Genomic DNA, 109,384 nt, shown 5'->3' with positions numbered 1-109,384 from the left:
GTGTATTGTCGAAATTGTGCGATTCGTCGAGTCAATTTGTATGGCATCGAATCGACAAAATCGATTGCTTACGGTTGTGTCGATTTAAAGAAATTAATCAGCGTTATGCGTCGATTTGAGAGAATTAACAACCATGATATCGTCGAACCGATGATATTAACACGTGCACCTGGCCTTTCGTAATATTCGGGTCGAAAAGACGCAATCGCGATGAGTGCGGGAGAGAATCGCGATTTAATGACAGGGAAGGGCTGGCCCTAAACAGATGTGTAAAACCACGTGGAAGATTATTTCGTCGACCAACGCACTTTCATTGCGTTACATTGTGATCTCCGAGAATTGACCGGTAGCGATAGAACGAGAGAATAATAAAAAAGAAAAGAGAGAGGAGAAGAGTGAATGAAAATAAACTTTGCCTTAGCTTTTGTACAAGCAAACGAGAGTATGAGAGAGATTGAAAAGGAGGAAACAAGGAGCCGGATGGGCGCGAAATTTCGCGATAGGCTGACGTAATCGATTTTGACGATAAAATGGTGTGATAAGAATTGATAAATTTAATAAGCTATCGTAGTATTTGTGAATGTGTGGAAATGGGAGACAGCCTTGCAGCAAGAGAAAAAGAGAGAGAGAGAGAGAAAGAACAACGATGATAATCAAATTATATATGAATTGTATGTACTAGCATGTAACAACACAATTACGAATGACAAAATTCTCTCGCGTTGACTTAGCGTCAAGACAAGATCGGTTTTTTTTTTTTTTTTTTTTTAGAGAATAAAAATGTAATATATAAAGATTAAAATTAAAAAAAGGTATGTGCACTTATTTTTAAATGTAGAAATTATAACAGATACGCGAAGCCGCCGTTAATCGATGTAATCATTATATATTTAACGACGTAATCGCAAAATCAGCTCTAATCGGACAATTTTATATAATTAATTGATTATGCACACGATACATAATTAATGATGTATAACAATATAATTAATTAATTATATAATTTCGCGCCATCTCTTAATAATCATCCGTCGAATAATCCATCGCATGCGAGTCTGACCGATCGTATGTTCGATTAGGAATGGGTGTTTGCTGCAAGGTGATAATTATCGATCATTAATCAATGATGCGGATGCCGATGAGAAAGGGGATCATACCATGTGCGAAAGTCAGAAGGGAGCACGAAGACGTGGGCGTAAACAAAAACAAAAAAAAAAAAAAACCGTTATTGACATAATATTACATTATTAACGAATATATGCTGTCCCACTGTGATAAAAAAAAAACTTTTGTTTTTGCATGTAAAAATATATACTATTATTATTGCCATAAGCGCGCGAGAGAGATAGAGAGAGAGAGAGAGAGTCGTGTTATGATGGTGCGTGCGTACAGATGCAGATATACCAGTGTACGCATGTGTACGATCACGAATATATCCGGGTAGTTTATGTATCCGTATTCGCGCACCGACGCATACACACGCACACATACATATATACATATACAAATATATAAACACGAATATAAGTATGTATATTGTGTGATCGATCGTGCACATTTCGCGAGCATAGAGACGTATGCGAATTACGAAAGATGCGGATTTTTATTATCGCGTACATCGTATCTTCATATATGCTGACGAAGGACAAATTATAATTGTGATTATCGTTAATAGAATACACTGAATATCGGAATATATAGGATATCGTTCGTCGATGATGTCCAGCCGAGATTTTGGCTCATTCTCGATTCTCATCGAACTCGGCACACTCGGACAATCCTTTTATATTCTTTATTACACACACCAATATATATATACACACACACACACGTACACACATATACATACCATACATACATGCATACATACACATCGATTCGCGAAGAATCGCGGTTTTAGCTTCGTTAGCAATAATTCGATTGTCGCGATGGTATCTTTCGAGAATTACCTATAATTTCCTCAAGCTCTTTCGCGGGGTACGATCAATCAGGATTAATCGAAGAGACCAAGCTGACGATTTGTTTTCTCGTAATAGGAAACGTCCATTCCTGCGATTACCTCGAATGTCAATTCTCACATTTTGTCCAGAATCTCGTAGTCAGACGATTCGTCCAGCCTTGCACCAAGATTTAACGATTAAGAGAGACAAATAATTCGCGTATATAGCGCTTATTTCGCGAAGCAAAGTGATCTTTCTCAACGAAAGTGGAACGAGCAATACGACCGTTACCTTTGGCTCTTCGATTGTCACCGCGAGATGGATTTTTATCGAAAATCATGGATCTTCAATATCGTACCATGCAGAAATTTTCGAAAGAACGAAAGTTACAGAAAACTTGCACGATTCAATTATAATAACACTCTTTCTTTACTTATTTAACAGCTTTAGCAAACTGAAAGAAATTAAAAGAATAGGATTCTAATCGCATGGTATTAAACGATTGTGATTATTGGGATAATAAATTATTTTCAGTATTTTAATGAAATGAAAAAAAATTTTTTAAAGAGTATAAATATGAATTAAGACACAATCAAATCAATTTGTTGTCTTCAAAAAATTAGTTATTAAATTAGACAAAAATAATTCTTTCACTTTATCTATTTTCGGTAAATTTGCAATACGTATTATCGTGATTAAAATTTCTAAAGTTCTGTAAAATGAGTGAAGAAGGAGTGTAATCTCGAGCAGAATTGATCGAAATCGAGATGGACGCGTGAAATTGATAACTGGTGAGATTCTCGATTACCCTTTGGATGCGTAAAACTGATGGTATAATGGATGTTTACTCGCTTCTTTGCGCAACGGTCATTCTCATATTGTACCGCTTATTTGCTAGAACTACCATGTAAAATCATTTATATTTGCATATGATTAATATGTTTTACTTATATATAAACTTGTGGTATATATCGCTTCATTATCCCTTTGAAAATCATACCTATCATCTTTTTTCCTTTTCGTCCGAATATATGACGATAGCAAAATATGTCTGCAACTCACCAGTTTATTAAGTTTTTACATAACTATAAATACTTGGTATTTAGTAAAAATTATATATATATATATATCTTCTATTATGCATTTCCGGATCATTCATAAGTTTTCCCGAGATGATCTTCGGACTCCGCAAACGCGAGTTTCTCTCGAAGAACGAATATGATTCATGGCTCGAAAGCGAGCACAAGCACGTACCGTGGCCGTGATTATCAATAAACATAAATTCTTTAGTTAATCGATTTATCGGACGATACACACTTGAGACGAGCACTACAACGATCTCGGCGATCTGTCCGCGATGATGGTATCAGAGGTAGCTGAGCATAAAGCCGCTTTGAAAGTGAGATTAATCGCGCGAGACCTAATGCTTACCTATGCGCCTGAGTCATAAGGATCTCGCAATTATAATGTCATAATTGAATTACATTCCTTTTCAACCGCGCACATATAAAATCTTATTCATCTTTCGTTCCGGCTTTGAAGCCGGTTCCGGGATGTTCTGCTCCTTTCTCAGATTGAAAATTATTATAAATAAGTAGTTAAAATAATTTTTTTTTTTTTTTTATGTAATAAATTAGGAAAAATATATTAACTGGATTTATCCGATCAAAAATTAAATTTGTGATTTAATAATCAAATTAAAAGAGATTTAACAAATTATAATTGTTTGCTCATATTTATAATAATCATTTTCATACGGCAATATGAATCATCGTGTAACGAATTACGGATTCTTTGTAAGAATACTAATTGTTTTTCGACGGAAGGATAGAGACAAATTCTTGAAATCATAAAATGTGTTTTCAATGTCCATATTTTTTTTTCTTCGCGTATGTTACGCAACTGGAAATTAAATGGAGACGCGGGCGGATTATTTATTACAGCAAGACGAATTTCTCGTCTCGCGGATTCTAACAGACGAGCGAGACGATTATGAGCGCCACAAGATGCAGGAGCATGTCTGTAATTTATCAATTATGATAGAACGAAAGGTGACCGTAGAGATGACTTTGAGCTTCGAATGTCGATTCTCGTCCGTCTCATTCCTCGGAATCCTCCCGTGTTCACGCGGTTACATATGAATAATTATGTAATCTGCCCGGAAACATTTAATTGGCGCTTTTAATTATTGACATTATCGTTACATCGCGTGGTAACAATGATTATGGAAATGTCGCGAAAAATCCTAAACGTCAAATTTGTCGGACATGTCGGAAGGATGTTTTATCCGCGTTTAATTGCATCTTGAGAAATAATTTTTTTGACAAGCTTAATAAGAAATTTAAAATATACTTTTCATCGACGAAAATATAGTTATAGATATTTTTTCTTCAAATTTTTTGTTCGCGCATTCTCGCAACACGGGTATTTTCTTATAATTATTTTGAAAAAATGTAAGAAAAAAGAGCGGCTTCATAATGTTTATTCTTGCGATGATAACGTTAATCGCTTTTGTACAAGTAACAATAAATACTCGGAATGATAAGAAGAAGCCGTAAATGCTGACGCGCTGCAACTCATCGTCTAATAATGCATCATTAACGCATTGTGAAGAAACTATAATTTTGCATGAAATCGACAGCTTTATAGCTGTGAGAATATTCTGGCTGGCGTTAATCTAAGCAGACAAGAGACGACAAATAATTACTCATGTTGGATTGCTTTGAGTCTCTTTCCTACGCTTGCGCTTCCCGCAATTCCGTCTTGTCAATTTGACGGTGGAAATGAATTAAATGTATATTGACAAGCAGTCTCAAATTACAAATTTACCATTGTAATCTTTCCAAACTGCAATAATATTTATATTATGTATGTCTTTGAATAATCAAAAAAAAAAAAAGGAGATAACTACGAAAAGTAATTTTTATATATGTTTTAAAAATCATGTTTCTTATACTAAATATTTAAACGTCAGAAATTACGTCACGATATCGTTTGAATTATAAATTTAAAAGCTTTCATAATTCCATCTGTCGCATCGTATAAGGAGGATGAGACATTGCGCAAATATTGTACGCGTGTCCGCCGAATCATTTTATCTCAAGTTATAACAACGAAATAAAAATGTATTATATATTTGTCTTTGAGAACGAAATGAAATTAATTTTTTATTATTTTTATTATAATTTTTTATTATATATTTTTTGACGTTTCATTTGAAAGGAAATTAATTTACTACAATTTGATCTATTGCGTCGTCGGTGTTTACGGGAATCTGTTAAACGAAGCGAATCGTTAAAATGGTACACGTTCGTACTACCGCGAAGGATTCACAGTCCGCATAATTAACGAACAGCGACGATCGATACTACCAGGCTACCTTATCACGGTTATTGTACACGATGCTCCAGCGATTCAACGAGGTCTTCCGTTCCGTGAAACAAACCATCCGACTCACGGCCTCGAAATAGTCGTGTTGTTATACTAACGCGATATATATCTTGTGATTACGTGCCCCTTGTTTAAAAACATGACGAACGATTACATGATGGAGTTAGAAATATGCATTCGCGTATCCGGCTCATATCTATTGGACAATTAACGAGAACGCTTATTCTTTCCATCGCGGCGATTAGTTCTCAGCCTTCAGAGCCGTATAGATTGTTCTAACAGTTATCAATATTCGCAATTCGTATGTTATCCCGTGTGAATATTCATGTTGCGAATGCCGTTTTTATGGGGGGGGGAATCGTATTTTTTTTTTATTTACAACAAAGCTTCTTACTTAATGCGATCATTTTACGGATCGATTTCGACAGGTGATCAGGCGATGCGGTAGTCGGTATCCCTCTCGAAAGATATTTTCTACCTGCCTGCGGTCGTGATAGAAAATTTGGGCGCCGGCGTGACTCACGTTACGCGATGACTAATTCCATTGAGTAATTCGAGCGGACTCGAGCGGAGGAAATCGAAGGGAATTCTCTCTCATCGAATGGTGTAGCGCGAATGTACCGGAGAAGAGCGAGAGGAAGAGAGAATGCATGGACTCTCTCGGCGAGGATCACTGCCTAATGACCGAGTGTTATTAAGCCGATTATTATAGAGCGTCGATCGCGCCTCGGGATACCTTGATGGCGCGCGATGCACTTATGTCAGATCTCGACCGACAATGAGAAAGCTGTCGTACTTGCGCGACCATAATCATGGTATTCGCGCACTTGGTGACCTTGATGGTATCGACCTTGCGAGCCTTGAACTTGCACGTTGAAGAATCTCGTACGAACTTGGCAACGGTCCAAGTTCGGTTTACTTAAATCCGCATCCACGACAGGAGACACTCGTATATTTTATTTTTTGTTTTCTCTCTCTCTCTCTCTCTCTGTCTCTCTCCTTCTCTCTCTTCTCTCTTTCTTTCAAAATTTTTTACAAGACCCGCACTTTTTTGACATATCCCACATTCGAAGCTAAATATGACCACGTTTAATTCAGAAAGAGGTGTATTGTTACGATCGATCAAACATTCCGCACGTTCGCATCGATCGTGTCAATTGTCTCGTCACAAAAAATGCATTAATACTGTAATATTTAACATTGAATAATAAATTTAACGATATTTTTATTAACGATTCTTCTAGCAATCTTATTTGTTGATGTTCTTATTTCCGGTATGGTCGAGCGCTTCTATTCATGAAAAGAATTATTGCGCGAATCATCTAAGAATATATATTTTCTCCATGAGCAATTTTTTCATTATTAACCGATCAAATAAACGCATCGCTCATTTTCATTCGAGACGCGTTATTATTTAATCATCACTCGCGGCGAGCCGTAATAAAAGTTCCGTTATTGCATTAATGTTCCGATGATGGCGAATACACATTATTGTCTATCCCCCGCGGGGGATGAACATCATCGTCACAGAAAGCAATACGATTTCGCAATACGCTATCCGTTTCGATCGAGGGATATATACGCGTCTGACGCATCCTGTTGTGCGCGATTTTTTTTTTTTTTTTTTTTTTCACAGCCTTTGGCAAGATCCGATCTATGTACGCGTTACTCGTTTCCGGGTGCGTGCTTCGGACTACTAGAAGAGGCTAAAATATCTCCTCCTCTCTTGAAGCTTATGGAAAAATCATCTCGCGAATCTTAATATTTCGATTAATCTCGAATATTTATCAACACATCTCACAAGTAGAAATATATTAGTTTATAAAAAGTCTTACCATATATAAAGTCACAAGCGCTGCTTTCTTTCTCTCTCTCTCTCTCATATATTTTTTATATTTATACTAATTATTTATATAATAAATTTTCTCTTCGTCTATTCCCTTCTCGAATATTTTATTCTATATTTTTAAAAAACATGCAATAGAGTATTCATCTATTTATTTTTGTATTTATCGCTAGACATTATGCTATCTTATCTTTATTGGTTGCCTGACACCTTTTTTGAAAAACATTGCTCCATGAAACATCTTTTTATCGCCAATAACGCATTAAAGCTATACATTAAAGCTATCCCGAAGACCTACTAGCGTCTCATAAAAATCGTTTAACGGGTTAAAGAGAGAAGGAGAGAGAGAGAGAGAAAGGAGCGCGGTGCGGGCTGCGACAGCAATTCCAGCGCGCGGCTTCGCTTAGGAATTCCTCGCCGGGCGGATACACCTTATCGCGGCTCGTCTTTCGCGAGGAGCTATCCCCTTCGGCGCATTTTATCCGTCATGGGGGCCATTAGGTGGGAGGTGGAGTCACGGGTGACGAGTCTCAGTAGGGCCCCCGTCGGCACAGGTAGGTAGACAGGTAGGGGCCCCCCTTCGGGCTCGCACGAGCTATGCGCGTACCCCCGGTAACATTGGACCCCCACTTGTGAACGGCGATGACCATCATCGAGACCGTGGCGTCTCGCCGCCTACAGTTGCAGTCGGCGCACCATTCCACGAGCACGCGACATTCCGCGCGCGGCGGATACCCCGCGAGAACCTAATCCGGTACTCTCGGCATAAAACTGATAAATCAGAAAAAAAAATATAACCAAATTTCGGATAGAAATTGGAAAAAAGAAGATCGAGACTCGTGATCCACAACCTTCTGCCTATATAATCGTAATATATAAATACTTCCGATGATAGATATTGCGTAAATACGTGTATTCGACAGTGAGAAATTTGACAACTTCTGACGGGATCGGCGGAAGCAACGCGTTCCTTTTCCTCTAAGATTTAATGAATCTTGGAGTCGTGCTTCGCGCTTTATATATAGATGCCTGTACTTATTAATGAATAATTTCAATACTCGAAGATCAAACGGGATTAAAGGATCAATATTTGCATTGCCTGAAATCCGCGTTTTGTTATATGAATTGCGAAAAATTCAGTGCTACGATTCCCGGTGGTGTTTCGCAAATATCTCAATATTCCTCACTTAATAAAGAGAATATTATATTATAATTGATCGAAAGAGAAAAGGAGTGATATCTCTTCCAGAACAAGAGAAATACAGTGAGTAATGATGAAAATATTAGAAATACAGTGTTGTACTCGGATATTGTCGATTTTTAATTGAATAAAGATTGTGTTGGGGTGATTCATTAAATAATGATTTTGAAATAAAGTAAAAAAATAATGTTGAGAAAAAAATTGAGGAATGCGAAGAAATTTTATTGGATTTTTATAGCCGGTACTAAACAGCAAGAATGTTTCCAGAGAAAAGTAATGGAATCGTAAATTGTTAAGATAATTAATTACTTTATGAGCTTAAAACGAAGTATAAAGAATGTATTTTAAGAGATATCTAAGAAAAAGTATTTTGCGTATGTAATAATTTTGTAGATAATGTTTTGGGGAATAAGAGCAAGTCTTTAAAAATCTTAATAGTATTTAAAAAAGATGTCAAAACAATTAATCAATTAATAATCTTGATAAGAAGTAGTTCTTATGATTAGCTTTTGACATGTAAATGCGCCGTGACTATCGCGTATATAATACGTATGTTGGAAATAAAAAAAAAAAAACACCTAGATAATGTTTCGAAGATGTTGATTATGATAATGAATTAATGACGCTACACTGAGGAGTAACAATGTCATAAATATTATTGCTAACATACGTGGATCGCAAAATTACGCGCTTGCGGTGCGTAAAAGATATTGTCGTGTTAAAAGTGGAATGAGAGAAAAGCACACGGACGGAAGAAGTTTAATGTACGATATTTGCGCGTGCGATAATGGTGACAGCCGGTGACAGTATTACGTTAATAGAGATGCGTGAGCGATCGAGATGTATGCGCGTGACACAAACGATTGTCAGTAGGATGAATCAGAAAGTGCGTATATCCCGTCAGAAATCTATTGCCCTCGCAAAGAAAGAAAATGTTAATACTTATTAAATACATATGTCTTTATCATTTATTTTTTTTATTTTCTTATACAAAAACACAGATTATATAATAACGGAGATATGTTAATTTATTGCCTTCTCTGTTCATTTTATCTTTTAATTATTGATTTTAAAATATATATTGACAAAAAAATAGTCAATATATATTTGTAGATAATTGTTTATTCTCTATAATGTATTATTCAATGCTTATGATGTATAATATTTTACTTGTGTTAAATTTAGCTCTGTGTCAATTTAATCTATTTAAAAAATTTCAATATAATTTATGTTTGTGTGTGTGAATATTATCAATCAAATTATTTCAAAGATTTGGATGATATATGTATATATATATATATATATATTTTTTTTTGCATTACAATCGTTCGAGATATTTACGCAGAGAAATCGAGAATCATTAATCGAATCTTCGATATTAAATATATCGGTTCTGTTCTTAAGAAATTTCACGATACTTATGCAAGCTAATATATTCTGCTCTCGTTTGTGAAATATTTATAATCTGATGAATCAACCTAGTCAATTGGCGTTTCGCATTTAGCCATGGAAAGTTCAAGGAAATGCATTTAAATACGGATTTCCTTAAAGCTGGTATTATATGTTAGACGATTACTTATTTATAATCGCTTTGCACTCCATTATATGCTAATTAGAAACCGCAACATGACAATTAACCATGTTATTTTATATGCTGGTAAAATCGTCAATGTTAGAAACAGAATTACTCCCGATCGTCATAAAAATTTTATTCGAAAGATATCGAATACACAGTGGACATCGAGCTTATTTTCCGTCAACAAAGACTGCAACATATTAAATTAAAAAATCTAAAATACTAATGAATAGATGGTATAATTACAAGCAATGCCAAATTATGATATAATAACAAAACAATTGAAATTATAAATCGCAAAAAAATGATTAAGTCTATATTTTTTTATACTAATTTTATCTTTTGATTTGCTTTTAATTATTTTATATTATTTAATTACGAAGTATATATATATATAACAATCTCAGTTTTTTTTTGCATAATAAATAAAATTCAGTAAATTGAATTACAATCAAACTTTTACTATAAAAAAAGTTTGCACACTAGCTAAACATTATGATACAATATCATTGGCTCCTTTGTTAAATAAAATGTTACAAATATTATTCTATAAAATACTACAGATAAAGTGTTATTAGGAAAAACAAAAAGTAATAAAATTCTTTTTACAACGCGTTAGTTGGAAAGTTAAATAGTGTTTTTCTCAACAGTCTCTCTGCTGTAAAATAAAATCATATCTAAAGAAGCGATAAAATAAATAGGTTTAGGGCAATTAATCTCGCTTTACACGCAAAAGATTAGAAGCACTCATTGTGCAGCACTACTCCTCTTTCCATCGATCGCTCCATAAATCACCGCCTTCGCGCGAGTCCATTTCAACGGAACAATTTTCAAGCTCTATTGCAGAATAATTCATACACATAGAAAAGTTTATATGCATAGATATCGTATAAATGGATTGAGCAAAATCCAACACATGTCTCAACTATGCGAGAAATAGGAAAGCGAAATGAAAGTAATAATCTTGCTTTTCTTTTTTCGACGAAACGCACAAAAGTATTTTTCATTTATTCTACTTATGTATATAAACTATGCAATAATCTCTATTTTTTTTTTTTTTTAATTTTGACATTAGATTTTATTAATTTTAGATTTTATTATTATTATAAAATGTTTCATTATTATAGTTTATACTTATTTTTTATATGCCTATTTTTTAAGTGTTGTTTCAGAACTTTAAAAATTATTATAGCATATTTAGCATCGAATATTAAAAAATCATAAGAGATGGCTCATTCGAACTTCTTCCTAAAACAAAATCAACTTTATAATTGTCAAAGAATCTATGAGAAAAATTAAAATTGAATATTTTTTTAGTGATTAAATTTAGTAATGTCGGGCTAATAATATTTTTATAATATAAACACAAGCATGTTTATAAACATTGTTAGCACGACATAATAATATTCTCCATTATCCGTTTGATATAGCGAATCGTCTGATAAGAGGTCTCGATACCGATTTCATCCCGCAAGATCGGGTATTTTATTTCCAAGAACGAGAATATTGCGTCGATCAATCGGTCAACGAAATCACGGGCATCCAACACCTGACCAGGTAGTCAGGTAGCGACCAGAAATCGAAGTCAGTGCGGAGAACCCGCGTATTTCTAGCGTGGCACAAAGAGGGGGACGCCCTTACATGCGTCATCGCACTATCGCGGGTGCAAGTTGCACGTGAGCATCGCACGTGAACGTCAGTACAACACGTGCGCTACAACGTTTGGCATCGCACTGTGACAGCCGACGCCTCCGTCTCATCGCACACGTGCAGCGATAAATGCACCGTCGTTGCCGCGGATGATGTCCCACGCGATCTCCAACATGATCACCCATTGGATCGTCTTGTTGGCTCTCGGCGCCGTCTGCCACGGTGAGTACAATCCGTCGTTTATTAATCGTTTTAATTAATCATTGGAATTCCTTAAATTATATACTTAACTAATGTAAGTCTATAAAAAATGATAGATATCCGAGTTATTTGTTAAAAAATTGTGTGAAAATTATTTTTAATAATAAAATGATATCTAAAACGGCAAAAATATTGGGGATCATAACAAGTGCGTTTTAAGAAAAACACTTACTGCCTTTGCAAACAAGCTTGTTAGCATTGGGTTTCATGTCGTTTTTTTTTTTTTTTATTTTCATCTGTTAGTAAAAAACGGAACAAGCTTTTCGTTCAACCTAATATATCTTATTAATTTCTACTTTATACCAATTTTTAACAATGTAGAAAAAGAAATATTATGTTTTTTGTTTTTTTACAATTTATTATAATTATTGTTACGTTTTCTTGAGAAAATTACAAGCTGAACAAAACTCTTTAATTAATGTTTATTAAAGGAATATAAATTGAATTCCTTTCTACATATAAAAACTCTCTATCTCTCTCTTCTAAAATTTTAAATGTAATCTTGACAACGCTTGTTATCATCCGTAAATTACGACCGGTCATTTGCATCTTAATTGGCGTTCTCGATATAGTTTGTGATACTCGATCGAAGCGCAGCGCTTAAAATAGAGGGCTAGATATGATAGGATGATCAGGCGCGCACGCGATACATATTTCTAAACGTAACTATAAAAGTATAAATCGATAATACGACTACTCGTCGTCACACGAACCGCTTGGACACGCGGTCATATGTAATGACAGAAATTTGACATGTCGTCAATTGATCGTGTCGATGAAAATTACTTATGTAATCGAGCGATTACAGGGATTTGCGATGGAGATTAATATATTACGTAACGCAGGATGCATCGTTCTTTATTCGAGTGTGGAGGAGTTCTTGAAAAAATCTTTTTTTCTTTTCCTTCGAATGACACATGTATTAGAGTATTTATTAAGTTGGTTCCATGCATAATCTTTAAGATTATTAAATTTGTTTAAATTAATCGTATATTTCCCGTTTTCTCGAATATACTTTTATGTACGAAATTTCGAAAAATTATTCACATTTATAGTTTGAATTTTTGAAAAACTGGAGATTTAGAATTAATTAGGATTCCATCCGCTTATTGCGGCATTCTAATTTTAATTTTATGTATTTCCTAACGCATAAACTTTGAATGAAATCGCTATTAAAGAAGAGAAAGTTTATCTAGAGTTGTATTTTTAAAATGAAGAAAGAGAGAGATATATTGTATATTTATTTCTAAGAATTTAATTAGTAATGATTTTTAATATTTTACAACTTTATGTCGTACAATTATCGTATTTAGTAATATCTTAACATTTCTTCTTTGAGTTTAATTTAGTCAGTAGTATCTGCAATAAAAGATAAAACACACATGGCTTCCAAAAAACTTGATATATTGATTGTTTCTGTAATATTTAAACAAAAAGAAAACGGTTTTATTGCAGTACGTAAGATTTTTTTCCAGTTTCTCAAGAATGTAACCTTCTTATAGGATTATATAATTTCAATGTCCGCGTAGGATCACCTTGAACAATACTTTTATGCTGTTCGCTTCTAATCAGTTGCTATTTAAAACTGTTAAGAAATATTAATAAACGATGTTAATGAACATTGTAAGCAAATGTGTAAGAACGTCAGCCATGTAATTTGCCGTATGTTTTCTTATTCTTTATCTTTTTTTTTTTTTTTTTTTTTTTTTCAAAATTGTATACTCTCGGAATATATGATAGTATCACGATATTATTAATCATTACACATCTAACGAAGCAATATCCTTTCGCAAATCATATTTTTTACGACACGTAACAATTTTATTTTTGAAATTATACAGAGTGGGCCAAAAGTCTGTATATTTCCTCAAAAGAAACCTTTGAATAATTAGAATATGCGTCTTGTTAAATCAAAATATAACATACGTAATATCATTTGACGGTATTCCTATATTCGGAAAATATCATGGAAATTAAAACGACGTGAGGGAGGAAAAAACAAGATTGATTAATCACAAATTTTATTTTACGCTTCACATTCTCTATCCCCTCAGTTTATTTATTTTTTTTTTTTTCATAGATTAAATATTTTAAAATGTGTTGAAAATTCTATATCGAAAATTCTGCGTTAGTAGAGAAAGTATTTGGATTCAACATTGTTTTCTTAGCTAGTTAAAGTCTACTTCTGTGTGTTTCATTGTCAGTGAATCTCCACACCTTGGCAGTGAAACCAGCCCGTGGCGATTCTCTTGCACGCGCGATCTGTGTTTCAGGATCTCTTTTCTCCTTTTATGTGTGTTCTTTTATGTGCCGCGCACAACGATTGTATTTCATTAACAAGTTCTGCACGCAATTCGGGAGACGCACGTGCGACACGCAGCGATGATGTGCCAGTAGCCGCGCAGCTGCAAATTTAAAGGGCAATTTAAAAGGAATGCGCTCTGAATAAAAAAAATTATTTTGTTTTAATGAAGAGAGATTACACGAAATGTATGTATATTATCTCTTTGAATAATTTATACCCATTACTTATACATTGCAACATTGTAATTTTGTGTTATTATTTGCAATATAAAAATACGTATTTAAACACAAATATTTATCAATTAAGATACCTTCGAGAATAATCTTTTTAAATAAGATATAAGAAAAAGTATTTTTGAATGAAGAAAGAAAAAATAGTAGAGTGCAAAAAAGAGCAAATTTCCAAGCTAGTTAAACTCGAGCTGATCGTCCTCACGCGATATGTTTGTAAATTATTCCGTCCGAATGGGCCTTAGCCCGATGCCAACAACGGATTCACTTTCGTCCCGCGCGTCGCCGGAATAAGAAATCAATGGCAGTGTGTGATTTTCGCCCGACGTTACAACGACGACGAAGCGAAATTATGCCGAGATCTCTCACGCGGTCGGAATCAGAGCGAAACGCAACGCGTTGCGTACACCGTTTTCAACGGTGGCTATCCATCGCGCGCAATTTCTTTGTCGGCGATAGTTTATTTGCATAAGCCAGCTGTTACCAGAGTAAGATACAAAAATCGAATAATTTAATATGATATAAGATAATATCAAAATTGATCGCAATATACAAATTATATTTTACCTTATTACCGATAATCGATGACAATCTATTAGACAAATATGTACGTAATCTTTTCGAATAATAAAAGAATAAAATTCTGAGTGGAGATGTCTGTGTAACTAATCGTAAGATATATAAACTCGCATTGAAAATATATCTTGATAAAAGATTCTACATACAGATATAAATAATAATGCTGAATAATAGCTAACTTATGTTTTGATATAGATATAATAATCAAAAAATATGCAAATATGTGTGTATGTGTATCATATGTGTTGTGCTTCACACGGAGTATCACGGATATCCAGGACGATCTTCATAGGCCGGACGGTGCATCACGCCATACATGCCGTAAAATGCATCCCGCCACCGGGGGCGGTGAGGAATTCGTACGAATTCCGGCTCTCTTCTCTGCCCTCAGGCAGCAGACATCCCTCTTCCCAGCCCATACCAACGCGCGTGTTTGCATTCCAGTGTGATGTTTCACTAAATGCACGCATTGCACCGGGTTTAATCACCCTCCCGGAGGGAGAACCAGTTCTTTCGGGGCCGGCAACGCGCCGCATCGAGACAACGCTACGTGCTTTACGAGGAGGCATGGAAAAAAAAAGAAAGGAACGACAAGAGTCCCCCGGAGCAGCGCCGAAACTCGAGAAGAATAGGCTACAATTATTATTCCACACTGGGTTCACCGGGATCGCCACTGTTCCTCCCCGTCTCTTCCAGAGATGCCAGCATGCATAATAAAAACTGCACAACAATTATCGAAACGCGTGCAATCTCAGAGACATATCGAAAAGTATACCATACATAATAATAGCTGCATTCCTACGCAGAGGAAAAAAAGTTGTTAACTTGACTAAATGCGTTCAACCGATTATCATTTTTTTAATTGAAATATTTAAGTACTTAATACGTCATATTAGATTTAAAGTATCGTATTTAATATAAATATTTAAATATTTCAATTAAAGAAATATTCATAATCAATTAAAATAATCAAAAAATTAAACAACCTTTTTTTCTCAATGTACTGTCATAATTAAATATGGATATTAGTTTGACGTGTCTACAATAGGGAAATTTAAGCTTGTCAAAATTATATACACGTGTAAAAGAAACGAATTAATTTGACATTGAATAAAGATAAAAAGAAAAATTGAGCACGTAAGATCATTAGTAGAATTTTTTTGAAAGCGAAAACATAGCGGAAACTACAAAGAGTGAATATCTTGTCAAGCAGAATAGCGACTACCAGTAGCGATTCGTACATACGCGATGTTTTTGCGGAAAAGATTAGATGTTGCGGGTATAATGAGGTAAATCACAGTTTACGCGGCTCGCAATCTGCCCTCGACTATCCAACGACCAGATATGAGAAGACTTGAGCAATGCGTAACCTGAATGCTCATCGGGAACGCGTGTAGTAAGTACTTATTGTTAGTCGAATGTCACGCGTCAGTAGATCGAACTTCATTCAGCCGCGTCTTACTATCAATGTTGGGAATCAACTGTGTAATTTATATAAAATACAGTGACACATAAATTATCTGTTTTTGCGTAAGGCTTTACTCTGTTCAAAATACAAACTCACAAATTTTATATTAAATAAATAGCATCTTGATTTCGTTAATATAATATAATATCTCATATATATATATATATATATATATATATATATATATATATATGTATTATTTTATACATATTATTTCCTCTCTCTCTCTCTTTTATTTCTTCCGCGTCTAATTTTTCATATTAAATTTGAAATGTCATAATAAGAAAATAACTTGATATGCTTGATCCTGCCCATTGATTGCAATTATATTGGTAAGAAAGTCCTTTTCCCTCTTTCAGAATGATGTAAAAACTGTCTTTTCTTCAAGATAATTAGGTAATCATAGAGAAAAAGGTAAGGGATGGACGTATTAAAGAAAAAAACAGGGGGGAATTGTAGACCGGTATTTCATAACGATATTCTCGAAAAAAAAAAAAATTTACTTCACGCGATTAACATAAAATAGCAGCCGAGTCCTGTGGACGAAGGATGCACATTCCTGTATATCCTTGACACGATCCGCTCGGCTCTCGCGTCAGACGTGCGTCTCACCGTTTACGGAATTCTCAGGTCTCAAGGCGTCGACGTCGTCACTGCCGTGTAAATATAAGAAACGGACGTGCACAAATACCTCGATGCGAAATCAGCGGTGCGTGAAAAGAAAGATAGAGAGGGAGAACGGAAAGAGAAGAAAGAGACAAATCGGGATTAATTATTTTCCGTTAATAACTATCAGTTAATTACTATTGGAATAAACGCCGAGGTTGTGCAAAGATATACAAACAAAAATTAGTATTATAAAATATTGACAATAAAATTATACGTAAATGGTAATAATATTGCGTATGTAATATATCAATGGAAAGTAAAAAAATTAAATCAAGCATTATGTAAATGATGCGCGCTAAAAAGAGAGGAAGAATCGAGATTTATTATTTCAAACTCTGCGCGCATCCAAATAAAAAAATAATAAATATTATCTAGATGTTCGATAAAAATTAATAATGAAAATAAAAATGAATGTTATAAGTATTATAAAGAGAAGAGGAGAGAGGAGAGAGGAAATAATAGAAAAGTTTGCTTTAAAGAATTCTGCAAAATCGCTATCGATCATGAAAAGATTTACGAGCGATGTTCGTGATTTAAATATGCGCGATAGCAAACGGAGGAATCGCGGATATAACTCGTAAAAATAATCTCGCAAACGGAAGCGAATATGACGGCGATGGATCTTTAAGTCTGACTAGTAACGGTGCGATCGATTAATATTCGCGGCGGGTTGATCCGTCGACAGGAAACCGGAGAGCTGCAACCGCATTTCCGCGGTTCATTACAGAGACGAGAAACTGAATTGGAAAACAATCTTGAACTTAGATAATTATTTTAACTAACAAGACGCAAATAGAAATGAAGAATTATCTTGCCTTTATCTTACGGGATGCTGATAAATTTAATAAAAATGGAGTTATTGATAATATATTGTGTTTTGCCAAAAATAAATATAATCATCAATATTTTTGTAGAAAGTATTTTCAATACAGGACAAGAAAAGATAAAAGATATCTTAGATGTATGTATTACTCGTTATTATTCCATATATATATATATATAATCAGTTCAATAAAAGTTTTAGAATGGCCAATTAAAACCTGTTCGAGTCAAAACAAGAGTCATGACGTCAAAGAATTTTTTACATCTCGCAGAGAAAACAGCTGACTTATGACTCGATTATTTGAAGAATTCGAATAATTTCCCAAAGACTCTTGGGTCTGGACCGCCAACGCTGTGCGAATCTTGCAAGAAGTTTGACGAATAGAAGTTCGTTTCCTCGAAGCATTTCGTTCGTAACGATGCCAGTTGAAGGTCTCGTCGGGAAGGCACGATTATCTTGTAACAAAAACATGATGTAATACGCTTGCAATAACGAGACACATAAGGAAAAAAGCTAATATTTCATAAAATAATCGCTTAGAATTTCATTCTATAAGTCTCGCAACATCTTTAATTTAATTTCAGTTTTATCCATAATAATTATTATTATAATTATCACGGCAATAATTTTAATTTAATCAATAGATTTTTAATGATAATTTTAGTCATCACGGTTGGTTATCGAATATCTAGCTGTCCAAAACAGCAGTATGTTATCAATAAATGCATTTTTATTTTTAATGAATCTATTGTTATAATATATTTAAAATTGGCTTGTATTTTATCTCGATTTTTATCTAATAAAAGCGTGACAATTACACTTAACTTGATGCTACTGCGCATCTTTCGTAATTAATTAATAATTTCTATTATTACTGCCGGTTAAACTCTCACGTCAAACAATACCAGAAGATAACTCACGCATAGATAACTATACGCACATTTCTGACTCATACCAACTGACGATTTGTATTTGCTTTAACGATCTTTCGTGCGGCATGAATATTTGAATTGGTAATTTCGAGAAGAATACATTCGCAAGAAAATTAACGTCGCAAAAATCGAAAGTTAAATTTTCAAAATTTTCCTGTTTAATGTAAACAAAAAAATACTATTATCTTTAATATAACTATGCTTTAATTAAAATTTCGTGATTCCATCAGTACACACGTTACACTTTCGAAATAAATAATTCATTTCTATCGTCTATTTTTATGCTTTTAAATAATGTTAGGTCCGATATTTCTATCAATCAATTTTACCATGTCTGCAATTATTAGTTTTAATTTTGTAATATATTCATTAATTAATACTTTTTATTAAAATTATATTTACACTATGACTAAGTTATACGTCGCAAGAAATGAAAAAACAAATTAATTAAAAACAAAGATAAAATCGAGCTGATCTTAAGACAGATCCTAATCGCTCTCTAATCGCAGATTAATGATCATCGCTTGCGTTTTTAATTAGAAAAGCGATGTTCTTTATAATGTCTTGAGATTCTCTTTTCATTTTGCTAGACCGATCGAGATTCTACACCTGGCAAATATGTTTCTTAATTCATCCTTTTTTTGAAAACTTAAAATTCCATTGTCTCGTTACTTAGCCCGCTAGTCTTGCCTTTTCCCGAGAGATCTATCCCGAACCTGTTCCAATCGGCCGAAGCCTTAGAATATCAAACTTAAAAAAAATCATGACCAACTATTGTTCGATATGTTAAGCCTACTCTTTCTGCTGAGATACTTATGTGTTTCTCAAAGAAAGTGTAAGAAAGTTAACGGTAATTCAGTGAAACGTACACGCTTCCTCTGCCCAAAAATTCCTGGTTGGCTCCCCGCAAGTTAATCGTGTTTTATAAGCAAACGGGAAAGTCAGCGAAGAGTAGTGAAACTAATACCGAATTTGCGAAATGTATCTCTGGTAAAAAATGAGAAATATATTGTATTTTATTGTACGCTTAGTAAGCGTAAATATAATACGAAATACTCACTCTAAAAATACAAGAAGATCAAATGAAGAAAAATTAAATCACATTTGTATAACAAATTATTCTACAACTTCTTCCGTCGTATCGCGTCTATCATCATTCGAAATTGTCATAATAATTCTTTTAAGATACGATATTTTTCGTACAATGCTAATATTTCTCTAACTTGTCCGCAAACTTCCCGCGTGCGAACTGATCCCTTTTAAGAAGCGATGTCTTACAAAAAATTATAGTTATTACGAAATCGGTGCAACGCCCGATTGCGACAAAGGAATGCATGTGAGAATTCCGACATTCGATCGGCTCTAATAGGGTCGATCGGCACGTAGCGCCATAAAATCGCCGATCAGTGTGTCAATGTAAAGTGGAAACGACCTTCCAGTGTCAGCGACCAACTCCGCTCGTCTTGAGGACGGCGTCGGCTTAAACGCTAGCTGGCAAACGTAACGCGACAATACCAAGGACCAACTTCGGGCATATAATTGTGCACGTACTACATACCCGTCATGTAGAAAGCGTGCGATGATGGATCGCAGGGGCGCTCTTCCTTCGACGATCATCGATGAACAAATGTAATAGGGCGTTATTAGAAGCTAATTCATTTCAAGGAACTTAAATTTTTAGCGAAAGATTTAATTTAAAAATCGAGACCATCCCCTGTTCCCTAAAAATCGCTATTTTTTTCTGATTTTTAAGATTATAAAAAATGTGATTGAAAAAAATATAAATACTTATCAAGCAATAAGATTAATAATTATTGCATTATCAACAAAATTATGAAGTTTATTTGCTTTACTATAAATTTACAAGATTGCAAGATTTAACTCTATATATTATTAAAAATTGGCAAAATTACGTAACTGTTTATATTATCATTAATTTACAAGATTATGAATTTATTTCTTTATTATATTTTCCCTTAAATTAGATGACGTATTCTGCTCATTTCAGCGCTATGCGTTAATTCCATGTTATTTTACCTATTTAATATATATATCTAGCGTAAAGTTTTATCGGTCTCGCAAATAATCGCGATATGCATGGAAATAAAACTGTTTTCAGAGATACGAACAATTCTTGCTGCAAGTCGATCTATCGATCCGACCCTGATTCTATCTGCATGTGGTGACAGACGCGCGACGCGCAAGGCGATTGTCTACGTGACTTTCGTAGCTTCCTGCCCGACGTGTCCCACATATCCGTTCTTCTTCGTGCTAGGCATCTTCGCGTCTTCACGACGTCGGTTTTCCGATCACGCTTTCGATTTTTCGCGCAAGACTTGGTCCAGAACAGTCTTTTCTCTATTAACGCATTTATTCCGTCAATGATTTTAATACTTCACCTAACTTGAGGCGTCTATGTTACGTCAAGGTTTAGAGAAGAAAATTTCGTGAAATGTTGAGATCAACTTTTTTTTTTAATTTCCATTTTCTCTCTCTCTCTCTCTCTCTCTCTCTCATATAACTATATTATTTTTATAAATAGAAACTAGATGCTATCAGTTCTTATCATTCGTATTTCATCGCGAATAAAAATATTAGAAGCGAAAAATAATCGTTTATGAACTTCATACGTAATTTAAAATAATTTTTTTCGTTTGACATTTAGGTCTTCCCATAGCCGACGAGCCTGCTGATACGAGCACGATTGGAACTATCGGAAATGTCTCAGAAATAATTATTGTTCCCGAAGCGGAAGGTCACTCTATGGATGATATAATGCCGGGAACAAAGCCGCAATTGAGTGCCGTGATCTTCGTCGACATCCCGGAACACACGGAAACGGAACTGGGCTCGTCCGTGCTGTTGGCATGCCGAACCGCTAATCCTGTAGCCGAGTGCCAGTGGTCCTGGCAGCCATTGCCGCCGGTACACCTGCCACTTCCGGATGTCAGTGAAAGCCCGTCAGTTTCTACGAGTAAGCGCGACATCCGCACATTCGTTCCTTCCGCGATTAACTCCTGAGGAATATTCATATATCTGACTTGCAGACATTTTCGAAGAATCAAGAATAATAAACTCGTATAAACGATTTAACTTCAAGACGATTGATTACATTTTATAGTAAACCAATTGCAAAAAATTTATCTCCTTAATTTAATGAATTTTTTAAAGTTAGAATAATTAAAGATTTTTTTTTTAATCCGATTAATCGCGCTTTCAAAATTCTTCCATGTTCTTTTAATTAGCTTTCTCTAATTTATGCAACTCTTATTTTACGGTTATTTTATTTCTTTGTACTCTGTGTATATATAGAACTTAATTCTGTAATCACGCGCTAAATATTCATCGAAGAGCCGTTCTCTCGAATGTAATCTCGATAATTTCAATGAATTCAGCCACGACGATCACGGCGAACACGTCGACCCATCCGTTGCCGGTACGACAATTTCCGGCTTTCGGGAACAATAGCAACGATTGCTCCGTGAGATTCTCCAGTACCAAATACGAGCAGACAGGATACTGGACTTGTGCGGCGAGAATCTCCACGAGCGATCCTTTCACCAGCACCGAACCTACCAAGCTCAGCATCGTCAACGCCAATCACGGTAAAATACTCGAATTTCTTGATTCGATTTCACAAATTTCACTCTTTAATATTTCCCGGATTATCATATCTTGATAATCCGGGAAATATATATACCTTTAAGCTACCTTTAATCCAAAATTCAATTATCTTTAATCTATTTTACTTTTTTTTCGTAAATAGCGAAAAAATTTCTAATAATTTTAATAGATATTTATAAAAAAAAAAAAAAAAAAAAAAAAAACGCATGCATGTAATGCAATAATACATTAAGAAAAATAAATCATTTATAAACGATTATGTTTAATTTTCTCAATGTTGCAACTATAAAATTTTCTTGTATATCTTTATTCGCTTCATATTGATAAATCGATGATTAATTAAGCCTCAGATTAAAAGTTTTCAGACGACAAATTATTTGGGAATTTGATAAAAATGTCAATCCTCCTGTCATTTATTTTTTCATAATTATTCTATGTATATTATATTTTTTGATATTCTAGGAGGAAAAACTATGTTTAAGACATAATATAGTCCCGTTCTCCTCGATTAGAATTTTAATCGCGCGAGCATAGCGAATAAGCGCGATGTATTTGCGCAGTTGCTTTCGGACGACCTCGAATTCTTGGTGACAGAATACACTTGACATCGCTATTTGTCTTCATCAATTGTGCCAACTGTGATAATATATTTTCCGCATCAAGTACTCTTCTACAGAAAATATCGTCGTCGCATTTATCATATATACAGACTACACTTCAATATTTATTTAAGAATTTTAACGGCAAATTGTCAGTAATATTTGATATTTTTCGAATATCTCGAAATTTTACGTTCAAGCAAATTCACACTCAATTAATGATTCCGGGTGAATCATCGAGAATGAAAGAGAGACAGGTCGGGGAAAGGCTTTCATATACGAATTTTATTTACTTTGATAATCATCTCGGATGAGTCGTGCAATGTGAAACATATAAACAGATTTTCCTCCGGAAAAAAATCAATTTTAAATAAATTAGAAGAAATCTAGAGATGAAAATAAGACCGCATGCACAAGTCAGTTTAAAAGAATTAAGGGAGATAATTATCTAGAATGTAATATTAAGATTCTTAATTCTTTTCGCGAAATCTTCTCCATCGACTTTCGAATCCCACGCGAGAACGCGTCGCATTGCGTAAGGGACATGGACAAGTGCAACTGGTGCATTCGTACGTTTTTAGGTATCCTCGTCACGTTCGCGAAGCACGAGAATGTCATCGAGGTACCGGCGGGATCCTCGGCGCAAATAATGTGCCAGACCAAGTCTCCGATACGCGAATGCCAATGGTCCTGGCGGCAGCTGAATCAATCGCAGCCCTGGAACCTCGACGTGAAATCATTCCCGGCCTTTGGTAATGATAGCACGGAATGCAGCATCAAGTTCAAAAACGTCCTGCCGGAGCAGGAGGGCTACTGGACCTGCGGTGCGCGAATCGATCCGAATTCCTCATTCACCCAGGCGACTCCCGTTCGATTTCTCATATCGGAAGGTATCGCTCTGATTAATTACGCTATCATTTTTTCATGTTTTAACGTGTGTTTTTACATTGACGTAATTTTTATTTTGCGCGTGCAAAAAAATTATATAACAAATAATTACAGGCAAAATATAATCCGAGAAATTATAATAATAATAATATATTATCTATCTCATGCATCTTTTGGAGTTGGGGCTTTAGAATTTTATTCTGATAACATAAATAAAAAAGGCATTTTTAATAATGGAAAATGATCAGTTTTGATAACTCGGTATTTCTCAAATTAATTGATAATAATCTTGATTGCATCATGAGACATTTATTTTATCAATTCTGCGACGATTCTGCAATAATTATTAGAGTTTTGAAAAATAGTTTCGACGTTACGTGTACTTTGTGTCGTAACAAGACCGATTGATCCTGTACTAGGAGACCCGTTTCTCGATGAAAAAAAACAAAAACCGTCAAGAGAGCTTTCGTTTCCCTTTTATAGTCGAGTTCGTGCAGTTGTCGCGCGGCGTACAGGTTGCAGCCGGCGAGTCGGTCTTTCTACGATGCCTGGCGAACAAGCCGGTGGTACAATGCGAGTGGTCGTGGAGGGCGTCGAACTCGAGCAAGGAACCCCTGCTGATCAAGAAGTTCAGTCCAAACAAGGATGCCGATCATGACTGTTCCGTGCGATTCAAGAACATACTGTACGAGGAGGAAGGACTATGGACTTGTGGGGTCCGTTTGACGCCAGACGGGATCCTGCATACGGCGCCCGCGGCCACTGTCAGCCTCTTGCCTACCGGTACGGCAACGATCATTTTAATTAAAAAATAAATACACCCGAAACCCTGCAATCGCGCGTCGTTATCGAGCGTCCGATCCGATCGCTATAATTATGGACGATAGAATACTAGTTGTATAATTATGTTAACGTTCTCGCAATTACGGATCGATTGACGTCTTCGCGTGAGATGATGTAAAAATTGATTGCCTGCATAAAGAAAAATATTAATACGACCCGTGTAACTCTATCAGATGTCGATATAAAAAATTCCAAGTAGTAATATACAGTAATATCTATTTTAAACTTTTGTCTCTCTACGTAATTGCACGTTAAAATGCAGAAATTATGCATCAAATTCAATTGCAGTTGCACGAAGGAAAAAGCAATCGAGAGTACGATTAGACTCATCGATTTCGTCGAAATTCAAAGTAAACTTATATACTTTCCCTTTATACATTTCACCTTTCTCTCGCATTTCGCGCTTAATTTATGTAGCACTTTATACGCAGCGCGAAACGTAATGTAATTGCTAATTACGTTGGATCCGATTTAATCTTCTGATATTTTTAGAATAACGCGTCGATGTTAATCAAAAATGTAAAGTCTTCAAGAGTTATCAAATGTTAAAATAAAACAATTAATCAATTAAGAAAAATATTTCCTCGAAACAATACTTTTATCATTTTACAAATTTCTCGAGAGTTGGGAAAGTTGCGTTTTTTACACGTTCGCGATATAAAAGAATCCATCACGTTATCAATCCGAATGCAAACGCGCCCCTCGTGCAATTTTCTTATCATGACCAATTCCAGCTAAGGTGAGCTTCGTTGATGTGCCGACGGATACGGCGGTGTCTATAGGCACAGAAACCGTACTCAAGTGCATCACCAGCAGTCGTGTGGAGAAATGCACGTGGACCTGGAAGCCGTTGAACGGCATTGATTCCGAGAACGTCATTGTCGACGAATTCCCCAGCAACGGCGATCTCGGTCGAGATTGCTCGCTTCATCTTCCGCAGGTGCACACGGAGAAACAAGGTAACTGGGCTTGCCAAGTGTCCATCGCATCGCTCAACACCGTCCTAACGTCGCCATTCGCCAAACTCACGGTCTTTGAGCAAGGTAAAGTACTTGGCGAAAATTCGCATATAATCTACCTTTTCTTCTCAATTCGATATCTTAATTAATTCTAATATCGTTAATTCACTGATATCTCCTCCCAGACGAAGTGAAGTTCTCAGAGCTGTCGCAGGACATTCAGATCTCTTCCGGTGGTAGCGTCTTGTTACGCTGCGTGACATCCTCGACGGTGGATCAGTGCCGTTGGTCGCTCACCCCGGTCAACTCCAACACCACCGTAGTGGTGAAGCAATTTCCGGCAGCCGGCAACGAGGCGCGAGATTGTAGTGTCCGTTTGAGCCATGCGCTTGCCGAACAGGAGGGACTTTGGACTTGCGGTGCCAGGATACACGGCCGGCAAAACTATACAGACGCGCCGCCCGCGAAGCTGAGCCTCCTCGAACCAGGTATCATCGAGTCCTAAAGACGGCCGCTTCTTCACCGCCGCGGTCAAGGGTGGATGCACCCTTGCATTAATCGATCGTCGCGCGATCCCGACGCGCTCGGCTTGGGCTCGGTAAATCGCGTACTCGTTCATCACGATTGAGTACCGTAAATTAAAAAGGATCTTCAATGTACTGAAAATTGGGAAAGCGTAGAAAATTTGAAAGTGCTATGCCAGAAATAAAATTGTATTCGGTACTCGTCTGCTTTTCTGTTTTAGATCGCTGATATTTATTCGTGTCTTAGAAGTGTCACTTGCTGACGTTTTCTTTTTCGACTCTGCATTGTTCAATTCTTTTCTGCGATCTGATCAATAATTAGATCCATTTTAATTTATAGCATTCAATTGTTGTAATAAATATTCTCGCATATCGCGCGTCGTGTCAGTGTGTGAAGATTATAATACTCTCGAAGCATCATCGAAAAAGCTATATATATATTAGATTTTAATTTAGTTAGAATTTTTTAATTTTAACAGCACGTTTAATTCGTGATTAAAAAACGAATAATCAATGATACACTGGGTGAGTAAAGTTCATCAATTGTTTCATTAGAGAAGATTCTGTCGTTGAACATATCGAGCATAAAATACATTGCACGGACTATAATAAATTTTTGCTTCGCGTGAGATGCATCTCGCGTGCGATAGCAATACTTAAGGACCTTGTGTATACGAGCCGTCACGTGTACAAGGATCTCTTATATGCGATGATTCACGTGTAGAAGGACTTTGTTCCTTCGCATCGGTCAGGCGTCTGTTTCATGAGATTCAAATTGACAGCCAACAAATAATGAGAACAATCATGATGCATAGTAATTCAACAACATATTGATATTGGAATCACACATCGGACATTTTTCTCTTACCGATTCTTCATTTTCAAGCCGCCACGCTTACGATCATCTTTTATGTCAAATATTTAATCATCATTTTGTGGGTCGAGTTTCATGAAATGCGCCGAAATACTTTCGCCCATAGCCTGGCTAGAGTCGCTTCTGCATTCGATCGATTAAAACAATATACAATAAGTGTTACTGTATAAATCGTAGGACACACATGTATTATATATATTTTAGGATCCGTGGCCTGTGCATTATCGCGACGACTGTCGCAACCAACCGCGATCGCGAGTGCACCAAGACGAGCTGCACGTGAGCTTTGCACGCGTCGCTGCGTGTGCGTGTACATAAGTGTAGGCCATGGATCCTGACGCACGTCTTTGCAATCTGCGGTAGACGAAGCTTCACGGCATCGATTGAACAGTTTTACACGCTGTAGGGGATTAATAGTCGGAAATTCTTGATGCCAAATCGTTATTAAACGAAATTAGTAAGTTATTGCCATCAATATATATTTTCTGTTCCCAAGAATCTCGATCTCGCTATTTATTCGCAGAAAAATACATATATCATATATAAATAATTGTTATATTCGATATTACTAATAGATGGCATAAAATTTTGTAAGAACGGAGTTCTCTGAAGGATTTAATTTTACTGAATAAATTGCTTTTGCAATTTTTTCCTTTATTCTTTTTATGTAAGAGCAGCGCATGTAATATCTCCCGCTAATAAGGAAGATCAATATCAATGTATGCAAAATTGTTTCACGATATTGATTACTCTGCTCTCATTACGACACATGGTTATCCACCTGTCCAATCGAAAGACAAACTGTGCATAACTCATCATCCCACATCTCTATGTATGGTATATTCCGAGTAATGAGGATCCGCGCTTGATATCGACGGAAAAGGCGGGAAGCAATCGGTCAAGATTCGCAGCGAAAGTGAAAGTATATACCGATCGATCGCGGATCCTCGCGAATACCCCGAAGACTTTCATGGATGGGAGGTGATGGATCTGCATGCCGATGAAGCTTCATGCCACTAGATTAGCGGTGGAAGCGCGAGTGTTTGTGAGCGAAGCTGTTGGACTGCCTGTCGGCAGCCCACGTGTGTACTAGAGAAATAATTGCGATTTTATTATATTCGTACGGGAATGATCTTATAGCATCTTTCATTGGGAAAAATTCGCAGCACTGAGTGCTTGAAACGTATGTAATATCAATGACCATATTCTGAATGCTGCACATTTTATTGGGAGTGCAAACTACTTGTCAGTGCGCATTGAGAGTATTTTGCATTCCCAATGAAATGTGCAGCATTCAGAACACGCTCATTAATATTACCAATGATATACGCTTCAAACAGTCAGTACGGTTCTTCCCAATGGAAGACGCTATTTCACTGCATGATTATCACATTTCATTGATTAAATTGTGTCACATAATTTAACGCGCGGCGCTCATTGCGATAGCCGAATCTTTTAAGATGTCTAAGATAATAAACTTTCGTGTTCTGTTTCAATATCAAACAGTATTATATATATATATATTATTAAGATATAATACGATAATAAAATGCTCAGAGTAAGCGCAAAAATTCAGAACTATCAGTTTTAATACACAACATGTACACATGTATAATAGACTTTTTATATATGTATTATCAAATATTTTCTACAAACTTAACAAAATTATATTTAAATTACTCAATTACGCACATTTCTTAAATAGATACACTAAATTTCCATTGAGCAGAACACGAGAGTAAGTGTTTTTTTTTTTGTTTTTTTTTAAGAAAGTGTAATCCAGGTACATTTTCATGTCACTTACATGTAAAGATATTCGAATATATGTTTATGTCATCTCATTCTTTGCTTTACCACAATACGTAATATCCATTTTTAACTTAATTACATTGTCATACATTTACTATTTAGCATTAAATCGTCCTAGCTTATCATTCAGTCTAGGCGCATTCGTTTCTCACTCGCGATTCTCCGATAAATCGCGAGATTTATCGGTTTGTCATGCGCCGCGTGATAAACCACGACATTAACAATCTTGTCAGCTTTTCTTGTATCTCCACTAATTAAGGAGGCTTCACACGAGTCGCGATTTATTGTGATTTTCTCCTTAGTAATCCATACATCCACGTCATTATTATGCAATGCATATCGCTGCATTAACTTTCTCATTCCTTATTATGTATATTACTACGTGCTAAGTACATTTTATCTGAAAAATTATGCAAATATTGATCCACATTTTCGTATAAGATTAGAGCTTCTTTTCGTCTTACAGCACAATTTCTTTACTCTATAATTAAGAATAATAGCGACACATATAATATAGAAAAATGAAAAATTTATTTAATATTAATATAAAAAAAAAAGATTGAAATATAATCTTTTAGCTATTAAGAGATAAGTTCAATGTTAAAGAATTATCGGATTTTTTTATTTTACTTTTTCGTTGTCGATTGATACATTGAATTGCATTTTTCATTTACCATTAGCAATGCCATTCATCCCTCCTATTTATATTCTCGACGAAACTGCGCATAAATAATTTTGCATTTAGATAATAGATTAATAATTGTTTATTGTGTATGTTTGGATTATCCTACTTTATTCTAATTATTGTAGATAGTTTAGTAAAATTACAAATGCTAAATTACAAAATTACAAATCTTTTTTTATAATGTATGTATTTTAGGTAAAAGCGAGGAAAAATACGCCAAGGAATTGTCCAAATGAGTGTTAAATGACGATGTTATCTAACAAAGTTGCTCAAAGGCACATTTAATGTTGCAAACTGCGTCTCTCGTCATACACATATCATGTTATTTATTGTAGAAAAATCATCTCCCCCTTAAGTTAACATCGCATTTTTGTCCATTATTGCTTAATTCATAGCCAATCTTGACTTATGTCTGTTATATATACTCAATTATTACTTATGACTACTTTAATGCTGAGTAAACAATTTTTAATGTTAAGGTTTTCAGCGTCCAGAAAATTCATGTCCACAACGAGTAACGCTCGTTCAGCTCATTGGTCAATAATGCAAAAACGTTATCGTGTATCACTCCATCATTCGTATATTTTGAGAATAATTTAATTTTTTTAACATTTAACTATCTAAATTTCTTCTTCTTTTTGAATAAATTTAATTTAGAGTCCATAATCAAATTTTAAAACATTTTATTACTAATTTTAATGCAATATTATAAAAACGTTCGAGTATCATATCTTATATCAGTACCGTCTTCTCTGAAGAAAAAGATGACATATATATATATATATAGACCAACCTAGAACGACGATTTACTTGCAGAGTGTATGAATCTTCATGTGCCATTAAGTATCGTTAAGTCGCGCTAAATATTCGCGCATTCTCGAGCGAGTTTTTAAGTCTCTGAGTTGCTGTAAACTTTTTTTTTGTTTTATCTATAAAAAAAATAAATAAAGAAATAAATGATAGTGTGAAAATGTTATAATTATCTTCTCACTTCCATCATCTCGATGTTACTAATTGCATTAGAGCTGAAAAGCTCTCCTTATCTGAGTCGTAAATTGTAACAATTAATCAATGAATTTCCGGAAAAATATTATAAACTATTATAATTTTCAAGGAAACTATAGAATTTTATGAAAAAATTCATATAATTATTATATTTCATAAAATTATTATTAATAATAAATGATATTTTAATGCATAAATTACTATCCTCATAATAATTTTACATTTTAATATAAAAATCGTTACTTAAAATTAATGTTGTTTTATTTTTATTTCATAAGTTTACGTTTTTTATTTCATAGTATACTTATAATGTATATGTTTATTTATATATATTTACCTTTTTTTGATATCTGAGTACATCTGACAAATTTGGCGCTTATAATATTTCTTCTGAAATTCCAATTTCATTAATGTACACAAGATGAGCACGCTCTATGTAATGCCGTTTAAGCACTTGTTAAACCACGAAAATCATCGACGCACAAACGAATGGTGAATGGTGATCGTCGAATAATCTATACCGAAGATGTAGCGGCTTTTGGTGAGTGGGACGAACAGTTCAAAAAAAGCTTCTCTGATGGCCTCAAGAAATATTTACATTAAAATCTAATATATAGCTATAATGTGTATAAGAACTAATGTAAAGAAATTGTAATCGTATAAGTGTCTTATATTTACACACTTTCCCTCATTAAATCATTATTAGCGATCAAAATCCGTAGAAATAATATTTTATCGAAAGCGTGGATTCTCTAATAAATTCTTGAGGCTATAAGGATTAAAATAAAGGGTTTAATTCACGAGATATCAATCACTTTTAGAACCTGTCACTATCGCGGTTTGGGCCACGCCTCATCAGATGGTTACTCTTGCATGTAGGATCGGAGCCGTGTCATCGGAGGCCAAATGCCACTGGATCCACGTTCCAAATGTTCACATACATCAGAACTCTAGCAAGCTTGCAAAGAAAACGAGGTAATATATATCTTATTGTATATATTATTCTTCTATCATATATATCCATCTAATATATCTCTTCATATTTTTATAATAATGCAGTCATAACATGCAAATGGATTATACCACGGGTATATGCAAGCTAATCTTCAAACCGGATCATTCCGATCTAGGAAAGTGGACTTGCAGATTTACTCTAACGAATGAAAACACCGACGTCGAGATAGGAAGTGCGACACTTGTTCTGCTCAACACCTTAACAGGTTTGCTAACATTTTAATAAAAGACACACATTCTTCTTCTATTTTTATATCTTTCTCATAATACGAAGGATAAAATTATTCATGTGTCTTATAGATGAGAAGCTAGGATGGATCGTGGGTGCTCTAACGGCCACGATTTTATTCCTGATGATAATAGTCGTAGTGCTAGTGGTGTGTAAGGCGCGAATTTTCGTCCGCAAAACATCCAAAATTCTGGAAACCTTACCTTCCAACGAAAGCAAACAAAGCGCGAGATATCGTGACGAAAATTATACCGAAGATCAGGAAAAAATAAATCTTCAACTCGCCGAGGACAGTAGCCGTACATCGAGCATCAAAAGCGTCTTACCTAATAGAAGTCCGCGCGTACAGAATCGCACGGAGAAAATTCACGCAATGCCGTCCAAAGTATTTGAAAATGTTGGAATGTAACACGTGATTATTTTTTTCGATGTAAAAAAATTTTCCAAATGGGTTAACTTAAGATTATATTTTTTTATTTCAGAAGTTAAAACTGTATTACTGTAGATAAAAAGAGATATATATTTTTTATTATAATAGAAGTATATAAAAAAATAGAAAAAAGATTTTCTTTCATGTGTAAAATAGCGAGAGATTAGAAAAGTAAAATAGTATTTTTTGTCCATATAAAAATTACGAACAAACATCTGTTTTATATACATATATATATATATATATAAATTTTTTAATTGTTTGATAAATCTGTATAGATATAATTTTATAATTATAGCATATAAGAAAATAAATACATAAATACATATAAATAAATCTGTATATAAATTATGTAAAAATTGCAAAATATATTTTTATATGATAAATCATTATTCGCTTATAATAAACATTTATAATTTACATTTTTGTTTCTAGAGCATCTAGCTGAGTTTGAATTTTCTCTAAATTATAATAGAGGTCTGTCAACTGTTTCTTGTCAAATTCCACTGTTAATGTAGATGTCTTATCGCCAGTTAGACCAAGTTGAAGTAAACTTACAGTTCGTGCATCTTTGGAAATTGCAGAGGACGATGACTGAACATTTAGACACCAATTGATATCTTTTACCTTGTCAAATAATATAAAAATATAATCAAGTCCTTTTCTTAATTCGCTTAATAATGATCAATCTAGATTAATTGCCATTAATTAAAGTTCCCTGCTATCTATGTTCATATTCAAATACCTGGGTAGGAAATATAGATTTTTGTCTAAGATTTTCCACAATGCCTTTGCCATAAATCATCCATGCATTTGTAAAGATTGATATTTTCTCTTCATCTATTTTAAAATTGTCCTTCATGACCGTTTCCATGAGAGACGGTTTGATAACATTACATGCAGCTTGCGTGTAAATTGATGTAATAGTGTCTAACAGGAGAATTAATTCATCTTTCGTTAGATCTAAAGAAACCAGCAATTTTTCTTCCTCCTCCTCATTGAATATCTTTGTATCAATGCTAGATTGCAGGCTCTGGCATATATGGTTGACAAGAAGACGGAATTTGCTATTATTATCCAGCCGAGCTACTATCATTAAACCTTGCTCTAATCTATAATAAATGATACAAGTGAAAATTGTATTTGCGTTTTTCTATTAAATGATAAATTACGACTATCCTAAGATAACAACAAAATACAATCACATACGTAATTATTTATAGATTTCTGCATGTTGATAATAGAGATGAAATGCTAGTATGTATACATACTTGGAAGTTACATTGATCCAAGCAGCCATTATAATTGGATAAATAAATCCTATTATTTCTCTTTCATAATATCTTAATTTTCATCATAACTCTATCTCTCACGCTCGTAAAAGAATCTTGGGAACTAGTACTGCACTGTGCATGTTATAACAATCATGAATGAAACCTCTGACATTTCTCGTTTACTAAAAATGCTCCATGTTCTCGCTCTCTCTTTTACCACGAATCATGCGTGAACTAGATGTTCGTATCTTATTATGGATACACAAAAAAATAACTAACATATGTGTCGAAGGCTATAAAAAATGATATGATTTATTTCGCAATAAAGAAATAAAGAAATTAAAGTTAGAATAGGATGATAATACAATGATGTCAAATTTTCACACATATATATTATGTAATGTATGATGAGATCATCCTTTGTGTTCCGAAACTCGATGAAAAATGTTAAAATCTTTTTGTCCACAGATTATGTGTATATCTGTCCAATTAAAACTAAATAAATTTTGATATTTACATAAATATTTTTTTACATATTATATTATATAGAAACTGCTTGTTTAAAATTCTACACATGCACACGTGCAAATCTTTATATACATATACATATACATTATGCATTAGTATTCGAAAATATTAACACATCTTTATATCCTATTATCATTGTTCTGTTATCTATGTGATAAGGATTCTATTTTGATAGTTACACAGTTACACAGTTGCTCTCATCTCTTATGTTCATTTTACAAGCGAAAATGTCATCAGAAGCTTATGATGTCAACTATGACAAAGTAATAGTTTATATATATGTGTATTAAATAATACCATAATTTTTATGAAATCTAAAAATTTTACAATTTATGAATTTATCGAATTATTCTAATGAATGTATTTTTTTTTGTTTTTTTACACAGGAACATCCAAGAAATCTTATTCCAGAACTATGTAGACAATTCTATCATCTTGGATGGGTGACTGGTACAGGAGGTGGTATCTCTATCAAACATGAGTTAGTGTATTTGCAATAATATATATATTTTAAAAAGAATTTACTGTTATTTTTATGAGAAAATGTTAGTGGAAATATAAAAATGTTTGTTAAAATTTTTGTTATAGGGATAAAATCTACATTGCTCCTTCTGGTGTACAAAAGGAGCGAATGTTGCCTAATGATATGTTTGTGCAAGATATCAATGGAACAGATTTGGAATTGCCACCACCAGGAAAGAAATTGAAGAAGTCACAATGTACTCCACTATTTTTATGTGCTTATTTAAGGAGAAATGCAGGTGCTGTTATTCACACGCATTCTAAATTTGCTCTAATGGCAACATTATTATGGCCTGGAAAAGAAGTCAGACTCACTCATCTTGAGATGATAAAAGGTATTCAAATTATTTTTAAAAAACACTTTACATTTGAAAATGAAAGGAATTCGAAGATGATTTCAAATAGCTTGATTAACAGGTATATGGAATCAGAAAGAAGGTAGAACATATCGTTATGATGAAGAATTAGTAATACCGATCATAGAAAATACTCCCTTTGAGAGAGATTTAAGAGATGATTTAGATGACATTATTGTTCATTATCCTGAAACTTGTGCAGTATTGGTACGCAGGCATGGGATTTATGTATGGGGTGATTCTTGGCAGCAGGCAAAAACTATGTATGTTACTTTATTCGTATATTACCAAATGTTTCCTTGTAGTAAAATAAAATTTATTTATAATTTTATATCTCTTTATCTTTAAAAATGTTTTTTTTTTTTCTTTTTTTAACAGGACAGAATGTTATGATTACTTGCTTGATATTGCAGTTCAGATGAAGCAATATGGATTAAATCCACTGGCAACCCCAAATGAATATGAATTAAAATATCAGGCAAATGGTACATCAGAATAGCCAGAAATTTTAATATCAACGGCATTTTGATGTTATAAATTTATATATCTTTAAATTATGTATATATTTGAACACATATTGAATGTGCACATAAAAAATTTTTATAGAAATTGAGATAAAAAATGAATTATATAGCGCTGATTATATTTATATTTCACACATTAGTATATACAATTCTTTCTGGTTTATAGTTTTAGTTATAAACTTTATACTACTTAAATGTAGTATAAATCATCAAATGTCTATGTCAAATGTCGCGAATTGTTTCCTAATTTTATTTGCTAGTTCAGTTTCTTCCTCTTGACTCATATGACAATCCTTCCAGTCGGATCTGTCATTGATATCTAATATCCTGTCGGACGCCAATACTTCTCTGCCAAATTGTAAAGGGAAATCTTTTTTAATTCTATAATACAACATCTCTCCGTTTGGTAGTTCTGCATAAAAATATAGAACACCAGGTTTTGCGATCTGCTGTAAATCGGCATGCTGCGGCAATTCCATTATTTTGAAATTGTTACATTCAGCCAGTTCCTAAAAACAAAAATTTGTACACATTAAATATTAGACGCGATAATAAAGGACATTAAACTTTACTATTATAATAAAAGAAATACCTCAAACATTTCTTTCAGTGTAGGTGCTTGATTTTTATGAACTGGTACTGCTTGCAGTTGACAATGAGATGTTTTGAAGTTTCTCTCGAAAAACACTGGTACTCTATTGGTACTTTCATAATATTTAGTCACAGCTTTCTTGTAAAGATCCATCTCCTCCTTTACATTCTTTGGTAAGATCGACAAACTCTGATGATGAGTTATTGGTAAAATTAAGAAATGATCCTCTACCAAACCACCTTTTGCTAATGCTAAATAGATCTCTGTGCCAACAGAAATCACCAGATGCTTAGACACAACAGGACTGGATAGGCAGAACCAGCATTTTGATTGATCAAATTCCAGTTTTGGCTTTTTATTGAGATTATTCTGATGCCGCAATCTCTTCCCATTGTCTTTCGAATCCATGTCATAGAAAAACTGCGTGTGAGCTTGCTTTTGCGACATTGGATCATCAGACAGCATAGATATGGAATATGGACTCGATGTTTCATCTGTCGTTTTCATAATTAAATCTGACAATCTACTTCTATCAACAGGAGTTAAATTCAATGCATACAACCATTTTCTCTTGTGATTATTCATTACTGGTGCCAGAGCTATGAATCTAGTGGCTATTTCCATATTTCCATCACCCTGACTTTGATTCCTATAATGAAAATATTCAGATTTGAAATATACATGTCTTGTTTTAAACATGGCATTTCTTACACAAGAACTTTTAAGATCTATGTTAAGAATAATTAAAAAGTTTTGAAGAATAAACTCACCTGTATGGTGGTCGTTCATAATAAACCCCTTCCAAAGCTGATACGTGATATCTAGGTTTAATATGAGTAGCGAGCCAAGCAATTAATTTGGAACCCTGGTACTTGCATTCTAGTTTGTTATTGTCAAGATTGGTTATACCCTCAGGCCACGGAGATGTCAATAAGATATCTACACCGCGAAAACTCGGTTGGCCTTTTAAGCAATTATTCTTGATGGATGTAACATCATGTTCATTAAAGTGTATGTCTTTGTTCTCAGTCGATGCTTTTTCAATTCCACTGAGATATGCTATTTTGAGACCTGAACTAGCAGTATAAAGACCACGTTTTCCCAGATAAGTGAGATTTTGACATATCTCGTATCCATCCCCATCGGTGTAGTGTTTCAGATCCGATTCCCTGTTAGGTCCAATAATATACGTCGGCACGGAAATCATTTTTTCGCAGGACTTATAGGATTCTAATTCGGAATTGTCTTCACCGAAAAAATTACCAACGCATAACAAGAAGTCGAATGGGCCACTCTTCTTATTAATAGCATCCACTTTAGAGAACAGAAATTTGAAGTGTCCCTCCACATCTCCGCAAATAAGAACTTTTTGCTTATCGCTCATGTCTAATAATATAACTATATAATAACACAGTTTACGTCGATATATCAATAATAAATAATAATTAACAATGATGTTTCATCGTTTTTCTCAAACACTTTTAGATTATCTCAAGAAAAAGAGCTCTTTTGATTATCTCTATAAATATTATTTTATCTTGTAGGTTAAGGATCGACAGGAGTGACGGCTTATGACGCGTTGCTAGCAGCCAGCCTCGAGATTTCGAGATCTCGAGAATCATATATTAGCAGCGGCTTTTGATTCGTCTAATAAATCTCGCGTCTCTTCTCGCATTTAGATTATTTTACGATTGCAACATAAAAATTATTAATTAAATAAATATTCTAATTACATTGAAATTTATTTCGTTTATAAACGATATAAACTAATTAAAGAAATAAAAAATAGAAAGAGCGTAAATGTGATAGGAATCCATCCACTCTTGGCCAACATGTGTAAGTTTTTTTTCTCAAAGAGTCATCTGTTATTAATTTAGAAAGATGATTTATTAGTTAGCGCAAGAAAAATTAAATTAAAAAATTAAATTATATATTATTTGTTTTAAACAAATCATTCTGATAGTATACTTTTTACTTTGTTAATAGTAAATACAAGTAAAAGAAAAAAAATTATTTTTACAATATAAATTATTTAGTTTTTTTTTTTTTTTTTTTTTTTTTTTTTTTTTTTTTTTTATGGACAACGTATATTGTTGCTCAATGGAAACCGCGAGAAGGTACAGTGGTCTCTTTCGTCAGGAGAAATTGTTTTCTTTAATATATTGTCTCACATAAGAGACAAATGGTTTTCGTCACTGTTTATAGCTGTCTTCGATCAAGTCATCGCTGATTTCATTACGCAAGTGGCATTAATGGTCCAAAAACTTGTTATTACATCAAAATATCATGTAATGGACAATCTTTTACATATGTTTCCTCTGCAGCAATTAGAAAATTGTAAACAGTTCTGTCGAACGGTTATAATTGTATCCACATGACCTTCCATCATTAGATTATTAAGATATACTCTTCACATTCTAATCCAAATAAAAATTTTGTCCTTTTTAATTTCTTTATTTGTAAAATTTATATTTGTGACTACGTTTTTTAGATATTTTATTGTAGAATATCATGAATAAAGATATCACTATATAACATTATCATATATATTATATATATGACAATGTTAGTGATATTTATAATATATACATATAAAATTTGAAAATTTTATTCAAGTACTTAATAATATCAAAAAGAAAAAAAAGTTTTTATCAAATCGTTGCGCTGTAAAAAAAATCTAGAAAATACTAATTTTTCGAAAGTTCAAACGAATATGCCTCTTTAAGGGATCTTCTTAATTTGACACTCTGAAAATAAAGCGATTTTTAGGAGTTTGTTTTTAAAAAGTATAAAACATATTAATTCTAAACCTTGCACGTTTATTAAATAACATTATAAGTATATCCTGAATTTTTTTCAGACAAAAATATTTGTTTGTTTCGCAGTTATTAGTGGTCCAGTGTCTAAAAAAAAAAATTATTGTTCGTGGCGAATATGATTCCAGTGAATATAGTCATCTGAAATAAAAAAAAAATAAACCAAAAAGATTCTTAATCTGCACGAGTGTGGTTATCGTCTGAACTAGAATTAAATCGATATTTGCAAAATTCGAATTTTGCGACTTACAAAACTAATCAATTTTTTTTGAGACGCTGTTTTTTATTTTTCAATAATTTTTTTTTATTCTAGTTTACGCGATAGCCACACTCATACAGATTAAGAATCTTTTAGATTTTTTTCTTTGACTATAACGGCTGGAATCATGTTCGCCACAAACAACAATTTTTTTTTTTAGATTAATTGGACTGCTATAACTTCGAAACAAACAAATATTTTTGCTTGAAAAAAATTCAGAATAAATTTGAAATGTTATTTAACAAATGTGCAAAGTTTAGAATTAATATGTTTTATATTTTTCTTTAAAAAAATTCCCAAAAATTGTCTTTATTTTCAAAACGTCAAACTAGGAAAACACCCCTTAAGAGAGTAATTGTTTCACGAAACAAACGGTGTAAACGTTATATAACTTCATTTATTAAAATCTTTTTAATGAAAATATTAAATCTTATTAATGAAATATAAGAATTTTTCAAATTTAATAAAAATATAATCAAACAAAGCAAAGAACGATCTAAAGAATGTGATCACGACGGATAGAGAGAACCGTGGGATTTAAAAAAATATATTTTAAAAACTGCTGTTGCGTCGAAACGGTTTAACAAGGTACATGGAAAAATTTGAAATTTCTCCCATAGAGATTTTACCTTTTTACCCCGCCTCTATTGTGAACTATTACAATAATTCATGTAACGTGAAAGTATCATGTGTTCGAGCAATGTGTGCAGTACATATGTTAACCATTCCCAAGCCAAAATTGTAAAACCCAGATGTGAGAGACAAAGCACAAGGTTATAAAACGTATTTTAAAACAGGTTACTGTTTAATAAAAATACGAGGACATAATAGATAGCAGAAAAAAATATTTATGTGTAGTAAGTAATGAAAAAGCGATGAATCTCGCATTTTCATGCAAGTTCTGGAAAAAAAAATATATATATATATATATATATATATATATATAGTGAATATAGTAATATATAAGTCAAATTCGGCAAAAGAATATAATTACTTTTTAAAAGTTATTTTTAAAATTCAAATGTATATATATAATATGTATATATAATATATTGTCGAATTAAAGAATTTGAATTTATTATTACATAAATTATTTTATATATTCTAGAATATTTTACTCTCGTTATCTAAAATTTGCAAGAGAACGGGAAATTTTATATTATTTTATATTTTTAATTTATATAAACTATATAATCTTATTAAAATATAAATAAGAGCACGTAAGCATAATTGTTGAGTTCAATGAATTGTATTCGCATTGCGTAATCGAAAAGACAAACGATTTTCGATACTCATCGTACAATATATATTTTCCGCCAAAACTTAAATATTACTGAGAGCGGCAAAAATTTACAATGACAGAATGTGCCGTTTTCACGTTCATCGTCTCTCGGCGCAGAAAATGTGCGAACGGCCTCGCATAAAGCATCCCTGTATATTGCGTAAAGCAATACCCACCCCTGTATACCGTATGCGCAGAAGCGTTAAAAAACGAGCGCAAAATGGAGAAGATGCTCTCTAGCGACGGCACAAAAGAGGTCCATTGCGAGAGAGACCAAGAGGAAGAGAGAAATCCGAAGAGTATATACATATACCAGCGGAAGCAGAGGGGATACCTGTATAAATGTCACGTGGGCGTGACCGAGAAGTTGGAGAATTTGCACCAATGAGACGCGAGAGGCGTTATCTTGGTTACATAGTCACTCTCTACTCTGATACATAAGCGGAAGTTGCAATCGTGTGCGGCTGCGTTATCATCCCCATAAGCATGTCACACAGACGGGTAGAGGAAGATGAAGATTCTACGGAGTGTCGGAGAGAACGAGAGAAGTTGATTCCATTGCTACGTGAAATATAGATAGAGCCCCAAAAAGCAAATAGCAAATTACAGAAGATACACATGCAGAAAATATTATAAGGATTCATAAGATACAAACACATAACTCTATCGATGAAAATGGAGTAGCTAGTAACGCTACTAGATAGATTCGCGCGATATTCTCTCTATGAACGTACATTACGTTAAAGCCGAACTGGTGCTACGCGAGAGAGAAGGAGAGGGATGGAGAGAGAAGGATAGGTGATGCGCAAAGTTGCGAGAGAAGGACAGCGGAAGGCGGGGGCGACAGATCGGTTGCTTGACGGCTGTTGGTCCACGCTCAGCAGGGAGTCCAGCATGCACGGTGCATCCAGTTGTACCAAATACGCGCGGCACTCTTCAATGGTACACACGTGCTGTAAACGTCAGATGAATTGACCACGTAAGGTGCGTGTATTCTTCGATGCTGGCCGAGATAAAGAAACATCCCTGCACCAAGACTTGAACAGCATCACGACGCACAAAGCATCGGATACGCGGGAGCGATCGTCTCCGGAGAACAAGTGTCATTGTCGTCGAAGAATGCGTCGCGACGCAAACGTAAAACGATTATCACGAGGGTTTAAGAAGTGGTTAGTCGGTGAATCGCCATTATTTTGAGATAATGATATTTCCAGTAAGATTGAAAGAAGAGAGTGCGCTATTGTTTGATCGCAAAGTGTAAATATTGATTCTATCGGGAAAGAAGAGGCAGAGGACTTTGCAGAAATTCAATAATTGCCAAAAACGGAAGCTGCGAGATATTGTATCCGAGTTGCAATTCAGAAGATGTTATTTCGTTCAGAGAACTGAGAAGAGAAAATTGCTTTCAATTGTTGAATTGTCACGGATCATATTATACGGTGAATATATTGATACTCATCAAATAAGCATTAGGAAAAGAAGACTGTAAAAGCTAGCCATGTGACGTAATGTTTTGACTTTGACAACTGTGACTTCGAACCGGAACATTTTTATATGATAGGTTCGTGTATTGTTCCCATTAATTATCGTGAACAGTGCGATGAAAATTTTCGTGGGACAAAGTAAAAATTTCGTAGAATCGGTTATGCGTTCTCAGAAAGAATGTACATTTTAATTTTATTGCGAATAAAAGTACGCGATTAGGCTCTAGGTGCCATATTCAAAAAAGTGACTTGTGTTTATTCGATTATCAAATTTTTACAATCTCGTGTAGCTTTGACTATTAAAGGAATGTTGAATACGTGATTCGTTTGAAAACAATGGATCGCATAAAAGCATAATTGACTATTTAAATTACTGACTATTTAGATGAAAAGATGATGCAACGAATGAGAGTGACAGTGCGAGCAGTTTAAAATGACGATCAATGCATCTATTTAATGCATTTTTATATCTTGTGTTGCAGTAAAAAAGTGTAGCACGAAAGAAACCGCATATCGATAGACATTTAAAAGAATAAAGAATGCAAAGAAATGCAATAAATTCGCGGAAATAAAATAGATACATTTCACATAGATATAATCTCCATAGCTTAATAAAGAGAAAAATATTAAATAGTGCACGTTTAAAATATAAATAATGATAATGTCTGATAATGTAAATCAGAATAATATTATTTATAGCGGGTGTTTATATGTGTAATGAATAAATAGCAGTGAAAATGTACAATAAAATTAAAATATAGCAAAAGTAAATAATAAAAAATTGCTTTAAGCAACAATATTGCTTGAACAAAATAGTACTTTCAAATAAAATAAAAATATATATTTTATTGCTGATTAATAAAACTATTCAATTGTGAAATTATAACGAACGACACTTGTAAATGTAACGTAATGTAAAGTTATCTATCATACAAAAATTTTTCCGAATTTTGTAAAAATATAAAAATCGTAATTATAAAGTACGATTATTGTAATAGAGCGTATTTAATTTTAAATGCAATAAACAAGATTCGTGTACCAATACGATTATTATACATATAGCTAAGACGATTTAAAAAATTCCATCGGGATAGAATTTTGGAGCGAATAAAAATGTGATAAAATAAGATTTTCCGATTGATTCTTTCCACGCGCAAGAATACGATTTGAGGAGGGGTGACGATCGAGTCGAAAATGGCGGAGAAATTTGAGAAATCTCTGGAAATGTGTCAAGTATCGTCGGCTTGATAAGAGTGCGCGTCTCCAGGGAAGTTGACCGTACCAAAATCACTTTCCTGCCAAGGGAGACTAATTGATTCCTGCCTCTCTTCTCCGCATCGGCCCCCCGGCGGATTCCGATGAAAGGCCCACTCTCGTTAAAGGTTTGTAAAACAATCGATTGCGTACTCGAAGAATCGCGCGTAGATGTTTAATATCGATATTTAAGCGAAAAAAAATATCGAAACAAGATACATGTATATTCGATGTGAAAAATCCAACCGAGTGTCGTATAGTTAACTGTACATTGAAGTATAGATAATAGTATATATGTAAAATTATATTAATGCAAACATTAATTTACGATCAAAATTAATTGCTATTTTTTTCTTAGCAAATTGAATTAACTTGCAATAAATGCTTTTATTTTTTGGGTGGAACTTAATTATTGCAAATTTATAGTTGTTCCTATATAAGGCAGAAAAAGTTCTGTATATTTTTTATAAATATGAGATTATAACTTTTTCTTTTTTATATATTGTACATACATACGGATATTCTGAGTGATAAATATGCATTGATAATGCGTATTCTTCTATCTGTTCTTCATCGTCGCGTATCTACAATAATCAGAGAGCCGAAACTTATGCCAACCCGCATTCACGTCGATACTTTCAATATATCTTCCTTCGATATCTTTAATGTTTCGCACGAGTGATCTTTCGTATAGTCATTGACATCTTTCTATTTCGCATATTACGATATGCATCTGCACATAACTAGCGTGAGAAAGAGATAGAAATGCTTGGGCAATCGATGGTTTGAAATCATTGCCATATATTTATGTGTACGTATCAAAATTATTTATATATCGAATTGATTCGATAATTTACATTAAATATAAATAAAATTATGGACATCGTATGTGTTCATTATTAGTATATGATATTGTTAACGATAAATAAATAATGCTTGAATTTTGGGGGGAAAGCTTCATATAAAATTGATGAAAAAAGGATTTTGCTTACATTTACGTTAAAAGTTGCAGCGCAAGAATATCTTTTAATATCAGTCTTTCTAATATAAGAATTTAATAAGAAAATATAGATTGTATTATTTTCTCAGGTGTAATTCGAGTGTGCGGATGCAGGTAAATTGTTCGCAGAGCTGCATCGAATTTATCTTGATATTGTGTTACGGCACCCGCATGATCTTTCAAACGCGACACACAATGTAGAAATCCCTTCAATCTTTTACTAATCCTTTCCCGAGGTTGATTTTCCTTTTAGGAATGCCATCTCACGGTTATTCCAACTAAAAAGCTGAATAAATTTAAATGCTAAAAAATTGTGCTACAGGGGAAAAAAAGTAGCTGTCGTAGCTAAAAATTGCGTGCGATAACTAAATTTCAATCGTAATATATATACAGCGAACATCTTAGCTGCGATATCTATTTATTAGGTGCAACAACAAAACGTTTTGTACGTAATTTAGAGATTTATATTCACTACAATAAACACAGTTTTTCAAACCATGATTATCTATGGTAGAGAAAATTTTTTTTTCCGGGTGGAAAATATTTCTGCCTTATGTAACATTTCATCCAATCGCGAATTAATTGACATAATTGACACTTCTTGTAAAGAGATCTTATGAAAGGAAATAAAAATATACTTTAAAATATCAAATACAAAAAATATTATATTATATAGTTTATTATATAGAATTTTCGGCTTTTTCTTGGATAGTTCTCCTTTAATAATGTTAAGCAATTAGGCCTGGATAAAACTCTCTCCGATGAAAAAATGAACTCCCGCTAATCTATTTGCTTCTAAAACATCCGATACCATTCCTCCGTCATTAAATCACGATCTAAATATTTTTCTAGAAAAGTCATCTTTCTTCAAGAGACTATATTCTCTGAGCAAATCGTAAATCTTCCGAGCGCGCCATTAAAATATCCCATGCATCGAGAATGCATCTACTCAGCCACCGCATCGCGTCGTGGTAAAAGGGGTTGAAAAGCGTGATTTATCCGCTCGTGAGCACGCGTCAAACGGATCGTGTGAAACGGACTATTTTCGTGTCACCGTACTCGCGCGAGCGCCGGATTCTCATTTCGCCGACGAGGATGAAGGAAAAGAAAAATAGAAGAAAAAAATACGACTTTAGGTAAATAGGAACGCGCGCGTAACGCATCGCAGCAGCCGCGAAGGGGCGTGCCGTTTCCTGAAACGATTTGTAGCGGAGGAAGCCGTCGGCCTGCCGAACGTGATCCTTGTCTGTGTTATCCTGGCCGCTGTACCCTTCCGCGGCTCACGCGGCAGAAGCATCGCGCGAAGACTTATGTACGTCTATGTCTAGCGAGCAGCTGTCACGATGGTGTAAACCGTCGGATTACGTGCGCTCTTTAAACGAGGATTCCTATTCCCCGAAGCTTTATTCTCAAACTTTTTTTTTTTTTTTTTTTTTTTTTCAAATGCCGAATTATCTTCGTTGCGTTTGACGTGAAGCTAAGACTGCTGTCATATTTAAATTTTTTCGATTAGTAGAGAGCGTGTGAGAGTATATACTTCTTTACAGAGGAGGGACAACATATTTTTTAACATTGTAAAAACAAACCGAATATTTTTATGATGATTATGGAAGTCTAAAAAAATGCGAAAAGTATTATATATCAGAATATATTATATATCATAATATAATGCCATAATCACGAGCATAGTAAAGGAAATTGTTGACACAGATTTTTCATAAAAATGCGATGCAAATGATAAAGTTAATTTTATGCAATTTTTGATAGAATCGCGTAGAGATTCACGTTACATATAAGTATATATGACTCAGATTGTTGAGCAATTGATCTCGGACAATCCGCGAATCGTCAGAGGTGAACATTCACCGTGACGCGCGTATATGTATAACGGCAATAATAATAGTATTTCATGAATGTGGCTCGCTCGCGATGGCTAATAATAGCGCAATCGTAATGGTGGTGGCAATAATTGAATGAACCGCGCGCGGGTGTACGCCTTACAACATCCTGGCACGTGCGTAAACAGCTCTTAGGTAATTCAGGGTGACGCTTGACGTATACGTGCGTGTATATGCAAAACGCTCGCAAACAGCGGCGCGCTTTTCTAGAGAAATTTCGCGCGCAAACACGCGCCGATCATTACCTCTCTCTGCGGGAGCTATGAAAATTTTCAATCCTTTGAATTTTAACTCTTTAATACTCGAATGCTCGAATTTCGGAGTTACAGAGCCAGAAAAAATCATAACATCAATATTAATTTACACTCTCGCAGTATTCTCTAGATTTCTTCAATAACGAATAATGACGATAATTTATAAATAATACGGATTTTATTTCAGATTATTCGTGCTTTTATTATATATAATATACAATATAATATTTATATATATATATATATATATATATATATATATATATATATTATATATATAAATCCTTCAATAAAGTAAGATTAAATAAAATTATAATAAAACAAGTATATTATATGATAGCATGCGATAAATTTTTGGGAACACTGTATATATCGCTGTTTATTATTTTAGTTTTAAAAAGGAAGTATTCCGATGACGAAAGAGTTATTAAAGTCGACCAACGTTTCTATATCACGCGTTACACTGATTCGTTACCGACGATTATAAGCATGACCAACCGGAAGAATTATATTATAAATTGTTGACACATTTAAAAGATTAATGTCTCCATAAGAAAACGCAATAAATACAATATAAATGTTGTACGATACGTGGATGGCGGAGATTGTGTTTTACTCAATCAATATTAATGAGTTTCGAAAGGAGAAAATGTAATACTTTTTTTATTATATTATTTTCCTCAGAACGTGATATATATGAATAATTCCTTCTCATAATCTTTTTGTTTTAGTCTTTATTCCAATATAAAACTCTTTAAATAGCAGCTCTCCAGAATAAAACTCTGTCAATTCTGAAAACTTGTCAAAAAAGGAGTCAAATTTATTCGCATTCGTCTCATTGGCACACGTTTGAGTTAAAATTTTTATCAGTGAGACGAAACTTTAGGTGGAACAAAATTGGAGACACCAGCCTGCCCTTCTTCCCCCTTGTCCTAGGAATAGTTTACGCGTCTTCTTTTACTACCTCGTAAAATCTACGGGCATTACATAAAACGGGGTAATGCCGCAGAACAGAGAGAGGCTTTGTCTCGCAGCTCTCTCGAAAGCCGCGCGGACGTAAACGTGTCCGGCGGAATCGCAATGTATAGCGCATTGAGTTTCTCGCAGAGGTGAAAGAAAAATAGAGAAAGAAAGAAAATCTCGCATTGACACGAAAAAAATATCCGTCCCGGTTTATGTTTATGTTCTCCCTTGTTTATTGTTTCGACTTAATTTAGCGATAAACAAGCGATTTCATGCGCGTTCGTATCGATAGCGATTTGTGCATGGATCGTCGAACGGAGAACGATCTTTACCAATAACAATTAATCTTTAACAGTTAGAATTTTCTAAAATTATAAAATTCATAATTATATGATGGAGGAAATGCTGGCCTAGACATTTAAAATATGACAAGAAAATACGATTCAATTAATAACATTATTCCCATAATTGATATCTATTTGATATCTAATATGATTATAATCAATTTTTGTAATATAATATTTATGGCACTGTTAATTTTAATGATATTAATTAATATTAATTATCCCCATAATTAACAATTGATTTTTATAATACAATACGACCGTTTGTTCCGAATAACATTTTCTTAATGTTAGATTTCGATAATGCCCTACGATAATCGAAAGGTCTACCGTTATAACTGCGAATTCTTAATAATATTCTTCACATACACGTCGCTCTATAATATTAATAATCTATCCCACCTTATTGCGAATAGCATTTTGATTCATTCGCTATAGTCTTCGATTGCTGGATGTAAATCGATGCGGGAACATGAATTTCAATCTGCTGACTCTGATCCAGACGCATTGGCCAGATTTCCGTAACTGTCCGGCGGTGGTCGAGATCAGAGAGGCCGCAAGAGCCGCCGCAGCTGGGACACGCTCTCGCCCCGGATGGCCGGATAGGTGAAGACGGCTTAAGCGTTTGGACATGTGTAGAAACACGAAACCCGATACTTCCTCGATACACCTACCGGACATCATCCCCGATCGATATTAATGGGTGATCTACGATCTCGAGATCCGTTCAGGACCGACTGGCAAATCGCTGACAAATTACAAACAATCACCCTGGATGATTGTCGCAGGAGGATATCTCAGATAATATTATTGATTTAATATAAATAAATCTAGATAAAATTTGCAATTTCATAGATAAAATATAGAAAAATTAATATTGCAATAGAGTTAAATGCTAAGCAATATTAACGATGTCAATTGTGAGTTTGTATAAAATATTATAACTGAAAGGCATCAAGAAATTTTCCTCCTCCGTTACAAGATTTTTTTTTCCAATAATTTCTTAAAATAATAAACGCTACAGAATACTGTCAGTGTATATAATAGACAAATCAATGTTATTTATCTATGATAATTGAATAATATTTTGCGAATATTTTATTATATCCCTGATTTCAAGCTTATGAAATTAATAGCTGTCTTATGAAATTAATAGCTGAGAATCTTTAATGTAACATTATATTTTGTTATGAAAAATGATTCATTTTATCTCATGTCTCTTTCGAACTTTTCGATTGACCTTTAATTGTTGCTGACTATCCGCGATACTTTGATCTCCAGTGTAATATATGACACACATATCGAGAATACGACCAGCGAAACACGAGTTGAAGGAGACACGGATATAATAACAATTTAAAGGACTCTACACCATGCTCGGATGAGCGAAGTGTATTTGTGATTTGATAATCTCGCAAAGTCTACGAATCAGCATATCGTGTAATGACTAAGGAGTTGATATCTCGAGCACGACGAAGATTGTTGTGTCATCTTAGCTCGCTTAGCTCACTTCAGCAGATGGCGATGTGAAAAATTTTCCTATTAGATTTAGAAATCAGCTTGAATTTAAAAACACTTATTTGTCAGTTTGATTTTAAGATTCTATATTATATTTATTCTCGTGTATCGTGTTCTGATATCGAATATTTTAAATTGAGGAATAATTTAAGTCCTTTCAAAACTATATTAAAATTTTAATTTTTACATACAAAATCTCGATAACTTAAATATTGTCCTCCTAAAATCAAAATCCTTGAAAAATCATACGGATAAGATTTTAATCAGACAATTTAGATATTATTTAGATTATACCATATAATCAATAGAATATATAAATTATTCTCGCTCATAGAGTAGCATCTGTTGTATACCAACATTCTCCAACGATTAATCGCTTGATTATATTTCCTTTTACGCGCGTTTACATATGACACGCGTAACATACACGCGACGCTGACACCGATGCTCGTCATTTAAACGAGCACCGCCCTGGGTGTGAGAAACTCGTGCTACTCCCCATACGCGTAAATCCCACATGACTAAAAAGAAGCCGATAGTGGGGGGATACGCGATGCCGGGATGTCGAGGACGCAAGACCGAAGTTTAGTTTTGCTTAAGACAACTTAAGTTACATCGTTCTTGTCCCTCGATCCGATCCTTTCGCGATAGTCAGGGATGATTCTGATCCTAATGCCGATTTCGGAAAAAATTTCGCGCTTACAAGTGATCATGCGTTACACCGTATCTAACCGATATTTTGGATCTATGTAAAATATTTTCAACACATATAATCTCCAACGTCATGAAACGTGAGTCGCATTTATAGCGTTTTATAATTTTTACATATACACTTATTTAATATAGAGAACATTTATGAAATATCCAATTTTATCAAAACTTATAAATAATTATAAATTTTCTTTTACATACGTCAGTTTTAAATAATGTAGTGCCTCTTTATATTCTGCAATATATCTAAAACTAAAGCGTAATTTAGCAAGTTCAATAAAGTTTAATAAAAATGAAGAACTTAATATTTTCTTCATAAATGCGGAAATTAACGCGCACAATGACTATAAACGAAAGTGTTAATAGTCGTAACTATCGTACCGTTTATCGACGATATTCTTGCGTTACTCTTGCCGGACACGATCGGCGACTTCCAATAATCCCGCTAAATTGGCAGAGCGACCGGGGTCCAAGTTCGGCCTGGTGTGTCGGCGGGTCGGTCCAGCGAAATGAGAGAGAAGTCGCGAAATAAAAGAAACGACCGACGGGGCCGAGGGAGCTCTCGGCGAAATAATAAAAAGAGTATCGCGGGTCGCCACGGTAGTCAACCCCTGGTGCTTATGGCACTTTGCCATGCGAGACTTGCAAATTTCACCAGGTCCCTTTGCGCGCTTTTGTCATTGTTCCGCTTCGCGACAGAAAAAGATTATTATCGTAATCGTAATGTCTCAAATTTGAGAAAATAACTGCACATATTAATGTGAGAAATTATGAAGTAAATCGTCGACAAAAAAATTTTGATAATTTAAATAATACAAAATTAAAATGATATAACATTTATGTAAAAAATTTAATACGTCATATACAGGGTGAATCGGAAGGAGAGAGAAATAGTTTGGGGGTATGATAGTATGGATCATTGTAAAGAAAAGTTTATATGAACGTGGTTATTATTCTCAATCGTTTTGGATGCTGCTACTCATATAGAAGAAAGTCACGCATGTCATCAAAGAAACGACACGCAACAGGATACAAGTTGTAAAATGTATCGATATTCAGGATTCAATTTTTGAGTATTTGTTATGAACGTAACATATGTATCATTTATTATTATTGTACTTTTACAAAATTCAAACGGCTATATCTCCGAAACTTTATTCAGAATAATAACCATATTCTCATATAAACTTTTTTTTTACAATAGCCCATACTATCGTCTCCCTAAATATTTCTCTCTCCTCCTGACAATGAGTCACCCCGCATATTATATATGGTATATAGCAAAGAATACTCTTATTTTAATATGTAATATAATTTGTCAGACTATTTTTTTAGCTCTTGCAAAATGTTTAATCTTAAGTCTGTAACTGATTCTTTGTTTATAATATTTCTTCATTTTATTTTGAATTCCATGGAAATCTTCCTTATCCGAGAGTATCGCGATGGCCGTCTGGTATGGTAATATCGCGCGAAAATAATCATGCACGTGCCTAAAGTGTGATAAACACAAGCAACGGCCATCGTTTCCCGAAATACAATCGCGCGCACGAGTTCGCACGCTGCGATATTTTAATTTCGCGATTCGTCGATACCTTCAGCACCGCAAGTTTGATTACGATAGAGAATGCTTTGTCAGCATAACAGACATCCTTGTTGTCGTTACCGGTGTCCAAGGTTGCGCTGTATATGTTCAGCCTAAAGCTTATTCTTGGGAAGATACGGGTCGACCTTGAATCGAACAATTCGTTGCTTACGAAAGTTTTTCCGTCAACTAAATGACTAATAAACATTCGAACGTTTATGTAATTAATTAATGAATTCTGGCATCTCGTTTGCAGATTCTTGATGAAAAGCTCAGATCTTTAATTTAAGAAACAAGCAAAATCTGATTTTGCTTTAATGTTGTTGGAAATATTCAATTTCAAATCGTTTTTTTTTTTTTTCCCTTATAAAAATGCGATTGAAAATCGTTACGTAACATAATTTTTAAATTTCCAGGATTGAAAACATTATTATATGACAAAATTGATTTAGATCTTTCTCCGTGATGTTATGATTCTTTTCGCTTGTTGTAATCATTCTGTTTAGTCATTCAATCTGCTTGTCAAGGAATATTAGCACATCCATCAAAATGCAACTGTTATTGTCGTTATAACTTTATGTAATCTAAATAAATAGAGAACAGTTTATTTTCTTTACTAATCGGTCGCTCACCGTCCGATTCCCACGCGTGCAATTTGATGCTTTCAAGCGATTTCCGCGTCGCGTATCCCATAAGCCCTGTACGGCCCATAACGAAAGACGATGCGTTAGTGTGAGCGAATACATGAGTGACGGTGAAAGAAAAGAAGTTCTATATCTACGGCATGCAGACAGGACGGCATTTCATATCGGATATGTGACGGGCATGTAATTATCCATAATAGAATTTATTGCATTGGATTTCGCTGCCGCTAAAGTTTTCTACAGCATACTCATCGTTCGAAAAATATGAATATTTATAAAAATGTATTAAAATATAGAACATCATCTAAAATAATATCAATAATTTATACTTAACATTAAAAAAATACTTTACTAGGGAGAAATTAATTTGTGCAATGAATTAATTCCAATTACAATAGTTCTGAAAAATATATATCAAATTGTTTGCTCGCGGATTAATATTTTTGCCGGAGGAGTATATGCGCTTAGAACAATTATTCTTTAATCAATATTTGTATCGTTATCACTTTTTTTTTTTTTTGACTATGATCATAGCCAACATGACGAATATTCGATTCTTTCTCGATGTCAAGCGATTCGTCCTTCTCTTACACCAAGAGTCCTTAAGGCCTTTAAACCGGGCTTGTTCGCTGCTCCATTCTGCAACGTCCACGAGACGAGTCGTGGTTTACTGGCGAGTCGAATGGCGAAAGCAACGAAGTCCGAGGACTTCAAAAACTCACCGGCACACCCTCGCCTACGCCAATAAATTCTATTTCGCGTTACTTTGCCGCGAGCCGACGCGCGATGGATATTACGCCCTTTCTTCCTTTCTCCCCCCCCCCCCCCCCCCGCTGCGCTTCGTCATATTTCTTAGCTCAGCGCAATTCTTTTAAAATAAATGTAATTCCTGATAGCGCGATGCCGGAGATTTGAATGCTCGATGCGTTTTCATTCTAATCAGATAATGGATAGGATTTGACAGTAAATATTGATCGAATCGTCACTTTTCCATTAAAAATTTGATTCTAAATTTTTGAATATATTTTTACTTTCTCGTATCCATTTAGTTGAACGTATGGAATATCAATACGATCAATCGACAGGTGGTCATAAAAAATTGCATCAATATGAATAAAATATTAAAGACGAGGGAAAATACTCGAGACACGAGGGAGACACTCCTTAATTGCGTTCTCGAGTGACATCTTCTTTTGCCATAATGTCGTTGAATTATGAGCGGCCCGCGGTGATTGGGACCGGTGTGTCAGTACCAGCGGAATCACTCGGTCCATAAAGGGAGTAAATACTTCACGCATTCCCGATGCGTCTCACAGTCTTTACGGCTTATTATCACCTCCACGCTTTCGTCCTTTCACCCCGTGTGATACATCAACGCGATGGCGATGGCGCACGCGGAGCAAAGCGAGAAAAATACCGCGAGCGGATTCGCGTCGATTCCGCGAAGGGAAAATTACTTTAGTTAGTAGAAACCGTCGTCGGGTCGGTGCCCGACAATAAGCGCCTTTAGTAAACAGGACGATAAACTAAATGGAATTTTGTAAAAAGTTCAAGTAAATATGTACTATATACAATTATAAGGAAAGAATCTTTAGAATAAGAAAGTTATATAAAATTTTATACTCGTATTCAAATTTTTTTTTTTTTATCTTATTTGAGCAAGAGATAATATCTCCATTTGTAGCGTATCTTTTAAAAAAAGATTTCTATAATTATTAAAAATTATTATTATAATGAGTATATAATATATGTAGTGCGAAGACTATCTCTACAAGAACAAATATGTGTGTGTGTGTGTATCTTATTTTTCTGATTATATATCCATTATAATATAAAATAATTTTATATTAAATTACTCAATTGAAAAATAATTGCATTTGCAGAGGATTAATGAAATATCGAAGACTTGAATTGATATACAAAACCTACAATCACATTTTATGAATATTATAATCGGGGGGTGGGGGGGGGGGAGGAGGAAGGGTGATAATAACACACACATATCATAATAAGAGCACAATGTATCGTGGAAAATATCGAGGAATCTAAAGGGGATTAAAAAATAGCGACGCGCGCGATGCGTGCAATTGTGTTCGTATTATTATGAACGTTATTAGGCCGTAATATAAGATACGTCGATCTGACGATTAGACCGGGACTAACGTACCATTATTTTACAACTTGGCTTTCGGCCAGCTGACCGGACTTGTGCCCGGTGATTCGTTGACGTCACGGGCATTATGAATAGCTTTTTTTACGTTTTCCGCATTCGTTCCTGCATTCGTAAGGGCGTGACGGCCATACGCACCGCGTCTCCTCTCGAAAGATTTTTTCTCGCGATGTCACGCTTTCGCATGGCCATGCGATACTTTGCTCGTCGCGATATTTCGCTCTGAACGTCGATTCTCGTTTCATTTTTTATGTCAAATCAGAAATACAAATCGTTTTCATTTTAGCGAAAGAAACGTATGTAATTATTATTTAATATATTTCTCGATTAAAGATCGATTAAAAAAAATTATATAATGTAAAGAAAATTGATGTATCTGTTTTCGTACACTGATTGTGATCATTTATTTAGAAATTACTTATTACATAGTACAAATTGAGAGAGTTTATTCAATTTATCATTTTTAAGATATGGATAAAAAAAATAGAGAGACGAGCTCGTTGTGTGTATATGATAACAATGAGATCCGAGTGCGACGGCATTCACGAATTCCGCAACTTATCCGCGATTAATTTGCATACAATTGTCGCGAGTGATTTGTATACGCCTCGGATAGCTTTATCTCGGTCGTCGGCGATAATTTCGTGCAAAAATGGATAATTGGTGCCGCGCGTGTTTTCCACTTGGACACGTACATACGGTCGCGAATGATGTCACACGTTCGTCCTTTACAAAGTATATTATGCCGCAAAAGCTGCTTGTACGTATATATGCATCTGAGTTTTCCTAACAACTTACGAATACGAATACGTGTCATCTCGATACACGCGTTATCGCGAAAACAATGACACGATGGACTGTTGAGGAATTGTAATGTCTTTTTTCCAGATAAAAATATCTTGATTAAGATAAAAGTAAAAAAGTCTTTAATCTTAAGAAAAAAATATTACGCTTTAATATTACGCTCAATTTACGATTTTTATAGTTGAATCGTATATTATCTAATAATATTACAGAGAGAGAGAAGTTAAAATCTTGTATTGGAAAACTTTTTGATTTAAAACGCGTATTATATTCAAATATTTTGAATAATAAACGTAAATGTGTGTGTGTGTGTGTGCATAATTATACATACTTATATGGTACATACGTTGAAAAAAATTATTTTATATTGGAAAATATTGAAGAAAAGAGAGAAAATTATATATTTAAGATTCTAAATATTAAGAACAGAAGAATAATTGATTTGAAATCAATTATTCAGAAAATCTAATCGAAGAGCGCAGCTTTTCTTTGAGACGCTGCGCGTGTACATCTTATTTTTTATATATCTCCTCAGTCGGAAAAATATTTTAATAACTGTATTTGGCTGTATATACAATATATTCTGTACATCCGGTACAAAATGTAAAAGAAAAAGTCTTCAAAGCCATAGTCGCAAGTCGGATGCATTTATTATTTTTCGAATATATCAAGATGCACAGCGTCGGGTGGCCATTTTAAAAGCACGCCTGGACGATCAGTCACACTTAACGTCATAGCTAAAGTGACTTAGTTTAGGGCTGTTTAAGGGCGGGCTGTTCGTATAAAGGGATAAGAGCCTCGCCCATTCGGCATCGAGGGGTCGCGAGTGCCCCGTCACTTCTACCCTCTCTATTCCTTCGTTATGACAACGGAGGGGTGGCTTTCGCCCAATCCTAGTTTTTTCCTTTTATCCTTGTAAAATATAGAAACTTTTGCCATGCAGTACAATCTTATATTTTTTCTTCTACATTAGCTGTATCTAACGAAATCTGATTGCTTGAGACTTTCACCGAGAGAAATTCGTTCACTCCATATACAATTAAAAAATATTTCCTATATCTTGATTTTTTATCGCATTCAATTTATTGTATTCAAAGTGCTAAAATGTGCGATAATTTAATACAAATTACTTGAATAGATAAATTGATGCATAATTGATGTAAATATAATTGCATATGTTAACTTTATGAAATGAAATATGCATTATATTCGGATAATTATTTAAAAATAATTTTATCAAATTATAATCTATTCTTTTTGCATCTGGATTTCAACAATATTCGCCATGCATTTCAGAGAAATTGAGAAAAAACAAATAAAATAAAAAAAAAATTCTTTCTCTCATGCAGTTAAAATGTAATAAACTAGAAATATCGCACCGTCTAATAAGGGTTTTACGCGCGTTCATTACGCGTTCACGCGTCTATCCGTAGCGCGATGCAAACTCTTCCCCGGAGAGCGGAGTTTCACCCTCGAATGTAGGGTTGTTAGAATCTCCCGCAGGCTGCGCAAGAGAAAGCGGATCTCGTCGTTACGCTAATTGTCGCTCAGAATTTTCATTCGACAAGTAGCGATCGTCTGTGAAATCTACAAGGACTAGGAGAGAGAGAGAGAGAGAGAGAGAGAGAGAGAGAGAGAATATGATGCGCATAATTAATCCTTTTAAAAATAATTATTTTCTTCGTTGCCGGACATATTGATTTCGGAGTATTATATTTCTATTACTTTTTAAAAATTGGCATATTTTTTCTATGAATCCAAGTGGACAATGATTTAAAAAATTCTCTGTAACAGAAAATGAGAAAGAGAAAGAGGGTATATAAAGTAATTTTAGAATCTACTGATACAATCCCCCCCGATTTGGACTCTGAACTCGACACAAAGTGTCAGTCGAAAGATATTCGTTTGTTATGACGTTTAGCTAAAAGTTAAATGTGGCGCTGAGGCATTTAATAACGATTTGGTCCGGCTGTTGCCTCCTTGGTATGTTACGCGAAGCACAGTTCTCGCGTTACAACGTCGCGATACTGGCGTCTAAACACAGGCTCGAATTCATGATCAATAAAACTACGCGACCTATCAGCCATGGCGCTCTCTTGCTCTCTCCTGTTTCAAAATACAAAAATACGATTAGTTGCACGCTCGTATCAATCTACAACTACATCTTCATAACGCAGCCTTCTCCACTCTGGATTGTCATTCTAAGTAAATCTTTGTTTATCGAGTCATACTAAATTTAATAATTTGTTAATCAAGTATAATATTCTTTCAGGCACACACACTCACAGTTAGAATGTGTAATGGGAAAATTTGAATAGTGTTTTAAGTGCAAGGTCTGTGCGCATTACGAAAACGCTATATTGAAACGTTGATGCGATAAGCAGAATTTTTTGAATGTCAATAATTTGTTCAGCGTGACGATATACACAATATATATTCTATTACTTCAATTAATATAACGCTCAGATTTTGGCAGTCTTATATATATTGAAAATAATACAAAAATATAAATAAATTATGAAAAATTAAAAAAATATCGAGAATTTTTTAGATCGCCGATTTAATTAACCCACGACAGCTGCACGACATTCGTGTTACAAATCATTAATTTTTACGGGGGTTAAGGCGAGTTGTGCTTTATTTTCTTTCTTCTCGGACTTTCGTACGTTTTGCGTGAGAGCAGCTTTGTCGCGAGACGACGTGCACGAAAGACGCGTGGAAATTCGAGTTGCGCGTGTAGAATTGCGGATCGCACGCGCGCTGCGTTGCTTCGACTCACGGAGACCGTGTTTGTCGGTTCACGAGCAACATTGTAAGTAAGTGGAGTGCACAGTGTAGTGAGAAAAAAGAAAAGGAGAAGTCGGGTACATTGTACCGTCTACGTGGCGAAGCGTAACACGTGCAAGAGTAGACCTCGTCGTCGCAAACGTTGCCAACCTTTAAAGATGGATCTTTAATGTATCAAAATTTTAATAGAAACATAAAAAGAAAACTATTTAAATATATTTTCTCACGTTCCTCTATTTCGTATTGCATTGCGTATGTATTTTGTAATTTTCTAATGTGTAAAAGATATTTAAAAATTTATGAAAGGATGAGATTTCAACAATAATCAACAGCTTTTTTTTTATAATTTTCAGCGATATATGAAATTTCTCTTGTATTTTTCAAATTTATAAATATACTATACTTTTATAATAATCTACAACAATTAAAAGAATATTAAAGTTTAAAGAATCATATTTTGATTTAAAAAAAAAAAAATGAAACAAAGATATGGATTTTCATCGAGGCAAAAAAAGTTGCATTATTCAAAAATATTTTTAATTAATTCGATTCATTCTAGTGCATCCATTCTATAATTACGGTTAGCGATGCTTGGTCCGTATACTTCGTCTCTTGGGATCATACATGGTCAGCACAATGCAAGAAAAACATGGCGAGCCGCCTGAGATGAACGCGATTCCAGGTACCTCCGAGAGTCGGCGCACTCCACGTGCGAGTACACGCGAGTGCAACTCGCAAATGCAGACGGAATTATCTGTCTAAGGAATGCGCCGCGCGACAGGAACGATAGAATTATCTACGTATATGTCTCGAATCGTTATCTCGAATACATCCTGAATACATCTCTTGTCTGTGAGAAAGTAATGAATTAAAGTAGCGCTTATCAGAAAAATTTCAAAAAAAAATAGTTTTATATATTCGAGAAAAAAATTAAAAATTATATTTTATATCTCGATTATATATTTTTTGAGCACAACTTGCAAAATTGATCTTTTCTCGCGAAAATTTTTAATTGGGTACTAATCTTCTTCATGTACTCTTCATATCTCTTTAATACTCAACGTTAATTATCCCGGTAATTAAATCTAAGATTAAAATTCTATTAGAATATAAAATGCACTTGAAATTAATTGAAAGAGTATAAAATTTTGTTATCTAACCTTCTTATATGCATTTCAAGAATAATCCACTAATTTCTCATTAATTTTCAATTACATATCTTAAGAAATTTTTCAAATTTGAATTTAACGAATAAAATAACGTTTTATAAGTTAATTAGTAATAATGAATAATATATTAATAATTACCGTTTGATAATAATTATTCTCTCGATTATTTCGGATTGCGTGATTATTTAATGTTTATGTTTACGTCGTTATTTATCTCTTCAATTAACGCGTAAAAATTAACTGATCCGAACAATACAATATGCGTATGCTTCCTCTGCAGACGCATCTCTTAAAACCGATGCGAATACTCCATATTGTCGTACGACTAGCGACAAAATGGATACCCCGTTGCACGATCGGGACGATGGCAGAGGATGAAATCTGGCGATTCGATTGTTTGTTCTTTTAGTATAGACAGCTACAACGGCTAACGGCGTAGCATATTTTCGGCATAAACTGCGCATTGTATGCCGGGACACGCAATATGCTAATAATTTGGGCCGCCGTTCCGCTGATCTTACGTCATTGACGTAACATATACACGTACAGAAATCGAAACAAGGTTAATAAGATTGTATTATAATATTATAAAAATGTGGATGCTTTCATATTTTCTTATATAATATTCTTTCAATAAAAGAGAATTTGCTGTTATCTTCTTAAGAGAAAAAATTGCATCTAAATTTGTTAAAATTACGAGTTATGGGACACAGGCTATACATTTGCATAAGAATTTTATAAACTATGATCAAAAGTCAATCACACAGATCGCTCAACCACATTGTCGGCGACAGGCCAGTTTATTTGGATATACAGGGAGTGAAAAAATTATTTTTATATAATTTTTGAAAAAGTTTCAGATAAATTGTTATGATATATATTTAGTTGAAATGGTTTTTTTTTTTTTTTTTTTTTTTTTTTTTTTTTTTTTTTTTTAGACGCGTCTAAACTCGCAGGCTCGCTGTCTCTAAACGTGCAGGTGTTCCTGTTCTATTGCAGGTGTTCCACAAAACTTTTTACCACGTTTAGATTTTATTGTTCGTTTGCTGGAAAATATGGTAATCATTAGTCCTTCGTGATGGGATGAATGCTGTGAGCATGCGCGGGTTTGCAACTTCGACAAAAAGACAATGGCTATAGGATATGAGGGGCGTACAATTTATCAACCCCGATGGCCAAAGTCGTTCTGGACCGAAACTTATTCAACGATTATATGACACAACAGCTCGTGTGTGACTGCGCATCTTAATGCGCGATAGTTGCCGTAGGTCGCAGCATTTACCTGCCAATACTTTTCCGTAACTTGAATCGAAGATAGAAGACCGAACTTTTCAGATTTTTTTCCTTTGTGCGATGTAAAAATATACGTACCTTTGTCACACCTTTTAACAAAAGATATCGCTAAGATGGCTAAAAATAATTCTTCCATCTTTTTCTTAATATCACTTTAATATCCTTCTTTACGATCAAAATAAAACCTAAATTACTCCTTACCATGTGAAATCTCATATTTAAATGAAAAATTCGCAGATATACTTGGAACAAATAGATTGCGATCTTTTTTTTTTTTTTGAAATAAGATCCATTCTATTGTTATTTCATCTCTATCTCTGCTGGGCCAATTATTATTAAAATAAATGTGAAAATATAAGAAAAAGACACACACATAGGGGATATACAAAACATAATACACAGAGAGCAATGAAATACGCATCGCGCAATGTGAATTTACGGAGCGTCGGATAATGGCAGCGAGTGCAAGCACGTAGTCTCTCTAATTCGAATAACACCAGCGACGTAGGGTATAGACACACTTATTTACTCTGGCCTACACACGCATACACGCGCAATATAGACGCGTGCGAAATCATATGCGTGCAAATGTGTCATTTCTCACGAATAGTATGTACGGCGGGTACCACGAGCGAGGGGAGGATGCACGGAGAGGCATTACGATACGAAAATAACGTCCGGCCGGCCGGGCACGTGTGCAAATCCCGACAAATATTATCTCTGCCTGTTTCGCACACAGATATCTCGCCGCGTATTTGCGCGAAAACTATCGGAGATGCGTACTACATACGCATGCCTGTCGCGCTAATTTCCATTCCGGAGAAGGAAGTTTTTTCACGACACGATTACGCCGTCGGAAAAATTACTGCTTTGTGGCCATTTCGCACTTCCCTCCTCCGCGTGAATGAACGATACTCAGATAAATATATAATAAATGATACACGCTGGTCTTACGATCCGCTTCGCTAACATTTTTATGAAATTTGTGGTCAAATTTTAATTTTTCACCCTAGCGTTAATAGTGAAGTGTATGTAAGTATTCTATTTCTTATTTTATATATAAAATGTGTAGCATACCTCTGTATACTCGGATAAGATGTAATAGATATTTTCTGTACACATGGTGCACAAATGTTTGAAGAAAAATTTATTAGTTTGCTAAAACGCAACACTATAGACGACGCATATTTTTTCCCTACTCATTTATTTCCTCGTGCAGAATTTTTTATCTATTCAAAATAAACAATAGTATCGATATTTGTTATCGGGCGATAATATCTATCGAATATCGATTATCAACACATTGTAATTTGGCATTTTCGATAGTACGTTTAGTACAATCGACATGCCTAGATAATTGCACGTCATTCTTTCCACGTCGTTCCTCTTTCGCTTCTCTTTTATCCGAGCAAAAAAGGTCGCGATTTTCCCGGCGGACCGGAATGAATCCATGAGATTAGAAGAAAGATCCGTTAATTGGATGACGAGGACAGATCAGACCAGTGGTCGTAAATTGGATTGCCCCGTCCTCCCTCGTCACGCTTACTTACTATACCGTGGATATCGATTATAGTCGTAATGGTATGTAATAGCTGTGAAAATCCGCGAATGGACCGCGTTTTTGATGAACGAAGAATAAGTAAACGAATAAACGTTGAGAGCGTTATCGAAAAGAGTTAGCCAATTAACATATTAAAATACATAATGTAAATTTTCGTTTTTTGAGCGCATTATAAACATTGCATCATTAATTCCAATATTTTTTTAAACGTTTTTAGGAAAATTGCAAAATCTGCATAAGATTTCTAAATGTCACATAAATCAATGTAAAATTTCTAAATGTCAAATTATATTAAAATATTGTACATCTAAACTTTTATTATCTTCAAAATATAATCGATAAAAAAAATAATAAATAAATAATAATAAAATAATGAGTGAAATAAATGCGTGAAGGAGTACAAAAATATTCTCTTTTCTTTTCAAGCCGATCGATTATTAATATTTTTACAATTGTGACAGTGTGACAGTGCCACAACTATATTTACAGACTTATTTCGTTTATCTTTACTTAAGCCGGTGGACTAGAAATAAAATAAACACTCTATATAAAAATCACGGACCTCTGCGGAAGTGTTGAGAAATCCCTCAATACAGGTTTACATAGGAAGCAATCTGCGAACTGTTTGCGCTTCCGCGAAGGCGAATATTTACTAAACACGTGGTACACCCACAAGTCCAGCGTTTCTTTCGTCTTTATGCAAATATCTCATCATAAATCAAACAACATGCAAGCGTAGTCGCAGGGAAAACATCCGCGGCCAGATTGTTCTATCGCGTTTTAGGGTTTAGAATTTTATTCTCCTTTCGACTGACCTCCACTTTTTACTAGATTTATCTTTTGATGATACAAGATCGGCGAAAGTGTTTTTGAGAATATATTGTGAGAGTATATCTGTCAATAAATAATTTTATCTACAGATTCCTTTCAAAGGAATTATATCCTACAGTATTCTATAGAATACGATACTATACGTGATATATTGCATTCGAGGGCGTATTGCACATATGACAAGTATGTCTTGCTTTCGGGCTATTATTCAAAACGAAGAAGATGGTAAGAGAGAAAAGACCATGTGTATGTAATAAATTTCGACACTTTCTTTTTTCTTGTTAAAATTTATTTTGTCTTTCTATCCTTATTTCGGACTATCATCAACCAGGAAAGTTAGATTTGATCGTTTAATATAAAGATGAAAAATAGAAAATATTTTTTTCATAAAATAGAAAGTATAAGCTGCTCGTTGCGTGCATAACCAAGAGCATTCTTATATATTCCACAGTCTTCAATGCTAAATGTGCAACATGTGTATATTGTCATTTTATATTCAAATATCCTATGTAATGCATATAAAAATGTGTTACTTTTTAAAAGTTTATTAGTTTCCCGCTTCGTATTATAAATATGTATATTTGTATATCTTCATCTTCTCGTATGCATCATACATGATATCAGAACCTCCAATCAAAACTTTCATTTACTTTATATACTTTCAATATAAAAATCTCTTCTCGGTCGTATATTGTTATATACTTGACATTGGACTCCGTGAAAATCATAGGAACATTTTTGTTAATGTGTGCAATTCAAATCTTTCCTGTCGCTGTGCTTTTGAATTAGCAACATCGATGGTTTGAGATCAATAATTTTCAACAATTGCTCCCGTTATAAATTCCGCGCTATCCATAAAATTATCTTCATCTTTCGGTCTTCAACTCGTTCCCTCGAAAGCCAAGAAAACTTATATACATGAATGTTCGCGCGTGTACATTGTCGAGTCCCTGGTCTGGCTGACCCACTGCGAAGGGTGGAGCTTAAAATAAGGGTGGTACCTTTCTCAGCTTACCTACTCTATTGGGAGACAGCGTGGGTTTAGATGAGCAACGAACAAAGCTATATATAAGCTATAGCTGAGAGAAGCCGTAATAATTTCCTTCAAAACAGTCATGCAGTCTAGTCGAAATTTTAAGGTGAGGAATGCCAGTTCGTCTTTCTCATCGACGTGTAGCATCGTTCGATTTATCGATTATAAATTCAAAACGGATTTATATATTATATTATATACATATTGTATATGTATTGTAAAATTTACATATCGTAAAATATATGTATATAAAATATCGTAAAATCTGTTTTCGCAAAACAGTCTCTTTGTAGAAATACCAAATATCGATCGATATCTTCAGTCACTAGCACGTATGCAAATTTGATGCGCTGAGCATCAAGATCAGGTGATGAAGTTACTATAGCAGTTTCTTAATATACACGTGTTTAAAATTGATGATTAAGTAGTTTTAACGTCGTTGGAAATATGTGCAAAATATTGTCAACAATCTACATAGTGTCGGAGGTCAGATAGTTGCAATAAGAAGAATGTATGCAGTATGGCACCAATGGAAAATTACGGACGCGGATCGACTATCTCAAGAAACGATCCTCATATCAGAAACAAGCAAAGGGATAAAGAAGGTAGTAACTATATATACGATCTAGAATATAAATAGGATGTGGATTTTGATGATATTGAAATAATCGAATTATGTTATACGAAGTAATTATTCGGTTATTTAAAAACTGAACATACATCCAAAATTTTAATGTTTTTGAACAATCAAATTTATTTAAACTTCCAAATTTGTTAATTTGAATTAAAGCTAAGCAAATATATAAGAAATATTCCATATTATTTTTTTACATGTTTTGTAATTACATAGCAAAATTAAATGTATGTTTAAAATTCCAGCGAGGAAAAAAATTAAACTAATTATTGAACATGTCGATTTTTGTAAAGAAAATTGTTGATTATTAAAAGTTGTGTATTAATTGATTTTCGCGCTCTGTTTTAAATCATAGATAATTTATTTCGTTATTTATTAATTCATTTTCATTATTATATCATTATTTTATTAACGATATTTACAGTCGCAAAAAAAAAAACACTCTTAATGTGCTAAAGATTTCGAATGAGATTTATTTATTTTCATTCTGATTATAAAGCATACAGAAAATAATTATTTTCCTATTCAAATTTTTATAGTAAATAATTTGAATACAGATTAAAATAATTCGCAAACTTAGATTTAACTCTTGAGATAATTATCCAATTTAATCGGATATTCAAGTATTTGAATAATCGCAATTGATAATTATTTTGGATGGTTTAGATATTACATGATTTAGATATATTTATAGTCTTAACATCAATGAATGCTAATCTTTTTCTTCGTTCAAGAAAATCCATATTATTAAAACGAATTTCAAATCAAACTTTATCGCAATTGATTATGCGTTCACATTGTCAAGCCAAATTTCAAATCAAATTTTTTCGCAATTAATCACGCTAAACCTCGAGTCGTAACCACTTCGATGTTGAAGAAAGCTTGCAGCGTTTCTCCAAAATTCAAAAATTCGTCATCAAAGAATGTCGTTTTTTTATAAAGTTACACACGCTATATTAGACAATGCCTCGAATCGAATCGCAAATGAGACGAACCAAATTGTGAATAAATAAGGATAATTTTCTGATTCGATTCGTATACTTTATGAATCAGACCAATGCATTAGTCTTTGACAGACAGGATATGAAATGAATACGATGAAAAATGTTTACAATTAATTAAAGTCTCTTACAAAGTTCAATTATTATAGAATGTTAAAAATTCTCCTTTGAATAAATTCCATGTTTTAATAAATAAAAATACATCAATTTAAAAAAAAAAATGTTGTTTATGTGTGCGAAAAAATTAAGAACTTATAAAGATACTTCACATTGTAATCAAAGCTTCTAATTGTTAATACAAACATAATTATAAGTATTGTTATTTTCACAATTTTTATATTATTAATTTAGCACTTCTCATCATAAATAATTATCACAGTCATTATTTTCTTAATTAGTCACTGGCAGTTATTAACTAAACTGTTTTATGCGCGCGAAATGACGTCTTTGGCTGGAAGCCACCTCTAATTTCCGCCACGATAATTCTTGAATATCTCGTGGTTGCAACGTGGGAGCGCTGCATTGGAATTGGCCAATGAGAAAGCAACTTATTCTCGGTGTGTAAAATCACTTTTCCCCGGACCTATTCACTCCTACGGCCTATCACGAACCTGCAGTTTTCCTAACAATGCAACGAGCACGAATGATGTTTGAGCGTGGTTTCCACGAATGCAGAAATGGTGGCAACCGACATTATGTTTTGCATATTATCGCGAAGAAATAATATTTCCAGGTAGCATAACAATGCATATGTAAATTCCTCATAATATTGTGTATGGTTTTGTTTGGCTCTTATCTCAATATCTTTCTTTGCTTGAATATCTTAAAACGTTAAGTTCGAGGAATTTGTTGGACATACCAGTTAACTGTGTTTAGGATTCTGAAATTTTCTCACTCAATAGCAGCCATTCAATTTCAATATTCTAACAGTTGATATTCTTATCAAATTATTCATTGTGAAAAGGGCAAAAATGGTGTCACACACATATATATATATATATATATATATATATATATATATATATATATATATATACATATATAGAAAAAATAATTATTGTTTAGAAAGATTATATTTAAATTTAAAAAAAGCTCTAAAAAAATAAAGTGAGGAATGACTTTTCTAAAATAAAACAAAAAGACACATAGAGCATGTTCTGTGCATTTGATAAAATATTCCTCTCTAAGAGAATCGACAGTCGTGTGCGTCGGTTAGAACAGTCACCGAATGTAAAGCGGCAAAAAAATGCATTATTCAAGCAAATTTCCATCCGAGAGAAGTCCGGGTAGCTCTACGTCGTTAGATTGCTCTCTTGCTGGCGCTTTAATGACAGTTTGCTCCCTTTGCTTTCATTTCTTAGAACGAGGAGCTTCATCATTACGCGGCATTCGCGCAATATCATTCGCCAACAACTACGTATCATAAATCCTTCTCTATCGCAGTTAGAAAGTACTTAAGGAATTCATTTCGGCCTCTGATTTAAAGTAGAAGATATTTTAATCGAATTTAATTTTACCGATACATACAGAATTGGTTCCAAGAGTCAAAAATAATATAGCAAAAAAATTCAAACAACTTAATTTTTTGCGTAACGCACTGACGGCAACGCACTGTTAAAGTATATATGCAGTAAATTTAATTCGCAAGAAGAATATGATTTGATGACTTTTAATTTCGTTCAACAAAGAATTAATTATATTTTGCATTTTTCGCGGAGCTTTGGGGTTGGGCGGGACGGAGGGGGGGGGCGGGGGGAGGGGGGGGGAGAAAACTAACTTTTCTTTTTATTCCTCTTAAAATATTATTTTTAAATAAAATATAAGAATCCGTATATGTATATATGTATATATGTATATAAAAATATTGAAGAAATATTGAAGATACATAGCAATCGCATAATTTTTTTCTCACATTGTTCAACGCTCTGTTAATAGAAGCCGGTTCGATTGCAAATTCTTCGCCGATTTATACTTTCGAAATTCGTCACGCTTCCGTAAAGTTATGGAAAATTAAAATAAAATTCGTAGTCCGAATTTTATGGATTGTACACGATGTGTCCATAGAGACAGTTCTATTTCATCTGGGAAAAATGTAATTCAACTTCGAACGTGATTTCGAAATAAAGTCACGACCGCCAATACTGCAAGACAAATAATTGCGCCTGCAAAATTCCGATCTCTACAGGCCAATGACCTTTCCGATGCGATTCTTTTGCATGAAACATAAAAAAATTATGTAAAATCTGTATGCCATTATCACGCCGGTCATTTAATGTATAAAGCATTATTCATCTTATTGTAGACATAATAAATATTTACGATATACAAATATATGACAGATAATATAAATTGTAGAACCATCCTTATAAAATAATATATAAATAAATTCTAATATAAATTATTCAATAATAATCACGTATGTGATTGATATTTATATCAAGAAAAAGATGAAGGAAAAAGTTTAAGGAGAAGAGTATAGCAGTTTCAAAATATTCTGTAGATAGAGTGCCTCCGGCGAGGACAAGGCGGGCAACAGCCATATTCTCCGACCTATTATCGATATTGTCGAGATATCGGGTGTTACATCGGCAGAGATGCCGACGACATTAACGATGACGAGGAATTGCGATTATAGCGGGTATGGAACTGGAACTCGTGTAGTCAGCCGTGTCAAGCATAGCGGAGTTAAGTTAATTCATCCCGGTATGCCGATAGCGCGACTATTTTACGCTGTCGCTTGTGCAACACAATTGCGATTTGTGTTATTGCTGCATCGATTTTGCACGCACACATACAAATCACGCATACCCAACTTCACCATAAACCTCTAATATTGTTTGACGTATTAAATTGTATCCTTAAAAACTTCTCGTGTATATATTGTATATATACACGATAAACGTGCGATGTATTGCGATCTCTTTTCAATTTTGTTTATAGGAAATATTTGATTTTTAGTTTGTAATATTAAATATTATATTATTAAATTATATATATAGATATGCATAATTATTGAGAATTATGAATAATTATATATTTTATAACTCTTTGTAATTTAACAAGAAACTATATTTATTATATCTTATATTTAATAAAAAATTATTTATTTTTCATGTTCAGAAAAAAATATATTATTTTTCAACTTCAGAAATTTAAAGCTTCTTTAAGATTCGAAGCTCTTAAAATTTCAATGTTTAACAACATCACATTAAATCATCATGTAAAATTCAACAAAATATAATACTCAATACAAAATCTTAATTGTAGTGTAATACACAATATTCTCTACATCATAAAAAGTCACTATTATAATATTATATTTTTATAACTTATTGGAAAAAATATTAATATATTCGCAGAAATTTTTTTTGTTAATACACTTACAATGATAAATATTTATTTATTTACTCACATTTTTGCCTGAAATAAATAAATAATTTCTAAAATTGAAATTATATATTCGAATTAGCATTGTATAGTAAAACAGTAAGATTTTATAATTTGCACATTTTATTCTTATAGTGCAATTAATGCGAATTAAAATATCTATTTTTATCCATTTACAGGCAGCAGCCCTTCCTCAGATACGTTGGATCTGAGCTCGCATCACCCGCATTGTTTTCATCACGATAATAATAATTCGATCAGTAGCCTCGCCACATCCGGACATCCGCAGGAAATCGTGATGAAAGAGAAAAGCAAGAACGCTGCGCGATCGCGCCGCGTTAAAGAAAATCAAGAATTTGTAGAGCTAGCGAAGTTACTGCCTCTTCCAGCCGCCATAACGACACAATTGGATAAGGCCAGCATCATTAGACTCACCACCAGTTATCTCAAAATGAGAGCTGTTTTCCCCCATGGTAATAAAATACAAATTGCAAATTATTAAAAAAAGCTCGTATTACAAAACATTATTTTTCATTATTTCGTTATATGTGTGTTGTTATCTTGCGATAACAGGATAATTGCTTTTTATGGTATCTTTTTTATTCATTATAAAAAGCAGATAAAAAAATTTAAAAAGCAAAGAGAGAGAGAGAGAGAGAGAGAGAGAGAAATAAAAAGTGATCAATGTGAGTTAATGTAAATTACAATACCATTCGCTTATCAGAAACGAACTCCTAAACTCACTAGAATATTATTACGCTATTCAAATTTCACGACAATAATTGAGCGCTAATAATCGCGAATTCATTTATAATCTTTTTGTTTTTATCAGCCGCAAGGGCTGGTATTCGTGAATTTAGCCACCGGACTCTTAGGCGCAAAGGGCAAATAGTATCGGATGAGATGGATGTGATTGCGCACTTAATGCATTGTTAGTCCTCGGCGCTTTGTAAGCAAAGCATGGGGTCCGTTATAGTGTTACAAAGGCCTTCCCCAGTTCGATTCTCCCTCTTACGACATCGACGAATTGAATTTCAAGTGGCTGCATCCCTCTAGAACGATCGCCCCGTCTTTATTCTCGGGAAAAAGAGACACGGCGCTCCTCACGACAACGCTTTTAGGGACGCTTTCTCAAACGCTTTGTTAAAAAGCGAGCGTTAAAATTTTTTAAGAGGCCGATTGCCGTCGATTACCACAAGATTGCCACAATTTTTTAACCAATCTAAAAAAAAAAAAGATTATCAAAGGAAATTTAATTTTTAGAAAGTTAATTTATTAATTCGTAATAACATCGATATTTCTCTCTCTTTCTCTTCCCTCCCTCCTCCCCTCCCCCCTCCCACCCTCTCTCTCTCTCTCTCTCCTTCTCTCTTCAACGAATAACATAACGGAGATTCAAAAATAATATCGATACCTATGACAAATCTTGATAAAATTCATTGAAATGACATTTATCTTTCATGTTTCCCAGACTTGTTACATCAGATTTCAATAATATAGAATTTTCGATGTAACACGGTGATAACGAAGAACTTTGAATCGAGACTGAAATGGTTTCCTTCTTTTGAGATGGATCGAACTGTCTATCAAATGCGCGCTATTGTATATTGATTCTCAAAAAAGATCTGATACGTGTCATGTATCAAAATAAGATTGACGATACGTCCAAGGAGCGTGCCAGTCGACAATCAAATTCTAAAGAAATATGCTCCAGAACATGTGATGTCTGAATTACATTTATATATGAACGTAATACGTGGATACGAGCAATTCCCGAAATTTTTCTGGATATCACAGTGAAATTTAAAATTCATTTATTAGCAAAGATAAATTAAACGCATTGACTGTGTTAATTTATAATTATGAAACATAAATGTTATACATATAAAATAAATTAAAATCGAATGCTTTAAGAAACTTAAGAAAAGAATCCATCAGCAAAAGAGTGGCTAAATCAAACTATTTCCCGTAGTCTTATATATGACAGAAAATGTTTTCGTCGCATGTATGCACATCGTGATTAATGCGCAGACAAGGAACGCATGCCATCATAGATTTAATTACACATTGTATATGAAATATCACTATAAATATACATATTGAATAAAAGATAAAAAGGAAATTGTGTGATATCTCGGTTGAAGTAAACATTGAAAATTTTCAAAATAAATTAAATTACAATATAGATAAATTAACAAATAAGAAAAAAGATATATTTTGTTAAATTATGACAAATTATTGGAAAAATTTTATTTATAGAACACTAATAATTTATAGAAAATACTATTACTCTGTTACCGTCATTTCTAATATGAGAATTTAACGTTAATTATTTTAAGTGCAACATGTATGCGGCGAATACAATTTGTGTTGTTCAATATATTTTGTCTAAAAAAAAAGGTATATTTTTTTGAAAAGGCATACATTCATGCTTGCATTCAATATAACAAGAAAGAAATTAATTTTTTAATTGAATCGAAATTTTCCAGGTCTTGGAGACGAATGGGGCGCTGCACCGCCGCCCAACAATCCCTTGGAGGCAGCGATTAAGGAACTGGGCTCTCATCTTTTACAAGTACATAAACATCATTTATATTCCTATCGATTTATAATTTTAGCATTGATCTGGAATTTTCATGTCGTTAATGCGCGATAATATTTTCTACTTGCAAAATTTTAACGATTTAAAATTCAATGAGATTATATTACTTATTATATTACATTCGCGTACAAGTTGTGAATTAAAACTGTGATAACAGATGATTTCTGACTGCAGACACTGGATGGGTTTATATTCGTCGTGGCGCCTGACGGGAAAATTATGTACATTAGCGAGACAGCTAGCGTGCATTTAGGTTTGTCCCAGGTGGGAGATATCCCCTCATTTATTTAATTAATTAATAATGTTATTTTGGTAATATCGAGAAAAACGGTTTTAGCAATCCATGCAACTACGTTTAATTATATTAGCATTTGATTCTATCATTTTTTTCATAAATAAAAATAAAAAAAGTTTTATCAAGAAAATATTAAAATAGATAAATAAACAATGTGAAAAAATATCTTGCATGCAATTCTCAATCAAATTTTTTCGCTCAAAATTACATTATTATGCGATTACGTCAAAAAAATTTGCATTAATTCAGAAACTATTGATGATGACTACGATAACTGTTCGTATGTACAGGTGGAATTAACAGGGAATAGTATATTCGAGTATATTTATCCGGACGATCGTAACGAGATGATTTCCGTGCTGAATCTTCCCCAAAGCCCCGCGGATCTCGCGGGTTTTACATTCCCGCCACCGAATTCGCGAGGAGAGATCGAGCTGGAACGTGCCTTTCTTCTCAGAATGAAATGCATTCTGGCGAAAAGAAACGCAGGCCTTGTCACGGAAGGATACAAGGTAAATAGAGATAGGGGGAAAACAAAATTTTTTTTTTCGCAAAAAATACTTTTGCATATGTCAAGTATTTTTGAAAATCATGTTTATCATAATTTAAGAAGTATTAATACGTCTTATTAAATTTATAATTGAAACTAAAATTTTCTACTATCCTTAAAAATGTATATATTCAAAAGTTTGATAATTATTTATATTAGGGTCGATCTCACAGATTTCAGTTGCCTTGTTATATATTATCAAAGACACGGTCCTGAGTAACTTTCAAAAATGCAATTTATTAAAAAGTTATAAACAAAATAAGTTTAATAAGTTTGAATAGTAATTTTCAAACAAAATAAGTTTTTCTTTTTTAAGCAAAATAAGTTTGAATAGTAATTTTTTGATACCACGTACGTTTAAGAAGAAATATATTTCGAATATGTTTTCTCTCTCTCAATACATAGTAATCGTAATACTACGGTCAGTATATGCTGTATTTGTTTATATTCTTCGTAAGTTATTCGTTTTATTTATAATAGCTGAATTTAAATGTCGCCATGTGTTATGATTATCATGAATTTTTTAAATATTATGGCAAATTAAAAGAAAAGAAATATGTCATAGTTTTATTTTTTATTATAAAGTAAAAGCATGGGCGGTGGAGGGGCGGAGTCCTTGCACTTCTACTCTCAAAAAATTCTAACTTAACCCAAACCTATTTCTCATTTTAAATTAATATTAGGGCTCCGTCCCTTCCCCGCCCACGCTTTCGCTTTATAATACACACATATACCATATACATATATTGTATATGTATACTTTTTAGTATTAATATCAGAAAATTACATTCTATTCGTTAAACTTATTTTGTTTGTAACTTCTTTTCTTAATAAACTACGAGCGATGGCTAAAACCTTTTGAAAATTACTCAGGACCGTATCCTTGATAATATATATCAAGGTCGTTAAAATCTATGAGGTCGACTCTAATGTAAATCATTACCAAAAATTTTAATATTATAATTTTATTGATTATTGTAGTAAAAATGACAAGTATCAAGTATGTAAACCAAGAAAATATTTTGTGCATCTTGTTTTTTTTTTTTTTTTAATATATGTCGAAAATTTTCAAAAATTAATTAATTTAAAGTAATGATTTCAAAAATCTAAATAGTCTAATATGATATTTATAAAAGCAAGAGAATAGAAAATAATCGTCAGTCTTTTTAGGTTTCGTAAGCCAATATTCACTACAAACAGAGTAAGCTCAAAAATAAAAGACAAACGTTTAAATGTATAAACGACTTAGCATAAGCATTCTTGTATTGTACATATACGAAATATTATAAAAAGAGAATAAAAATTTATACTAAACAATAGCTAAATAGGGATGCTATTGTACCGGTCACGCGCATTCATGAAAAAAGAAGCATCAAAGAGAGAGAGGCGACTAAAATTCGCTCCTATTCAATATATGTCTAAAAATACTACATTCTTTATATATTTCTATCAATTTTTTCTCGAAGAATTATATATATATTGAAAACATATTATTCATATAAAAGAAAATTGATAACACTAAAATTGATTTGCATAACAAAATTAAAAAAAAGCAACATTCTATATATTATATATTTGAAACAGGGTTAATTTAAAAAAACGTATATTTTTAAATAAGTATACAATTAATAATATGAAAAGTGCTTAATTTTCATAAATGACTTTGATCGTAATATAACTTTTTTCGACTGTTTGCCTTCAGATATTTACCGAATCTATTTCAGCCAACATGTTAGCTGATTAATCAGATTTACGGGATGCGATGCGCAAATTGCGAAAAATCACAGACCGACATTGATCTCGATTTATGAAACGGGGGACGGGGCCTTAATTTTCCGAAATCGGGTAAGATCGCCTGAATTAACTTTCCCCGATCGTCGTCAAACTTTCGACATATGCCCTGGCAATAACGGGCAACGTTATCGTTTTGACGAAAAACGAAGGGGGATAATACGCGACATACCTTGCACTTGCTAACCGAAGAAGACAAGCTCTTATGGAAGAAAATGTTTGGCAAATAGCTCGTTCAAACTATAGTGCCATGATGACTGTAGCCCTCGACAAAATCGTAAGCGAAAGATCCCCGATGGGCATTGGGCAAAGTCATGAATGCAACCCCTGCGAGCTGTTAGACCAGCCGAGAGACGCGGGGACAAGAGGGCGGACTTATCCCTATGACACTTATAGACATACAAAGACCGGATTATAGTTGGCTTCTCTTTTGTCGACGCGCGAACGGAAATGCTCGAATTAACGATTGTGCGTGAAATTGTAAGTGACAAAGAAAACCTGCTCCACAAATGTCAATGCGTGACAAGAAATCTTCAGAACGTATTAAATTGTGTTAAATTAGACCCAACTATCTACAAGCAATTTATCTGGATCTTTGTTTATATTTTAATATATTATAAATATGAAATATATATGTAATATACATTTAACGATACAACTTTAATTATTATATATAATTGTAATTATTTTAAATAAAGAATTTTTTTTTAGTCGATTTATATATATACGCCATTGTAAATTATTTTCTTTTAATGATACTAAGATCTTCTCAGGTCATTCAAGCATCTTTTTTAGCTTGCATTTTCTATTCAATATTCTATATTCAATTTTTGAATCTAATCAATATAATTCAATTATCCCCAATCAATATAATTCAATTGTTCTTTTATAAAATTACGTAAATTTTAACATTAATAAATTTTACATTAGTAGAGAGAATCAAATTATTAAAAATATTTTATTAATAGCTTTGATTGCTTTTGTTTGGCGAAACACGCGTGAATCCGGGGTGAGATCAAGGGTTGTGGTCGCCCTCTTCTTTAACTCTCTTCGAGTTCCTGTCGCGTCGCAACGCGCGCCGATGCACCGGGATCGCATACGCGAGGTGGCGTATGCGATCCCGTATGCAACACGGGCATAATAAGGGGCCTATTTGCTTCACAAATTTGCCCCGGTACTCGAGACGGGAGCGTGACATTCAGCAAGGCTTTTTCCGCATCATCGGCTATTCAATTAAGCAGGAATTGTTAATTTGCCGTTGTTCCGCGCGAATATCTCTACTTCAACGGCAGCGCGCGAGGGAGTCACTCGAGTATCGCACTTACGCTCGGCCAAAAGAATAATATCGCGAACGCTCGTATGCATTTCGCACTGCATGCGATGTATTACATGTGTTGTAGAGAATTTATTAGGATGAATGAGCTGTCAGAAATAAAAGATAGAAAATAAGATTCTACATATGTGTCAAGTGTCTTATCAATTCTCTGCGAATATTTTATATTTTATATAATAAAAATATGATTGAAAATATTGATTTGAAAATAGAAGAATACGTCAAGAGAACATATATAACAGTATATTGAATTATATATATATATATATATATATGTGTGTGTGTGTGTGTGTGTGTGTGTGTGTGTGTGTGTGTGTGTATGTGTGTGTGTTCGATTAATCTAAAAAAACTTTGAAAAATTGTAAATATTTAAGAAACTTTAGAAACGTAAAGTCTGCGATATTTTTTGATTCGGTGTTTCAGGTCATACATTGTTCCGGTTATTTAAAATGCATCGTGGAACTACCTATCGGATCTGAATACGAGGACGGTATTAGTCGTTGCGTCCGTAATGTCGGCCTATTGGCGGTCGGCCATTCACTGCCGACGAGTTCCATAACCGAAATTAAATTGCACCACAACATGTTCATGTTCCGGGCATCACTCGACCTGAAGCTCATATTTCTCGATGCACGGTAAGATTTTGACAATATGTCCCCATTAAATTTTCTTTTTTTTTTTTTCATATTTTCATCATTTTTTTTTCTAAAGATATTTTTCAAGTATTAATTATCAATGTAAACACCGTTTTCCTCATATTCTTTGGTCATTAATTTCAAAAATATGTAAATAGAAATAATTGATTAAATTTAACTAATAAGAAAGTCAATAATAATTACATAAATAAAAAAATTATATATCCAAAGAATATAAAGCAAAATGTATGATATAAATTGCGTAATAATATTTAATACAAATCTATATATATATAAACTATTATTTCTCTCGAATAAACTTCTTTTTATTAATAAAGACGGATCTTTCCCCGTTGCAAGAGGAAGCGAGCAGCGTTGACTCGAGCACTGGGACGTAGTGGATTATTTATTTCCAATGTAATTATAGTTGGGTGTCGTATTGCGCCGTTAATATTTCGATGGAGGGCCCGCGCGCGGTGCCCCCGATCGAGAGGGGTACGACCATTAAAATCAGGTTCGTGTTACCGAGCGCTACCGCGTATATATCCCTTTTTTTTTTTTTTTTTCCTTTCCATCCGCGGCAAATAAATATCCACCACTGGCGAGCCTGACGAGCCCGCGTTACGCACCCGCTTGTTCACTGGGAACGAACACGTGATGTAGTATAAATATAGCGCGGATAGAAGAGTGCGATGAAATTTTATATTATACATACATACGTCGGAATCGCTCGGCTAGCGCGCATTGTGCAAACTCGCGACGCTCGCACCGTAAATCCCGACGAAAATAAGTCCGATTACAAAGAACAATCAACGGATCTATTGGCTTGTAGCTCCGTAAACATTGCGCGCGGATGATATACGACGCGTTGTGAATTATATGGGATAACTAATTGCGTGTGGCTAAATATGATATAGACACGTTTCTATAATTCAAAAAAATTATATAATAAATTTAGATTCCCCCCCCCCCAAAAAAAAAAAATTCCTTCCAGAGAAAATGTGAGCTTTCTTAATATACGCATATTAGAGCTGTAATGCACTAAACAGAGAGATATAATAAACTCGCATAAAAAGAAATGGGAAAAAGTCATTTATCAGCGTATTTTGTGTTATTACAGGGTAGCCCAATTAACAGGATACGACCCGCCGGATCTTATCGAGAAGACACTATATCATTATGTACACGGTTGCGATGTTCTGCAACTACGACATGCTCATCATGTTTGTAAGCATTCCTTTATATTATTATTCGTTGTAAAACCTATTTTATATATGACAGATTAAATAATTTTACTATTATTTACAATTCCCTTTTTTAATAGATTATATAGATAATATATTTAATATATTATCTTTTGTATGCTATTTTCAATGTAATATTTATGCATATTATATCCAGGAAAAAAATTTATTTATATTTCTTTAAATAATTTAATTTAGTTCAATACTCTAGCTATTTACTTAACAAACTGCATAGACTTAAATTTGTTTAAAATGTTTCATTTTATATTAACAAATTTCTATTGAAAGTATTCGATAATAGAATCAAAAGGTTATTTTTACACAAATTTTGTTCTCGTATAATGCATGCAATTATTTATATGAAAAGATGGTCGTACACTTCATTTTGTATATATTATATTTTCATTGTATATATCTTTCTTAACCGAAAGTCAACCTCCATTTTCAAGGGACTCTCAATCATATTGCAAATCCAAAAGAATAACTTTCAAACAAACGTGCGAAAATATTTTTCTCGATATTTTCTGTGTCGACCGATGGTCCGATGGAGGTCTTCTCAAGTTGGCACGCTACTCGAGGAGGATAGACTCTTCATGAACCGAAAGCAGCTGACGCTGCTTAACTCGGCGACGTCTTTGCATCGCCCTTACAAAATATTCTTTGATCTTTTCTCACGTTTCTCGCGTGCCGCATAGTTACAATGCATTTCCATTCTTTTCCACCTTTTCTCCCTCGAAACGCCATCGCCCGCGCTTATTCTAAGTATGTGCACACGTGGTATACCTGGGATGTACATTATTGATTGAATAATGCTGCCACAGTGCGCCGACGAAAAGAGGAGACCGCCGACATGCGCGCGTGTCTATACGTCTCTCTCTCTCTCTCTCTTTCTCTGTGCGTGCGCGGGTGTGTACGTGAGAGAAAGAGAGAGGGAGAGAGAGAGAGAGAGAGCGTAAAAGCAAGAGAGAGTAGAGGTGAGGGAGATTCAGCGAAAGGTGAGAGATGAGGTAGGAGGCTGTTACTGCTATCACTGTTTGAACAGACTCGCAGTTTCACGAGCGCGACTCGAAGGGAACCTGACATAATGCCGCTAATGTCTGCGCCTACGGATTGCGCGACGTCGCTGTCTGTCCTGCTCGTTTTTTTTTTTTCGCAATTTGAGAGCGATATCATAGATGTCTGAAAGATATTTTTTCCCCAAGAGATCGTATACATAATCTTTCTTCTTGAATTATATATATTAAAATTTTCCCTTAAATTCAAACAATTTTTTCCTCTTTGCTTATTTTTCCTAGCATAATTGCTAAAAATAAAGATGTTAAAACTAGCTTCAAATACAAATTTTATAAAAATGAAATGCACAAAACAAAATCCAGTAGTAATATATATGTATATATATATACACATTAACGAAAAAAAAATAATATTATGGATTATAATCACACACACACACACAAAGTATCATTAAACCTTGCTAACGATCACCATTGCCTTGTTGGCAGTATTGCGCAAAGGTCAAGTCACCACAAGATACTACAGATTTCTGACCAAAACTGGTGGCTGGGTATGGATGCAGTCATACGTGACCATTGTGCATAATTCAAGAAGCTCGCGACCGCATTGTATCGTCTCTGTCAATTATGTGTTGACGGCCACCGAAAGTACCGGCCTTATTCTGAATTGCGAGCAAAAGTCGTCGTGCTCGAGTCCCGGGAATCCACCAAGCGCGCCCGTCTCAACACCTACGATTGGCACAAATGACTTGGACAATCACAGTCCGAGTCCTCCTTACCGCGGTAGAACCAAGGAACCACCGGATACCGATTACGCCGACAGTTCTGGCTATCCCAACTCAGAATATATGACAGGCTCGACGAATCATTATCTGTCATCATCGCCGTTCGCGTCGCACAGCATCAACGGTGCGACTCACGAGGACAGCGCTTACTATAGTCCGGATTTGTTCTATCAATATAATGGTGAGTCTAAAATTAATTTTGCACTCGATAATGGCATATTTAAATTTCTCAACATTTCTCTTTTCCAAATTTCAGACTATAGATAAGAATAATAAAAGACTAAATGAAGAACAATTCAAAAATAAAAACTGTAAAAATAATGTAACAATATAAAAATAAAAATTTAGACACACAATTTTATCTTCCCTTATTGTTTGCTCACCAATTTTTTCAATAAAATTGTTATAATTATAAATAAATATTATACAGTTTATCCGATTCTAACCGATATCATTATATTCCTTATAATTTCGAGATCTCCATCAAGACCCCGTAAACACTCTACAACACCAACATGAGGCGCATCATCAGCATCTTTTACACCAAGCCACCTCCTTGACTATCCAACAACAGAGTCCGCAGAATAATCAGCAGAAACGACAGCACCCTCAGCATCTGCTGCATCAAACAAACCCTTTGACGTCACTCGAACAGCAGCAACAACACAGCCCCCAGAGCGGCCAGCAGAAACGACCTTACTCAACATCTTCAAGTTCCTGCGGCAGCACCGATGGTCTGGACGTGCATTTGACGAATTCTCTGCTACCATCCGGATATCATTCATCGCATCACCATCATCACATGCCGGATTCGACGTCATCGACAACATTAAACGAGGCAGGTGGTGTTATCATGTACCCAAACTGTGGCTTCAACAACAACGAAAGCTACAACGCCGCGACGCTTCAACATCACGAAGGCTACCAGCAAGGTCACTCTTGTGGTCAGCCTCACCATAGCAATGGTAATGCAACGGTGAAACACCCTCATCACCATCACCTGGAGACTTCATCGACCGGCTACACCAGCGTCATCGTTGATTCCCAACAATACAGTCCTAGCACTGTTTCCCAGGAATTACACGCGCATCAAACGGTATCAGTGAATAGCGGCACTCCGCCATTGCATCATCAGCCTCATTATGAAACACATCATCAGTTTGTTCACTGACATCAATTCGAGGTGCCTTGCACGTAGCATTTCGACGCCGCTTGCGACGACGGCGCGTGCGGGCATCATCATCACCATCGTCGTCATCATCATCATCATCATCATCATCATCATCAACAACAACAGCGTCATTGCGCAGAGACTGAATGCAATGAAGAGCAATATTCTGATCATCAGACGAATAGTGGTTCTTACAATGCTTCGGAACCTCACGTCACTTACGTCACGCCCTACAAACGACTCTGGAAGATGGAGGAAAAAAATGTCTCAATCTTGAAAGGTAATTCGTAATCAATGGCAAAAGATAAGTATCATCAGAGAGATGGCAAATATTGTTATTAATAATCAAATACTACAAAAATAAAAATAAGTTCTCATCTTTTGATATTAAATTTACTTCGTTATGCAGTTTTTAAAAGTTTAACATTATTATTCATAAATTTAGTTTTGCGTATATATGTGGAAATTATCAACAAGGAAGTGTGTTTGATAAGAATGACAAGATATTATTTCAAGATATTATTTTTCATTGCTGACAGATACTTCATAAAGTTCGTGGTGGAAAAAAGTTGCGACAAAACGGCCAATTCTATTTATGGACTAGGATTCGGGAAATATGTAACTGTTCCTATTCATAATCGCGGCATATGTTTTTCTTTTACCCATATTCTCGCAAGAAGTAAAATACAACTGAAAATAACGAACTGAAACGACTGAAATGCCGAAACGATCGAAATAATCTCTTTGATTCCAATATTTTTTATCAGCTGTGATAAATACTGTTAAAAATGCTATTAGATTAGAAACATAATGATGAATATAACATCTATTATTTTTCTTTTTTTTTAATAACTAAATCTAAACATGACAATTTGAAAAATTACGAAGACTTGGTAGGATCAATACGATTGCAATATACGATAAATAACGATAATGTAGAGTGCAACTGATCCTAATATCATTTTTCAAATAATAAATAATGTAGTTTGGATGATCACAATATGGCTACCTCAATGCCGTAATCAATATTAAACGCGTATATGCTAATTGAATGATCGTGGTATCAAAAATTAGCGCAAATGACACTCTGATCGATGATGACTTTATGCGTCATAAAAAATATTGCTAGTAAAGAAACTTGTAAATTTCTATATACGTATGTGTATCACATATCTCGAGATGTGACAGTAATTATTAATTTGTGATATATTATAACTTAAATCAATACAACGATGTATGATTTAATGTAAATATTTTATATTTTATTTTATATTATATTTTATATTTTATATTTTATATTATACAAATTTTATCACAGTTTAAAATATCGCGGGTGACGTCTCCTTTTCATTTTCAACCCTGCGATATGGCCAACTTCTGACTCGACATTATGATCGAATGACAACATATAATATACATCAATCTCTAACGCACGAGTCAGAAATTGGCCATATCGCAGGACCGAAAATGAAAAAGTAGACGTTACCTACGATATTTTAACGGTTTCTAGTTTGACACTCTGAAAATAAAGGCGATTTTGGGGAATTTTTTTAGAGAAAAGTATAAAACATATTAATTCTAAATTTTGCACGTTTATTAAATAACATTTTTAATATATCCTGAATTTTTTTCAAACAAAAATATTTGTTTGTTTCGAAGTTATAGTAGTCCAACCAGGGTGTAAAAAAAAAAAAGTACATGATTCCAGCCATTATAGTGATCTGAAATAAAAAAACTAAAAAAATTCTTAATCTGTATGAGTGTAATTATCGTGTCAACTAAAATTAAATCGATATTTGCAAAATTCAAATTTTGCGACTTAGAAAACTAAATTTTTGGTGAAAAATGAATTTTTTTTTTTTTTTTTTGTTGAGACGCTGCCATCATTTTTCAATATTTTTTTTTATTCTAGTTCACGGGATAACCATACTCAGATTAAGATTTTTTTTTTTTTTCCAGATGACTATAACGGCTGGAATCATGTTCGTCACAAATAATTATTTTTTGAGACACTCTGTTGGATTACTATAACTCCGAAACAAACAAATATTTTTGTTTGAAAAAATTCAGGATATACTTGAAATATTATTTAATAAGTTTAGAATTAATGTTTTATACTTTTCTTTTTAAAGAATTCCCAAAAATCGCCTTATTTTCAGAATGTCAAACTAGGAAGATCCTTTAAGTCGATAAAACTCGTATAATATGTAAAATATTTACATTATATTATACATTGCTTCAACTTTTATTGTATCGAAAAATCCATATTGTTAGAAAAAAAAAAATTATGTATACCTGTCCGTTCATTAACACAGATAGCTTTCATAAGCAACTACTATGCTCACAATAGAGTTCAGTTTGAATCATTTAATTTGATATATATTTGTTATGGTCTATCTCTTTTACCTTAAAACATAAAAGGGATTAGCCATAAAAGAGAGTGGCCACTCTTGGTGGGACACCCTGTATGTATATTTCACAACCAATAGTGATCATTGCAAACATTATATAAAAAGATATTAAGAATGTTTTACACGCGCTGGACGCGTTTTCTGAAAACTTTCTGTGAAAAATAATTCAACGGGGGAATACCCCTTGGATGGCACATATTAATTAATATTAAAAAATAATATTAAAAAACAATTAAATTTAAGAATGATATATGAAAAGTTGAAAGTATGAGACAGATTGAAATAACTTGTATGATAAAAACTTCAAAACAATATTTGAATTTTTACAGGCTTCTTATGCTTGTTGGCATTAAAAATATCATAAAATCAAATATAAGAATTTCATATAAAAAATCATTAGAAACTTTAAATAAATTTTAATATGTATATTCAACATTTTTTGCACAATACGTTGAATTTTATATTTGTATATATATATATATATATATATATATATATATATATATATATATATTTATATGTGAAACATATATATTAAATATATTAAATATCCATAAGTTTAATAAATGTAAAATAGATTATTTTTATGCTTTCAACTTTTCAATCTGGAGTGTTAAAACAAGCTGTTCTAATGTTAAAAAATATGCTGATGTGAAGTTACTGGCATTGTTGCTGTACATATATATACTATTAATGCGAGATCTTTCTTCTCGAACGTAACAATGTAAATACTATGTGTACGTATAAAAAATTGTCCTATATAATGATATATATAAAATTAAGATACATACAAAAATACACATAAAATGTATATAATAGCATTTATATTGATTCGCGAAGACTGACCGGTGCTTGTGCCAATCGACCAAAGAAACGCGTTCTTTTTATCGGAAAATTAGTATCATTATATTTATATTTATATATTATATGCTTATTTAATAATAACGAGTGTCTAATATGATCGTTGTAAATATAAATAAGTAGTGCAAGACTCAATATTCTTTGATCGTCGCGAGATATTTTATTACGAAAGATTCGTAGATGGTTGCGTATATATAAATCGATACACATATAGGATCGGCGTCAAAATGAATATCCGATATTTTTTTAGTGACTCACGCTCCGAAAATCACTAAAGAAAAAGTTTCAACCATTTCGACGCCGATTATATACACACATGGCACAAGTCAGATTATTTATATAGTATATGTAAAGTGTGTGAGATTTTGTAGCGAGAGAATCACGGCAAAGCGTGTCCGCGTCAAGTCCTGTAAATATGTAAAACCAGCGCTCATTGCGAACCTATATATACAAAAAAATATATCATATTTTCCTCTGACAAAATATAGTATTTTCCCCACCTGCAACCTTATTCCTGCTTCTACATTTTAAAAGCATTTTCCAAAAACATAGAGTTTCGTATATAAAATAATATATTAATGCAGCGCAATATTTCATAAAAAAGAAATTGATAAAACGAAAATTCTTTGCACGGTATTGTACAAAATGATTAAATAGGATAATGGTGTTCTTTGGTAAACGGGACATAAGAAAACATTTATCTTTATATAATTTAATATTTATGTTTATTTATGCTAATAATCTTGGCATGAAGATATCTGTAAAGCTAATTTATTTCGTTCTTTTTACCACGAACTCGGATACATCTGAAAATACCTGTCAAAAATATTTCATAAATCCTATAGGCAGGATTTTGGGATATTTTCCAAGTGATACATGCTTACCGGAATAACAATGCATTTAAAGATTACTAAAATCAGATTGTTGACTTTTGAGATCAGGTTAAATCACAGAGTTATGCGATGGAGCAAATAAACACGCTGGAATACTACCGAGTAAAAAAATTCTTCAACTTTCAAAAAATGTCTCGGTTAGAAAAAAAATAGCTAAAGAAAAATTTTTTATAATTTTATATATGTATTATAGAATCAAAACTAAATTCTAAAGATTAATTAAGATAATATTATATATATAACAGTAAAAATATATTCATGTTATGTAATAGAAAAAGATAATATAAGTCAGTTAGATATGTGTGAACAAACGATATGTCAACTCTTTTGAAAAAGCATTGAAAAGCGATAATGAAGATTTCAGGTAATTCAGTTTCGTGAGATTCTCACCGTTAGATTAAGAGCGGGATCACATTCACAAAAACAGTCCGGTTGGATGCGATCCAACGGGGATCCCCTGTGCCACAAACACGACGAGGCAGCGATCCCGCTTTTTTTTACCGCGTAACCCCGATTGTCACTCGGCTGGCACAAACAATAAATTAATTGTACTTCGCATGATTCTCCGTCGGTTAGCTTTCGGCGGTCGTGTGCTTGTCGGCATGAGGTCCCTTTACGTCTTTGGAAACAGACACGTGCCATTTTATAATCGTTATTCAGCTCTCCCCCCCCCCCACCCCTCTCCCTTCCTTCTCGCTCAATTAAAGCAAACGCACAGTAGAGCAGATTTCCTAGGAATCGTTAACTTTCCCAAAGTCGATTTACTCCATTACGAACGACATATTCTCCCACACATCAATTTCATTCTTTTAAACGATATAACGAAGAAAGTTTAGGATCTAAACTTGGAGGTTCTTTAATTATACAATATTTTTTTCTCCATCACTATAATATCATAAGTGGGATCCGCTCAAGAAATCACAAAAACTTTTAATGTGACATACGTTCTAAAAGCTTTTGGCTTTATATCTATATCATTGATTGGAGGTTGTGACCTGAAAAATTTCAGACACAACCGCACGTGTCCCAAGTCGACGCCGCGGGCGATATTCGACAATCGGTACCTTCTGTAACGTGTGATCGTCCGATTTTACAGAATCATGGTCGCGTCCCTTTCATCGGCCGAAGAATTTAACGAGCCGCACGCGGCTCCACGACACGTCGTCGCACGCGACCAATAATAGCATCCCTCACAGGATGCCTACTCGGACTCTATTCCGTCTCCAACATTCTCATTATACACTCTCATATCGTGATTGATATATTATATATCCTTCTGTTCGCTCGTTCATACGTATCCTGACAAGGACGAGAAGTATCGGCAGAATCACGCGCAAGAATTAGTTATTATTATCAATGTATATATATATATATTGACGACGTGTTGCAAATCAAGTAACGTTATCTTTCGAAATTGATGTTACATATTTTGTACATAAATCAATATAAAATAATAATATCCCGTAAATTTTTTATAAAATCTCATTAAGATTTGAATCTCAATCGCTTATCCATCCGTTCGATATTACTAGAAGTACGAAGGAAAGATCGATATTTATCACGCAACATTGTCATCGCAAGTTAAAATGTTTGCGTGCATTTATAGGGCGCGAAAATAGCATAATATACCGAAAAGTCGGCTCGCAGAGAGGAGTGTGAATAGGCCGATTCGAATAGTGTAGACTGTGGATAATTGCCGTGCCACAGCAAGTGGTTTTGTTTCTTCTCGCGCGGGTCGCTCGTAAAAATATGAGACCTGAAAGGGAGGCTTAAACTTTTATACACGTCTCCGCGCTGCGCGTCTACTCTACCGTAAAACGTGCGAGTATTGTGTAAGAGAGCTGGGTCACACACACACACACACACACACACACACACACACACACACACACACACACACACACACACACACACACACACACACACACACACACACACACACACACACACACACACACACACACACAAAAGAAAAGTAATGAGGCCGTGCATAATCAGCAAAGAACGATTGCGCAAGCCATATTTTTCTAATTATATACAAACTTCTTTCCGCACAATTATTCATTTATTTATAATTTCTTTTCTTAATTTCTTATTTTTATTACAACATACATCTAAAAAAAAATTAGAAATAAATTATTAAAATTTCATTAATCTATTATCGAAATTTTTAATATTTTTAATATTGAAAATGTTTATTCCATTCTATTGATTTATTCCCACACGTGATAAATTGATTTTTTTCCTCCCACTGTAACGGTAACAAATAATATTACGCATGATATTTTCAGAAAAATAACATATGTAGGTACCGCGGAAGTGACTATTATCTCCGGCGATTAAGGATATAAATGCGGATTTGTGGGACAGGGAGATTTTAACTAAACACTTGACAGGTTGCGTGCGCTATAGAAACATTTGTATCGTAGGGTGTAGTATTTACTTATCATTAAGATGCGGATTACGGAGATTTATGGGGCTGTAGCATAAACCGCAGTTTTTGCACATAAAATGAAATGAGTTTAGATTTGGCCCAGAAGAATCCGGGGGCTATAACGTATCTGTATACAAGAAAAAAAATAAAAAAATAAAAAATAATTACAAATAAAATAGAACGGACAGATCACTGTAAATTAAGTTTTATTACAAATATTTTATCTAACTTAATAGTAATAACTTTTTTCTATTTTCACAAATTTTACAAATTATCCATCCCATATCAAAAGTTAATTTATAAAAATATCAAAATATTAATCGTCATAAGTAAACAACATCAAAAAATTCTAAATTTTGCTAGAAAATCATAATTTCATCGATGATTTTCCGCGGGACGAAGATCACCTCTGATCGGTGGTGATCCTTGACGTTGCTGGTGGCGATAAATTTGGCGTGTAACCGTGGAAAGGCAAGGGCGGAGCGTTGGCAAGGGTGCCGGTAGGATACATACACGCGCATATACACGCGCGCGTGAACGCAGGTTTGTATCGGCGGCGAACTTGCGCGCAATCGGGGACGAAGGGACCGCTTTAGCGGAATCGCCTCCGCGGTAACCAGGACGACGGCACGCAATGCCGCCCACAATCCCGGGCTGTCTTGTCCGATGTGTTTGCTCGATGATTTTATACCAATTACGGCCTATCCCCGTGCCATTGCCTACATACTATCGGCACCGGCCGCCGCTACACCGTTGCCATTTCCGCGCGCGATTTCATCGTCACTTCCGGAACGGAAACGGCGACTAATTGTAAGTACCGTCACTTTCAACACACGAAAGTAGGAACGCCAAGTCTTATATCTGGTATTGGCATTACTATCGATGAGTACCGAATCTGAATCGATACTATATTCGATTCCGAAGAAACGTAATATTTGTACCTTTAAATATATCAATATCAATTTATAGATATTTTTATATATCCATCTCTTACATAGCTGTTTTTACAACATTTTAAATAATATCGTAACACCTGTTGCGTTGCGTTAAAAATTGATTTTAATTACAACATTTAAAGACACGATAGAATTTATTCAAGATTTTACGAGAATTTATAACTAATTGTTCTCTCATGATGCTATAATGAAACATTTTAATATCAATTTTTAGTTGCTAGATTTTTATGGTACAGTATGTTAACTGGATAGAATAGAATTTTCTTTTCTCTTCAGTAAAACACACATGGCACAAAATACACACATATTTAATATATATTTATATATATTTAAATTAATAACAACTAGAACAATACGAAACATACAAGAATAATGTGTTTAACATGTAGACTGAAAAATAATTATTTATACCGTAAGTGCATATATTACATATTTCTGAATATGTTTCATAAATAAAAAGTCTCTTAGATTTTTATTTACAATTTAATAATTAGATTTAATTCGCATAGAAGTTTGATCGTCTCTTCGAGTCTATATTAAATTTAATTCAGGAAGAAATATTTTTTTATCATATAATATATTCGTATTATTTATATTACCAATACTATAATAAATATTATAAAAACTAAACTCATGAAAATATCTGCTAAAATGTCAACTTAATAAAGGTATAAAACCTAATAAGAGTGTGATTAATTATTTTCCAGTATACACGATATATTTATAGATTTAAAGCACAGAGGGTTATCTCTTTGGTACTGCATTTTAATTATATATCAATTATATTATATTATCATAATTTTGTATTGGCTAAATCTTCACAATAGGAAAATTATTATCTATTACAAAATCTATCAAAGTCGGCTAGGACACATTTTATAAAGCATTCCAGCATTTTTTTTATTTATTGCAAAATGATGTCAGAATTATGCACGATAAAGAATTCTTCAGAATTAATTCCAGTCTTGAAAAAATTAATGCGATAATTTTTCAGAATACCGTGTGTGCGAAAATACAATATATGGAGACATCTGGATATTTTCCAGTAAACGTTCAGCTTTGTCGGCGATTCGAATGACCGATAAAGTAGATAGACATCAATCAAAATAAGAATTCTTAATAAATATTTATCTATCAAACTCTAACTTTGGATGTAACCTTATGCCACAGTGAAATACTGTCAATGTTTTCAACATATTTCGGGGACTATATAAGAAATATTATCGCAATAAACTTAATTTTTACTTCTATATATATAACAGATATTTAATATTTATATAAAGTCACTAAGAAAAATTAAACTTGAACACGTAATTTCGCAATAAGCTATATGACGAAATATGCACATTAAGGGAAATTAGTAATAATTAGAAATAACTAAAAACTAAGCTAAGATTTACTTAATCTCCATTTGATTTAATCAATAATCGATTAATTGACGTAAATAAATACACTAATGACTCGATTAATCACTTAATATGGTTGATTATTTCGATTTTGATATATCAGAATTTCGATCGAGCTTCGTTGTAAGTCCCATAATGAACGTTTTTGTTCTTGCCGAGATCCTCATCGAAGTTATCGGCTCCGCTATACATGGAAAAGCCACGGCGAGAGAGTAATTCTCCTGGCACAATTGTAGGATTGGTATAACAAAAATCCGCCATCATGTTCGTCTGCCTGTTTAGTTGATTGGACCTAAATCAGTTTTCAACTTCACAATCTTTACGATCAAATTTATATTATAATAAAAGGGATAAGGATTTGATAAAAATGATCATTTCAACATCTGTTTAAATTTAAATCAATCCTAAAATATAAATTACAATCAAAACATTTCGTGGATATGAAATACATTCGCGAAAGACATAGAAATAAGGATTAATCATTGAATGATGTTAATGAACGCTTGCCGAAGAAATTGCAAAACAAAAAGGTGGGCCAAAAAGAATTTTTCAGATTTCATATAGCAAAAAAAAAAAAAATCTGAAAAAAGCCTGGAAAAAAAGTTTGGAGATATTTTAATTTCTATACTAAGGACAAATAACTAAGTAATTACTCACGAATAAAAGCATTTTTTGATCATTACTGCTCTACATTCTTGGATTAGATAAGCTAAATAATCGCGGTAATAAAGATATGCTATCAACGATTCCGTCGACGGTACGTCACAAACCAAACTTGAATATTCGAGTTTTATTATTACAATAGAAATATTAAAATATCTATCACCGCTATCTATATGTATTATATACTTTTTCATTTCCCTTTCGTCGCTTAAGAGCATCGATAAATGAGAGGAACAATCATATAATTACGTCGAAATACAGATTTAGAAATAATTTTAGTTATAAACTTTGCAAAATAAACGATCAAAATTATGATTAAATTTTCTGATTATCTAAATTTTACTGAATTGTATGTTACAAGACAAATGTCGCAAGAATATATGTTAACAATCGATTACCAAACAAATTACGAAAACGTTCGTTTTACGAAAATGTTTTACGATATGAAGGCTTTCGAAACCTGACATTTCGCATGTAACAATCTAGTGAAATAAGTATTTATTTAAGTAATATGTATTTAGCTATGTGTGGTATGATTTAGCTACGGAAATTTTGTAACGCGTCACGCAAGTGCGGAGACACACACGTCATTCTTACCTACCAAACGCGCTTTCACCGCAAATATAAAATATTATAATTGACGGATTGGAATGTAAATGTTAGTCATTAAATTTACACCTAATTATAGATTGATTCAATATGACTGTCTATTCATTAAAATACTTTTTTATCCAACAAATTCCATCGATTGACAAAGCAGAAATAATACTCACCCATCCCCAGCTAATCGATTTACTTTTACGAATAGGACGATCATCAAAATAAAAAGTAAGATAAGCGCACCGCCAGCGACACCGCATGCAATATAAAAATATAGCGTCAAATCTTCGAGAGTTTCCTAGAAAAAAGAGTTTGCAATCACTGTTTTTAATTATATAAGATAAAAAAATAAAAAAAAATGAAAAAAAAAATATATATATATATACAAATAAAACGCAAGCGCAGAAAATTATTTATTAATATGGAAACAGATTAGTTATCTATCTGTTCTCGTGATAAAGTCTGTGATACATTTTATCGCGATTTCATCAAGCATGCATTAATTAAAACGATGAAGCGAAGATTATAAATGGCAAGGATATCGGAAACGGAAATGCAAGATTGCGAAAAGAATTTGTACGTCATGCACGATTGATATCCGCGCTTCCTTGAAAGATTTCGTAAACTGCATTTATTTTCAATATCAATGTGATATGCGATTGCTAGTATCAGGAATGGCAAATTAAAACGCCTTTTTTTGTATCATTATTGTGACACGATCGTATCTCTAATCAGAATTTATCTCTTGAGTATCTATCTCATGCATCTCATCGACTTGTTTGCATTCGACCTTGCGTGCGCATAGTTGCATCTCTAACGAGGTCTGTGAACGGACATGATCAATTACGATGAGAAATCTACTGGAATCTGTAAATATATCTATTTTATTTTCAGGTGGAAAATCAAAGAGCAATCTAAGAGAAAACGAGTATGTCGTATGAGTTTTAAATATTTTTTTCTAGTTTCCCCATTCTTGTCTATGTAACTAAAAATTTGTCTATATGGACATTCTTGTCATGTTATCGACTATCAATGTTACTCATCGATATGAAATTATTGACAGTTCTATAGATAAAATCAATTTACACGTTCTTATTACACTCAAACCGACAGATTTTGAAGAGAGAATGAATTATTATATATATTTATTTTTATATATAAATTTTCTTTGTATAAAATTATATTAATATTAATAAATAAATACTCTACAATTATTGTAATATAATTTTTCTAAGTCAGAAGCGTTTTTTTTCTGCAAATAGTCATTATAATTAGATGAACATAACAATGAAAAATTACAATGTAACTCATTAAATATATGTATATATATATATATATCTTGTGCAATTGTTATCTTCCACACAAAGATAAAATTTATATTTCACTATTTACGATTGCCAAATATGGAAGCTTATGAAGATACACTAACAATAAATTGACTAAATAATACCAGCTTTGTCATAGGTCTTATACGGCCGAATACGTAAATATTTTAATAACGTCACACAAATGACCGATAAAATAATTTGCACCATTTATGATATTCGAGATAACTCGGATAACTTTGTCAAAGACGAGACAAAACGCGACTAGGAATTTCAGCGGAAAAAAAGGAAACACGTGATTCTCTCCATGCGCATATTCGCGAATTACGAGATTTGCGGTCAGGGACCGTACAATCGACCTCGGGATTATTCGAAAGATATGTAAACATGGAAAGTGGGAGAAACTAATATGTACTTACCATCGTGAGTATGAATCAACCAGTTGAATCCGCGAACGTCGTCTTGTCATACCTTGCGCACACACGATATCGTTTGTTTAAGATGTCGCACTTGCTCAAGATATCGAAGATCGATATCAGCCCGTGTTATCACGATCGTTCCGCGTATCTATAGAAACGCGGTGATACCGCGTACTCCAAAATATTGAAACATCTCATCGGGGTATTCGCGGTCCTGGTTCTCGCACGACATATTCGCGGGAAGATCCAGCGCGATAATTATTAATCTCTGAGCGTTGATGAAAAGTGGAACTGTGATCGGGATTCCCTTTTGCTCCCCCTCCCTCCCCCCCTCCATAAAAAGGAGTAAGAGAAAAAGGAGGGAAACGCACGCAGGGAACGCGTATCAATTTTCAGGTTTTCGATCGGCGCGATCGATCGACGATTTGCACCGTACAACATTCAACAGGTGCGGAATGGCCGGCTAGTTAACCGAGTACTAAGCGAGACCGTCGAGAGTGAGGTAAAGCAAAGCGGCAGTGCCAGCTAAGCAATGCCGAATGCTGATAAGCCCCTCCAGATCGCGGCCGCGAACACGAGCTTGTATACCGCGCGTGTGACGTCTCGCACGCGGGCTGCCTCGATCGTTCTCTCACCTACAGAGCCGCGTCAGGTGGGCAAGAATGCTCAGTTGCATAAGATAAGGAATTCTATTCTCATTAGCTAAATAGCGATAATTCTAATTCAAAAATCACAAGGTAATTATCGATATACGCGACAATAAGTATCGTTAATTATTTATGTAAACGAAGGTGTGAAAAATGAATATCGCAGATACCGATATCGTTTAAGAATATTAAAGTTTTGTTAACGCAAATTTTTAAACTTGACAGATGATTGTTGATTTGTCGATAATCGATATTTCTAGTCATTATATTGATTCTCACAAATATCAATATTAACGGGTATTTTACTTTTCACTATCAATTATATAAGATATTGAAAGTAGTATAAAAAATTGGGTGTATGTGACGATAAAAATTTAATTACAATTGCAGTTATAGAACAGGCTACGGAGTAATTTTGAGTAATAATAGGCATGGTTTATTTTTTAAAATATATAAAAATTTATCACGATTTATTTATCACAAGAATAAAAATATAAGATTTGTAACTGCACTTGTAATTATTATTTCAATTTAATATGCATTAAATACCACTGTATGCATAAAACCACTGTAGATGAAACTATGTAGTATACATATACATTATTGATTACAAAATTGTATTCCTAAAGAAGTTAGGGAAATATCTATAAATAGGTGAATAGCCCGCATAAAAAAATGGACGGTGAATATGCAGGCATAGAAAACAAATGCACGTGGGACTCGTCCATAAACTACAATATGTACACAGCTGCAAAAACTTAGGTGTAAATACAATATTACACACGTTTCTATATATGCTGTGCACACGTGGATATGTTACACCTGAATTGTCCATCCACATCCACTTACAAAAATTTTATTCCGACTTTCTTTTTCGCTCACGCGAGCGACAATGTAACCCATCGTTTTGTTGTCATTATATATTATTGTCATTATTGTCAAATATCACACTTAAAAATCGCATTTAATCTTATATACAGTTGTGTATAAAATAATGAGATATTTTTAACTCAAAATACATTACGTATACATTACAAATATAATATTTGTTGTATAAAGATATTAAAAAGATATTAAAAAATTCTATACAATTCCTAATAACAATTATATTTTGAATATATACTATGTACATCAAATTATATTATAGAATAAAATCTTAATTTTAAATCTAATCACATACAAGTAGACAATTTAATATTGAAAATTATAAAAAAATTATACAGTTGTAGATTATACAATCTTTTTCCTTTGTTTTATTAAAACAGATAGAAAAGACTTTCATAATGTTATATGTAATTTGTAAAATTTTCAATATTTTTGTTCCATAGAAAAATAATGTAATAGACATAGTAAAATAATTATTATTTACTATGGTATATAAAAATTACATTTTTACGTTTTTCTTACATTTTATATGAAAAAAATAAAAAATTACAACTTATATATATATAATAAAAATTATTAACTATCCGTATCGGAATAAGTGAATAAAACAATTGTAAAGAATTGTGATCTATAATTGAATTTTTTTGTTATTTTTAATGTTAAATTAAATTTTGTATGTGATTAAAGTTAAAATTAAATTCTATTAAAATAAATATCATTTTATATTAATCCTGAAAAAAATTGTAATATCTATTTTTTCCAAAAAGCCTAAAATTTTCGCGTTTTCCGCCTAATTTAAGCGATAATTAATCGATAATTCTCCTATATATAGTTTTAAAAGAATATTAGGTTTTTGTTTGTACTCGTTGGATACAATATTATATAGCAAGTCTCATGCATCGATGAGAGTGATATTGCCGTTACTTTTTTGCGCAAATTTATGCAGACTCATGAGCCAGTATAATATGTAAGGAAGGAACATGCAAAGACTCACGTATAGGTAGTAGGGAATAGGACGGGTAGATCCGAAGGGATAGAACCACAAACCTCTTCTGGTACCATCTCGAATGTGATGACTCAGGAAGGAAGCCAGTATCACCCAGGAAGTGTGTTCCAATATAGGAGAATGGAAAATCTTGGATAGGGAAATAAAAAGTACCCACAGAATAATAGGAACTGTGGTACAGTGCAAGAACGGCCGCTTCTGCAAATGCGTGGCATCCTAAAAAAAAAAATAAGATGGAATTAAGAATAGAAAAAATGTAGAAATAGAGAGATATGCGGAAAAGAGCTACTTATTTATGTAAATAAAGAGCCATATAAATATGTAGTAATGATTCGCAACAAACGATATGAAATAATTTAATTGAGATAATTCCATAAATTTTTATAATTTACTTTTTTTTCTTTTTTTTTTTGTTACATTTATATATCGTTCCTAATTTAAAAAATCATACTTATTTTATTTTTTTAATGATTATTTAATATTTCTGATTTCATTTGCGCACATAGTTTCAATAATATAATTAGGAAGAGCAAGAATACTCTACATATATCATATAACTTTTTATATTAATTAATAGAAATAAAAAAGAATAATTGATATATATATATATATATATATATATATATATATATATTCAGAATTAAATCCACAAATAATTCTATATAAAAACTAGTAACACGTTAGCATTAATATTGTACGTTTATACTTGTGGGCAATATTTATTTTCAGAGATTAAATTCGTCAATAATTTTTTAAATCGTTCGATAATATTTCAACCTACAGTCGCACGGAGTTCATTTGACAAAACTATCACGCGTTTGTAATATTGATGCAATATTTATTTTCTGTGCATGATATGATAATGACCCGATAGTTTTCTTGATACTTCAGATACTACACGCTTAATTGCTATCAATATTTATTCCATGTAATCTTATTAATACGTTTAATACAATACCTGCAGCTACGATCGCGCGGAGTTAACTTGACGGAATTGTCGTCTTATCGGAATTTTCTCACTACCGACGCGATATATCTAATATCCGTGTGTAATACGATAATCGCCCGATTCTTTTTGGTATTCCCGATAGTTTTCACGATACTCCGCGGAATATTACGCGTTTACTTGCAGGCGACATATTTATTCTTGGTTAATCAAAATTATAACTCAGATGTGACGAGACAAACGATTTTCACGATCGTAATATCGTACCATGATATAATTATGACTAATAGCGATCGCAGCATTAATCACAATGATCCACTGACTATTATTTTAACATTTACGATGATCTCGATCGCGATTATATTTGCATCACAAGCATCCCGACCCCAACGCCATAAATAACTACGCGAACTGTAAACTGAACGGACGGGAAGACCACGTTCCGATTCCGAATTCGGATTTGGTTAGGACCGGTCCGATTCTAAAGTTCCATGATTCTACACCAAATATGGCTATCATGACGTCATCGAGCATTAGTTTCTATGATAAATTGAATATAAACATGAGATATTAAAGCATATATTATATATATCGAATATAGAAAAAACATAAAATAATTTTTTTATCACTAGCTATTAACAAGCCTATTAAAATACTCATTAAATAATTGATTTGTCATTCTTAAATTTGATAGTATTATAAATTGAACAACACATTCTTGTATAACACGAGAATTACGAGAAATTTGGACTAACTCTCGCGATAATCGGGGCGAAATAAATACTAGAATTGTAAGCGAGAAATAATTTCTGCGAAAACTGATACAAGATGAGTATGCAGTGTCAAAAAAAAAAAAAAAAATAGAGCTGTCCTGATTTTTGTATCTATTACTCACATGAATGTGCCAACTGTGCGCCGCAATAAAATGATCCAGATCGATAAAGGACGCCAGCAAGAAGCAGGAAAATATACTGCTGAGACTGCGAACGAGTGGCTTATGTGACAGGACAACGATCAACGTCCACGTGAGACCGCCCACCGTCGCATGCGTCATATTGTCAAACACCGCGCGCTCCGACTCGTTCTTGCCGTACCTGAGTCCGTAATCGCCGAGAATCGAGCAACCGCCGATTGCGGACGTCAGAAGGGCGCGTGACCAAAGCTCGCGCCACATTACGCACGTATCTCTCTACAATCACGATCGGTAATTAATTAATGATCACGTTCCATTGTAATATCGAGCTACGCGGACACGGCTTCGGGGCTTCGACAATTGTAAACTGAAGAGTAACTAGCGTAACTAGCGACAACAATTTGCCATGATGACGTTCTGCGCGCGCAAGCAACGTATGCGTACGTGCATACATGCGTAATTAATTTTTTCGACGTTGGTATCCCTGATACTGCATTTTTGTCGCAAGAGGATTTCAAGGTTAAACGCATAGGGCTCGAACATAGCTTTTGCATAAGCGCAAAATCATAAGGATGAGGCCGATATTACATTTGTCGTACGACAAACTTTTTAAGCGCATTGATTGGCTAATTTCTAGGGAATCAAGAAATTTTCTATTTTGCAGCCAATCAGTATGCTTAAAATGTTTGTCGTACGACAAATGTAATATTAGCCTAAGGAATTTGATTGGTCAATTTCCTTATGCATAAGATAATGGACCAATCAATTTCCTTGGTGAAATTTCAATCCTGAATCTTCAACCTCAATCTTCAATGCATAATAAGCCCGCTTTAAGCCCGTATCAGACTACGGATTGAAAATTAAAGATTGAAAATTAGAGATTGGAATTTGACTAATCAGAATAAAAAGAACTAAAATTTCTTTATTCTGATTGGTCAAATTTCAATCTTGAATCTTGAATCTCAATCTTCAATGCGTAGTCTGATACGGGCTTTAAACGGGGTGGCATACGGAACACGGAAATGGACCAATCAATTTCCTTATGCTTATGATCATGCGCTTGTGTAAAAATGTGTACTCCCCGCTTATGCATTGAAGATTGAGGTTGAAGATTCAAGATTGAAATTTGACCAATCAGAATAAAGAAATTTTAGTCCCTTTCGTTCTGATTAGTCAAATTTTAATTTTTAATCTTCAATTTTCAATGCGTAGTCTGATACGGGCTTAAGAGAATTGATTGGTCCATTTCCTTATGCATATGCTTATGGACTAATCAATCTCCCCTTTATGGTTATGCGCTTATTCATCTTTGTTGTTCACCGAAAGTTAAACAAAGACAGATGATGCTCGCGAGCGTTGCGATCGTTAAATGGAATGCGCCCATAGTATATCTAGACCGAGCGTTTATTTTTATTTGAGGAGTAGGGGTAAAAATACACGTAGAAAAGGACATACTCTGTTCCGTGCTCCTTGTGTTCTCTCTCTCTCACTTGCACGTAGCATAGCGTACTCTTTCGCTATGCAACATTCGAGCGAGAGAGAACGAAGGAGTACGGAACAGAGTATGTTCTTTTCTATGTGCACCTTGGCCCTCATTCCTTAAATAAAGGCAAGCGCTCGGTCTAGATATATTATATCTATGACCGAAATATATGTGATTTTTTAGTTTCGAGCTGTTGATCTTTCATTTTTTTTTTTTTTTTTTTTTTTGTGAGAATCGAATGATCAATGGCGTCGTTTTTGTAAAGCGTTCGCCAAGGATGATTGTGAAGTTTCCCGCGAAAATAAATCACTATAAATCACTATCTATAGAAAGTTTTTGTTGCAATCCGTTGGGACGACGTGATAAGAGACAGGCGCTATTTTGACTCGACTACGCTTTCGTTCGTCGAGAGAGAAGCCAAGGGAAGCTGTTCTCTCGACATCTCGAAAATCGTTTCTTTTAGAAATTCCAGGGAGACGCCACCGAAAAATTACATCAAGATGGTAATCATTTTCTTCATTAATTTATTGAATAATATATTTTTTGTAAGATTATCATATACGTGTCGAGTTAGGGACGAAATTTAATTCGAGTATCGTACATGCTATTGTTTTATTTCTGTAATGACGATCGTCCCCCCTGGCCATATTATATATATTAACTATTTGTTTGCCGATATTGAAATTAACACGTGCACGTTAAACACACAAAATCGTAAAAAAAAAAAGCACAATATATAATGCTTTTTTAGGAACTAGGTCGATATTTTGATTTGATTCGTAACCAATTGATTGATAATCAAAAGATAAATGCGTATCAAACAATAAAAATTGTTAAAATTGCTGCCGGTAATTAGCAGTAGCTTGCAAATGAATGCCGCTTTTTATCGTTTAATCTCTATGCGGATCAAACAAAAATCAGAAATCTTTTCTAACATTATTTATCTCTATTTATAAAATTTAAATATTTTAAAGTTTAGATGTGTATTAACTCAACTTTGAAATGAATCTTTGCAAGAAAAAGTTTTAAATATATAATGTTTATAGACTTTGGTTTTATATCTTTCTCTTTTTGATGATTAGATTACAAAACTACTATTTGCAACATATAAAGTTATAATATGCTTATGTTTGTTATTATATTTTCTATTGGTTTGCTTTAACGCATCAGCAATTTTAAAATTTTTGATTTTTTATCTAGGAATAGTATAAAACTTCATTTTTCTTTACAGTCAGTTACAGCCAAACGAGAAGAGTTTCGCGCCTATCTAGAAAGGTGTGGCGTCATGGATGCCCTCACAAAGATACTTGTGTCGCTCTACGAGGAAACTGAAAAGCCACCCGATGCTTTGGAGTATCCTTTTTTAATATATATTATGTAAAATTAAGCTTTAAGAAAAATCCTTTTAAATTATTTTTTATCATATAGAAGATATGAATTTTGTTAGTCTTTATATTACACAATTTGTATGATAAGTAAATATTTATTTTCTAATTTTGTATCAATAATTATTAAAAGAAATAGTTATTTCTTTAACTATATTATAGTTATATATGTAAAAATCTCGGAGGTATTGTAGATAATACTTCCGAAATTGACAACTTGAAGAAAGAATTGGAAGAGTCCAAAGCCAAAATTGCTGAACTAAAATCAAAATTGATGAAATACGAACAGACTAAAGACGAAATAATGGCAGACTAACTAAGATGCAAAAAATATATGTTCAACCAGAGTTTGTGCTAGTCTCCTTTGGACACTGACTTTTCTAAAGTCAGTCTGACTACTATATATGTGCCTTATTATTACTATAAATAACACATTTAAGAAAATTAGAATATAAGCTAAATTACTAAGTTTTGTGTAAACATTCCATTATGCATATGTTCATTTAGTCATTCTTATATAAGAAAATAGAAACTTAGTTCTTAATTTTCACACATTGTTTCTTCTTTAAAAACAAATTTATCGTGTGAACAATACTTGTTGAAGTTATATGCATACTTAATATGTTGTTTATACAGAATAGATCTCAAAGTACAAATAAATATTTCTTTTATGTTTATTATAGGGGACTTGGATTTTTAAATATATACATACCGATAGTTTTGACAATTTGATATTTGACAATTTTATTTTAAAACTTGAATTTTTTGTTGCGTTTCATAATATGTAGATACAAGTGCAAATAAAGTCAATTTCATCAATGCAATATGATAGATTATTATATGAAAAATATCACTATTAGTACTCAAAGATGTACAAAATTCATTTCTGAATCCAAACATATTTGTAGTAATGTATATATTAATTTGACAATTTATAGTTGAATAATTTTCCAAGTCTTAATTTCAGAATCTTCAATGGTGCTCTGTACACAAACTTTATTCTTAATATAGATACTCTGAAATGTAATGACATTAAAAGTATTGTAAAGTAAAAAATAATCGAAATTTTACATCATATCGAAATGTTACATAAAAAAATTCAATGGAAAATATGATTTCTTAATTACCTATTGGATTTTAGGCGAATTTTATATAGTAAGATTGTGTGATAATCTCATGTAGGTTTTGCTGCTTGCCTGCGCTTCACTTCCCAATTATAAATACGTGCCATATTCACTTCCATTGTTGTGAATTGATCTCGAACAAAGTCTAGATCATGTTCTACATATCCTAAATTTTTCTTGGCTGCCTCGATATTTTTGGTCAACACTTCTTGGGCATCATCTAAAGTATATTCTAGCATCACATTAGCACCCAGCCATAAACATACTTTATTTGTAGGTGGTATTACGGCTTTTGCATATACTTGCTCCGATAATAAAAATTGCGTTTCTAAATTGTGGCTGTTATTTTTTTCAATTTGCAATTTCTCAATCATCTCTAAAGATCTTTCTAAATCTGGTATTTGTGCCTTTAATCGTCTTCTCTTATTAATTAAATTGTATTCCATAAATTTATACTTTCCATGGCTTTCATCAAATTTCCTGAGTACTTTGTCTACAGATTCATTTTCTGGTTTTGCCATAAAAGCCTCAACATCATCCTGAAATTGTGTAACATGAATGACTCTACATAAGCTTGCAATAAGCTTTAATAAAAGATACTTAATTATAATTTTATTTTGTGCAATAATCAGGAAATATGAAATAAATGATCAATAAAAAAAAAACAGTGAATAAGAAAAGAAACTTCTTTTTTTTTTTAAATGGTTACATAAAGTTCAATCAATCAATCAAAATTTTAACCAATTAATACACATATAAAAAAATCATCTTAATTAGATAAAAGATACAGAGTTTTGAATCCTAATTTTCTATTAATGTTTTTCTTTGCATGGAGAAAACGTTTACTGATTAATCAGAATGATTGGTTATAAAACAAAATTATAACAATTTTAGAAATAATAATTTCGATGTAAATATATGTAATAAACACATGCATAAAATTAAATATTAAGAAGGTATATTACTACGAAATCGGCTTCTGGTATTCCAGCATAGGATTTTCTATCTTCACTCAACACGATTTCCATTTTATTGTCTTCCATCTTGATTCTGCTCGTCTATACATACTATATATAGTAATGTACAAAATACAGATGCTCCTGTATTCGAGTTAGCTTTTATGAAACATGATTCATAACTTTAGAATTTAATATATAAAAAATATTTCCGATTAATTTTCTTTTTTCTCTAATAAGAAAATGATAAATGATGTTCTCTTTTGGCACGTGTAGTCACTATAGATATATTTATTACAAAAATACGAATTATTTTGTAACAAAAAAGATTTCATTACTCATATTTTCTAACAAGCATAAATAACTATATGAGAAGGTAAATTGTTAATAGTCACACATTTTATGAGCTGACCAGTGTATATTCTTTAAGAAACTACTAAAATTAATTTTTTATTTTATCTAGAATGTTCTTATTTAATTGCTGTGTAGATGTTTGGCAGTTTTAAGAACATACCTCTTTTTCTTTCTTTTTTTTTTCTTCCTCTTTCTCTATTTTTCTCATTGCGGTTTTTGTTGCCCACTCGCTATACCATTATAAACTCGCTACCAGAGAGAAACCTAAAGCCCGTATCAGATTACGTATTGAAGATTGAAATTTGACCAATCAGGATAAAAGGAACTAAAATTTCCTTGTTCTGATTGGTCAAATTTCGATCTCAATGCATAGTCTGATATGGGTTTGAGAGACCACGCCGCCGTTTTTCGAAAAACATTTCTTTTAGCTCGTACAGTAGCGTCACCTAGATCCATTTTAGACCCGCGGAACTATACGACTAGATAAACTTTTCGATGCCACGGTAAAACGGCCGGTTGGTGCATATCCGTGCTAAATATATAATTGTGAATAAAAAATGCGGAGAAATATTATGAATTTATTAATGTTTTATTAGCTGCGCGTTTTGTCATTCTAGTAATATATACTAGAGCGATAATAAATTATATGTATATACGTGTGTAAAATGAAATAAATTTTCTTGATAATTCTTTATTCTTTTTTAATTTTTAAATATAACGTGTAGAAGATTACAATAATTTTTCCTTTCACTTTTTTCTCATTCTTGAAACAAAAATATCAAGCATTTTAAACATTATCAAATCATGCTTTTAATAATTTATATAGTTTTTTATTATTAATTTTTTTTTTAAATATAATTATATTATTTAATTTTAATTTTGTAATTTATGAATTTAGTTGCATGCAAATCAATTATATTTTCTTATAGTTTTAACCGTGTTCTGTTATTTTTTAAGGAATTTTAATTGTTGACAGCGTTAATTAATTTTCTCACGTTTATATTCGGTCAAATAATTAAGTTTCGAGATTCGCTTCGCATTTCCGAACGTTTGATCCGTTTGTGCTGCCATTTTAGGGGATTATTCACAATTCAATACTCAACACGTGATGCATTTTAAATTATTTGGTTCAATAGTTAACGAGATACAGTCACGCAAAATAGTATTACAAAATTTTGTTTAAAAATTGGTGTAATGGAAGGAACGCTCGAACATTAAATTCTGCGTTAAATTAGAGGTCTCCAACAGAAACGTATGTTACAATACATATATATAATATTACATTAATATTTTTATGCCATTTCTCTTATTGTCTGACTCTTCCCCTTCGACCTATCCGGCATGGGTGACTCTACCAGTAACTATTAGCGTTTTCGAGTGAAGCAAGTTTGATCGAGAGCGATTAAATCTAATTTGCCATGAATATATATTCGAGCAAAAATAAATTCGATAGAATCTGATAGGTATAATCTATCTATCTGAGGTTAAAATCTGATTAATATAAATATATAATACATTAATAATATAAATGATATAAAATGTTAAATTCCTAGTAAGCATTCAATTCCTTAAGATAATCCTAAAAATCCTAATAATCCTATTTTTGCTGGCTAAATCAGCGGGAATCTGTGACCACCTAAGATTGGACGGTGTATCCTACCTCGGGTGCCCTAATCGCGTGTCCTATCCGCGTGTCCTAATAGAATATACCGGTAGCATTTTTCGTTATGTGCCATTGCACATAGAAATGCGCAAACACATGTATTATTCAACATGTGTATTATTTGCGCTTTTTGACTACTTAATATTAGTCAACCGTGATGCTTCCGTTGGGCCAGATGGACCTACCTTTTGTTGATCCTGGCCATATTCATTCTGACTACATCTATTCAGAGATGTAGCTTCGACCTTTATTAAAGATCAACGAAGGAGTGAAATTCCTTCTGTTGCCGGCTAATTATTATCGCCGGTGCTTAAGAGTAATTTTACGCTCGTTTACGGTCGTGAAACTGTTTGTCGTTCATCGTTTTAATATAACATTACTTTAATTAATATAATACCAAATTATCAATCAGAATTAATTGATTGAAATTTTTATATATTATAATAATATAATATTATTTATAATAACATATAATTTATATTAAAATAAAATTAATGAAACAGTTATATTTTATATAATTTAATAGATCAATAATTTGGCTTTATATCAATTAAAGCAAAACTTTAATTGATATGATAATATAGATGAATGGGCTACGAAAAATTAGGATAAATTCAGCGCAACATGAAAATATGTTATTACTATATTTTATACAATTAATAAAATTAGTAGCGCCTTCTTAATTAAACAAATTAAATAAAATTTATCAATTGAAAAAAATATTTTATATTCTCTTTTCAAATTTTTATTTTAATCTATATCTTAAATTGTGCCTGTAATATATTTCAATGCATATTGAAAAAATCTAGTGAAAGTTATTTTATTTAATCTAGCCCATCCATTTTGAGGTAACGGATATATCTACAATCTACAATCTACATTCGCATCTACAATCTACAAATCTATGAATCCGTTACCTCAAAACAAAATAAAGTTTATCACTCACCGGCACTGATGCGCAACAGCGGAGTTGTTGGTCTTGAAACTACGTTGTCTGTAACATACAAATATAAAGTCTAAATTATAGCAGCGTCCAAAATATAATTATTATTTTGTGCGGAATATTTTATATTCGATGCGTACAATACTAAGAAGCTCTATATAAATATAGAACAATTCTATAAATTATAAAAAGATTTTTTTTCAAATAGAAACTTTCATAGGATTTATGTAAAAATCTTTCTCTTTAATTTTCTCTTGTTTAATTCTTTCAAATAAAAATACCGAATTAATGCGCGTACGCGATTTTTAATAACTGATATACAAATAATAAATACTCACCCTAGGGTTGCTCCGCCGGTGCAGGATGCCTCTCCTAGGCCTCCTCCTCCTCTCAGAATGTCAGGGTCGCTACGTTATTCTGTAACATGCAAATAGAAGATCGAAATTATAGCAGCGCTCAAAATAATTAATATTTAAAAAAAATTTATTATACGCATTGAATTTTGTATTCAATGCATATATTAATATGCAAATTAATAAAATTTTATAAATTTTGAAAAAAAAAACACTACTGATAATTCTAATAATTCTATATAAAAAAGCTATAATCTAATAATAGAAACTTTTACAAGATTATAGCTTTTATATAAAAATCTTTTTCTCCGATTCTCTTTTGTCTAAATCATATAAATAAAAAGCCAAATTACGCGATTAATTGTTTAAATTAAATTGTATACGTATGCAATTAATAAATACAATAATTAATATACAAATAACAAATTACTTACCACAGGGTTGTTCGACCGGTGCCCCATGCCTCTCCTAGGCCTCCTCCTCCTCTCAGGTTGACTCACACGCGCGATACTTAAACGGCACTCTCGCACTTTTATTAAAAGATTACTTCCGCACTTGTACGCGCGATACTTTGAACGACACTCCCGCACTTTCGAATTTCGGTACGATCGAATCCCGCTTCACGTGAGAATCACACTTGGAGTCGACAAGTCGGGAATTCACCGATTACTTCGAGCAAAGGTTAAGCGGAAGCGGAAGAAGACGAAATCGATCGATGGAATAATCGCGAATGGGGTTCGCTCGACTCTTGACCCGCGCCTGCTCCCATCGAGGGCCGACTAGAACATCGTTAGGAACGATTTCATACGAACCACCAAGTCTCTATCGTACAGACTGAGCCGGGTTTATCGTAAGGCTGATAGACGGGTCGAGAATGAAGATACCCACCTTCTACGTGCTAACAATCTAGCACTTCGAAAGCGGGAGATCAACTTCTCTAGCGAGCGAAAATCGAACCTAATTAGAACAGCCGACTCCTCAGATGCCAAACATGTTAGTATTTCTACAATGTGCTGTTAGACGGTACAAGAGAAGGGACCCATTAACGATGATTCCAAAACAATCGACCGAACTCTAACCGATTCGGGCCGAACCGTTCGTCGGAGCAGAACGTGCCCTCAACAGCCGATTCTCGAACCGAAGTTCAAGATTAACCGCGCGAACATGCATCTATACTATGCACGAACATACGTTGCTACGCGGCCGGCATTCACCTCAGCCGCGATACTGAGGCGTTTTAACGTTGCGCCTACATTAATATATTAAATTTATTAATACATAAATATTTATATAATATATAATATTAATATAATATTAATATTAACTGATATTAATATAAAATTAATTATATTAATAGGTATTAATATATTAAAGATTGCAACGCTGAGAGACATCCCATTTAGTCGGCAACAAAGTATGATTCTCGGTGACAATCGTGAAAACGAGATAAAAGTCCAACGCGAAGACGCGACGACGCGAAAACGCGATACCGCGACAACGCGACGCATCGTTGCTCGTACGGCACGATGACGGCAACGACGACGCACCAAGGTGCGTTCAACGCAAAAAATGCGCGTGCCACATATGAGCCATTGTACGACTCGTGGCAATGCTGTGTTGATACGCGACGCGAAAGACGCGAAAGCCGTCCGCGGCACGATGACAGCACCGACGACGCACTGCTACTTTGTTGCTCGAGTATCGCCGCGCGAATGATGACAAAGGTACGGTAAGAAAGGAATTTGAGTCTCACCCCACTACTTTATATAAATGATAACAAGGCCGTGATATATAAACAATGTTTACGCGCGCCAATGTTTACGCCGCCAAGGCTAAATATGGCATGCTAGGTATTATCCTAATTCGCTGCCGAAATATTTTATGTACTATAAAATATATATACGAAATATTAAATTATATAAATATTTTAAATTATAAATCAATTATTTATTAAACGATTAATCTATTACGCAGCTTATCATTATATTAATTATTCGATTTTGCGATTAATTCAAATTATATCTAAATCGTCGGAAAGTCAAATGATATAGCATCGTGAAAAAAATATATTTAACTCTATGTATTGTTTAAAAAATAATTATTGTCCGTAAAGATCGCAACGAAACGATAATTTATAATTTGACTTTCTATTATTTTAATTCTTATTTAATTAAATGAATAAATTACAAAATATGTGATTCGATATCTATCGTCGCGATATATATACGTATATATGTAGTTACATACTATTTATAAATATTAATTAATTATTAATTATATTATAATAGCGAATTTCCCGATACTGATCTCGATCGCGTTTAGAGAAAGAATTCGACAAAGCGTCTCGCGCAACTATTTTGTGAATCGTATTTATTGTTAGACCGTCAAAGAGTCGAACGATAAAAAGAGTATCGGAAGAAATATATTTAACTTTATAATATTTAATTCAAATTTAATTTAAATTTAAATTATATTTATATAAATATTATTAAAGAAATAATTATTGCTTATAAAGAGAGATAGCAACAAAATGATAATTTATTATTTTGAATTTCTATCACTACGTTTCATACTTGAATAAATAAAATAAAATTTCAATTAAAATTAAATAAATAAATAACGCGAAATACGCGCTTCGAAATTTATTGTCGCGATATAATTAACATATGATCTAATTTATATGTAAAAGATAATTAATTATTAATCATATTAAATTATTTCCCTATACATTTGTCGCGATTGCGTTTAGAAAAGAAAGTTGACGGAGCGTCTCGCACTATTACTGTTCAAGTTTCACCGTACGAATGATAACAATTAAGGCCGTAATATGTAAACGATAAAGCATAATACGCCGAATACTACGTTGTTTCTTATTTAATTTTTAAATTTGTATCTAATTAAAATTTATCCGTATAATATCGCGTTTTTATATCATTTCATTTGCAAAAATCTTATTAATCAAGTAAAATTACGTTCAAAGATATAAGAAATATAAATATTTTATATATTCGATAAATGCACTTCATTATTTTCGCTCTAAAGCGAAATATATATTAATACAAGTACAAATTAATGGATAAATGAGGGCAAGGAATCTTGTTATTCGAGCGAAAAAAGCGGAGAGTATTTATTGTTATGCGTGTTTATTTTCAAAAGTCTAATATTAATTATCTTATTGTTTTAATTATATATCTTTATATAAATTTATATATAGTCGCTTTTAATGTGCATCGATGCGCACTAGTGCATTCAACTGAATTTAAAAATTAACAAATTAATTAAATAACATCATTAATAATAAATTAATTAATTATAAAAAGTTGTATGTATATAAATTAAAAGTATAATTTGATATTGCTTAAAACGCTTGATAATTTTGTTTCGAGAATAAAAAAAAAAGTGAAAGCAATTTGCTGTAAATATATCTTCCATACGCGTTATAATTAAAAATTAAAAAAAGAATTATTAAGAAAACTGGTTAAAGAAAATTTATTTCATTACACATGCGTATATACATATGCATAAAGATACTTAAATAATAATTTATTATCGTTGTGCGTAGTTTATACAGAACGACAAAACATCAGATTTATTAATATTTCTCCATATTTTTTATTTACAATTGTGGATTTAGCGCGTACACGCACTAACCAGCCGTTTTATCGTGGAATCACTGATCTCGATATATCAATCGATGGAACCGAAAAGCGAACCTGGCCATGTAGTTCTGCCGGCTCTAAAATGGTTCCAGTTGACGCTACCAGCTAAGCATGTTACGAAAAACGGCGACGTTTCCTCTTGTCAGACTTTTCTCTGGTTATACCATTGAAGTCGCTACATTGATCTGTGGCGGATTCTACTGGTGCTTCGTGCAATTATTTAACGAAAAACGTTTTTAGATAAATTCTAAATGAAGTGAAAAATGTGCGATGCCTTTTCTAGATCGGAAGATAATCCTACTTTTGGCTCATCCGACTACTTTCGCCCGTCTACATTGTACAATTTTAATGTTATATCATGTTACATACATATACATACACACACACATAATCTGTATATTTTAACTTTTTATTAAATTTTATTAAACTTATATATATATATATATATATATTTCAGTGCTATATTTTCAAAAAAAGAAACTTTAGATTATAAGATAATTTATATAAAATATATTTATACTTTTGATTATATATAAACTTCTTTCCCGAGTTATGTATAATATAATATATATTATAACGGTTTTGAACATAAATATGAATATTATAATAGTTTTGGTTATATAAAAAACTGCATCTTAAATATTTGTTGAAGAATGAAGATCTTTTGTCATGTTTTATTTATATTCCAAGTGACAAACAAAAAAGCGTATTATATATTAAATTTAGCAGGATAACTAATAATATCTTAATTTTTATAAATGAAAAATTATGTGTGCGTGAGATAAAAATTTTTTGAGACCTTGAAATATTGTATAAACGTGTCATGTACGTGTCTGTCATAACGAAACAGCC

The 109,384-nt window shown here is 33.3% G+C and overlaps 7 protein-coding genes and 2 long non-coding RNA genes across 15 annotated transcripts in view; 3 read left to right on the top strand and 6 right to left on the bottom strand.

The window, feature by feature from the left end:
* The first annotated feature begins 7,826 nt into the window (after window positions 1–7,826).
* On the top strand, window positions 7,827–32,562 carry LOC138939659 (uncharacterized). 2 transcript variants are annotated; one of them, XM_070307666.1, is made up of 11 exons: window positions 7,827–7,930; window positions 11,384–11,825; window positions 21,536–21,844; window positions 22,266–22,475; window positions 23,675–23,983; window positions 24,465–24,764; window positions 25,559–25,867; window positions 25,969–26,271; window positions 31,502–31,655; window positions 31,740–31,900; window positions 31,995–32,562. In XM_070307666.1, the coding sequence occupies exons 2-11, from the start codon at window positions 11,753–11,755 to the stop codon at window positions 32,330–32,332; spliced, it is 2,466 nt and encodes an 821-aa protein (XP_070163767.1). In that variant the 5' UTR covers window positions 7,827–7,930; window positions 11,384–11,752; the 3' UTR covers window positions 32,333–32,562. The 2 variants fall into 2 exon arrangements, with proteins under 2 accessions (XP_070163767.1, XP_070163766.1); XM_070307665.1 differs by having other exon boundaries at window positions 7,827–8,440.
* On the bottom strand, window positions 30,344–33,999 carry Vlet (COMM domain containing 10 protein valette). 2 transcript variants are annotated; one of them, XM_070307667.1, is made up of 5 exons: window positions 33,625–33,999; window positions 33,099–33,465; window positions 32,775–32,980; window positions 31,018–31,638; window positions 30,344–30,604 (listed from the first exon to the last, which is right to left on the bottom strand). In XM_070307667.1, exons 1-4 carry the CDS (start codon window positions 33,651–33,653, stop codon window positions 31,623–31,625), a joined length of 618 nt encoding a protein of 205 aa, XP_070163768.1. In that variant the 5' UTR covers window positions 33,654–33,999; the 3' UTR covers window positions 30,344–30,604; window positions 31,018–31,622. The 2 variants fall into 2 exon arrangements, with proteins under 2 accessions (XP_070163768.1, XP_070163769.1); XM_070307668.1 differs by having other exon boundaries at window positions 33,563–33,651.
* Window positions 34,000–34,308: 309 nt separating this feature from the next.
* Window positions 34,309–36,153, top strand: LOC138939913 (probable methylthioribulose-1-phosphate dehydratase). 2 transcript variants are annotated; one of them, XM_070308247.1, is made up of 5 exons: window positions 34,309–34,418; window positions 34,542–34,636; window positions 34,744–35,012; window positions 35,095–35,296; window positions 35,412–36,153. In XM_070308247.1, the coding sequence occupies exons 1-5, from the start codon at window positions 34,362–34,364 to the stop codon at window positions 35,530–35,532; spliced, it is 744 nt and encodes a 247-aa protein (XP_070164348.1). In that variant the 5' UTR covers window positions 34,309–34,361; the 3' UTR covers window positions 35,533–36,153. The 2 variants fall into 2 exon arrangements, with proteins under 2 accessions (XP_070164348.1, XP_070164349.1); XM_070308248.1 differs by having other exon boundaries at window positions 35,447–35,557.
* LOC138939912 (CWF19-like protein 1) lies at window positions 35,617–37,961 on the bottom strand. Its single transcript, XM_070308246.1, has 3 exons — window positions 36,920–37,961; window positions 36,150–36,798; window positions 35,617–36,066 (listed from the first exon to the last, which is right to left on the bottom strand). Exons 1-3 carry the CDS (start codon window positions 37,531–37,533, stop codon window positions 35,767–35,769), a joined length of 1,563 nt encoding a protein of 520 aa, XP_070164347.1. The 5' UTR covers window positions 37,534–37,961; the 3' UTR covers window positions 35,617–35,766.
* A 5,020-nt stretch (window positions 37,962–42,981) lies between these two features.
* On the top strand, window positions 42,982–81,465 carry Sim (single-minded). Of its 3 annotated transcripts, none has more exons than XM_070308107.1 (9): window positions 42,982–43,372; window positions 69,008–69,301; window positions 71,318–71,403; window positions 71,605–71,694; window positions 72,016–72,237; window positions 75,823–76,034; window positions 77,155–77,261; window positions 78,781–79,257; window positions 79,553–81,463. In XM_070308107.1, exons 2-9 carry the CDS (start codon window positions 69,127–69,129, stop codon window positions 80,245–80,247), a joined length of 2,064 nt encoding a protein of 687 aa, XP_070164208.1. In that variant the 5' UTR covers window positions 42,982–43,372; window positions 69,008–69,126; the 3' UTR covers window positions 80,248–81,463. The 3 variants fall into 3 exon arrangements, with proteins under 3 accessions (XP_070164208.1, XP_070164207.1, XP_070164210.1); XM_070308106.1 differs by lacking the exon at window positions 42,982–43,372 and adding an exon at window positions 49,770–50,012; XM_070308109.1 differs by lacking the exons at window positions 42,982–43,372; window positions 69,008–69,301 and having other exon boundaries at window positions 71,330–71,403; window positions 71,588–71,694; window positions 79,553–81,465.
* Window positions 81,466–89,402: 7,937 nt separating this feature from the next.
* Window positions 89,403–97,056, bottom strand: LOC138939926 (transmembrane protein 267). Of its 2 annotated transcripts, XM_070308273.1 has the most exons (3): window positions 96,595–97,056; window positions 94,795–94,969; window positions 89,403–89,500 (listed from the first exon to the last, which is right to left on the bottom strand). In XM_070308273.1, the coding sequence occupies exons 1-3, from the start codon at window positions 96,871–96,873 to the stop codon at window positions 89,487–89,489; spliced, it is 468 nt and encodes a 155-aa protein (XP_070164374.1). In that variant the 5' UTR covers window positions 96,874–97,056; the 3' UTR covers window positions 89,403–89,486. The 2 variants fall into 2 exon arrangements, with proteins under 2 accessions (XP_070164374.1, XP_070164373.1); XM_070308272.1 differs by lacking the exon at window positions 89,403–89,500 and having other exon boundaries at window positions 94,385–94,969; window positions 96,595–97,040.
* Window positions 97,057–100,228: 3,172 nt separating this feature from the next.
* On the bottom strand, window positions 100,229–101,828 carry Mgr (prefoldin subunit mgr). Its single transcript, XM_070308024.1, has 3 exons — window positions 101,570–101,828; window positions 100,608–101,143; window positions 100,229–100,496 (listed from the first exon to the last, which is right to left on the bottom strand). Exons 1-2 carry the CDS (start codon window positions 101,645–101,647, stop codon window positions 100,655–100,657), a joined length of 567 nt encoding a protein of 188 aa, XP_070164125.1. The 5' UTR covers window positions 101,648–101,828; the 3' UTR covers window positions 100,229–100,496; window positions 100,608–100,654.
* Window positions 101,829–104,204: 2,376 nt separating this feature from the next.
* Window positions 104,205–106,566, bottom strand: LOC138939820 (uncharacterized). The gene is made up of 3 exons (XR_011447902.1): window positions 105,308–106,566; window positions 104,859–104,937; window positions 104,205–104,571 (listed from the first exon to the last, which is right to left on the bottom strand). It is a non-coding gene; the product is annotated as an uncharacterized lncRNA (long non-coding RNA).
* A 2,746-nt stretch (window positions 106,567–109,312) lies between these two features.
* Window positions 109,313–109,384, bottom strand: part of LOC138939824 (uncharacterized) — a 3,051-nt gene continuing 2,979 nt past the window's right edge. The window contains exon 4 of the long non-coding RNA XR_011447903.1: window positions 109,313–109,384. This exon is cut by the window's right edge and continues 238 nt beyond it. This is a non-coding gene — a long non-coding RNA (uncharacterized lncRNA).

This window comes from Polyergus mexicanus, unplaced genomic scaffold, assembly GCF_030449975.1.
Source record: "Polyergus mexicanus isolate NDT 795.1 unplaced genomic scaffold, iyPolMexi1.0 SCAF_15, whole genome shotgun sequence".
NCBI lineage: Eukaryota > Metazoa > Arthropoda > Insecta > Hymenoptera > Formicidae > Polyergus > Polyergus mexicanus.
Note: the sequence above shows the minus strand (reverse complement) of the source record. Positions and strands in the feature narration are given on the sequence as shown.

Bases quoted from the DNA above. Each gene is read 5' to 3' on its own strand.
- LOC138939659 (XM_070307666.1), top strand. From the start codon at position 11,753: ATGATGTCCCACGCGATCTCCAACATGATCACCCATTGGATCGTCTTG. The intron at 21,845-22,265 runs GTAAGCGCGACA...CAATGAATTCAG, and splicing joins AAGCCCGTCAGTTTCTACGA to CCACGACGATCACGGCGAAC. The intron at 26,272-31,501 runs GTATCATCGAGT...AATCACTTTTAG, and splicing joins GCTGAGCCTCCTCGAACCAG to AACCTGTCACTATCGCGGTT.
- Vlet (XM_070307667.1), bottom strand. From the start codon at position 33,653: ATGGCTGCTTGGATCAATGTAACTTCCAA. The intron at 33,466-33,624 runs GTATGTATACAT...CATTTATTATAG, and splicing joins TGGATCAATGTAACTTCCAA to ATTAGAGCAAGGTTTAATGA. The intron at 32,981-33,098 runs GTATTTGAATAT...TTATTTGACAAG, and splicing joins AATCTATATTTCCTACCCAG to GTAAAAGATATCAATTGGTG.
- LOC138939913 (XM_070308247.1), top strand. From the start codon at position 34,362: ATGTTCATTTTACAAGCGAAAATGTCATCAGAAGCTTATGATGTCAAC. The intron at 34,637-34,743 runs GTTAGTGTATTT...TTTTTGTTATAG, and splicing joins GGTATCTCTATCAAACATGA to GGATAAAATCTACATTGCTC. The intron at 35,297-35,411 runs GTATGTTACTTT...TTTTTTTAACAG, and splicing joins TGGCAGCAGGCAAAAACTAT to GACAGAATGTTATGATTACT.
- LOC138939912 (XM_070308246.1), bottom strand. From the start codon at position 37,533: ATGAGCGATAAGCAAAAAGTTCTTATTTGCGGAGATGTGGAGGGACAC. The intron at 36,799-36,919 runs GTGAGTTTATTC...TTTTCATTATAG, and splicing joins TATGAACGACCACCATACAG to GAATCAAAGTCAGGGTGATG. The intron at 36,067-36,149 runs GTATTTCTTTTA...TTTTGTTTTTAG, and splicing joins CACTGAAAGAAATGTTTGAG to GAACTGGCTGAATGTAACAA.
- Sim (XM_070308106.1), top strand. The intron at 69,302-71,317 runs GTAATAAAATAC...GAAATTTTCCAG, and splicing joins GAGAGCTGTTTTCCCCCATG to GTCTTGGAGACGAATGGGGC. The intron at 71,695-72,015 runs GTGGGAGATATC...TCGTATGTACAG, and splicing joins TGCATTTAGGTTTGTCCCAG to GTGGAATTAACAGGGAATAG.
- LOC138939926 (XM_070308272.1), bottom strand. From the start codon at position 96,873: ATGTGGCGCGAGCTTTGGTCACGCGCCCTTCTGACGTCCGCAATCGGC. The intron at 94,970-96,594 runs GTGAGTAATAGA...TTTTTTTTTTAG, and splicing joins CGCACAGTTGGCACATTCAT to GATGCCACGCATTTGCAGAA.
- Mgr (XM_070308024.1), bottom strand. From the start codon at position 101,647: ATGGAAGACAATAAAATGGAAATCGTGTTGAGTGAAGATAGAAAATCC. The intron at 101,144-101,569 runs GTAATATACCTT...ACACAATTTCAG, and splicing joins TACCAGAAGCCGATTTCGTA to GATGATGTTGAGGCTTTTAT.